Below are 142,634 nucleotides of genomic sequence, written 5' to 3'. Positions count from 1 at the left end.
TTTCCAGTGAACACATAATCCCTCTGCTTTGCTTCCTCTTCCCATCTTTAGAACTCAGCCCTCTTGTTTCTGTCAGTTCTGAGATCGGAGAACTTGGACAAGCATTGTTGATCACGGACACTAGTCGAGAAAGCTCAGCTTTTGCAAGTTGTGTATTAGAAGTGGAAGAAGAACTATAAGCAACAAGTGTTTCCTGCGCTTTCTTGAGCACCGATTGTAAATACTTCCCTTGGGCTTCAATTCGAAGCTGCAAATGCCTCTGCACCTGAAAGTTTCAATCTTTGATTATTGACATGTACTTCTGCTTCAGCAAGAGTACAAATAAATACAAGTTCCGATCATATGTGCTGCTACCTCAAGTTGTTCATAAAGTTTCCCCTGTACTTCCATTTGCATTTGAAGAGCCTGTGCTATCTGCAAGCTTTTGATGAACACAGAATTTGATCAATGAATGTTCTAGGCAATATCAGTTTCCTCCAAGTCATTAAAAAGATAAGAAACAACAGTCAAATATGATCAGTTTCTGGTTATTACTCAGTCATCTGATTATGGGTCCCAACGCAGATTTCTCTTTTGCAATGACTGACACTGCTCTGGATTTCTCGGTGGTCTGCAACAAATAGAGCATTTGAGAATAGGCACTCTATACCATTTGAGAGAATCATCAATCATGCTGTTGTTACTTTTAAACTAGAAGTATTGCAATAGATAACCTTCGTGTTTATTGTCAGAGCAGATATCTAGTTGCTGGTTTTTTCCAAGCCTGAATTTCTGTAACCAGAAACAGAAAGCAGATAAAGATTTAGCTCTTGATTTGCAGATCCATCAAAAAGAGCAAATAATGATACAATACAATCATTGCACAAAAAAGGGAAATGCCTGTAAGTGGCTCTTCAGGTGGTACAAAGTAAGCCCTGGAATGCCCATCACTCTCAAAAGACTCTTGGGTGTTGCCTCTGCTCACATATAGTATTGAACTCTAAAGTTTAGTGTCAAAAGAAAAAATAAAAGTAAACAAAAACAAGCTTGAACATATATATGTATAGACTATACTCACTATTTGCCCCTCCAAGATGATTAATAGCGTCAAGAAATCGTTGGTGAAGCTCAGGAGTCCATTTCAGCCTAGGCTTTGCATCAGTGGACAGAACCAAATGCATACTTCGATTTTGCGAGTTTTGCAGATCCATTTGCTTTTAGTTTCTGATCCTTTTACGTATGAGTCAGTTTATGGAGGCCATACTTCTTTTTATAGACTAGAGATGTTGGAATGTTCTACTCTCTCTCTCTCTCTCTGTGTGTGTGCCCCCCATATCAGGAAACATAAGTGGGGTTTTGTTGAGGGAATATATGCCATTATCTATTATGGCTATTCTTTCGTCTCTCTTATCCCATTTCATTATAAAACTTTCTCTTTTTTAAAATTTTTCTCCCTCCCCTACTCTTTCTTCTTTGACTTGAAAGAAGTGGGATAGAATTAGAATCTCTCTGACGCAACAAAAACAAAGAAAGATAGCACAATTCAATTTCGAGTCTTAAAAGAAGAGAAAAATGAAAAAGGTAAAGTATGTAGTTTGTTTTTATCTTGCTGTTTTCTCTTTGATTCCCTTCTGAAACCGGTAGGCCCACCACAATGAATACCCGAGGCAACTTTCTTAATTCTATGAGAAGCTTTCTAGGAAAGAAAAGAAGAAAAAAATTGTAACTTGATGGCCATGCTCCTGTGGAATTTTTAATTTTCTCTCTTTCACTTTGATTTTTTCTTTAACAGAAGGTTTTATTTGTGTGATGCGATTGGCAGATTCTTCTTGTTCCACGTAGAGACGAAGGAATCAAAGAATCTAGGATGGGATTTTTGGACCCAGAGCCTTCCATATTTTTCTTGGAAGAAAGTAATCAAAGTATGCCATTTAAAAAAAGAAAAAAAAAGGAACCGATCAGCCATGTCTTATAAAATACAAAGCCTCTTATCAAAATAGCAATAATTATGCGTTCTTGTTTGTTTAACACATTTAACACTGACCAAACAAACACATCATGACTTCTAAGACAATCCAAACATCAAGATTCTCACCCTAACCTTATCAAACACTGATCATGTACCAAGTATGTATGTCACGTATGATTCAAAAGATGTTACTGTATAAAGGAAAGATTTTTTTTATGACAACTGTAAATTTGTTGTGAGCTCTCTTTTATCTGCTGTGTGTGTGTGTGTGTAAAATGAAAGCATTTGAAAGGGCTAATGCAAAACAAAGGTTTCTCATAAAGGAATTATTCCAAAGGAAATGTTTTTGGCTTTGATGCTGTGATGTGTATTCTAGCAGAAGAGAAAAGAAAATTTTCACCCCTAGAAATTTTTAAAAGGAAAAAAAAAAAGCAGAGAAGAAAAGGAAAAGGGTGGCTAATAATGGCCAACAACAAATCTTACATCTAATTCGGTTAAATCACACTTTGAGATTTCTTGGGTTTTGGTTCTCCCAGAGTTTGATCACTAGAATCAAAACTTGATCATTGGCCATCTCTCACCAGTCACCTCCACAACCCCATCATGAATTTCCCAAACTTATCTGCTAAAAATAAGTGCACTGCTGCATAATTTCCCGCTACTGATCAGAACTGGAGAAAGATATGATACAAATACGACAACATGTGTGTTTGTGTGTGCTTTTTATATGGTTGGACTAGGGGGGGTCCGTGAGTAACAGAAAGAAGAGGTTGTTCCACGGAAAAGCATATGCTGATAATGTACTGAAGAATGGCATGCTTTGTTTCATGTGTGAAGCAAGGAATATTATTATTGTTGGAGAGAGAAAGAGAGATACAGAAAGAGTAGAGAGAGGTTATATGAATCAAAAGTCACTTAAGCAAAGTTGGGTTGTCATCAATTATGATTCTTTTGATGGAGATCTCAAAAATCCAAAAGCAGGGAAAAGACGCAAAGAGAGGAGAAGAAGGATGTGGCCTAAGGAATCACAAAAAGAACTTGTCGACATCCAACACCACAGCTATGAAATTGATTGAGATTAAAGGTCGATCAAATTACTTTGTCAAACATGGTTGCTTACACACAGTGACGTGGGCAATATGTCACCAACTTATAAGAATAGGAGTATTAATTAAGTCTGATTGATGAAAAGTGATCATATTTAATCTCAACATGGTAAAGATATATGATATCTCAAGTTCTGTAATGACTTGACCCAAGTGACCGCACAAGACTGATTCATGCAAGTGCCAATCCACTATCAAATAATTGGCTAAAAACAAATATCTATATTTTTATATAATTACCATGGATTTAATTGGGTCATTTTTTCTCCCTCTGTTTTTAAGAGCTGAAAATGGCACTTTTTTTGTCATCCTCCACTCAATAGGAGAAACTCACACACCTTGTAAATATATGCTCAAAAGGTGCTTAATGTTAGTTAAGTCAAATGGCCTTGTAGCTTAAAAGGAGTACTTGGAATAGTTTTTTAGAAGTGATTTTACAAAATTCAAGATAAATACATAAGAAGAGTTTTCCGTTACCTTACATGAAAGCATTTTTAAAAAAATAATTGTGAAGATTCCCAAGCAGCCATGAAAACGTATTTGATGTGTGTGGATATTGTAATTTCTCAAAATTTTTAACAGTCTGTTCTATGGAATTTGAGATTCTTTGGGCCAATGATTGAAGAAGTTTGCGACAAAAGTAGATAAAATCAAACTCTTCTGTGCTTTCTATTTGGGAGTATGAATTAAGTATCTTTATGATACGTGTCCAGACGTTTGAAAAAGTAAGACGCTTTAGTTTTAGAAATTTGGATTCTGCTTGTCAAGAATCAATTCAAGCTATCTTATCAATTAAGGAATGTGATGCACATTTAATAATGGGCTGTGGCCCATTATCAAACTCCACAGATTGCGCTGGCCTGGCCCAATTTTGAGTTTGAGATGCCGCTCCAACTTAAATACTCCCTCTGATACGTAGGAATTTTAAATAACTAATTTGTAAAAAATGAGAAAATCAATTAAATTACTTCTTTATATAAATATGTGTTGATTTTATTAAAGAATACCCATTTCAATTGTTCATATTTGAGACTACTCCCTTAATTGAAAAAATCCTTTTAATATGTATGATTAATGGGAGAGTTTGAAAAAATTATAAATTTGGAAAGACAAAATGCATAATTCCAGAATTATAAGAACCAGACGAATATTCTATAGTATTTCTAGTTCTTAATATAAGAGTTTGTTTGATATTCAAATTGATCTTAAATATAAAACCTCAATCCACTTTGTCTTCAATATTTATTCATTTTGCCCTTAAGTAATCTTTATAGTCGTTGCATATGTTAAGAAATTACTAACAATTTGTAATTCAAGCACACATGATTAATAAGAGTATTTTAGGAAAAACAACATCTATTTACTATAAATGACTAACTTAACTAACTTCCTTAATCTCTTCAAATTAGTCAATTAGGTCTTATATTAAAGACCAATGCTAGTTTAAAGACCGGATGTATGTAGTACTATCTCTGATCCTTAATATAAGAGTTAGTTTGGCTTTCAATTTAGTCCTAAATATAAGACCCCAATTCACTTTGTCTCTCATATTTATCTATTTTTTTCTAAGGTAATTTTTATGGTTATAGTAGTTTTAGCTTATACATTTGATTAGTAAGGGTATTTTTAAAAAGAAAACGCATATTTATTACAAATAACTAACTTAACAAATTTTCTTAATCTACTCAAATTAGTTAACTAACTCTTATATTAAAAGCGAATGTAGTATTAGAAGAAGAAGCTAGCATTCATTTTCTATTGATAGATAGGGACCATTTAAAAAAAAAGTAAAAAATCATTCTTATACTCAGAATATTGCAACATGGCGCGGATGGGATGGAAAAGCTGTGAGCAACACCTCACACGCACGTAGTGATATCTTCCAAATATTACTGCCTGTTTCTTTCTCTTTTCTTTTTTCCGCCACATGACTGGCTGGTTCGTTTACATCATATACAATTAAAATATTACCACACACAATTAAAATTATAAAGATCTTATTAAATGTAATTAGGATTTTTTCCCATGCCATATGCGAAAGTATGCAGAGTCTACTAAAGTATGTCAAGAAAAATTAAGTAAAACATGGCTGCACGAAATATGAGAAAAGCATTCCTATTTTTGAATAATAATATAATTTTACAAGTAAAGTTATTTTTTTTGGAATGAAAAACTGAAGACATTACAAGTTAATATTTTAAATTAATGATTTGAAAGTTTAACCTTTATTGACACCCTTTTTACCAAACACTCCTTACTCTAAATGTCTTAATTCTCTGACATTTTAAGCCTTTGATAGAGATATATATCTCCTACCTAATTTTTTTTTTTGTGCATGCTTGTGATGTATTCACACACACACAGAGTGATGAATAAAATAATAAATGCTGGTAGATAAAATATCCTTATTAGTTTATTATCATCTTGATTACGCAGGAGAAGGGAATATTATTATTGAAAGTGTGAAACCACTCCACTAGTGAAGCTCACTTCATAATGGGAAGGCATTACAAAAGAGATAAGGAGATAATGATGCAATTAAAAATAAAAAATGCCAAACTGATGAAAGACTTCATTTTTATTTGTCACTTCAAAATTTTTTCTAATCGCAATTTGCAAGCTATTAACTTTTCCTACTTCATAGTATTATTATATTATAATCAGAAACATAATACATGGATCAGTTCATGCACTTACACGTTTACTAATTAATTAACTAATTAATTATGACGTTAAACAAAGTCAAATTAAAAGAGGAAGAGAAAAAAAGCATATTATTAAAGTGTAATTCTACTGGGGATTAACCATGCCCTATCTTAAAAGCTCTACATGATTGCTGCTTTAGAAAAGTTTGGCCAGCTTGCTCTTCTAAGTGGTGGGATTCTTTTTGAAGTGGCCAATCACACTTGGGATTTTAGTTCTAGGCCTCATCGTCAGTTCTTGTCTCTCTTTATTTTTTTTTTGGAGATTTAATTATATTGGTGTGTCACAGATTCAGAATTTTCACTTTAATGGCGGACATATATAGTGAGGCCATTATTAATAATTTCCCAAGTTTCAAGTCAATACACAGTTTTAACTTTTTACGCATCAAAGTTTTCTGTTAAGAGTCAAACCAAAGTGATTGCTAATAATACTAATACTAAACATCTGGTTGGACGACGTACGCTAGTTGTAGCAGTAAGCTTTTACCCTCCACCAGTAAGAAAAATTCTAGGTTTCTTTCTGCAAATGAAGCCCATCGATCAATAATGTAAAACCCTAGAAGAAGATGGTATCTAGGGTTTTTTCTGCAAGCGCATAGAAAACGGGTTATTTAAATGTAGCTAGGACCACGTAACATTTTAGAACAAGATCAAAAATACCATAATCTTGATGGACGAGTTCGGTTGATATAACCATAAAAAATCCAATACTGTCAATCCAAAGTTATCAGTCAAATCTCTCAGCTTACAATTTAAAGTATCAAGTCCCTTCTACACAATCAACTTAATAGTACTCCTTTCAAGTATAACAGCTACATAATTAACTTTCAGAGATTAAGAATATTAGTTAAATTAGTTATTTTGTATATGTATTGGTTTCTTTAAAGAATCTTTTTTACTCATTTTCATCGGAAACTGTTCCTTAATTTGGGAGAAAAAACTCTCTTGAAATCATAAATTTGGAAGACTAAATAAATTATAAAGTCTTAAATTTAGAATCAAAATAAATTATTCTATTAACTCCTACATTTAGAATCAGATGAAATACCTTAGCTTGGCTTTTTCTTTCATCAGCACTTGTCATGAATGTATGATTCTATTAACTCCTACATTTAAAATCAGATGAAATGCTCCTTTTTTTCTTTCATCAGCACTGTTATGGATGCGTGATTCGTTCTTAGGTGTGCAAGTTGGAGATGTAACTGATGACTGATTAAAGGACTAGGGAGAGCAAGAAGGTAAGACACCAAAATCCACGAGAGGTACAAGTTCTTGAGCATGCGAGAGGTAAAGTGGCAAACACACAGAACCTCATACCCACCATAATCTTAAATCCCAGGAATCCTGTTCCTCCTGCCTCCCTTCCTTTATTTCATTCATCATACTAATTCAATTTTCAAACTTACGCACACAAATTGAACTTTCAAGCCCCACCACCAAGAACTACACACGCGCGCGCGCATATATAAATAAGATGTACTTGTACTGCTCAATTAATACGTAACAAGATTGTGTCAGTCTATATATATATGATATGATCCTATATAGTTTTATCTATGTGGTAGGGTCAAGAGTTGTGGTTTTGTGGGTGGGTTGAAAATAATTGAAGAGTGTGACAATGAGCACTTGAAGTTCCTTATAGCCAGCAGCTTATATATATATATATATGCATACATATGCCTCATTGTCTCCTCTCTTCCTCTTTATACGCATGCGTGTTGAAAGTAACTGCATCTCTCTCTCTCGCTCACACACACACACACACACATATCTAGTAGTTTATATACATATACACACTCCTTCGAATCCTTAATATAAAACCTAATTTGGAAATTAATATTAATCATATATGTATGATCTATTTCACATATTTATTAATTTTTTTTCAAATTAACCATATTGATATTCGTCCAATAGTAATTAAATAAGAGAGGGAAAGAAGAAATTAAGAAAAATGATTTGGGTGTTTTAAAAAGAACATATTATATTAACTAATTTAACTAACATTCTTAATCTACTAAAATTAGTTAACTAAGTTTTATATTAAGGACCAGAGGAGATATATTTTTATTTTCTTATTTCAAGAGTGAAGCCACGAAATTAATTTTGGTTATTGAATTTTGCCTCAGTTTCTAAATTTTGAGTTTTATCTCAATTCAATCCTTACAATTTCTTCGCTCAGAATATATATAACTCAATTCTTATAGTTTCTTCACTCAGTTTTTTTATAGTTTTTTTTTAACTCAAAACAACTTCATCCTTATAATTTCGGTTATTTAATAACTTATAGGGATTGCATTAATAAGTTGAAGTTCAAGGATTGGATTGATAATAAAGAGAAAATTCGAAGGCTAAAAGTATCACTTTACAACAATGTCCTTATATCATTTGCTTTATTAGTCTAAAGTCTTTGGAGATTAAATGGATGTTATAAAAATATGTAAGAAATTATACGTAACTTTAAAATATTTTAAAAATAAATTATTTACTTTACTATTACTTGTGTTTTTCCAGGCTGGTTCAACGCCTGACATTAGAGAAACGTCAGTAAGATTATTAAAATGACAATCGATAATTACAGTCACACATCAAAGGTCATTATTTTTTTTGTTTCACTCAATCAATATTTTAATTAGTTAAGAATTAAAAAATAATTTATTCTAAATTTTTCAAAAAGGGCTTTCAGCCTTTAAAAATGTGACACTTTAAATACAATACCGTATGTTTGGATGAAAAAAGTACCCGGATGCCAATTGTTCCATATTATTAAATTTTAGATTATTAATTACTTTTTTATAAAATACTTTATGGACAAAAATGCTCTTTGGAATCAATATGAACTTAACAATCGACTTTATATCCGTTAATCAAAGGGTAACATTGTAATAATTTTAATACCTAAGGAAGTAACATTTCTCTAATAAGTAATTTAGGATGTCAATTTTATCGTCTAGCGCTCTTTGCGAAATGGTTCAATGGCAAAAATGTCTTTTACACGGATAAACTTTTTTTTTTTTAATTTTCAACAAAAAAGATTGGGGTCTTTCAATGTTAAAAACCTCTATATAAACTGAAATGTTTTTTTTTTTTTTGGGAAAAATATTTTCCCCAACACCACAATATAATGATACCGTGCGTCCATGAGATAAATCATTGATATTATTGAGACGTGTTCCAAAATTTATTTTGTTGTCTTGAATTTAACGTAAGGTTAATGTAAGCCATTAATTAGAATGTGTTTGGCAAGAATGAAATAGAAAGATAAAGAGGCAGAGCATGAGGGGGGGAAATAAACAAGGTGTGTTGGCAAATATATAAAAGGCGTTTACATGTGTTTGTCAATTTTAAGCAACCCTTAAAAAAACGATGTGTAACTTATTTTTTTTGGTCCAAAAAAGGATATGATGTCAAAATACCTAACTAACAAACTCGTACATTCTGTTGTTGCTTTAAATAAACTGACATACTTGGATAATGTGTGTGTGTGTGTGTGTGTGTGTGATGTGTGACAATATAGTAGAAAGAGTGAAATATTAAGATTTTTTTTGCCATCGAAATATTGAGATTGTTATCCTATCGCAATTTCTCATAAAAAAATATATAGTTTAATTATGCAGAATATATTTAAATTTTGGATTAGGCTAATTTTTATAGCAAACAAGAATGAATGAAACCTTATATTTATGTAAATAATTCCGTTAAGCTTTCAAAAGAGTGTGGTTTTCCAGCTTTGCTCAAAATGTACAAAACGTTATGCGTAATTATATACACACACGTACATATATATCATCAAGGCATTTGAACCCTTAATATACTTATGCTTGATTTCTCCATGTTAGGAGGATTAGTCCCTAATTATCCGTTGAAGGATAGCATCTTATTGCTAAGAAAAGAATGTTTTCTAGAAAACCTCCAATGCTCACTAGAAAAACAACATGGCAATAAATAATAAACATTGATATTAAAAATATTCACAGAAATTTTAAAATAAAATATTATAGGAACATGATTAAATGTTCTTTGAAAAAAATGACGCGTGACAATTTGTGATAATAAAATACGACTTTCTTTATTTGAAAGAAAATTTAGCTTCGTCTTTTTCAAAAGAAAAAGCGAAAAAAGGCAGAACAATGAGACGAAGATGGAATTGTGTCCCCTTTAGTAGTTATTTTATTTTATTTCATTTAAAAAAAAAAGAAGTTGTCAATTTCAAGTGGCTCTGCTAATGAAAATAGGATAAGAAATGAGGTTTGATTAAAATAACAAGTTAGTGCCATATTTTTGCTTAAAAAAAAAATCAGAAGCGACCTAATTGGATAAGAGAAAAAGATATGGTCCCCGTATTTTAAAATTAATACCCCCACCAAGTGATGTCGACACGTGTCGCCCACTGGAGGATGTCACTCGCTTCTTCGGCAAACCTCAACCACTACCCCAAGATTCTTCCCCCTCCTAAAATACCCCTCTAACTTCTCAGAATCACCGAGATGCTCCCCACGGGTTGGCACGTGTCACCGTATCATTGGCTCATTTTCAACGGCGTCGATGGACTGGCTTCGCTTTGATGACCTTTTCACTTCGCTTTTTAGCACGTGGAGCCCCCATGTTGATGTGGCAGGAGGCACGTGCAGATGCTTGCTGAGCTGTGCAATCTATATTTTGTTGGTCCTACTACCTTCCACGTGTCATAGGCCCACTTTATACACTTAAACAATCATTCTTATGTTTATTTATTTAAATTACGCGGCAATTATTGCCTCTCGCCCTTTTTATAACATCATCTTAACTAACTTATGCAGTTTAAGGAAACAATTTTTTTTTATAAATATATTAAAATTGAACCTTATTTTTCTGAATATGTCATTATTTAATAAGGGAGTAAATAAGAGATAAATGAGTACTAACAATGAGACAAAAAATCAAAATAAAATTGAAGTATGAGTAAAAATGGACAAGAAAGAATAGAAAATTAAATTGGAGTAAAATTGGTAAAATCATTTAATATTGAGACTCTAATAAGTATGATCTCATAAAAATGACCAAATCAATTCAAATTTTCAAATATTATAGAAACGATAAGAGGGAGTAACATAAAAAAAAAAAAAAAAAATTGGTGCGAGGGCCCACCAACAAAGAGAAATTGTTAGGAGGGAGTTTGATTTTATATATATATATATATATATATATATTAATTTAGAGTGCTGAACAATCTTATCCGCATACTCTATGATATAGTGTGAATGAGAATGACATTTTTTGGGACTTTATTAAAGTAGTTTTCCATTAATTGGATTAAGAAATCTCAAAAGTTTCATAATATTCAACCTAGCTTTGAGACTTAATGTTCTTTAGCGGATAACGACATTGATTTGAACTTAAATCAATAAATTCGGCGTATTTTGTTGTGTTCTCCTGTGAGGTATTTTTCCTCCCTCCTCATGAAGCGTTTCTCTTAAAAATAAAAGTTTAAATTTTCTCAGAACTTAGGAGGATATTATGAAGTCTTCTTTTATTTATAATTATAAGAGTATCATTAAATGTTTATGAACAAACAAAGTAATATAACAGCTTTTCTTAATTTGTGTTAAAAATGTCTTTACACTTATATAAAACTTGAAATGATATATAATACATTAGCTAGCCCTAACTTTACGACAAAAAATTAATAATCCTAACAAAAAATAAGTGAGATCCATTTCTGCATTTATATCTATGTTTTGTATGGTTTGTGTTAACTTACGTAACGTGATCGATACATATTGTATGAAAATAAACTTGTAATTGTGATTAGATAAAAAGATATAAATTAATTAAAACGATTATTAGGTCGTTGATGGTTGCCAAAATTCTTAAAGAGAAAGTTTATGTAGTTTGCAGTATCTGCTGCGAAACATAGGTATAGCAAATATCTATCGTACTCCTCCGGTCCTTATTATAAGACCCAATTTGACTTTTTATTTGGTCCTAATTATAAGACCCAATCCATTTTGTCTCTTATATTTATGCATTTTTTTTAAGATAATCCTTCTAATAATGATAGTTTTAGCCAATATACTTAATTAGCAAGGATATTTTAGGAATGACAACACTTATTTATTATAAATAACCAACTTAACTTACTTCCTTAATCTCCTCAAATAAATCAATTGGGTCTTATAATTAAGACCGGAGGAGTATATTCATATGGATACTTTCATGGAGCGTAAGCAACAATAATTAAGTTGTCATTTTTGCTCACAAAACATGCTTTAAAAGGAGTGACCAACATTTAATTAATTACTTCCATTTTTTTTGGCCAAAATTAATTAACCATAAAACTATTAGTCATAAAATGAGATTTTTCCCATTAGCTAATGAAATTTCAACGGGTATGTGCGCACGCTTATACATACACATATGCATACACACATATATATGTGGATCATCTCCATTAAAATGAATTTAAATGAAAAAAATTATATACTACCCGGTTACTGATATGATAATAAGTTAATTTAGGGATTGAATTTGGTTTTAAATATAAGATTTCAATCTATTTTATTTTTCATAATTATCATTCTTTTTCAAATTATATATTTTTATTGACTACACATGTTAAGAGAATTTGTATCAAGGGATAGTTTTACTACAAATGGTTTAAAAGGATATTTTGACAAAACCAATACATTTTTTTATAAATAACTGATTTTTTAATACATTTAAATTAATTAAGTAAATATTATATTAAGAACTCGAATAATGTTGTCTTTCTAATGAAATTGATAAGATAAAACTAGTGTTTAAGTCTAGAAGATAGCTAATTTTTCTTAAGTGCTGTTAATTGAAGCCAACATGCCTGAATTTGTTATAATAATATTTTCTCATATTTTTAATATAAGAACTAATTAATTAATTTGAATAGATTAAAAAAATTAAATACACTGCTCCCTCTGTTTCTTATTATAAAATATAATTGTAAAGTATATCATGTTTTTTATTATAAGAGACACTTATAGATTGTCTCAAATTTTGTGTGTTGATGTCCTATTTTATCTCTGTTTAATTACTCATATTACTCATATAATTGTATTTGATTCCTATTCATTCTTTCTCCCACACATTATCTCTCTTCCACATAAATGAGGGTATTGTTGGCAAAAATGTTACACCCTTTACATATTTATTACATCTAACTAATTTTAACTAATTTTTTGAATAATGTGATTTAGTTAATTGTATGTTATAAAACGGAACGGCGGGAGTAGTTTTTTGGCCAAATTAAATGTATTACTTAATTATAATAAATGTGACATAATCTCCTTAAAATACTATTATAGAACATTAGATTATGTATTAGTTAACAAGTTAGATAAATTAGTTTGAGAAAAAAATTAGTTAAAATCTTATACTACATTCAATTCTTAATAAAAAAAACTGGATAACTAATTTCAAAAAATTAAAAAAATTAGTTAAATTAGTTAGTTATAATAAATATATATTGACTTTCTTTAACTACCTTCAATCATCTGTGTTGGTGCTATTCCTTGATGAAAATCTTTTACAATTAATAGAGATATTTTAGAAAAAATATTATAAATTTTAAAAATCAAATAAATTAGAGTCTTATATTTAGAACTAAATTTAATATTCAATTGGCTTATATTAAGTAAAATAATATTCATTACTAAATTCAACTATCTCACTAGCTATATGTTAGGAAGAAGAGAGAGTATTAGATATTGCATAATTATATAAGAGGAAAAATTCTAAAAAAATGTTGAATTTTAGAATTATAAATTGGTATTAATTACTATATTAGTAAAGAAAATAATTATATTCAAAAAAATAAATAATAACATGTTTTTATAATAATTTCTAATTTAGAATTTTAAAATTTAACAACTATTTTTATGGGATTCACCTTATATAAAATATAAAATGGAAGGAGAAAATAGCCACATGTAAATGGAAAAGCAGGGATGGAAGGTCAAAGACGGGAGGCAAGAAAAGAAAAGGATGTAATAAAGAGAAATGACAAATGTAGAGAGAGAAAGAGAAAGACAAAAGATAAAAGGGTAAGAAAAAGGAATGAATATATAAAATATAGTACATAGGAGCACTATGTATGTGTCTATCCTTATAAGCAACATGGCAAGGGGAAGGGAATCCAACATCACACAAAGATCTCATACGCCACAAGAACTTGTGGCTCTCCTTCCTTCTGCTTTTGCTGACGTGTCTTTCCCCTCCCCCGTTTTCACACTCTTTCCCTCGCATTATCCACTTCCCCTCCCCCCAAACGACCAATCCTCCCTCCAAAACCCGCACATCACATTCCTTCTTCTTCTTCCTATAAATACTCTCCCTTGCTTATTTTCTTTTAATTTGTCCCCCTATTTTTCTCAGAGAAAGAGAGAGAAAGGGGTCATCAGAGATATTCCTGAACCTGAAGAGTAGCAGCAGCAATATAACACACAAATGTCGGAGCTTAAAGATCCGGCGATTAAGCTTTTTGGGAGGACGATTTCTCTCCCACTCAACCGCCATGTCTTCTCCTTCAATGATTCCTCTGATGGTCAAACTCGTCCTTCCTTCTCTTCTTCTCCTGGCGAAGTCAGCTCTTCAATACACCACCACCCTCTCCGCCCTCAGGTTTTATATCCTTCCTTCTTTCCCAAATCTAGCTGCCACCCGTGTCTCTCATGCTCCTGATTCTTAATGGGTTCCTCCAAATTTTCTTTCTTTTTATTCGATTCTATCTCCAAAATATATGAGGTTGCTTCGGATGGTTAATGAGTTATTGAGTTTTCCCCTCGTGTTTGTTTCTTCCTTCATCCATTTCTGACATTCAGGTTTCATCGTTCAGTCGTGTTCTGGGTCGCGTTCGCTCTGGTTTTGTCGATTCAATTCTATAAACCAAGTTGTTTTGAATCTTTGATCTGTACCTCAAAGTGTTTTCTCAAGTTTTAATAATGGTTCTGCCTTTAAGAAGTCCTCTACTGATTTACCTGTGGTGAATTTGATTCTTAACTGGTTTCTATGCACCTGCAAATAGAAAACATGTTTTTTTTTTTTTTTCCTTTTGTTTATTTGATTTCGGATTTCTTGCTGCGTCTCATATGCGACCATTTCAATGGTTTGGAGATTGCTTATTGAGTTTCTTGTTTTATCAAACTCTTATCATGTTGCTTTTTACGCCGCGGACTTCAATTGGAGCTGATTTCATTTGCGGGTGACATTTTGTCTATATTATTTATTCCGTTTTGGAATAACAACAACACTTTTCCAAATGATCTGTAACGTTGTGACTTGTGTCCTTTAACAAAACTTTTGCTTGTATTTTATTGACGAACTATTTTATACTCCTATACTTTTCTCTCTATATATTACTTTATATGTCGGGGTTGGAGTGTTTGTGCATTTAAAGGTTAATATATATATTTATTTATATATGATTTGTCTTAACTTTCATTAATTTCTATAAGTTTTGGATTCTTGTTCAGTGATCAGATTCTACCGCTTTTTTTAGTTATTTTTCCTATAAGATTTGTATGCTTATACTCGCAGATTGTTCATTCTGTTATCCTCTTATTTCTAAGAAGAGGAGGTAAAGTATTCTATTATTTCCATCATAGAATATGGTGTCAAAATCGTTATTCTTTAACAAAGGACAAATGTCAACTTGATTGTTTAGAAAAATACAACTCCAATGATTCCCTGCTCCTCTTGTAAGGTTTTAACAAGCCTTTATAATTGCTTTAAGTTTCCTTGATATTGCTTATGTTGAATCAAGGTCACTAAGTTAAATAAAGATACTTAACAATTTTATTGAAGCTGAGACATTTATAAACTGAAATTCCATAATTGGAAAGTAATTGGTTTGGAGAAAATCAGGTATCTAATTTTTTACTCTTTTACTATGTCACATTTTTTTTTCCCTCAGAAATTGTATGCAAATAACATATCAGTATTCTGTTTTGGAAATTCATCAACAGCAAAATCTTGTGCTGCTGCTTCATATTTTATTCTTGTATCGAAGCTGTAAATTCCCTGCCTTTCATTTAACGTTTGAAGTCATATTTAATATTCTTGATTCGCTTATGATTTTAGGAATTGTCAAGGAATGAACTTACCTCAGTACAAGAAGATGATGCCTCCTATCAGAGCACAGAGGATTTAAAATCTCCCTCAGCATCTTCAGGCGTCCTTGAGGATCCTAAGACTCCCTCTGCAGAAAGAGAGACTTCTTTACTCAAATCTGCTAAAAATGGAGAACAGAGTGAGACAAGCAATTCAGAAGACAAAACTCCGAAAAAACCTGACAAGATACTTCCATGCCCAAGATGCAATAGCATGGACACCAAATTCTGTTATTTTAACAACTACAATGTCAATCAACCCCGTCATTTCTGTAAGAACTGCCAGAGATACTGGACTGCTGGAGGAACCATGAGAAATGTGCCTGTAGGCGCAGGTCGTCGCAAGAACAAAAACTCTTCAGCCTCACAGTATCGTCAAATAATGGTTCCGAAGACCCTTCAGATTGCCAAAGAAAACTCTACCAATGGATTGCACAATGCTGTTTTAGGAAATAGAGCGGCTGTCTTGACCTTTGGAACAGATTCTCCTCTTTGTGATTCCATGGTTTCTGTGTTAAACCTTGCAGAGAATACACAGAATGGTGTTCTAAATGGGTTTCATTTACCCGAGCAAAATAATTTTGTCTCTTATGGTAGAGAAGATAATGGGAATGATCAATCCGTTGGAGCTTCTGGCACAGCTTCAACTTCTTCAGAGAGGAAAAGCAACACTGCTTCACAAGAACCTGTAAATAACATTAGTCATGGTTTCCCTCCTCAATTGCCTTGCTTCCCAGGTTCCTCGTGGCCTTATCAATGGAACTCAGCGCAGTGGAGTTCTCCTGTCCCTCCTCCCGGATTATGTCCTCAAGGCTATCCGGCATCATTCTATCCCAATCCTATTTATTGGGGTTGTACTTTACCAGCTTCATGGAACATACCTTCCATATCTGCACAATCATCTTCTGTTGGCCAATCAGCCCCTAGCTCTGGCCCTAATTCACCGTCTCTGGGAAAACACTCGAGGGAAGGGAACATTATCAATCAAGTCAACTCACCAAAAGAAAATCCTAATATGGAGAGTGGCAATTCAGAAAGCAGTGTCTTGATTCCAAAGACGTTACGAGTTGATGATCCCAATGAAGCTGCAAAGAGTTCTATATGGTCAGCATTAGGGATGAAGGATGAGAAGGCCACTTCCCTGAATGGAGGAGGCCTTTTCAAGGCATTTCCTGCGAAGAGGGATGTCAAGAACCACGTGGTTGAACCATCACTGGTGTTGCAAGCCAACCCGGCGGCTTTATCACGATCTCTTACCTTCCATGAGCAGACTTAACGGAAAAGCTACATCAGATTCCCGATGAGGTCTCTTTGAAACGAAAGTGAAGATTATTCCAGTGCAAGTCCATGCTGCTAACAAGTTCTTGCATTTTCCCACAGGAAATTTTTGCTGACCTACCTCTTTACTGCATTCCTAGGAACAGAACCATAGCTTAGCTTCTCCAGCTGCAATGTTGAGCCTGTCATAGTGAACGGGTATGGTTTTGCTGCAGATTTAGATGATCTGTTAGTAAATATATGTACATACACATGTGAAATGAGGAAAATAATTCGGGAACAAGAGAGAGGAAAAGAAAAGGAGATTCTTAAACTGAAATCTGTCTTGAAATAAACTTGTAATGTTTCTTGTTGTTTCCTTTTGGAGATTTTCTCCATTTATATAATAATGTTAATCCCAGAGCATTATGATTTTTTTTTGTTATAATTTGTTCCCAACAAAATAACTGCTTCCCTTACTAACTACTTCCCTTAATTTTAAAAACTAAAAGTAGAAATACCCAAGGAAGGAATAGACTTCATACAACTTGCTCGCCTAATAACTGGAAATACTTTCCTCTTTGTTATTCTTGCACTTTTTTCTCTGATCAAAGAAATTCCAAGGAAAACTTAGTAACTTTATATTCAGACATAACAACAGAAGTATCTCCCACTCCTAAATACGTCTTCAAATCATGATAAAGTATAGAATTGAAGCATGTGAACTTCCCCATATAAAAAAAAATATATATATTATAAACCCTCTTCAATCTTTGTACACAGACCAGCAGAAAGCCAACCATGCCTTCCTTTCATAGGTTCAGAATTTTGCTGCACGAAAGATTTTCATCTTTGCTTTATTTCATCTTCCCTGGTCTAAAGTATGTTCACAAATACTTTATGGTGAGTTGTCATACAAAGACAGGGGCATTTATAATGTAAAAGACATCAAGCTGAACTCTTCATAGTCCCAGGAGTTAATTAAGTGTTAGAGATAGTTGTAAAACCAGGACTGCAAAACTCACAAGAAAAAGGAGAAAGAATGTACTTCTTTGTTACAAGGTCTCCAGTTGAGCGGATAAGCTCGAATAAAGATCACAGAACAACAGACATATCCCAAATATAAAATAAAGTCATTAACTTTTCTTTTATTTTTTCCTCCCTTCTTTTCCTTTATTCTAAGCCAGCACTTGCCACTTTCCATTAATTCTACAAGAGGAGACATTTTTCTGTGCTAGCTTAATTACTACGTTATTTATGAACTTCACTCATAAGTAAATGAGATTTAATAATGAAAACCTCCATTTGACAGACATACGGATAAGGTTCTGAAAACTGAAGTTAGGCCAAAAGAAAAGAGAAACATGGGCAAAGAAGGCATGTCAGAGGTCATCTGATGATGTACATAGGTGAGGGAAGGAAGGAACAAGGAGATATTTCATGGTTGGTATCAGAACAAGGTGGCCACAATTTCTATATTCAAAGGTTGTCTGAGGGTCCCACTTTAATGTGAAGCCATTATTCATTAGTGGCCTTTCTGAGTTTCTGTCCCACCTTCTTTTGCCTTCCCTTTTGCCTGTTTGGCCTTTCACTTTTTAATAAATGCCCAAAAAGTAATTGTTAAATGGTCGGAATTTATTTTTTTTCAAAAAAATATAATTAAAAATTGGGATTGAGAGAGCATTACCTGTTACAAAAATCTTTTTGAGCGTTCTGTATTATTGGATTTTAGTAAGACATATAATTAGGTTTGACATCATCATGTGACCCAACATATTAAGGCATTTAAATATTAGGCATTTTTTTAATACAAGCGCGCACCCTTTTTTTTTTCCAAACAATAATATTTAATGTGAGACTTCTTTTCACATTAGTTAATATTATTTAAAAGTTGAAAAAGGGATTGTCTCATATAACTTGTTATATTAGAACAATTTTAATCCACTCCCCAAAAGAACAACATTACTCATCATTTTGAAAATATTCAAATGAACATTATTCAATTCAATTCAAATTTGTGTGTGTATATATATAATATTCATAAAAGTGGAAGAAGTTTCTTGGGGCATGGTCATCAAGGCGTAAGATGTTATGTAAGACATTGAAGATATTGGAGGAAGCAGAGTGAGGTTGTTTCAATAATTGGGAATAATAAGAGAAGTGGAGGAAAAGTCTGAAGAAGAAAAGGTGATGAACAATTTTCTTGAGAAAAAAGTGTGGGGAAGTGCGACTTTAATTCCCACCTAAAAGAGAAAAGACAAACAAAAAGTCTATGCAACTTTGCCCAACTGGAGCCCCTTCATTATCTCATAGTGGAGCAAGCAATAGAATAATATAATAATCATCCCATTTTATTTATGAGGTATTTTTAACACGTTTTATCCAAATTGGAAAAAAATTAAATCTTAGTAATTTTGTTTTAAGATATAATAATTTTTAAACTTTACCTCCCTTAACATATATACTTATTTTAAACAATAAAATTATACATTTATATAATAAATTTATACTTATGTTAAGGGGAAAAAAGCCTCTTCTATATGTCAAAGTGTCAAACTAAAGTAGTGTACAGACAAACATATATAAGCCTCCTGTTAAAAAAAATAAATTAATGAAGTGAGCTTACGTTAATTACTTTTTTTTTAAAAAAATTTTTTTTCTTATGTGTGATTTTTATGAATAGGAAGAAAGGTTGCACAGGAGAGATGAGTGTTTTTAATGATGACGCATTTAATATGGAAAATTTAAAAAAAACAATTTGTTTTTCCAAACAACATCAATAATCTTACTATTTGTCTTCAATTCTGATGAAATAAAAATTATTTATCTATAAGAATGGATGAAAAATATATCAATGCGAATGGTCTATGCAAATTAGACTGCACGTGCCAAATTGCCAATAGCTAAATAATTATTTATCTCGTTATTAATGTAAAACCTAATTAGGAAGTTGAATTGATCCTATATGTAAAGTTTATTTCACATATTTATTAATTTTTTCTCAAATCAATCTTAGGAATATTCTCCTAACAATAATCAATTAGGAGAGAGGGGGACGGACTTAAGATAGATGCTTATGGTATTTTAAAAAGTACAAATTATATTAACTAATTTAATTAATATTCATAATATATTCAAATTGGCTAATTAAATCCTATGTTAAGAACTATAGGATTAATGCACAAGCATGTATTTGCTCATTTTTGGCGCGGTGGGAGCCATCAACTTTAGATTCTGAATTTGATTTAATTATCATTAGTTAATGGTTGAAATCAGATTATTTAATGCCATAATCTTGATTAAAATAAGTATTTTAATAACCGAGCCTGTTGAAAAGACGATGTTCTGTAATAAGTATTTTAGATTCGGTATATTCACTAATTAATTAATGAAGCTCCATGTTCTTTTTTTTTTGGTCAACACATATTCATTAACATTAGTTAATGATCTTTTATCATGAGTATGTATGTATCATATCTTCACTTAATTAAGGGGTGTTTGAATTAGGTTTTTAAAAGTGATTTTACAATGTATGAAATAAGTATGTAAAAATAGTTTTATTTGAGTTAATATGAAAATACCTTTTTTTAATTGAACTCTAAAATAATGTAATTACTTTTGGCGGCTAAATATCTCCTTCACATTGGAAAAAAGTTCATAAATCGATTAATTATATGCATTTCTGAAGACAGAAAAGTCTCTTCCATATGCAACGTGTCTGTTTGACTTAAATTGGTCAGATGTAATTTTCCAAAGTAATTTTGATTAAAAGTAATAAGATTGATTGACTGTACTATTTTCTAGAAACTTTCTTTTTAATTTTGTTTTAAAATGCGATTTTGGGAGAATCAATTTTATTTAGATATTATTTATTAAAATCACTTTTTGAGTCAAAGGTTTCACTTTTATGAGTTCTTAAAATATAGTTTTTTTAAAAATCTTTTGATTTATTAAAGCTTTAATGGGATTTCTTTACAGTAAAAAAGAGACAAAATTGCTTTTAATTTAACAAGCGTTTGAGGGAAATAATGTTTTGGTAAAATGACTCAAAAATAACTTTTGAAATTTAAAAAGATAAATAAATCATGCAAATAAGTGAAAAAAAAAACTAAATGAGCATGTGGTGAAAAGCATTAAAAGGTTTTTTTTTCTTTGGGTGTTATTATAACCAAGCAAGCCTTTAACAACATTTACAAAGTAATTGACAACTTTTGAATTGAAGCTTGTTGTCATTTATAGATATGGTGAAACTCGAGGGTTATAATCAAACAAAGTTATTAAATATGCAACATGACTAACAATTTGCAAAATAAAATTAACAATTTTCATAACACATTTTGGAACTTGTTATTAGCTATTTTCAAACAATTTTACTAAACATGTAACATGATAACTTGCAAAATAAATCTGACTATTTTTATAATGTGTTTTGCAACTTATTATTAACCATTTTCAGACAATTTTATTAAACATATAATGTGATTGACAACTTAAAAAATGAATTTGACCATCACTATAACTCGCTTTGCTATCTGTTATTAGTCATTTTCAAACAATTTTACTAAACATGTAATGCGATTGATAACTTGCGAAATGAAATTAACTATTTCATAATGTGTTTTGTAATTTGTTATTAACTATTTCCAAATAATTTTACTAAGTATATAACGTGATTGACAACTTATGAAATGCATTTTATCATTTTTCATAACGCGTTTTACAACTTATTATTAGTTATTTCCAGACATGGTGCAATCTAAAGATGATTGAGTTAGATAAATTAACTAAATATGTAGTATGATTGACAACTTAAAATATGCATTGGACCATTTTTATACTATTGACTTAGTCAATTTCCACTAAATATAATCTCTTGGGGGAATTAAACAATGGAATAAATATTTTGAGAAATTATTAGATGTAGACTAATACAACTAAAGCACATCATAATAAATATGTTAATAGTAACTTTTATGATTTACTACATTTGCAATAAAATTGACAACTAAAGTAACAATATTTACTAAAAACCAGTAATCCTATTATAGTAATTATATTACATATATTTAAATGATAAGTTAATATTAAGATTAAACCAACATCAAGTATTTTCTTGTCATTGAAGCCACAAAACGTATCTCATAACATTAAAAGAGAAATTTAATGAGGGCAGGAAACATGGTATTTGCTCCAGTTTTGAATTCATTTCAAAAACTCGCAGTTAATAATATTATTAAACTTGTCAATCTCATTACAAAAGTTGAAAATCTCCCATGAAATTAAAAAAGCTATCAAATATCACTTTATCAGCATGAAACACATATTCAAGCATACAAAAGTTGATGCTTGATGATTAATAATTAATTATCTTCAGTTATGTCACTCAAAGGCTGCTTTTAAAACCATTCTAATCCACTCGATTTAGTAACTCAAAACCTCAGATAGTTTATAGATTCAATGATTATCTCCAAAATATTAAACAATAATAATAAAGATCCAAATAGAGTGGCATCTTGTAACGTACGAAAATGAGCACATTCTTCCAACTTGGACACTATTTGAGAAACAGATCCGTAGAGTTGTATTGCTTGGACCTAAAACTTTGGCCACAAACAAAGTAGAGAATGATGATGATGTGTTTTACGCTAAGTTCACGAGGCAGATTCTGCAACTATTAACTAAAGATGAGGAAGATAATGTGGGGTTCCTTAGAGAAGGAGATGGAGTGATAAGCGAGTGAGTGAAAGAGAAGAGACGAGCTTCCAGCCTTGTAGAAGGGAACTTAAAGATGAAGGGGAAGTCTAATGGTGTGACTAGACTGTGACAGTGTTGATTGGAGAAGGAAAGTAGGGCCGGAGAAGGGGACATGAAGGGAAAGAGAAGAATGTTCTCTTATTCTGCAACTTGAAGGGCGAGAGAAGATAAAAAGAAAAACAAGAGAAAGGGTATGGAGGTAATTGGGTAAAATTTGCAAATCCCAATTTAATACCTGTAAACTTATTTTGTCATTTCTGAAATTGGAAAGACTAATTTGAAATTTTAGAATCCAAATGGTATTTATATGGGATCTTCTCTAATATTTTCTAACAAATAACAAACATAAAACAAAACAATATTCTTGTTTCTTTTAACAAAATCACGCCTTATAGCTTCAAATATGGCTTTAAAGAAACAAGTAATTTATTTCATTGTTTGTTGAAAACCATATAAATGCCTAAAAATACTCCATATGAACTTATTTATAAGAAATAAATTATAATTAAATTGCAATTGTAGATTGTTTTTCATAAATTGACTCATAAATAGTGATTTTTTTATTCATACAATTTAAGGGCTAACTCATTTATCAATGGAATTACGGCTGACAAAATCTGGGCTTGTGAGCCCTTTCTTCTTTTGCCAACCAAAGGACATTTGGGCTCCCTTTAAGCCCAAACAAGGCATTGCAATACCAATATAATCTTTTCTAACCTCTACCAAACAAAAATTTTCATATCGTCTAAAATTAATTTCTGTAAAAACCAACATCAAAAGCATATTACATATTTACATTTATAGAAATAATCCCACATTATCTTTGGTATGAAACAATTTAATCAATTCTTGAAAAAATTATCATGATTTAATGTTTCATGATTGACCACAACCTAAAACTATCCCGATATGTGTGTCTCCATTTACACACACACACATCAAACACTTCAAATAATGCATTGCATGCTATGAATTAATGTTTGATATTATTTGCCATTTCAGAGCTTGACACTATAAAACACAAATTATTCAAGGAAATAAATAAGACAGAACCTTTTTCAAAAGTATCATACTGTGTTTCAATTTTTTTCATTAGTATCTATATTTTCCCCCCTTTCTTTATCAAATTCTTTAGTGTTGTTGGACTGTTCAGTAATAAAACGAAGTTATAGAGCTAATAGTAATAATAGAGCTTGACAAATAATAATAATAATAGAGCAAATTAAAAGATTTAATAAAGTAAAAAAAAATGTATAGATGGCAAATTAAAAATTAAGGAAAAGTATATTTTTTGCCAACAAAAAAAATAAGGAAAAGTATAACCACCTGTAAAATTATTTTTTCCGATAAATAAATTTCATAGGAATTGTTATTTTTTGAGAAAAAATGAATCTTCCTCCTGTTCTTAATATAAGACCTATTTAGTTAATTTGATTAGATTAAAAAAATTAGAAAAGTTAGTTAATTATAAGAAATGACATGTTTTTCCTAAAACATAATCATTTTTCTTAATATCCTTCCCCCTAACTTACTTGATTATGGTTGAGAAAATATCTATAAGGATAATTTAGAACAAATTGATAAATATGAGAAATAAGTCTTATATTTAATACCAAAATTAATTTAACAATTAGATCTTAATTTTTATAGCTTGGACTCAAGTCAATACTTATAATTTTAACCATTTAAAACCTTACTTATATTTTAAAAAATAAACTTGTATATTTCATAAAATTTAAGGACTATAGATTTAAGTAGGTAAAAAGTTGCAATAAGTCAAAATTCAAATATCGACGCACAATTGAATCAAAATTTAAATATCGAGTTACACAAAAGCTACAAGGATTGGATGATTAACTCTCACTACATTTTTATCCCACTCACCACTTTTCGAAATTTGCAGTAAAACGCATATAGAGAGCATGTGTTTTTTCGGCCTAAAGAAATTTATGAGCTTGTTTCGCTAACAGGGAGTTATTATAAGACAGCAACACACGCACATAAATTTTAACAGTCGTAATCAGATTTTATTGACAGAAACATATACTCAGATCCTCCGAATCTTCCTCGACCACATAATAAATCCTCCAAACAGCTCACAGCGCAAATCTAAAACGAGCTTCTCCTCTCAACCATCAAACCGTACGAGGTACCGTTTCGTTTGTTTGTTTTACCTTAAGTCTATGATCTAAAGATGATAACTTTTTTCCGAAGATTAAAGGGGGGGTGTTTGTTTTTCTTATAGAATGCCATCGGAAAAATAGAACCCGCGTCCTCAGTGAATTAAATAATAAAGAAAAATAGAACCTGCATCAGTAAAGAAAGATGTCGTGTCTCATAGAGACTGTGCTAATAATAACTAACAAAGAGTTTTAAAAAAACATTAAACAAAAGCACACCAGGCAGCCATGTGGGTGGCATGAATGAATTCTCTGAAAGATTCTGCTGATGATAGAGAGAGAAGAAGGATGTTTGAACAGTTTGCACATTATCATGAATGCTCATTTTAAGTTACAGTTTGCTAAATTTGTGCCTTTACTTATTGCATTTTGCAGGGCCATCACAAAAGGATGATGTTCTTCTCCACAGTTCCCATCTTTAACATCCCTTTCTTTTCTTTTTTTTTTTTTCCTTCAACAATTTCATCGTCCACTCTTTTTGATGAATCATTATTTCTCTCTCTTCCTCTTGACATGACAAGCCAAACCAACAAAGCCCTGCTTAGAAGCCTTGCAATATAAAAACGACAATCACTACCTCTTATGGTCCTAACTTGTTCTTAATATGTACCTTCCCCTTGGAAATCAAGTAGCCAAACTATTTGGATTCCCTGGGCAAGAATGAATGTCTCGGACAAAATCATTAATAAATCGAAAGTGAAAAAAGTTGATAAAGTACCCAAAAAAAAAACATTAAATTGTTATTATTATTATTTTGGGGTCCCCCATGCGGGAAAGGAAATCGCAACAGATTGGAGGATCTTAACCAGAAGTGACGCAAGCTACACAGGGACCAAACTGGGCTAAACTATCCTTTCTGCTTACCTCTAATGGCTTCTTGGAATTGTTGGGCCACATCTATATTGAGGATTCTGGGAAAGTTCGCAGCTTTTTTTTCTTTTTTCTTCTGCTAAGTTTGGCTTAGTGGCTGATTGGTTCTCCTCCTCCTCCTTCCGTAACTCGACTTTGATATCATGCTATGTGGCTCCTACCCCGAGAAAGTCGATATATGGAGGAGTAGAAGGACGCCCCAATACTTTATCTCTGCTCTCTGATGATGATGGTTCAGCGGAGGAAGCATTTGGAGCCATGGAATTTGATGAGAAGCTGTGAAAAGTGGGATTCATGTTTGAGTTTGACTGCGGTGGTTGTTGCATTGTTGGCATCATGTATGGGTTGAAACGATCTTCTTGAGGGTATAAGAAGCCATTGAGAGAACGAAGTTCATAATCACTTGGTCTGCTTTCCCTATATATACTCTGGCCGAAAGCCCCTCCCACCATGTCATTGCCTCTAACACCTGCAAAACTCAAACCCAGAAAGCTAATATAAATTTTCTGCCTACATATATGAGATCACATCACACAAAGCTTGAAAAAGCTAAGGTCTTTAAACTTGTTGGGAACTAGAAAGGGCAACCTATTAGAGAAAGCTAGGTAGTGCCAGACTTAAAAGTGTCAGTGTCATATCAGCAAGGTAAGCAAAGATAAGAAATCTTATATGGGGTTGATCTGATGATCCCAACAAGTATCATAAACGAATGGTGGGTGAAAAGGACAAACCTGAGATGACATCAAAAGATGGACGATGAGCATAAAACGTGGTGTGAGTATGAGGGGCCTGCTTGCTTGTGCTGGAGAATGCTTCTAATCCACCAGTCATGTGGGGTGAACCATTGAAGCCATAGTCAACGCCACCATTAACTCCACGGAACTGAGCATATGGGAAACTAGCCATTATGTTATTGTTATTGGGGACGAGACAGTAAGGTTGAGGAGCTGGTGGTGGGGGTTCTGTCCCTGAGCTGCCTCTACTTGATGTGGCTGCTAAGCTTGAATTTTGGTCCTCCATTGATGATCTTCTGAAACTTGCAGCTGCTTGGCTTATCCTTCTTCTTCTGTAAGCACTGGATTGTTCTCTGTACTTCCTGGCCATTATAACATGCCAGTGATTCTTCACTGCGTTATCAGTTCTTCCTGGGAATAGCCTAGCAATCATGGCCCATTTGTTCCCATATATCCTGTGTGCCTGCATTAACCTATCTTCTTCCTCTTCAGTGAATGCTCTCCTGTTTATCCTTGGATCCAGCTGGTTGAACCACCTCAGCCTACAGCTCTTACCTTCGGCAATTCACAGATCAAATCAAAACAATATGCAAAATCAGACACCGCAATCTCACAGGAAATTAAAACATGCATTGATGTCACGAGTATGATTTTATAAAAGAATCTCACGAACCTGATCTTCCTTCCAATTTTTCTGCTATAAGGTTCCAGTTCTGAGGGCCATAGAGAGCCACGAGCTCCTTGAGCTTGGCATCTTCTGCAGGCCTCCAATGGCCTCGTGCACAAAGCTTGGACTGCCCAGAATCAGCTTCTTTTCCCGTACTGACACCAGAATTCTCATTAGGGTTTTCTTGGGTATGATCTATCAGATTCTCGTGATCAGTACTAGAATCAGAAGCTTTACACTCCAAAGCATCATTATCATTATCAGTGGCACCAGTGTTATTGTTAGGAAGGCGATCCCTAATAAAGGGAAAAGTACCCCAGGTTGTGCCCCCAGTGTTGTTATTTCCCATTTCAGAAGAAGAAGAAGAAAGAGAAAGAGAACCCATGTCTGCATACACCATCCCCATAGAAGAAGACGAGAGATCAGAAGAGGTAAGAGGATTGGAGTGCTCTTGTGAAGCATATACGAGGCAGTTCGGCCAAGCTGCCTTCATTTCTTCCTTAATATCTCAGAAATCCTGGTGATGGAAGGGTTATATTGAAGTCATATGCCCGAATAGAAAGAACATGGGAGAATGTTTATGTTTATAAATGCATGAGAAATAGTGTAGCATAAGAAGAAGCAAAGTTTGAGACTTTTGAGAGACAATGCCAAAGATAAAGAAGAAGAAGTGAGGAATCGTGCGAGTGAGTGAAGACTTGAAACAGCAAAAACAGCTAAAGTTGTTTAAAGCCTTCCAACAGAGACCTACACGGATTCTCCTCACAGTCCCAAACCCACCCTCTCACTCGTCCGATGGCTCCTATATGGGGAGGGAGAAAGGGGAAGGGGTGGAGAGAGAGAGAAGGGGGACCCACCCAGAATGACTTAACAAACCGGGCTTTCTCATTGACGCTGCAGTGCTCGGCCAAAATTTCTGATTACCGAGGACTAACTACATAGAGGAGGTCAGCTTGAAAACTGCAAGCTAAGTAAGAAGAATTCTACATTCTATGATTAATAAAAATTTTCGCAATAATATTATTTTTATTATAAAAATATTTAGAAAGAATTACAATCAATTTTTTTAAAAAATTTAGTTATTTTAAAGTTCATTAATAATTAAAAAATATTTGCAATGATAAGTTTTAAGTAAGCGGTGAAAATATATTTATACTGGTCATTTGTTTCTCAATGATTAATTTCTTTTTATGACTTTATGATAATTCTTTCAAATATTTGCGCTTATAATTTTTATACATGTTATAATCTGATCATATCCAGACACACATATACATAATACATTACATGCAATGTGAAATAAGTTTTATTATGCATGCTCATGATTTTTTTTTAATATCAATTGGATCCAGCTTATATGTTTGATATGTCTATTATTTTATGATGAAGTCAATTACAGCGTTTTCGTTGAGAAGATAAATACATTTTTAATTTCCAATTTTTTACTAATATTCTCTAATATAATTTTTTTTAAATGAAAATAATCTCATGAATTAAAACTTGTTTTCCAATGTTCAATGTATAGGTCACTTTATTATTTCTAAAGAAAATGTCCCTACCATGTCAATAAATTTTGAACTTATGTAAATGAAACAGAAAAGACAAGACAAAATACAATAAGTAAAATAAAACTAATTAATAACTTTTAATCCTACTTTTTTTATTTTTACAAATTAAATTTATTAGAATATCCTTCCCCCTTCCAACCAACTTAGTGCTTGTTTAGGCTAGTAGTAGAAATTCTCTATAAGTACATGTTATGTAAATCAAGATAAAATTTCTCTCACATACTTATCTTATATTTTATAAATTATTTTTAAAAAAACTATTTATAAACTGTTTTAAACTGTCCCAAACAAACCCTCAAGAGATGAAATATTTCTAAGACCTAAAGCCTAAACCTGTATTATTTGATGACTGCATAAAATTTAAAGTATGTGAGCGTCTATTGAGAGGGGGGGAGGTGCTGAACTGGCTATGAAATAGTCAAATTCACACAAGTGAATAGCTATGACAAGTAAAGGTTGGGCTTCGGAACACGGTTGGGCATATTTACAATTTTACAGCATGTCTACTTATAGGAAATGATTACAAGTCAGTCACACGTGTGAGAGTGAGAGAAAGTGAAGAAGGAGGAGGAGGAGGGTCTCTCTCTCTCCATTGATGGGGTTGCAGGGGGTATAGGCTGTCCCTCTCAAAAATGACAACAGCAGCGTCATGTGTGAGTAAGTGAGCGAGTAAATGTGTAGATGTGTGGGCTTAGTTAGGGTTTGTGGAGGGAAAGGATGAGACAGCTTTCATGTCACAGCCCCAAAAGTAATAAAACCACCCAACTCGTCATTTTCCTGCAAAAACATGGTCCTGTCTGTTCCTCTAATGTTCTTGTTACCTCCTTGTAATAACGTTTGTAAGTGAAAGGGAACACCAAGCAGGCATAGCTACCCCATCAACCCGTCCCAATCTCTCTCTCTCTCTCTCTCTTCCTCCATTATAATCTCTTTCTTTGAGTTCTTTCTCTTTCCCTTCCACTCTCTGTCTATCACCATCCACCCACATCACTGTGCTGATTATTTTATTAATGAGGTAAATGGGGTTAAGAGAGAGAGGGTTTAAGCCTAGTAGCCACCTGGGTTTTTCAGTTTAGAACCTGAGGCTGACTTGACGAGGCCAACACAGTTTTCATCCTTCTGCTTCCTCAACTAATTATAACAGTTCATGATGAATCCCATTCCATTCTTTTCCTTCCCCACCTGCTCTTCTTTGTCTCTTTCCTGTTTATATTATTCCCCACTTTGGTCTCACATTTCCTGTTATTTCAACTCTTATGAACAAAAATATGATACATATAATATATGATGGACCCAACTCTCTCTCTCTCTCTCTTATTTTTAACACCTGAGTGACCCATCGGATGACTTTGAACAGTAATATAGAATGGAGACTTGGCTAACTAGCTAGCCAGCCAGCTTTGCAGCAGGATTATTATTTTATATATCTGCAATTTAAAGGTACTTTCATTTCTTTGCGAAAAAATATGAATAGTGTTTATACCATCATGCACTGTCACAGTTATAAGCCAGAAAGCCTAGTTTGATGTTGCTTGTCGTCCAGTTAATAGAAAGTGTGTGTGTGTTTATAAAGGGAGGCCTTTTCCTGAGGAACCAGATTCAAGTGAGTTAGGTTAGATGGCATTAGCACGACCTATCAAGTTAGGAAATGGAAAAGGATTGTAATGCAATCACATTCAGACGTCTGTTTTTTTTTTTTTGGAAAAAGACACAAATAAGAAGGATTCATTTGTGAATAATAAAATCATAGTTATTAACATATACTACAAAGAGTGTTTATTCCATTGTTTAATAATATTAACCTCCAAAATGAGTTCCGCTAAATCAGAAAACTTATCATTCTCGACATGGAAAGTAAGTCACCGCACTGTAATAAATTGAAATAAATCGTTCGGAGATTCAAGATTGCTGAATAAATTTATATTAGTAGTTTACAATTACATTATAGACATCATCATTAACCGGAAAGGGGGAAAAAAAAAGAAATAAAAAAAAGGAGAGGCCTATATATCTTATCTGCAAGACAGACAACCTAACTGTTAAAAACAATTAATGAATATATATAACACATTGTATGGAACCCATCTTCAAAAACAACTTGAATAGCCGGCTTCTACTCGTCAGTTTGCCAGGCCTAGACATAATTAATGCTTCTGATCATCAAACTAAGTACTCAAGGCATGAAATCTGCACATTCTAAATTTCCAATCTAACAGAACTACAAGAAACCCTTCTTCAACAAGAAACCAAAAGCTCATTCAGCAGTCTCAAGAAAGAGAAAAGAAATGGTTAAAAAATTCTCCCATGTATGGAATGTTCTTTTCTTCTCTCTTTTTTTTTTTAACCGTCATATTGTATTGCTTAACCGTCTTACTCCTCTCTCTCTGAGTCACAGTAAAAAACTGCATAGTGAAAAAAATAATAATAATAAGAGAGAGAAGAGAGACCCTGAGGTATTCAGTTTTAACTCTATGGATTGTAGAGGAAACCCATCTGCAGACGCTTCACTTATTTAAATTTCTGTCACGGTGAAGCAGGAATGTACGATACATATCTGCAATCTGAAGAAGAACAGAACTTGGTTGAGTCAAAAAAGCAAAACTCTGAACAACCTATATTTTACATGGAAAAAAGCTCAACTGAACAGACCCAATAACTACTACAAAATATGGACCACAACAAGGAATGGCCTTAAAGAGACATTTGAACCCTCCCAAACTGACCAGTAGGCGCCAATTCCATTCCCCCAACGCCTTCTGATCAGTGAGCATAGACGTGGGGGGTCATACTCATAACCAAAGGTCCAATTCTTCTGTCACTCCCTGCTCATAAATCAATCACTATACAGTATAGTTATAGAGATTGATTGTGAATGTATCAGATGCTGCAACTAGCAGTACTGGTTTATGCCAATAGTAGTAAGATGCACATACATTTTTATGTGAACAGTTTCCAAAATTTTTCGCTTTCTTCATGAACTCATGTCTGCAGAAATACATTGGGAATCTGCGAGATCCAAATCACACTAAAGTATTTTGTTAAGCTTCCTCCTGGTAGATATATAAACCTGCAAAACTGTAATGATTTGTTATCACATTTTAATAGAGTTTATTGCATATTATGTTTTATTTACAAGTTTTCTGCGACTTTTTTGGGCTTTGTCCTATGCTAATAACTTTAGAGAAGGCCATAAATTATACTAGCTCAGAGAGTTTATGAAGACCCAAATTCAAAATTGATGAAGTTGCTGGATCAGATTGGATGATAATAATAGCAAGTTAGTTACTTTTTGTTGGAATGGAATCAAATCAAACCTACTGTTTCCCAATGCTCGAATACTCAATCATTTGATGAATATATGCTCACTTTTTCAGTAAATGCACGGATGATGAGATAAGAAGCTCATATGTGAGAGGTTGCTTTATGACTAAATAGCCTCACATGCGAGAGGATCAATGAAAAGGATGATGAGATAAGAATGAAGGTTTAGTTATAAGTACAAGGAAAACAACCCGTGGGTCAAACAGAGAAACCAGTGGTTAAAAATATAAGCATTCCAAAGGGTTCTTCTATTTTATCCCTTTTTTCTGATGCAAGAGGACAAAGGGGTTCAATTGGTCTCCGACTTCTGCGACCAAATGAAAATGAGATTGAATAATCATCAATACGTGCGCCTAGTAGGAGTGTGTGGACTTATTGACAGGTGAATATGTCTGCAGAGATAGCAGAAGAAAGCGTGGGGAAATATTGCTCCCATCATGCAATATCTTCCTTGCTTTTTACCTTTGCCCAAATCAAAACTGTTCTTTGAATAGTAGTTTTTTTCTTTTTTTTTCTTTTTTTTCCTCTACTCCCACAGTCCCATGTGTACCCTTGTTTGCACATGCAGTGGTCTGCGTGTCATGGCCCTACATACAGCCACTATTGTTTGTTACTGCTTCCCTTCTTACTTAGGATCCCTTCTATTGCCCTAAGGTCACTTGTCCTCGTATCTGCTGTCAAGAAACTTGCAGGACCCATCCCTCTCACTCATCACCACAAAATTTAAACCATAGTACTTGGAGAAGGCCAACCAAATATAAGAAAAAGTAACCTTGGCCATGATTCTACATTTAGAAATGATTGGTGCAGTGTTTTACAACTAGAAAAGGGTTTGTTAGGGCTTGTTTGGATTGACTTATAAGTAGTTTTTCAAACGTGATTTACGGAATACGAGATAAATATGTGAGGAGAATTTTGTCTCGGCTTACGTGAACTTGTTTAAAAGCCCGTTTTGAACGGAGCTCCAAACAAGCCCTTAGTTATGGCAACAATGGTCTTCCTAATCCCTGCAAATTTGCATTGTTGTTATATGCTGAAGTGATTTCTTTTCAAGCCAAATGTATCCCCAGCAGCAATAATTTATTTTGAAGCAGACCAGTAAATGTCATCTTATTAAAGAACTTCCTTACGTGGTTAAAGTTGCCACCAAACGTCATTGTAACTTCACCTACTACATCTTCAATAAATCTCACTGGGTAATTGAGGTAGAAACCTAAGAATCAATAGGAAATAAATTGACTGATGATGCCACATAAACCCAGTCTACATAGGGATTTTTCTAGCGCACACTGCTTCGAAAGAAATTTAGTTTACCCTTTGCTTGTGTATGCTTACTTGACTGGGTAAAAATACTATCATGCTTCAATAAGCCAATTCATTTATATAATATTATTTGAAGAATCATGTTAGATTGATTGAGTGGTGAAGATATTGACCATACCAAAAATGGTCATGTGATGTTTGTTAAAAGGGAACTTCTTTTGTGGTTTAGGTCAGTAGAACTGAGGCATGAGAGGGACTATATATATAGATGTAACTGCAGCAACACCAGGTCATTGTCACAGACCTGAAGCTGAAAATGGATATGCAGTTAATTTTCCAAGCCAAGGAGCAATACATAATAGCTGTTAAAGAGGATGGTGAAGTAGGCACTTGAGAGCAAATATAGCTCTGCGTAGTCTTGCTGCATAATTGCATGCGTGTGTTCACATCAGAGTGAAAGCGAGAGGGTTTCTGATATATGCAGAAGTGTGATGATGGGGATGGCACCACCCAAACACAAACACAACACAAGACTCCAAGCTCATGTGGCTGAGTCGGTTATAGTGAACACAAGTGAACAAAATGCTTTTGGAATGACCCAAGCACGAATGTGAGGTGGTCTCTACTGTCAAAATAAGGAACCGTAAGTGCATGAATAGGAGAAAATGTCAGAATGGGTGGTGGTAGGAGTGACCCACCATGGTAATAGGTAGGCTGATCCATAAGATTCTGTTGGGGCTGTTCCCTTGGAACTACTTGGAAATCAAGGGGCAATATCCTAACTGCATAGAACAAGACAGATCTATTGAGTAAATTGTGTTTGTGAAGTTTAAACCACATGCTCAGAGACATAGACAGAATGAGGGAGAGAGTGCGTAAGTAGGTATATATAATTTAATGAAACACATAATCCATTGCCTTTATGTTCCTTATTCATCTGTTGGATAGTCAGTTAAGCTTGTCTGATGGCTTATGTAAGAGTAAGAAGAACCACCACTGTCCCACACCCATGTGGTTCTGAGACACCTTCCACCCATATCTGTCCCTATTTTGGAGGATTATTATCACGCTGTTTTTGTCAACTAAAAATATAAAATTGACCGCTGAAATTAATAACAAACATATAATTTAACCGTAGGCATCGAGCCTTGTTGTCAAACATGTTTTACATATTTATACATGTGTTGTTACTTTTAATAATTTCGTCTGTATATTTTTCCCAGAGCCAATATGCGACTCTTCATCTTTTTTTTTCCCCCTAAAAAGCAAAAACACACGTTCCAAGTTGTTTCTGCTAGGAATTCTCCTATAACCAGCTTACTAAAAAAAAAAATCTAGAATACAGGCATGCTCAGATCAACTCATTCAGCAATACTCCATCCGTTCCTTATTATAAGAGACATTTGATGCTTATGGCATGTTCCTATATATAAGAGACACTTAAAAGTTGTCTCTACTTTTTTGTGTTGATTTCCTATTTTACCCATATTTATTGTCTCTAACTCACACTCTCTCTCCTTCCCACTTCTCTTTTTTTTAATAATTTACTATTATTCTCTCTCATGTTCTCTCTCCTTATTAATGAGGGTGTTTTTGGAAAAGAAATTATACTTTTTACACATTGATTGTTCTTAACTAATTTTAACTGTTTTTTTTATCAACGTAATTCGGTTATTCGTCTCTTATAATAAGGAACGGAGGGAGTACCATTTGATTATGAAAATGAGCTTAGTTTCATACAGAGGTAATAAATTTTCATGCACAAAATAATATTGTAGTCTAATCACATGAAAACTTTTTTTTTAAAAGTAGAAAGTCGTATATTTGATTTTCGCTTATAATTTCATATCATTGCTGTCTACCCTTCTAAGTAAATAAATAAATAAGGCTGTGAGCAATTTTAAACAAAGCCTATCCTGAACAAGGAGACATGCATTCAATTCAAAAATGAAATAGTGAAAACTAATCCTTTTTCCAAAAAGGCAGAGGACAGAGTATTGGATTAGTCAAACCAACCGAGAAATAATGGGTCATAAAGTATGCACCGCATATATGTAGAGATAATGAAAATAACTCTAGTCTTGATTAACGACAAATATCTGTTTGGCGTAAATGCAATTCTTCTCAGAACTCACCTTCCCCTCAAGAAAAGTTTTAGGAAGAATTATAAAAGTTTCCAAAAAAAAATCTAATTATAAAAAAATCTCAATTGACAAGATGCTATTGTCATTTCTTGCTCTGAAACTTGTCATTATTTGTGCTTCACTTGTCAATAAACTTTAAAGTAATTAAATCTCTTTGATAGTAATTCTCCCAAATTATATATATCTATATATATCACTGTGTCTACGTCAAAAAGCTCAGTTAGACTCCAGATACATCATTTTCACAATTTGCAGACAGCGCGAGTCAGTTATAAATATGGAGCTCATCCGCTGATTAATTAACCACAATACATGTATATGCCTGAAGTCATTAGATTTTTTTTTTTTAATGTAGCCAATCCAACATCATGAAAATAAACAAAAACATTGAGAAGCAATCCAGTCAACGAAATTTCAAATTCAAGTCAAACAGATAATTACATATTTGTTTTTGGACAGAAGTTTCAGCATAAGGAGAGAAGGTACGTAACGAAAGAACAGGATTAGGTATCCTCCAAAAGGACAATAATTATGAAAACAATAGTGCCAATAGATGCAAGGGAGTAAAAAGTTAGCAATGCTACCCATACCTCATGTGCAAAAGAGACATGAGTAAAACACCACAAAGAAGTTACAAACAGAATCTTTGTCCAACACTACGGTTTAGCCATAAATTTCAAATTACCGCACAAAGAGTTGCAATATATATGAAAACTTTTAGGTAAGTTACATCATAATAACGGGTCATTTGAAGAGTCAATTAAAATTCAATAAAATGGACCCTTTTTCTTACATGTTTAACTGAAACTCCCCCCAAAACATCTGTTAACTACTTGAAAAAGTTTGCCAGTGGAAGAGAAGTACTTGTAAGAATTTCGTGATCATGGATGGTAAGCTCAAGCATGCAGCATTTTCTAGAGTCACGCAAGGCGCACAAGAAACAACAGGGTCATTGGAAGGACAGTCTACATATAGACAGTCAACTCAACAATGACAGCAAGAATTTGATATTCTACAGCTCTGAACTCAGTCCACGAGCCAAAAAGACCTGCAATGTTGCGTCAATAATATGCCAAAAGAGGTGCATGGGTTCTCACCAAAAATAAAAGGGAGGTGCATGGGTGATGGTGAATTCAGATATTGCTTTTGCTTGCTTTCACTCTTCAGCACTTGTGGGCAAAGAAATTGTTCCCCTTTAAACAGTAGTCTTAAGTTCGAGGCCTAAAAATACAACATAGAGGTCTCACCTGATTCGATCTTAGATTAATCTAGACCATAACAAAGTCCTAGCTCAAGAGAGGTAAAAATCAGGATATGGGGGCTTACCCTTAAAACAAAAAAAAAAACTTGCACTCAACACCTTTATGGAAGAGGCCTGGGGTATTTATCGATGACTGTGAATTATCCAAACAAGGGATGGATAATATAATATTAAAAGGCCTATAATGCCCCATACTGTAGACTGTCATAAGCGTTAGCAATTAACAGTCACTCAGTCAGTAACAGAACACACACATCCTGATTCATAAAAGAAAAAGAAAAAGGCGAGTCAGGATCCCCTCCATAGGGCTCAAAATAGAGATGACCTCATTGCAAGTTCAATGCTCCGTTCAGTCTGTATTGGTTTCCCCACACCTTCCTATGATTTCCCCGATGTTAACAGCTCATACTCATAACAGAAGCTTTAAGAGAACAGTAAAAGGGTTTGATCCCCATGTGTGTGTACACATCTATATTTTATTTTAGGGAAAATTACACTCAGGTCTCACAGAGTACAATTAATATCAAAAAGGTCCACGAAATCGCGAAATGATTCTGAAGTCCCCAGGGACCTGTGTGTAATTAATTCTAAGTGTGAAATTACCTACTTACCCCTGTTAATTTTATTGCAACAATTCGTTTACAATCTCAACAGTGGCTGTTAACAACCCGAGAAGACGTGATTGACAACCTCGGCAGTGCTCATGACAACTCACTCTGTGGAATGCCATGGGCGTTGTTGAGATTGTTAACCACCTCTTCTCGGGTTGTTAACAGCCACTGTTGATGTTGTAAATAGGTTCTAATTTTATTTACAATCTCAACAGTGCTCTTAACAACCCGAGAAGACGTGATTGACAACCTCGGCAGTGCTCATGACAACTTACTCTGTGGAATACCAGGGGCATTGTTGAGGTTGTTAACCATCTCTTCTCGGGTTGTTAATAGCCACTATTGAGGTTGTAAATAGGTTCAAATTAACAGGGGTAACTACGTAATTTCACAATTAGAATTAATTACACACAGGTCCCTGGGGACTTCAGAATCATTTTGTGATTTCGAGGGACCTTTTTGATATTAATTGTGTTCTGTGGGACCTGAGTGTAATTTTCCCTATTTTATTATCCTGGACTCTTCTATCTCGCACTCTTTGAGGTTCTGACTGAATAGTACACTGTGACATGGAAAATATCAGGGATACAGTGATGAAAGCTAAGAACCTGAGGGTATTGTTGGGATTTCGGGGCAAATTTTGTTGTACAGTATTTATGGGGTTTTGAAAGAGGTTAAGTAATCGCAGGGGATGACAGGAGAGAGAGTGGGAAGGGAGAGAAAGGACAGGGCGTTGATTTTGTATGAGATTTTGTTTCATTGATTGGGGATGAGACACAGCTTTTACTAACATAGAGGAATTGTCTGTATCTGAATCTTTGAATTTTCTCCACTCCTCTACCAAATAGTTGTCTATTATGCATCTTTCTTACTCTTCTCCATAATAATCCGTGGACTTCCTCTCTCTCTCCCCCTCTGAAATGAGAACAAGTGATTGTACCAGCCCACGTGTGTAGACCCCTATGTGCTGTTCCAAAGAAGCAGAGCAGGCCCAACGGTTCTTGCTCCTTTTGCTACCGTACCCAAAAAGCATGTTATTATTATTGCATTCCATCAGATCTGATTTTGACATCAAAATCTCAAAGTTCAAGAATAATAACAACAACAATAACAAAGGAAATGGCTCTATCTTCTTGGGATGTGATGTTCAGCAAGTGGCCTGTTTCCTTCTTTTTCCGTTTCCCTACTCTTCCTGCCTTGTCATTAAATCCTTCTCCTCTCTCGGGTCTCACATTCGCAGCAATATTTATCATCCCATCCCATAATATGACATAAAGATTCAAACTTTCAGCATACTTCACAAAAAGCATTTAAATTGAAAGTAACAGAAGAAAAAGAATGCCCAGTACATCTGGCTGAGGTAGTGGTAACAGCATCTAGGGGTGTTCATACTTGACCCGTCCCGGTCCCGGTCTTATTGGAACGGGACGGATCCGTCCCGAAATTTTTTGGAACGGGACAAACCGGGACGGGACAGAAATAGGACCGGGACGGGACGGGACACGGGACGGGATCGTCTCGTCCCGGTCCCGTCCCGATATATTTTTTTTTTAAATATCTTATATTATATTTATATATTATATGTTAAAAAGTTAAAAAAAAAAAAAAATGAACCGGAAGGCGGAAGCCCTAAGCGGCTAGGCCCCCCCAAGGCCCAAACCATCTGAGATTCTGTCATTCTGATTTCTGAGTATCTAACCCGACCGTCTCTGCCTCTCTCGGTCTCTCCGGTCTCCGCCTTCACTTTCGTTCCCTTCGGATTTCAGACAGCGACGGCCGATGGAGCAATGAACCGTGTCCGGTGTCTCGCACTCTCACCAGTCGGCAGTCGCCTCTCAGAGTCTCAGTCTCTGCTCTCGGCTATTGTCTGATCTGCGAAGTGCGAAAGAGGCCGTCGGCTACTCGACTATACTCACTCTGCCTCTCTCGTCTCGGCTTCAGCTCTTCACTCACAGAGTCACGGTCCCTAGTCCATTGAAGTCGCAACCTTAGCAGCTTCTCTCCAGCCGCCAGTCCATCGTCGGCGTCGGGTAGATTGCAGACTGGTCTCATCTCGTCTCCAACCATTCGATTTCTGCTTTCTCTGTTTCTCATACCCGTGAGTTTTCATCCATGCTTGTTGATTACTTGATTTCATCTTAATATCTAGCACGAGATTTCTGCTTTCTTTGTATGAATATGGACTTTGGCTGATTGGGATTTGTCTGATATTCTTCACAAACGACATAGAGAAAAGAAAATCTTTTGTGAAATGAGTAAAACCCACCGATTTAATTTGCTTCATTCGCTGGTTCTGTGAATTTTTCTGGTTGTTGAATTGTTTAATAATTTGTATGTATCATTCGGTTGATGGTCTGTGAAGTAGTAATATTAATAGACATTGATGACTTCAATGAAACTGAGATTGCAGCACAAGGTAATATCTATCTTTTAGTAGTGTTTGATTGCAGCCAAAATTTTTTTAACATTTGATATAATTCTCTCATTTTGGTAATAGATTTAGTTTGATTATTAGTATTTCCGTGTATTAATATTAATATGATTACGCCCTTTGACTATTGGCATTTGGCTCTGTGACAATTATATCAAAGGCCGCAACAATTGGCTCTGTGACAATTATATTGTAGAAAAAAAGGTTACCGTGGCATGAATTTCATGTATTTGTTGAACTCATCTGTTGGCGGCAGCATACATAATATTTACAACATCATCTTGATAAAATATATTAATAGTAGGATGAGTTAGATTGACGTGATTTAATATTATTCTCAAACCAACCCCAAATTGGGAGATCTCTGAATAATTGAGGGGGTATTTTTATCTATCATTTATTTCTTTAATTTTAATCACTTGTCTATTTTTATCTACATTAAAATTGAGCTTACTCTATTCAAGACTTCCGAGCTACTATGTCCTATTTGTTTGGGAAAAACTAAATATCAGATTTGAGTAATTTATTCTTAGCAAATCTTTTTATTGATTTTATATCATATATTTATATTGAATGGTATTTATGTTTCATTCGTTAATGTATTATGAGAATTAAGAACTATGTATGTGTGCTGATTTTTAGTGCAACTTCATTGGTTGAACTTATTGATAATTAATAGAACCAGTTATATTCAAAATTGCCTTCCACTGTAGCTCTGACTCTGATGGAGCAATATGTGGCCCTCCTTCCCTTTAATCTCTTGGGAGTCATTTTCCTTATTTTTGTTTATGCTTTCATTGGATATTTTGCATTCAAACCGCAAGCACCTTTCTTGGATGTCACGAAGTAACTTCGTATAGAGAGAGAGAGAGTTTCAAAGCATGCATCATCAGAATATGCTATATTAATGAACTGTTCTGGCTGTATTAGAACAACATACTCGTTACCTTCATGCTTGATTCATATGCTTCTGTGTGCTTTGTGTGCTTTGTGTGCTTTGTGGCTCAGCAAGTGTGAATATTATAAGACGATAATGAATTAATGATGATCAACATTTCATCTCTCTCTACACACGCACACACATGTTATATGTTACGGACAGTTTTAAAATTCCTTTTCTATCTGATTTATCAACTTCATATTAACAATTTTTCTTTTCTCTGTCTTCATTTGTAGAAGAATCAGCTGCCTCAAATTTGTTACATGAAGAGGAACAACCAAATGATGGATTGTGTGCTGCTGGAGCCTGGATGGTTTTGGTTCTGTTATTTTCTGGCTTATTTTCTGGATGTGTTTTTGATGATGTAGTGTTGTCATTTGGTGATGGACTATTGGACTTATTGCCTCATTAGACATTTGGACTGTCTGTAATGTTTCTTTACGGTTTGAAACCATTTTCTAGTCAATGGATTTGGTTTTATTTGTTATTTTTTGGCTTGTTACTTGTTAGTTGGTTCTGTTTTGACCAATGACCAGCACCTTGAAGATGATGACAGGGAAGGGAATAGGGATCGGTTGATTTGCTGGTGAAAAAAAAAAGATATAAAGCTGTATGTTATTATTTAGATTGTAAAATTGTTTATATATGAAAAATATATCTCCTATTGAAGGCCCAGATCATTTAAAACCTCCTAATAAAAGGCCCACAGCATTTTTAAGAGGCCCACCGCATTTTTAGAAGGCCAACAGCATTTTTTTAAAAGGCCCACAATATTTCTCAGAAGCCCACAGCGTTTTTCCAAAAAAAAAAATGGTACCGGGACGTCCCGGTCCCGTCCCGTCCCGGTCGGGACCGGGACAATATCGGGACGGGACGGGACGGAGGACAAATTTCTTGTCCCGGTACTATTCATCGGGACGGGACCGGGACGGGTCCGTCCCGGTCCTGTCCCGTCCCGTGAACAGCCCTAACAGCATCATGGAAGGAAATAGTTAATTCAACGGCAAACAGTACTTTTTGAGGGTACCATGATGTGACGGTTCTTCGTCGTATTATTGGAGGGGAGTGGAGAACGTGAATTAGGTGTCTCTCCCACTTGCTAATGGCAACGTTTGATCAAACCAAATGGTTGACGATCGATAAAGAAGAGAGAGACGAATTATAAGACAAAACCCATCGACAACACGGGGACCCTTACGGCAGTGTCTTATCCGAAAACCCAGTCAAGGAGGGCACCAATCCACCAACAATAGTAAAGCAGAACTCGATTCAGTCGTCAGACTCTTCCAAAAAGACACCATTAACGACAATTATTATTACATGGAATCCTGTACATTCTCATCAGAAACTATTGCCAGAAGCTTGCTACCAAAGTATACTTAGTATTAGACTTTGCTTATGCATCAGAGTGTGAAGACTTGAATTTTAATGTTAGGTGTGAAATATCCAACACGCAACACGCAGAGCTCAACAGTGAAATGGGAAAAACTCTGCCTTAGTGCAGAAACTGAGCAAGGGATACGCTAATTATGGTGTCAGGACAATTTCCCACTTGGATTGGACCCATTGCCACTTATACACCCAACATACGGCAGCATCAAGGAAACAGATTTAGGCCCATGAAGTTGTCCAAAAAAATAGCCAAGTCTGCCGGCCAGCCAATCACAGAATTCTTTCGGGAAAAAAAAACAAAAATTATGGATATTTCTTCATTTTCTTGTCATGATCTATTTCTTAAATAGACATGTTGACTGTATTATGTATGGCTCTCCAATTTGAGTTACAGAGACTCAATGCATGAATTTTTTATTTACTAAATTGTAAAAAATTTCATATAGATTTATTACTCCAGAAAAGTGATTTAAATCATCATTTAACTTGTTTATTTCAAAAATAGGCACCTACACGGGTGAATCCTTCTAAAAGGCGCAAAAAAAAAAAAAAAAAAGAGGATAAAGAATTGCGTGGCATGTGATTAAGAGGTCGAACTAGAAATGCTTGTGTTTAATTTTTTATTATATAGAGTTGATTATTATTATTTTTTAAATCTTTTGAAGGACTGAGAGATTGTGACAGTTAAGGTTGACGTGTTGGTCCGTTTAGGTCAATCGGCAGATACATATTTATATTTTGGATGAACAAGGAAAATATCGTTAAACAAAGATACAGACAAAACAAAGAACATTACAAAGCAATCGGATAATCTTCCCAAGGCCTCAGCACATACATATGTATATTTTAGATGAACAGGGAAAATATCGTTAAACAAAGAACACTACAAAGAAATCAAATAATTTTGCCAAGGCCTATCATCATCGTAGCAACCCAATGGGCCAGGCCCAAAAGGCCGAAACTTTAAATAATCATTTGTATTCATATGGTTTCCTTAATCATCCAAACAGAACGAGTTCATCGTCCATAAAAGCAGTTGCCCCGTAGTAATGCCCCTTGTCATGCTGCGATGAAGGTTCTAAACTTGATTCTGTCGTTAACATTTTCGTGTACATCCGTTTGTTTTATTTCAATTAAAATGTGTTTCCAACGGGCAACGATATGGCTGGGGCTCTTTCCATTCCAAAAATGGACAAGGCATGCCGCTAAAACCAGTTTCGACGCCTACACCTATTTTTCTCACAAGAAATCGCGATCTCCCAGCGAGTGAGGTGCTCTTTGGTTTCATTAAGCCATCCCAGTTTCCACAATTTTCCACAGTTGCATAAAAAATGGAAACTGATGCTTTATAACAAATAACTGAGCAACCTGCAAAAAATCTTTTAAGTAACACCCAAACCCGGTAAGCTGACAGAAAATTTCTCCAGTACAAATCCTCGCAGAATCTCGGAAAATAAAGCTGAAGTTACTCATGATCAGCCTAGGATTTCAGAGGTCATCACGACTCAATCAAAACAACAAAAAGGTGACTAAAACCTAATTTTTAAGAAGCCTTTGGACAGTCATGACGCATTCGCCATGCAAGGTTAAGGGGGTGTTTGGATAGGAACCAAACCATGGTTTCAGAAGTGTTTTTACGGATTACGAAGTAAATATGTAGAGGAGATTATCTCGTTTTGCGGAAAAGTGCTTTTGAAACCATGGTTTTGGATTTCCCAAACACCCCCTAAGTAGATGTCTTGTTAAATAAGCGTCGCAAGCACCACATATGCAAGCCAAATACCAGAGAAAAGGAAGAGTCCTACTAGAAATTTTATTAGTGAGAAGGATTTAAATCAGAGTAATGATAATCTGTGCACAAAATAAAAATTTATGAGATACTTCCCAGCAATAAAATTTTTAGTAGGGATTTTCCCAAATACTACCGCACCTATCAATTTAGCAAATTCTAGTTATGACATGGAGACTCGAAGTGATGTACAGAATCATAAAAAATTACACAAAAAATGGAAGATGTGGAGAGTAAACAAGAAAAGTAGCGCCAGGGGCAAGGCCGTTCAAGCTCGCATGTCAAGTTCTAGCCTGATTGTGATTGGTATTTAAAAAAAAGTAGAGGCATAGATAATCTCAGTTTCTTTTCTAGTGTTTTGAGTTTCCTGCAGCTTGACCAATAAAAAATTTTACATTTGACAGCAGTTCACCAGGAAACACCTACATCACGTTCTAGTTAAATGTGATTGGTAATCAGTTTGAGCTACATATCATTTCAGTTCCGGGGTTTCAAGCTGCAAGTCCAGTTTAAAACTTCGCGACAGCAATTTAGCGGTCTAAGCAACCTATCATGGGATTTCAACACATGTCCTCTTTTCTGTACCCATGTGTCTGAACCATTTCACTGAATTTTCCTTGCTATTTAATGAACTGATAACAAAGAAATTAAGAGAAGAGTTTTGTCGGTCAATAATCCATAGTTTAAATTATTACTCTATATCATATACAAGGGCCTCTTGGATAAAACCTAGGATGTCAAATATTGTGAATTCATCAAACATTTATATACAACTAAACTACATGATTTTTCAAATCAAGGAAATATGTCACAGAAAATTAGTATACAATTGCAGTGTAGGAAAGAAGCAATTTATAACAACAGCTGCTACCTTCCCTCAAGTGATTTTAGTCGCATTTCAACTAACCTAACACCGAACTCGCCATCACTAACCTTTAACATCTCGTCCAAAGGAAGCGTAAAGCCGTTCTTACGTAATAGTCTATGCCTTGGCTTAATCTTCTTCTCCAAACTAAATGAAAAATACTGTGGAAATCTCTTCAATTGAGCTATGTCCCCATTCATCTGCTCCAAAAAATACTCAGACTTTGGCATCAAATTTTTTTCGATACTTAGCGTCAATAATCCAGGTGACCTTATAACCATATTTAGCACTTCCTCATAAGAGAACCCCAGCCTCTGCAAATACTTAATTTTGGGCGTAAGGGTGCCCTCCACACTTGACACCAGCAGCAATGCCGTCTGGGAACTAATGGCATTGGGTCCCACAAAGCCTAAATTCCTCAAGAAGCTCAAAGTCGGTCTGAGTTGCTCATCCACGCTGCAAACCAATAGCCTTGGGCACCGCATGATCGCTTTCCGAATATCAGGGAACGGAATTGCTACTTCATTCAATAAGAAATCGAAAACAGGGTAGAGATCAAAATAGGGGTCGCATGTGAGAAGCTGGGGATACATATCGAGGATTCGACCCATTGCAGAGCGCTCGACGCCCATGGAGGAGAGGCACTCTTTTACAGATTTGAGAGCGGAAATTGGAACCGATCGGATGTTAGGATTTTGCCGGAGGGCTTTGCTGGAGTTGATATTGAGTCTTTCGAGGTAGATAACTTTTTCCCGGAATAGGAGACCGGTGTCGGAGTGAGAAGGTACAAGAGGAGGGGCGTTGTGTTGATGGGAAAATTGGGCAATGGGTCTGAATAGCAGAGATCCATTGAGGGAAGTAAAAGGGGGTATTGTGCCATTGAAGTTAGGGTTTTGAAAGGGTTTTAGGAACGAATGAGAGACGACGACGACGATTTGAGGCCGAGGGAGGAGTTCGACCCTCATCTCGTTAAGCGTCTGGGAAATGACGATAGGCAAGCTTGTGTTATCCAGAATATCAGGCGACACGTCGTTCGCATGGTCAAACGGCAATTTTGTTTTTTTTTTGCTTCGCTTTTTTGGGCCTTCCCATGGGTGAATCAAACTTACGTCGTATTTATGTTCCGACTAAAATGGGTTGAGGCTTTTCAAATCTAGAAGAAGAGCCAAGGCCATTTTATGCAGCTCTTGGCTTTGTTTTGTTTTTTTTTCCGTCATCAGATTCACATCCTTGTTGAGCAAATTAAAGCTACAAATAAGATTCATAAAATTATCAACGGGGTTAAGTCTAACAGAAAAGACTAGTCCCCTACAACATGATGAATTAAGATTCGAATCCCCATTGAGAGAGGTGTCTGACAGTGCCTCGAATAGGATTACCTCTAATAAGAGGATATCTATACTTTAGCCAAAAGATTCATAAAATTACTAATGGAAATTGAATTAGATATAGTGGAAATAGTTAATTTCTCATAATGCAACAAATTAAAGTTTAAATTTCTATGAAAAAAGAAAAGGATACCCACAGGATTCTTATTTCTTATTGAGTGTGAGCTATGAAATACGTAGTCAATATCTTAACTCACTTGTATCCATCCACAAAAGCAAAGAGTATGATGGCTAAAGCTCGGAACATTATTTTTGAGATTAGAACATAGATTAATCACCAATTCAAAATCCACCACTGTGTATTGGCAGTTTGAACTTGGTTTCTGGTCGACTCCACGTCAAACATTTGAACACGTACTTAATTAACAAAGTCGTATGAACTATTATAATGAGATCTTTGTAAAAGACACAGAGAGAGTCACAATTTTATTACACTTAGTATGAGCCGCTACAGTGAGCTCTTATTAAGGATACAGTCACACTTTATTAGAACTGGTATCCGTGAGTATGTGACTACTTCATAGAAGTTTCTTACTAATGGTGGTGGTAATGGCAACGTCTGGGAATGGTGAAGGCGATTCTAGGGTCGAGCCCTGAATATTTCCAAGTGTCGGAATTGATGATAGCATAGAAGCATTCCTCAGATATCTGGAAGAGAGGCTCGCAGCACTTTGGAGAGACAGGAACAGTTAAATCAGTTGCAGGTTTCTTGCAGTGACGAAGAACATGTGTGAGCATTCTATCTGGAGTGAACTTCCCACACACTCCATAGCCGTCAGCTTCAACCCCAGCAATGGTGGCCGCAATCACGAAAAGCAGAGCCAAGCAAATGAACGTCTTCATCTTTGTTAGTCTCCTCTGATTAACTTGAACAAGGAAGCTATGTGTGCTTGTATTTCACAGCTTGGGCTGTGTCATGAACGGTGTATATATAGGCAGTAGCAGCACTTCGGAATGAAGAAACCTTGTTTCCACAGTCTTAATCCTTTGGCTTTACAAGTTTTGGAATCTATGTTTAATGTTTATTGTTTTCCAAGGAGGAAAGCAAAAGTTGCTAATTAGCCTGCGGATTCTTTTGTCGTCGATCCATCATTTTTGAAAATCTCAGGGCTTACTGATCCGACGATGAATACAAAAAAATAAAGCAGAAGCCAGAGTTTCTGTGGACCGATCAATGGGTTTTGCTGCATTACTAAACAAGTGACTTTTGAGTCAACTTTTAAGAAGTCAAATTTTTGGGCTCATGCATAACTTATACTAATGTTTGTCCCTTAGAAATGCATATTCAGTGCATCGTAATCTATCAAATTTAATATTAAAGCTGAATAATTAAGTAAAACTAAGTATTGTTGATTTTTTAAACATTTTAATAGCTATTAAATTTTGCTGGCAGATAGGACGGCTCGGTTTAATAGTAGATTAAAATTAGATAAGAATTAAACGCACAGGAAAGGTGGATAAGCATATTTATTTCATCAAGTAATATAATATAAAAATTCATGAATTGTTAATTCTACTTTGGAAGTAGATGACGAGATGGTTAATTAACACAGAAGAGTAAAATAATTACGTATGCATACACACACATACATAAATATATCTTTACTTTACCCATTTGTTTAACAAAAATTGATTATCTTCCTCTACTTAATTCAACCACCATTATTTTGATCAAATAGATTGTTCAGTGAGATATAAAATTATGTACTCCTTCCATCCATTTTTTTTAAGAAACAACTACAATCTCCCTCTTATCCCTAAATATAAGCAACATTTGCAAGTTGTGTTAAATTTTGGTATCAAAATTCTCTATTTTGCCCTAATTAATTACTTATTTTAATACTCAATATATTTATTATCTCATTTTCCAAACCATCATCTCTCCATCACACATTTTCTCTCTTCAATAATTCTCTTTATTATAATAATTCTCTTATTATCTTTTTTACACCCTCTTCCCCCATAAATAAGGACATTTTAGAGGAAGGACTTCTAATTTTTACATATTTATTGTCTTTAATCACTTTAACTAATATTTTGATCTACGGGATAAACTACAATATTACTTATAAAAAGGGTCAGAGGGAGTAATGACAACTAAATAAGTTGTTAAATCATGGAGAATTTTCAAGTGTAGAATTTCAAGTATTTATTAATATCCATAATCTTCTTAATTTTTGAAATAGATAAATAAATTTGATAAAGGAGGACAATATTTAATTAACCCGACATTGGTACACTCCTTAAAATATAACCCTTTTTATTAGAATTACTATTAATTAACAACTTTACATATATTAAATAATCCAGTTAAAATTAGTGAATACTTTTAAAACTTCAAAACCATCTTAAATGAAATTCATTAGCTAAAGGAAGTTGTTTAGTTAGTTAGGAAGTCGCATTAGGTGGGAAATATCATAGAAATTAAAAGATATTCAGAAAAAAAAATCAGGGCTTTATGCAAAATGTTTTACACTAAACACCATGGAAAGTGGCCTTGTAATCGAAGGAGTAAATGCGCTATATTTAGTTCAGTGCTCAATGTTTACATTTTTAGACATACGCACACGTGTGTGTGTGTCATAAAAAAAGTTGAAATCAAAGATTCCTACTGATGTGAACTAATTTATTTAATTGATTATATGGTCAATAATTCAACTTTTTTAATACAATTATTTTGTATCTATTATTTATAGTATTATTAGATCACATATTTTGGATATTGTTGAACTTAATTGATTGGAAGTAATTCTCCCGATGTGGTTTTTCTTCCTTAATTGAAATTCCCAACCTTATTTAAAAAGAAATTGAATTCCTTCCACATCTGATCCAACCAACTAGTAATTCAACTTAATTAATTATCTTATTAATCACAAAGCCTAATCTATGTTGGAACATAAATATGGCAGGCCATTTATCATAATCAAGAGAAGAACGATTTTTTTTATATAAAGCTTGATACATCTTTAAGACAGTAAAACACAAACCAACCAATTAAAACTCAACAAATCCACCACTATTGGCAGTTTGAATGACACAAACTCAACTTCAAATCAACATTGTAACATGTTTAACAAACTTATTATGAGCTACTATAATGAGCTCTTATTAAAGACACATACAGTCACGCTTTATTACAGTAGCTTGGTAGGTGACTAGTCCATTATTATTAAGCTATGTGCAAAAGCACTAGTGGGGATGATGAATGAGATGATGGCAGCGTCTGGGAATGGTGAAGGCAATTCTAGGGTTAAGGCCTGAATACTTCCAAGTGTCGGAATTGATAATAGCATAGAAACATTCCACAGAGATGTGGGAGAGAGGCTCGCAGCATTTTGGAGACACAGGAACAGTTAAATCTCTTGCAGGTTTCTTGCAGTGACGAAGAACATGTGTGAGCATTCTATCTGGACTGAACTTCCCACAAACTCCATAGCCGTCAGCTTCAACCCCAGCAATGGCTAGAATCGCCAAAAGCAGAGCCAAGTAAATGAACTTCTTCATCCTTAACTGTTGTAGTCCCTCTGGTTTTCTACAACTTGAACAAGGAAGCTAAATATATGTTTGTGTGTGATATTTGTAACTGTGTAATTCACAGCTTCTGCTGTGTCTTGAACTGCGTATATATAGGCAGTAGAAGCACCTTGGAATGGAGAAACTTTGTCCCCCAAGTCTTAAACCATTGGCTTTATAAGTTGGAATTAGTCTGCGGATCTTTCGTGTACGATCTTTTTAAAAATCTCAGGCCTTACAGAATAAGCACATGGATATTGTGAAAACTATATGAGCAGTTGATTATTTTATTCTTTCACCTACGTACGCACTTCGTCAAAGGTTTCATAATTATCCAATGCAATACTCACTTTTGATACGCAAGAGGTCTAGAATACAATACTCACATTTGATAAGTCTTGCAGAATAAAGCTTCTACCTAGAAATTTACAGAATTGTCAATAACTCAACTCATTTATTTACCCTAATCACAAAACACTAACCAATTTCCAAATAGTTAGTCATTTATTAGTCAAAGATATGTGGAATTAATATAAACAAAGCAACGCTTTCTAATTTGCTAAAACCACTAGTCATCATAATAAATATATGAAACTTGATGCATCTTTGAGATTAAGACATATAAATTAAACAAAAACCAATTCTAACTCGACGAATCCACCACTATTTCGCAGTTTGAATGACATTCTTCAAATCTCAGGAACTTCCACAATAAGTGTGCGTATGTGCGTAAAATATAGCCAAGCTGGAGTTTTAAATTGTGAACACTACTCCTGGTCATTATGAGGTCCATATGAGTTAATTAATATATTCCATCACCTACTCCTTGCTTCGACAATGGGTTCATGCATTAAGAAACAAATGGCTTATGAGTCAGCTTTTGTGAAGTCAAATTTTTGGGCTCAAGTTGTTTCTTTTTAAATATTTAACTATTAGATTGCCATCAACAAATGAAACGAACAGATAGATGAAAATTCGATAAGAATTAAACACACTAGAAAGATGGGATAAAAAATTATGGATAAGCATATTTATTGCTAACTTAAAAAAACAAGGGCTATTTATTAAATTATTGAACTAAATGTTAAGAATAGGATTGAAGTAATTCAGACACTTAAAGAGGAGAACGCCTAGAAATGAAAGTGTGTGTATTTTCTAGTCATCCATTCTCTTGCGTATTTAAGTGTGTGTAGATTTTTAGGTGACGATGCTTAAATAACTCCTTAATAAAAATATAACGTGTCCTTTTCTTAAATTATTTCATCAGCTAAAAAATCCCTACATGTTTTCTTCAACTTGTTTAAACGTTAATAAAGAAAACTAGATAATACTTAACTCATACTACTTTTGGTCCTAAATATAAAAACTAGTTGACTAATTTGAATAGATTAAGAAAATAAGTTAAGTTAGTAATTTGTAATAAATATGTGTTGTCTTTTCTAAAATATCATTACTAATCAAATTTATTGGCTAGAACTAGTACTATTATTAAAAAGACTATCTTAGAAAAAAATAAATAAATATGAAAAATAAAATGGATTGGGGTTTTATTTTATAATCAAAATAAAAGTCAAATAAGGACTTATATCAAATGTAGCAAGTAATATATCTTAAGCTTAATTAAGATTTTATTTCAGAGCTGGACAAAGATTTAGAGTTCAAGCAAAGCTCATATAAACTCACTTCGCCACATGGATACAAAGTCACCAGCCACCTTATCAAGTTGTCAGCCATCTCACTGACTCACTCATTATAAACGTTGGTTTAACTCTGTTATTCCTTAAGATTAAAAAAAAAAATTGCAGGAACCTCATTCAAAATGAGTTAAAATTATGTGGATCGTGGTAGTAGTTTTCCCTTTAAGACAAAATTGAGTCTATTTCACTAATTAATTCAATCAAACCATTAGTTGAATCAAATTTCATTCTTGCATTAATATATATTAATTATGTAATAAATAGATCGTTAAATCATGGAGAATATTAAGATGTCGATTTTGAAATATTGTTTAATATTCATAGCTTTTCTTGAATATTGAAAAAGACTAGTAAATTTGATAAATGAGGCAAATATTTAACTTGAGATTGGTTTGCTCCCCAAAATATATTCCTCCATAAAAACCTATTAACTAACAACTTTACATATATTTAAAAAATATATTTATTTAAAATTAGTTAATGCTTTTAAAATTTCAGAATTATCCTCCATGAAATTTGTTGTTTAGTTGGTTAATGAAATTTCTTTTGAGGATAATTCTGAGTAAACCACAGCTTGGTTAATAACTCAATTAATTTATCTAATCACTAAGCCTTATGTGTTTTGGAACTTATAGCAGCCGACTATCCTTATGTCAAAGATCGATGTGGAATTCAAACAAGCACAGCTTGCTATTTATCATAATTAAGAGAAGAACAATATATTTATATGAAACTTGATATATATATATATATATATATATATCTTATTATAACATAAACAAACAAATTCAAACTGATCAAATTCACCGTTATTTGCAGTTTGAACGACACATGCACTCGACTCTAAATCAACACTGAAACATATTATCCCAAACTTATTTATGAGCTGCTACATTGAGCTCTTATTAATGGCACAGTCACACTTTATTACAGTAGCTATAAGTAGGTGACTGGTTCATAAAGGTACTTTATTATTATTAATGGTGGTGGTAATGGCAACGCCTGGGAATGGTGAAAGCGATTCGAGGGTCGATGCCTGAATACTTCCAAGTGTCGGATTTGATGATCGCATAGAAGCATGCCTCAGAAATCTGGAATAGAGGCTCACAACACTTTGGAGAGACAGGAACAGTTAAGTCAGTTGCAGGTTTCTTGCAGTGACGAAGAACATGTGTGAGCATTCTATCTGGACTGAACTTCCCACACACTCCATAGCCGTCAGCTTCAACCCCAGCAATGGTGGCCGCAATCACGAAAAGCAGAGCCAAGCAAATGAACTTCTTCATCTTCGTGCTTAGTTGTTTCCTCTGGTTTCTGCAACTTAATTGAACAAGGGGAGATATTGATTGTATTTCACAGCTTTGGCTCTGTCTTGAACTGTGAATGAATATATATAGGTAGTAGCAGCACTTTGGAATGAACAAACCTTGTTCTCAAAGTCTTATACTATTGGCTGTACAAGTTGGAATCTGCGGATCTTTTTCGTCGTCGATCATTTAAGAAAATCTAAGGACACATGGATGGCCAGAAGCTGGAGCTTTAAATTAAATTGTGAACTGCTCCTAGTTATTGTTAAAACTATATGAGCTGATTATTTTATTCTATCACCCTACGTACTCCGTCGTCAACGGGTTCATCATTATTCAACAAACCACTTTTGAAAGCAAGATATATAGAATCTAACTCTTGTAAAATAAAGCTCCCAGTATACTTACACAATTATCGATCAAGATTACCCATTCCTATAGTTTCCATATTTATATATATATATATATATATATATATATAAATCTGTAGAATTTACAGTAAACCATATTAATGGTAAGTCTTGATGGGATGGCTCGATCTCTGCTGGTCCACAGTACAATGTACTTTTCATAATTTTCATATAGTTACGTTGATACATGTTAACCTAGTTGTTGTAAATATTGATATATCTATTCAATATATATATATATATATATATATCCAGTACTGCTGGTTAGCCAAATTCGAGTACTGATAAACTTAATTATGATTATAAAGTTTTAATAGGAAGAACCTCATTTTTCTTTTTCAATCGATCCCCTTACAATTTTTTCCCTTTTTCCTACTCCAACCAAAGAAAGGGTTATATGCCATCATCTTGTACTTTAGTGACATGAAGTTAAAGCTTACCTAATTTCATTTGTAATCTCATACTATTAGTACTGCTTATCCCTCTAACTAAAAGGGGGGGGGGGAGAAAGGGTTACATGGAATAATTATCGAAGTAGAGGAAAAGGAAGGGGGAAAGCCACCTATACTACTGTAATGCCACAAAGGAGACTCGGGATGAAATGGAGCAAAAGAAAGGGAAAAAAGGCCACCTACACTACAATTACTATTTACTATAAAGGATATCCATGGTGACTGGATGTTGACGTACGATGAGCTGGTGTGAAACTATTTATGGAATCATTTTGTCAAATTAATCAAATCGGGTTGAGCTCATTTTTGTAAAATATAGGTAAATCGTTTTCATGGTTGATACTTTTCTTATGTAAATGACAAAAAAGTGAGTGTTAACTCACTGACTCACTCTGATGGATTTTATTATGTACGTTTGCTTTTCTGATCTCTCTCAATTCCATATAAAAAGACGCCGTCTTTTAGTCTTGGTGAAGGCGAGATTGCATCAAGTGATCGAGGAGTCATCATGCATAAAGAAATTCAAGGGTTGAATTACGATTAAAATCATGATTACCAGAAACTTTCAGTACGCATAAACATGCAAGAATCTGGGTATAAATGTGAAGGTCGTTTGGGAGAAAGCAGAAAGCGGTGGCTTTTGCTGTTATGGTTTGTGAGGCAGTGGGAGAATTTCTAACGATCGTGAGTCCCGATTCTTCCGGATGCTCCAATGACCGATTTTTCCGGTCACCCGGTCGTGTTTAACCCAGGCCCTATAATGCTATATGTAAGCTCACGCCTTGATCATTCTTCTCTCTTTTCCTACGAATCTGCCTTTGTCCGAACAATCTGTTATTCCCGCGTACTACCCGTTTGGATTGTATTCCTTTTAGTTACATTCTCGACTTCGTCTTTTGGAGGTACGTTTGTACCCTTTTTGTTCTCCCTCTGTTCTTGTTAGATTAAAATCCTTACATGCTCTTCCTTTCTCAATGTTGACACTCAAAGGTTGATTTTTCTTTCTTTTTTCGGTACGGACACTTAAAAGTTGATAAAGGGTATGTATGTAAGCATTTGAGGTCGATGAATCTGTTAGCTTTTTGACAGTTGTAGTTCCTGTTTCTCATTTAAAGAAATAATCATTGGCCTCTTTTCCTCTTCAATTCTTATTGGGCCTTCACATGCTAGATGTTATATCTATTTCAAGCTCTGTGCTTCTCATTTGCTTTGTTTACTCTGGCTCTGGGTGTTCGGAGTTTGTTTTCTTTTGTTGCCTGTTTATGTTCATCAGGTGTTTGTTTTTATTTCTAAACGAATGCTGAGCTTTGGATTGAAATTGCTATGAACTTGGAGACTTTGTAAAAGTGGGGGGGCCTAACTGAAGGCGTTTCTGTGGGTTATAATTTCCAGTATGGGCAGGGTGAAGCTGAAGATAAAGAGGCTGGAGAACATTAATGGCCGTCAGGCGACCTATGCTAAAAGGAGGAATGGAATTATTAAAAAGGCTTCGGAATTATCTATACTGTGCGATATAGATATTATACTTCTCATGTTCTCACCGTCTGGGAAGCCAGCACTATGCGGAGGGAGGCGTAGGTATTTTGCTAGTGTCTGAATCATCTATATCATTAATCAATCTACCATATAAAATCTATAGAAAGCTGCATTATATATAAGTCATGAACAGTAATACAACTTGCTTCAAACTCTATGCAAAAATATGGGGCTTACAATCTAGTTAGTATAAAAGGGCAATGTTTTGTCAATAACCGTATTGATTAATTAGTTCAAAAAGTATGGTGAAGAAGAATAAAAGTTAGCTGTTCTTCTAAAACCCATTAGTCTTTATGGTCAAATGCCGTGATGCCTTTTCACTCCAAGATCAAGGAAGAAATGTTTACAATTACAGCATCTGTACCACCTATATTTTGACATCATTACCTTTATAACAATTACGTTTATTTGCGTTTAGTGTCAGATACAGTTTTTCTTTTTCTGAGGCTTACCATAAGCGTTTTCCTTCACACTTATTTCTCCCTCTAGACATCCCACCTATCTTTTCCTGCTCCTTAAGCAGCTGTTTGACATTTGAAACATCCATCCTCTTGAGTCGAGTCTAAGAAATCAGTTACTACATTATTGCATTCCCAGCTTATTCTTTTATAGTTTAGGTTTCATAAATATGTTACGAATTGCTTCACGAGGTATTGCAGACTTCTGAGTGAATACTCTGTTCGTCAAAAGAGAAAAAAAAATCTAAATACTCTTGCATCTTTGCTTGAACTTCTAATTATATCTTGCCCTTGATATTTTTCAAGCTATTAGTTCGCTTGGACTGTGGCGTTTGCCTATTCTTTGCCTGATTACGTCCCTTCTTTGGTGACTGTAGTAGCATAGAGGAGGTTATTGCAAAGTATGCACAACAAACTCCACAGGAAAGGGCAAAGAGGTATAATTAAAATCCTCCATATGAAGCAAATTATTATGCCTTTTTGTCTTAGTACAAAATTATGATTAATGTTTTCAATTGTATTGGTACAGGAAATTGGAGAGTCTTGAAGTAAGTTGTTTCTTACAACTCATTCTACATTAAAAAAATGCATATTTATCCCTTTGTTTTCAAACAGTACGAGATTATGATTGATGCCTTATTGTAATACGCATTAGCAATCTGCCTTTTTATTTGAGTTTAGGCACTGAAGAAAACATTTAAGAAGTTAGACCACGATGTAAAGATACAAGAATTTCTGGGTACAAGGTATTCCATGCCAACACCAATTTAATGACCTACTTTGGATTGATTTAACTTTTCTCCCATAAGTCGGGATACTGAAATACTTTTTTTGTTCTTTCTCACAGTGGTCAAACTGCTGAGGTATACAAGTTGAACCATCTCAATTATTTTTTTCCCCTTTTCCTTTCCCTTCATGTTGGACCTACCACTTAAGTGTTTTGTGTAGGACCTAAAGAATAACGCCACATTATTACGAACGAGAATATCTGAAATACATACAAGATTAAGGTATAATTATTTGTTCGGTTCAACCGTCAAGTCCCTTGGCTATATTTTCATGTACTTGCATTATGACTGCATTCCATTTTTTCAAGTTATATATATTACTGCATTCTGCAGCCATTGGACTGAACTTGATAAAATCAACAATGTGGAACAATTGGAACAGATGGAAAATTCTCTCCGGGAGTCAATTAATCAACTTCGAATGCATAAGGTATGCTTCTTAAGTTCTTATTATATTGTTCCTGCTCTTCGCAAGGAATATTTTCATGGTTCACTTGAGCATCAAGGTTTTGGAGGTAGTTGCTACTTCGTCCATAATCAGAAACTCTAGTCATTTTTCTCTCCTCGTTTATAATACTTTTAATGCCTAGGAAATATGTGCCTTCTTGAGATGCGGAAAGATCTGATATCCCAACTAGATATTTTCCTTGTTAAGAAAATAAGAGAAGGGATACAATTTTCCACCTGGTAGTGATAAAGGGGAATCCTTAACAATTCTAGGCACAAGAATAAGGCAATAATCAAATTGAGCGAAAGCATTGAGATTTGGGGGTGGGGGGTGGGGGAGCAACATAAATTCAGCTATCCCTCAATCCAAAACCCTCCAAAGTACATAACCAGTGTTATATACATGCAATACACATTGACGCCTTGAGATCTTGATTCTGTACTGTTTCTCAGACATTTTTCTGATCTGGCAGGAAAATGTACAAAAGCAAAAACTTGAATCAGTGCGATGCAGTAACCAGGTAAAAAGTTCAACTGGTATTTAAAACTGGTTTTAAATACGCATTTCTGTTTTTTTTCTTTCGTAGATTTAAATACACGTTTCTATGGTGTGGAAACGCAAGAGATGACTAAGCAAGCTTTATCTTCCAGTTCAATGAGTTGCACATTCCCTTCAGGATCAGTGCCAATCAACATCTCCAACCTCTATCATGGATTGCCAACAATGACAGCCAACATATGGTTTTACCTGATGATTCAAACTTGCTTCTTCCCAAGTAAGCAGTTTTCCTGAAATAAATCTATGCTTCAAAATTCCTTCGATAATCTTCATTGAATTTATTTGAGTTAGACACATCTTTAAGTTATTTTGGAGAAGCAGCATCTACTGCCAGGATAATAAGCAAATATTACTGTGGCATTGAGGTCTGATTGTTTAACAACATTAAAAATAATAAAAACGATTTGATTAAATAGAATTTGCAAATGTGTTCATTTGGTATACGAATTCATATTAATTGGCCCAAATATGTCTCCTGTTTATACTATCATAAAAAAAATCTAGTTATTCAAATGCCACGCTGCCAAAAGTATTCATATGCTAGATTTTTGTTGCGATCCAGTGGCATTGCTATTGAGTTCTTATTAACAGATGGGATAATCTTACTAAACAAAGGATGGCTTGCGAAATATTCAGCGTCTAAAGTTTCCATCCTGAGCGTTTGTTTGACCTTATCTTCAGTCTATATCTGAAAGTATCTCTTGATAGCCTTTGTGGAGAAGGAGGGACCCCAAGATATTTGCCCAGATTATTTGTAGGTCGAAAACCTAGGAATGGCTAATGACCAAAGGGTATACTGCTTGAAGTATTATGGTAGAAGAAGATATACTGGACTTGCTATGGCTAATTGTGTGGCTCTAGATGTCTGTAAGATGTCGGTTGGATCTTGTTCTAGGTCCCGATAATATGTCATTACTTTGTTTTATCAACAATATGACATAAAACAAGATAAGATTATGAACCAAAAAGAAAAACCAAGGAAAAGAGACCAAAACTTCAAGACACTGTCATCGATCTCAAATGAAAGTATAGCATAGACACGAAATAATTTTTTCTTTTTCATTGTAGCATTTTATTTTTATTTGTTTAAGCAAATTGCTTAATTTGTAATGATGTTCTATATGATGGAAAAATAAGCATATACTCAATTGGAGATCTTATGAGTTAATATTCTGTAAGTTTTAATTCTACTTGTTAAATTGGTTTGGCTGCTTCTCAGAGACATAGAGTGTTCTGCAAGCTCCTCTTTCGGGGGTTATGCTAGTTATCTTGGCTCAAGTCCAAAGCCAGATCTTTCTAATTATGGGCAAGAAAATAGTGTCCTCTGTGACATGACAAGCACCGCTTCTCTGAGACTACAATTAGGCGGGCAGTTTCCGTACCTGCCATATAATTTCAATCCACTGCATGACATCAATTTCCAGCCATCTGCTGAGATCAACCCACATGACAACCCCATAGATTATCATCCTAATAAATGCTTTGAAGCTCCTAGACCTGCCTTCGACTCTAACCACAATGGATGGGCTTCTACATCAGGACATTGTGCTGTGACCACCATGTTTGATGAATATCTGTATGCCCAGGCAAGTTTCCCTCGAGTAAACTTTAGCTTCTTACAACAGAACCCCCTTCCCCCTTTTTTTTTCCTTTTGTATTTTCTGGTATTCAAACCCAGGAAACAGACTCTCTGCTTTTAGGGGTAACGCTGCACACATCTATACCTCCCCAGACCCCACCTGGTGGAGCCTTCTGCATGGGGCCACTCTTTTTATTTTCTGGTTTTCCTGTTGCATGACTTACTTGTGAGCGGTTGGCCAACTGCAAATGAGTTGATCACCAGAACTGGATAGAAATTGTAATAATATCCACCATGGAAAGTGATTTATTTTATCTATCTTTTTTAGCCGGCAACCTTCATTTTTTTCAGTTAACTTCATATCAAAATATGGCGCAGCTGGTTTAGCTAATCTGATCGGGCACAATTACTTACCCCTTTTAGCTAGTATTAACTTCATGGATCAGCCTGAATAATGATTTTCTATAAATCATACCTTTTTTACTACAAAATCATGTCTTAGGCTTAGTGGCCATAAAAAAAGGGCAATGTCTTGTGTTGTTTGGTGGGGGGAAACGGGGAGGAAAGGAAACAAAGGAAGGGTTTTATATTCTTCCATTCAGTATGCCTAAATAGAAGAGAACAGGACAAGGAAGGAAAGTTTTTGTGCAGTCCCCACTTATATGACTTCCGTCTCTTGGTGGAGGGAAGAAAGAGTGTGGATCCTCTAAAGGTGACCAGCTATAAATTTCCCCGAAATTTGCTTCTTTGGAATATTTTCTACTTTTTCATTTTGTTAAAAAAATATATAAATTTTCTCTATCTTTCTGATAGAAGCAAACTTCATCAAATTAATGGATCCCCGAGTTCATAGCATCCATATTGTGAAAAATAGAGAAACAATTTCATTATGTTAGTGGCTTCAACAATATTATGGGTCTGACAATTTGTTTATCTTCTGTATTGGCAATGTTTTGATGCATGTCCAACAATCGTATAGGATACATGTCATATTTATAAATAATTTTATTGTACGTATAATAAAATTATAAATGAATGAATGAATGCAATGCATATCTTGTTTTATTGTAAATATATTAAACAATTATAGGATAATAAAACAATTTGACATCCCATGTTTTGCCTTTCTATTCTTCATGAATATTATCTCTTACCTTCCCTTCTATTCTATCATACCAAATAATGCATTAGATTTTACAGCTTTACAAGAATACAAACATTTCGTAGAAAATCTAAGGTTCCAAGAAGAGTTTTTATTGGATTGGAGAATCAGTCAGTTGGCTCAAACTTCCAGGGTTTTGTAATAACAGTGTCTAGTCCGTATGTAATTTCCTTTAACCTTGTCTGATACGTAAAACTTTCTAATTCTTGTAGTTTTATCTGTGTTCTAGGTACCACAGCGACACTGATTCACTACTTTTGCTCTGCATCTACCAATGACGCTGACAGAGAACTTCAGTCTGGCTTCATCAGATCTCAACAATATGCAATAATAGGCTATCTGGATTTTGCTTCCACCTTGTTTTCTGCTGTGAAGGTTGTTATGAACGCAGAAAGCATATTGCGTTTCTTCTTCCGCACGTGGATGGTGAGAGTTGTTTATAGCATCACAGTATAGCGAAGTAACTGATTCAGAATAATGTGGATTTCATTTTTGTTGGTATCTGTATGGGCTTCTTGTAAATAAAGAGTGTCCAAGTTTGTTCCTCCTCACATGGACCATCCTTGTATATTGAAAAAACATGATTGGATCACTCAAAAAGAAAGAAAAAAAAAACATGATTGCAATTTCAGACAAAGATAACATAGGAGAGACTACGATGCAGAATGCCTCTTAAATTGATAAATAACGAGAAAACATGATACAGAATGCCCTGGCTTATAAGTATGCATAGGGGCATTGTTGAAAATTATATCTGATGCCTTTATATTTCTAATTTTTGTCTTTCTTTTTGGAGTAGGAGTACAGTGGTAGCTCTTTTTCCTGTGACATTAATTCCCCAGTAATTATACATTATCGGTCTCTCAAAAAATTAATTTACAATTAAATACAAGAAATAATGATGAGCCTTAAGCAATAGCATACTGTGGGGTGAGCCAGCATGCCTAATTCACCATAAACTCTGCAATTTACGTGGTGTTTTAAACAACTGTTGGACCCTTCAGTCCCAACGGAAAAATAAAAAAAACTACTATTGGACCCTGTCAGCCTGTCACTCAGAATTCAATGAGCGCACTCAATTAAAATGACAAAATGGGATCAACGAGAATTAAGTTCAGTAGAAGGGACTAATTTTTACAATTTAGCGAATCAAGGTTCAATTTTAAATTTTTACTAGAAGAAATACTCATATTTAGTGTCTGATAATATCTTAAATAGAATTTTTTCCAGGATATCTATTGTATGCTCAGTGAAATAAAATGACAAGATGGGACAAAATGCAGCCAATAAGCAGATATTCCAGACAAAAATAAATCTTTAGAATCAGAAGTAGGTGGAGGAGGTTGAACTTTTAACTGTTATTCAACGATTGATCTCTAGTTAGGTGAAAGAATAAAGAGAGTCCCTTGAAACAGTTGGGCTTCATCAGAATTCTGAGGGCTTTGCTGTTTTTACAGTCATATATTCCTTGCGCTTGCAGTGATTTGATATTCTTTTTAACAAGATAAGTGTGAATTTTATGAGAAGTAAATAAGGAGACAACCTTAGAACTTCTATACGAGGTAAATGGAGTGAATTATAATTAAAACTTGTCGACAGAAGAGAGGACACAGAAACAATGTGGTAAATTATTGCATCTTTTCATTGCAGAAGCAGGAAAATTGACACTAAAATATCTCTAATACAATCAAAGACTCACTCGGCCAAAGCTAAAATATAGCACCAAACAATTGCTTCTTACCTCCCCCCCCCCCCTCTCCCAAAAAAACCCAAAAGAAAAAAAACCTAACCAAAAAGTAAAAATGTAAAGTAAGAAACTACTACAATACTAATGGCGGGTAGTATAAAGATTCCACCACTTCCACTTTACTCACTATTTCTTTTACCTTTTTACCCCCATAACCTAAAAAATCCCTCGCTTCACAACTTCCAATAAGAATGGGTGGAAGGCACCCACAATTAGGTACCCCCACCATGACACGATGATGACGATGAAGAGCCCCTTTAAAATAAGCCCTTCTCACGGTAGCATACTATTTTAATACCCTAGTATACTAAGTCATACTAACACTTGAACAGGAATATGTAATATATGTGATATATATATATATATATATGTAATGTCTAGCGGAATTGGGCGCCAGTGTAGGTTTGGCCAAAGGACCAGTTGGGAGGGGCAACATTGTAGGACACCACAAAGCGGCCATCACTGGTGGTGACCTTGAAGGAGAGGGCTTGGCCATTGAGATAGTTGTTGCTTTGCCAGTTCTGGCCCCAGTTTCTTGACATTGGCATCCACCTAGTTCTTGACCCTTTGATGGCCACACTGTGCACATCACCAGCGCCACCAACGTTTGTGATGAGGACCAGGTTGAAATAGGAGTGGCCATTGATTGTAAACCTTATGCCTCCCCTTCTTCTGCAGGGTACCCTGCACAAACCAACCCATTGAAAAATATACAGTAAGTTATCAAAAGGGTCAAGTACAATTTCTAACCACTTGGTTCAAGTAATAAATTTCAGAGACTTTAACAGACAAAAGAGAGTTAATTGTAGAGTTTGTCTCGCTTAGTAGTTGGACAAAGAAATGAAACACCCTAGTTCAACTTGACAAAGAGACTTGGGGCCCAGCCAACGTGATAATATTTGAATTGTCAAATTGCAATTGTAGGAATCGTATTGCCATTTATAGATGAAGATGATTATCAAGTTCGTTGGGCGAACGTTTTCCTTAAGTTTTCTGGTTTAACATTCTTATCTGCCCTTCTTGACTGAAGAAGCAGACAGTGAACGCTAAAAGAAACTTAGCATCTTGTAAGGTAAGGGATCTAAATTTGAAGAGAAAAGGCAATTTACCTTCTGTAAGCCACAGGAACTATGCCGGCTCTGTATTGAGCAATGCGGAGGAAGACAGGCTGAGCAAGATCAAAATGTTGGAGAGGAGGGTTACACCAGCCTCCTGCATTATTGGGCAAGGCATTGTTTGGTGGGCAGAAATTGGTAGCTGTGACCACTGTGGAACCTGGCAGGCACCATCTTCTGTCATTCACACACCTGATCTCATAGCATGACCCACAGCTCAGCCCATTGTTGAACAGAGCCGTGCTCAGAGCAGCTGTGTTCGTTCCATACCCTTGGCTGTATAGATTCCCATACCCACAAGCCCCACCTGCACCATTCATCATCATCCCCATCAAGGTTAGCCAAATGGGTTTGCTCCAACATACTTCAAATAAACTCTCACATTTTGAGGTAAATGGATGCTTTTATGTAAATAGTGCGTTTGGGACAAAAGTCAAACACATATCAGACACTAATAGATGCATAAATTGCATACCCATTGTGCCTGATGCATCACCACCTCCATAGAAGGTGGCATGAGCATTAATCCACCCTCCACCATAGCCATGAGCCGAGGAGAGCATGGAGAGAAAACCCATCAAGAGCAACCCAATGACAGCCATTTTTTTTCCTGAACATACACAAAGAAAGAATCATTAGTCTGAGACTTTCTTCTTAAACATAAGCAAACTCTAATCTGCTAAAAATGTGATCTGTGGACTTCAAAAGATGATGCGGAAAGGGAATTACTTTGTTGTTGATGCGTCAGAGGAGGAAGTTTTAGCTAGAAGGAGGGAAATGAGAGAGAGATGAGTGTGGGGGAATGAAGGTGGGTGCGACCGAATTTATAGACGGAAGGGATAGCCCACAGTTACTTCAACAATAACTAACGCTTTTAATAACTGTTGGGACCAAATACCCTTATGGGGTTGTAAGTTGTAAGGCTACCAACTGTTCATTAAAAGTGAAAATTGGAAGAAGAGCCCTATCTTAAGGTTCAAAATGTGTTCTTGGGGCGAGAAAGCGCGTGGTTTTTGTAGCTTTCAAAAGGAAAATCTGCAAAATCTAAGTGGGGCAACCCTGTTTTTCACTCCTGATGGTAAACACCATAATAACAAACTGCCAAGACCACATGCAAATATGCACCATCGCCTAATTTCTTCTCCCCTCTTTTTTCCAGCTTCATACGCTTTTTCTTTTCTGTCGTTTCTTCTTCTTCTTCTTCTTCTCTTTTTTGCCGCTGAGAATTTGGGATCATTCAATATTGTTATGTTGATATTATGTACTCATTGTGTTAAATAGATTAACAAATTAGTGTCATTAGACACCAACATTTATTTTTACTTATTTATCTTCTCAACTGGTCACTCTCTCTTCTTCTTCTTCTTCTTTTTTCTTGGGTTAAATCTACAACCAACTCTTCTTAAAATTAATTTTAGATTTAAAGTTCACTTCTTTTGATTTGATTTGAAATAAGTACATAAGGACATCAGTAGAAGGAGCCAGGTTTTCTTGATCAGTAACAGATTTTTTATGTTCTACTGTTATTTTTTAGAAAAAAATTAAATTAATTAGATGTTAATTTGAGTTGTGTAAATTTTATTCTATTGTGGACTTCAATATTATTGTCATTTTAATAGATTTATCAAGAAATAATAAAATAGAAAAATTATACTCCTCCGGTCCTTAATATAGGACCCAATTCTTGAGTTGGTTTTGGTCCTAAATATAAGACCTATTTCTCATATTTATCAATTTTCTCTAAATTACCCTTATAGACACTCCTTTAACGATAATCAAATAAAAGAGAAATAGGAGGTGTTAAGAAAGATGATTATGGTATTTTAGGAAAAACATGTCACATTTCTTATAATTAACTAACTTACCAAACTTTCTTAATCTAATCAAATTAGTTAAATAGGTCTTATATTAAGGACCGGAAGAGTATTAATTACGGATAAACATTTAAATTTATCATCAATGGGTCAGTAAAAAACTACTACCTTTTGTCCTTAGTACAAGAGTTTGTTTAACTTTTATTTTAATACTAAATATAAGATTTTAATCCTCTTTGTCTCTTATATTTATCTATTTTTTCTCAAGGTAGTCCTTATAATAATGGTAAATCTAGCCATTACACTTGATTAATAAAGATATTTCAGGAAAGACAACTCCTATTTATTATAAATAACTAACTTAATTATTTTTTGATCTATTTAAATTAGTTATCTACTTCTTATATTAAAGATCAGGAGTCGTATGTACCCAAAGATTCAATATGTCTGTTCATTCTTTTTAATTTTTTTAAATTAATTATATTCTCTTTGACGCTTTTCATTAAATTCCTGCATCGATTTAACAGCATCAATTTCGTTTAAATTTAACAGCTTTTATTTTGTAGTTGTTCTGTTTTTTTTTTTTGGTCTGTAGTTTTGTGTTGTAGGTCTTTGAGTTTGTAACTTTTTTGTTTTCGGTGTGACTTTTCTCAGAGTCTTTTGTTTTCTGGAGTTTGCATTTTTTTCCTTTTTCAATACAAATTTTCTTTGGCAAAAAAGAATATCATTATGAATGTCAATTATGAAATATGATTCCATTTATTTTTTATGAGGGATTTATATCACGAAATATGAGTACTTATGTGGTGAGGTTCTGAGAGCTTTCCCTTGCCCATCATTTATATTTAGCTATTTTAATTTATTTGCAGCCTTAATTCCTCCTCAGTTTCCAATCTCCATAATATCCTGTCCCTCTTCTCAACAAGCACTAATCATATAAACCTAAGTTACAAATAAAATCCAACATATTAACTTCTTACTTATAAGAGAAACTTACACGGAGACAATTTACTAATTTTAGGATTAATATCATTGTTAATTCTTAGAGTTTAATTATTGAAAGCATATGTATTATTTATTAAACTTATATCAAATTCTTATAAAACTATAAAGATTAAAACCATCAACAATATCAACCTATGAGAATTAACAATGATAACATTAACCTTTTTTTTGTTCACATGGACTTGGATACAAATATCTGAAGTATGAGGGGATAAAAGACAGATAGGGTCAAATAAGGGTGGGGATCCTTCTTGTTCAAAAAAAAAAATTGAAGTGTTGGAGGACAAGTGAAACATCACAAGTACTGTGAGTGTATTACTGTGGATGACATTCATTATTACCAAAGTACATTGGAATGGGACCTTCAACCTCCAGGCCTTCACATGGCTGATGCCAGATTTCCTCCTCCCTTGCACTCATTTCCATGAACCTTCCTATTTCTTTTCATTTCATTCGTTTCCTTCTCAAAACTTGTGATAAAAGACTCATCTCTCTTTAGAGATTAGTAGCTTGTTTATATATATATATATATGTGCGCGCGCGCGCCATATAAGCACTTTCACATGAACAGAAACAAAATTTTTCTTATATGCTTATCTCATATTGAGTAGATTACGATTGAAAAATTGTTTCTGAAGACTCAGATCTTCATTTTAAATAAGTCCTAATTTTGTTTCATTTGTTAAAAGTGTTGAAAAATCAAACTTCCAATAATTTATTTATGAGAAATGAGAACCCCTACTAAACATGATCATGTTAAGATGATGAGCTAGAAAAACATGTATACATATAGTTTGTTTAGGTTTAGCTAAATGAATGGAATAAAAATTTTAATTTGAAGAGGAAAATGGTGAGGACATGAAGGAACCCCACCAAGAGGAAGAGGCCATGTGTGGGAGCATTAATTGAGTTTCTGTCTTGGAAGCGCAATATCTTTCACCCCAGCTGGAACAACTTGATTTCCTGTCTACCTTATCCTCTTAATTAAAGTCTCACTATTAATTAAGTTTAAATAAATCCATAAATCCTTTTTTATGGATGCCATCGTCCTGCAAAACGATAAGTATCTTTTTTATAAACCGCGATTCTCGCCATTAGTGTTTTTCAATCATCATTTTAGTTATTATATATGACTTGGGGACTCGTGAACTGCTAAATTCATCCCCTTTTTTTTTCACATCTCTTGTTATACATTTAAGGGATATCTAGAAAGCATGAATACGTTGCAAATTTTTTGCATAGGAAGTCCTTAATTAACACTAGAATTTTTTAAGGGGGACTTTTCACTAATTTTTTTAATATTTTATATGCCCGTTTTATCAATAAGAATTGACATATAATAAATCTAATTCCATTTAACTCATTGTTTTGTTGAGGCTTTGTAGGCAACTAATATCAAATATTCCTCCTGTTCTAAATATAAAACTCTTTTTGAAGTGTAATTTACACTACAAAAAAGATTTATATTTAGGACCGAGAAGTATCTTCTTGAAAGCTTTTTTCCCCCTAAGTATGAGGTCTCCCTAGAAAGTATGATAAGTGCGTGAATTATGATAAAAAAAAAAAAAGATTATTGTATCGTTCTTAAGTTGGATCACTTCAATATAATTGAGCAGAAATAATTTAAATTAGTTTTTACTTTTTTTTAGTTGAGTGTTTAAAATTTATCTATTTTTCATTAAAAAAATTGAAGGCAATTAAAATTAATGAGTTTGGAATCTAAAAGTTAAGAAATAAATAAGCCAATTAATTTAATACATGATGCTTTTTCGTAAGTATCCCTCGAATGATATCAGGATAGGGCACTAAACCAGAAAGAATCTGAGATCTTTTATTTCTCATATTTCAAACAACATCAAGAATAAATAATATGTTTTTAAAAAATGATAATAAATTCATATACAAGCTTTGATAAGAAGATCGAGGTCGAAGCAATATTTTTTTTAAAAAAATTATTATTACTATTATTCTGTGTCATTTTGGTCTTGAATTGAAAGCGATTTGAGAGAGTCCTTTAGCGGCGCTAAGGCAGCAATTGCACATGGAGCAAGTTCGTCTGTTTGCTTTGAGTTGATGTTTATTGTTCAAAATCAAGTTGGATTCTAATTCTCTGTATTAATTGTCCTCTTGAATTTTTCTCATGCAGACAGATTTTCACAAGTTGAGCCACTGTAGTAGCCGAATTATCGAAATTTTAAATAGTAAAATAAGAATTTTATTTTACTTATATGAATATATTATTTTATTCTTCATTTTTTTACAGCTATTTTACCATTTATTTATTATTATTTAGATTGTTGTTTTCTTGAAAAGTGTATATATATAAAATAAAGGCAAAGTTGTAAAGCTTTAAATTTTAAGATAGGGTTAATGAAATTTAATATTTTTTTAATGTATGAAACATGTTGAAAATGACTTCTAAATAAGATTAAATAAGTAAAGTATTCTGTAAAATCCTAAATGTAGGAGTTAACTGGAAAATTCATTTTAATTATAAATGTAACACCTTGATTTTCATTGTCTTCGTATTTATATTTTTTTCCCAAACAACTCATTTGTTACTTGCACATATTTAAAAGTAATTTTTAATATAAGTAATTAAAAGTAATGATATTTTTAAGAAACTAATACATTTTTTATGAAAAATTAATTTTAACTAATTTTTTAATATGTACGCGTGTAAATTAGTTATGGAGTTCTTAAATTTTGATCGAGTAGTGCACTATTAGTTTCCCAAAAACTTATAATAATTATATTATACGCCAACCACTCTCACGTTTTGGGCTAAACCAAATCCTATTATATTTGATAAACATGTACATTTAATCTTCTAATTTTCTATAAAATTTCAATTTTGATTTTTTTTAATTTTAAGAAGTATTTTTCTAATATTCTAACCCCTTATACCATCAATCTCAAATAATTATTTTTTAAAAATTTTTTAAATTAAACTTAATGTGTTAGTATTTTAGAGCTCTAGTTAACATCTAAAACTTTAATACCAACATTTTTTATTAACAATATTAGCTTTAAAGAACTGAAAAAAAAAACACTTTATAAAATCAGGAAACCAAAACAGAACCTCATGTGAAATTAAAAGATTAAAAATAATCTACTTTTCTCATATACTTTCAACTCTAAGTAAGGGTGAGTTGTTTGCTGAGATTTGGAATTTAAATCTTCCTAGTTATATGTCTCACCTTCAATTTGTTTGGGTAGATGGGTTAGTTTTAAAAAAAGAAATAAAAAAATGCTAATTAATGGATTAGGTTTTGGATAGGATTGTTAGCTAACTTCAGTTGTATTGGGTATGCTTCGCTTTCTATTGATGAATTTGTATACATAGTCTTTGTATGTGGGACTACATATTTGTGGCGTTACTAACTAGCTTCCCATAAACGAACTCCCAATTGTAAAAATATGGGAAAAAATTTGTCTTGTTCTGACTAATTTTTCTTTCAAATTTATGTTATGAAAAGATGAGACCTGTTGACGCTTCTATGGTTGAGTTGAAATTGCTTCCATTTCTCATGCAGTTATGATTAAAACAAACCTCTTTTATTTCTTTCTTTTGAGTGGAAATGGTAAAACATTTCATAGAAACAAGCCTATAAAACGACATGTGCAAAGTGGCATTGCAATTTTTCATAGTCTTTTTGTTTTATTCATAGGGTAGAGAGAATATTCTTTCTACCTAAATCACCTCATTAAATTTATTATGTAGATGGAGAATTTTACTTCCAATTGATTGTTCAATTGATTGTTATTTTCTTAAAAAGTATATAATGTATATTAAATAGGAGTCAAATAACATTACAAAGTTCTTAAATTTTAAGATAAAATTAATAAGGTTTATTGGGTTTTTTTAATTTTGTTAAAACATATTAAAAATAAACTTATAAATTTTGTATATTTAAGGATGAAATTTTATAGGAATTTACTTGGAGGCCATCTAGACTACCACTTTACAAGCTCTAACCTTAGAATCCACTTTTTTATCTTCCAAATTTATAATTTTTTTAAGTATTCTTATTGATTATAGAAATTAGATGGTAAGGGGAATTTCATCAAGAATAATTATAATACACCGAATTATAAAAGGTATTTTAAGAAAACCAATATATATTTATTACAAAAAATTAACTAAATTATCAATCTGAAAAAAACTAAACTACTCCCTCCGTTCCTTATTATAAGAGACACTTGATGCTTATAGCATGTTCCTATATATAAGAGACACTTATAAGTTGTCTCTACTTTTTTGTGTTGATTTACTATTTTACCCATATTTATTATCTCCAACTCACACTCTCTCTCCCCCCACTTCTCTTTCTTTGAATAATTTAATTGTTCTCTCTCATACTCTCTCTCCTTATTAATGAGGGTATTTTTGGAAAAAAATTATATTTTTTACACATTAATTATTCTTAACTAATTTTAACTGTTTTTTTATCAACGTATTTTTGTTATTTGTCTCTTATAATAAGGAACGGAAGGAGTACTTTTCTGGTCCTTAATGTAATACTACTTTTGCTCCTATTTATAATATCTCTTTTGTAAACTACAAGCAAGGTCTGACAAAAAGAACTAGAGGTAGTACTAATCCAATCCTTAATATAAGATCCATTTAACTAATTTGATTAGATTAAGGAAGTTAGGTAAGTTACTTAATTATAAGAATTGTGACACGTTTTTCCTAAAATACCATAATCATCTTCCTTAATCTCCCTCTCCCTCTTCTACTTGATTATGTTGAGAGAGTATCTATGGGGGTAATTTGGAGAAAATTAATAAATATGAGAAATAAATCTTATATTTAAGACCAAAACCAACTCAACAATTGGGTCCTATATTAAGAACCGGAGGAGTATAAGACATAATTAAGTAATTTGAGTAAATTAATAATGTTAATTAAATTAATTAATATGATATGTTCTTTTAAAAGGACCCTAGTCATTTTTCTCAATTTTTTTCTCCCTCTCCTATGTGATTATTTTTTAGGGAATATTAAATGAGAAAAGATTAAGGATTAAATTATAACGGAGCTAAAAATTGAGAGACTAAATCATAATTGAGTTAAAAGTTAAAAGATCAAAAGTTTAATTTATTCATTTTTTTAAATTCTAATAAAATATATTAAAAGTAATTTATAAATAAGATAAAAACTAACATTATTTAGGGCCTGTTTGGGAGGGTTTAAAAATTTTTCTATAAATACGTTTCATGTAAATCGAGACAAAACTCTTCTCACATACTTGTTTCGCATTTCCTAAATTACTATTAAAAAGTATTTATATTAAAGTTTGATGTGTTGGTTAACATGTAAAATGATGACATGGCAACTGCCATTAACTACTTTACCGTTTAAAGGCGTCACTCTCAGACTTTCTTCCTTTTTACATATATCGATTATTATAATACCTTGAACTGGTCATGAATGCAGTCAACCTTAACCGTCCATCTGCCACTCTTTTTTGACGTGTCAGCCTGAGATGACGTGAAATAAAGACTCTGAATAAATGTTGCGTCATCATTCGTGATTTTTTAAAAAATAAAATAAAATAAACTTCACCTCAACGATTAATCTTCAATCAAATCAGTGTGGTCACATTCATAGTTAATTTTGCATCTTGATTTGACATAATTTTTTAATAAAATAATGAATTTTATCCAAATAAAAAATTTAAAAAAAATTGCAAAAAAATCTTAAAAATAAAAAAATTATAAATAAGAATCAGTTACAATATTAGTATTAGTTTTAACAATAATTGATAACCAAATTACAACAATTTTTATAAATGAGTCGTTGTATCCCAATTTTTAATTTTCAAGTTTTTTTGGTGATTTTTTCAATAAAAAAAGATCACATATTGATTTGATATGCTTATCTAATAAAAATAGTGTGCGCGCATATACATATATATGCATATATGTTGCATCCTGATTTGTAACTTAAAATATATATATAAGAAATATTGTTGAAAATTTTCATTGTAATATATATTGTCTAAAAATACCTAAAGAATCAATTTTTTTAGGTGGGTGTAATTCATCTTCAATTATTTGGAAATTTTTTTAATTGTACAACACATTTTAGTTTTGAGCAAATTGCTTTCCTTTTGCATAGAGCTAAAGATAGATTACATTTAAGTATATAACTGAAAAAGAAAAATGTACTTGCTAAAAATATATTGCAATTAGGTCTTTAAACAAATTGTGGATATTTTTTAACAATAAATTTTAAAAATCAGCAATTTTCCCAATAAATAAACTTCACCTCAAAAATTAAAGATTTAAAAAGAAAATTAGGCAGATTGATCGTTAATTTAGGAACTTGATTAGACGTACTAATCAAATCATGTAATAAGAAAAGCTCATACACACACACACACAAGATTAGATTCGAACAATGTGGGCCAATCAATCAAGATCATGATGAATAAAATTAAAAAACAGTAATTGTGTGTGTGTGTGTGTGTGTGTGTGTGTGTGTGAGAAAAGGGGAGAATTTAATTAAGTGTGGATTTGATTTTGAAGGAAGAAGGCTTACAGCTCAAAATGAGTTTTTTGGGAGGCGACGTCCGTGGAAACTTTGGTCCAGCCCTACATCAATTGAACTTGACCTTTTTCATTAAACTCTTGTAGAAAACATTGTTTTAATCAATTAATCAATAAATAATAATACAGCAATTAACGGTATCATATTAATAAAAAACTGATTAAAATTAGTTAAAATCAATAAATATGTAAAAATTGTAATATGTTTTTAAATACCCTTATTTATGTAAAAGAATAATTACTATCCAAACAATTTACCTTGTTAATAAATATAATGATATTAATATAAATAATTAAATAGAGTTTCTTATAAATAATTTATTCTCAAAAATTATTTCTTATGAAAAGTAATGAAAGTAGTAATAATATATGAACAAGACAATTGATTAATTAGACAGGAGTGATTCTAAAGATGCTAGTTAATTACTGGGCGGGAGTTTCCTTAGGACCCCCCACATGCAGATGTCGTTAGAAGGCACCATAACACAGACATGTGGCTGATATGACGTAAAAGGCCCCTCTTAAGGACTTCATGCTTCCAGCTGCTCCGCTTTAATTCAATCCTCAATCCATTGCAATTTAATTTGATAATTGTCTTTTATCTGTGCCTCAATAATAATATAATTAATCAATATATAGGAAGTTTATCATAAATATAAAATTTTAATTTATTTTATCTCTTATATTTATTTATTCTTCTCAGAGTACTCCTTGTAGAATAGTTGTACATAATAGTTTTAACTAATACATATGATTAGTAAGGGTATTAAAAAATATTTATTATAAATACACTATTTTAAAAAATTTTCAATCTACTTAAATCAGTCAACTAGCTTTTATATTAAAAATTGAGGACAGTAATGTATTTTATAAGCCATGAATAGTTTTACATTATTATTTAGACTTTATATCTTGAGATATAAAAAAGATCCGTTAAGTACCACTCTCATTGTTCTTAATGGATTTGTTTTTAAACATAAAATCTCATTAATTTATATTGCATCTCATATTTATTATTTTTAAAATTAATTAACTCACATTTATTATAATTAATTAATTTTTTAAATTTATTCAGATTAGTTAGGTGTTTTTGATATTAAAGACCAAAAAGGCTAATACTTCTCTGGTCTTTAATATAGGACTTAATTGTTAAATTAATTTTCGTCCTAAATATAAGACCTATTGCTTATATTTATCAATTTTTTCTAAATTACCCATATGGATAATTCTTCAATCATAATCAAGTAAGTGAGGGAGGAAGAATATTAAGAAAAATAATTATGATATTTTAGAAAAAAATATGTCATATTTTTATAATTAAATAACTCATATGACTTCTTTAATCTAATCAAATTAGTTAAATATATCTTATATTAAAAAACGGAGGAGTATATGAGTAAATAAAACTGACTTTGTGCTTGACATCTCACACTACCACGCGCAAAAAAAAGAGATGATTTGTAGATATATTTGTCAGTATTTATTGAGCAAGGCCATTTTATTCTTTGTGAACCACTATAATCCAACTCACATTTTTTTTATAAAATTTTGTTGAACGCAAAACTTTAAGTAATACTCTTTCTAATTCTTCATAGAAAAGCTAATTAATCAAGTTAGATAGGTCATTAAAATTAAGTAAACTAGTATATTATAATAAAATGTAATCTGATCCTCTTATAAATTACTACTCCTCCGATCCTTAATATAAGACCCAATTGCTGAGTTGGTTTTGGTCCTAAATATAAGACCCATTTATCATATTTATCAATTTTCTCTAAATTACCCCTATAGATACTCCATCAGCCATAATCAAGTAAAAGATAGAGAGGGGTATTAAGAAAGATGATTATGGTATTTTAGGAAAAACGTGTCATAATTTTTATAATTAACTAACTTACCTAACTTCCTTAATCTAATCAAATTAGTTAAATGGGTCCTATATTAAGGACCGGATGAGTATTATATAACATTAGATTATATAAATGAATTCATAAATTACATAAATTAATCTGAAAAAATAAATATAAGAATAGATTGGGACTTTTCAGTTTTCATATTTAGTGCTAAACTCAACCAGGAGGGAATAATAACTAATAAATACAAATTTTAATTATGTGATGTTGGAGTGATCACTAATCAGTAGTGGAACTGGAATATTATGACATGCAATTATATAATAATATTATTTTCACTTTAAAATATATGGTGATGCATCATGCTCCATCGAAATTATCATATAATATATGTGGGGATATGACTCTTGTGATTAATTAAAATTGGAGTTATTTACTTATTTATTAACGCTTTTCTAAGGAAGGGAAGTAAAAGGCATTTGCCGACAGTTAGTAGTCATAAGCTCATAATTAACAAATTATGCACACTGCTCATTAGGACTGATCCTCTGCCCAATGCGACTGGGTATTTCGTTTTTATTTGAAAAATCAAATTCTCACGGCAATCAATCGTGCATTGGATCTTGTTTTTCTTCAAATTTTATATTGGTATTGCCACAAATTATGGATCGATATAATGGCAAATCCTACTTACTCCCAATAAAGGAAATAAAGGATTTTTAAATAAGATTATCTAAGCTGGATTTGGTCGAAATAAAAAATGGGAGGAGAGAATACTATTTAAAAACATTTAAAAAATAATAATAATGTACTATTTTTAGGAATTTTCCGTCCTCATTTTTTTTTTCCAGGTTGAGGTGCAATTTTGTCCTAAAAAGCTTCTACGTGAAAGTTGTGGGTATTCAGAAATTTTTATTCAATCAATATCATCCCTAAAGTATGATTACAGTTAATATTAGTTTTTTAACGGTTATTTTTTTAAACGATTAGGATAATCTTGCTCCATTTTTAATTAGCTTGTTCAGAGTAATATTAATCTAACAAAAACTTTCAAATACTTGCAACTTATGTGCATAAACTTATCAGGACAGAAATAGATCTTAATCCTTCTTTTTCTGTACTTTTCTTCCCATTTCAACGTCTAAGGGTTTGTACATCAAATCTTCAGATATTGTTAGGCTTAATTAGAAAATAAAAACAGCTCTTATAATGTATGTGATGTGATGTGATGTTAATACAAGAATTACATAGTACTCCTCCGGTCCTTAATATAAGACCCATTTAACTAATTTGATTAGATTAAGGAAGTTAGGTAAGTTAGTTAATTATAAGAAAAGTGAGACATTTTTCCTAAAACACCATAATCATTTTTCTTAATACCCCATCTCCTTCTTTTACTTGATTATGGTTTAGGGAGTATTCATATGGGTAATTTAGAGAAAATTGATAAATATAAGAAAGGGGTCTTATATTTAGGACCAAACCCAACTTGAGAATGGGATCCTATATTAAGGACCGGAGGAGTACTTAATTATTTTGGATATACATATTAAGAAAGTGAGACAAAGTAACTAATTATAATAAATAGTTCAGATTTCATACTTTATAAAATTGTTATTATAACATTACATAAATAGGAGAAAGAAGATGGACATCTGCTTTTTAAAATATTAAATCTGAACCGTCTAGTATTTGATTCAACGGTAGAGATGAGATTTTAAGAAAAAAAGGGGAAAAAAAAAAAGATTATGAGAGGATTCAAACCCGTTGAAAAAGTGTGACAAACTCTCAACATATTAATTATATAATAATGATTTTAACTGCCCCTTTCTAATTTGACGAATTAGTTAAAAACAAAGTAGTATTCATGTGTATAAAAGAAAAAAACGTACGTCCATACTGGGAAACAACTAACTACAATTAAAAAAAAAAAAAACTCTGAAACACTACATTTGTCTTTTTTAAACACAAATGCAGAGTTAACACGCACAGAAATATATTCCCTCTGATCCTATCTATGAGCTTTAAATTTAAAAAGAGGTATTATCTATTTTATAAACTTTAATTTAGGATTTATCTATATATTTAACGCTTTTTTTAATTTTATCCTTAATTATTTATTCTGCACTTCATTTATTGTAAGAATATATTTGAAAACGAAACTATATTTTTAATTTATTTATTATTTTTAACTAATCTTAATTGCTTTTTGGTTATCTTTAAATTAATTATTTGAATCTTATAATAAAAATTGAAAGGAGTAATTAACAATATAAGATAAATAATTTGAGAAAATGACATGCAACTTATATTGTGATGAAGAGATAAATAACATTAAATGCGGTGATTGGGAAACAGTTAGGCTTGGGCGCGGAACCGTATATTTCCCTATCAATAAAGTCACGCCTGTACAAGTGACACATCACATTTTCAACGTCAATGTAAGCCAAAAAGTCCAATTCTTTATTAATGTTCTCTTGAATTTAAATCATTATTAATTAAGATACGCATCCATCTTTGATTTCCAAATCCCCATCCCATATCATTTAATTTACTCTTCTTCACATTTTCCTCCACCCAACAATACTAAATAAATTTAATACTATATTAGTATAATTTTTTTGGGATTCAAATATACTATTATTACTAGTAGTAGTAATACTGTATTTCATGAAATCACCTTTTTTTAAAAAAAAATAAAATTGAGAGGTAGTTGTCAACTATTGAAATCGAACTTACAAAAAAAGAAGGGAAAAAAAGAATTTACATGTTATTAGATTATAAAGTCAGTTATTCTGAGAAATTACTTTTTATGTTGGCTAAAATAATGGGGTTTTTATTTTAACAAAATCAATTATGAAACTTGTATTCAATTTTGATGTCCATGACACGTAACTGACCACGACACCTGCCGTCACTGATGAGCTTTGTATCAAAATTTTTATAATTAATTTATATCCCTTTAATTTACCCTAATGCCATATATACAAAATTTATTGGTATAAAAAAGACAATATCATTATATTTTTTAAAAATTATGAAAATCTATACTTTTCTTTTATAGGGGACAAATAAAAAGCACACATAGATAAATTAACACACAAAACACAGGTTTAGTTGTGCGACCTTCCTCCAAAGAAGGGGTTGATGCCATTAAGCCCCATAACTCATAAGGTATACTTCTCTAATTCTATAGTAAAGAGAGAAGGCTTTTTTAGTTCTATTTATAGGGCGTTAAGAAATTTTTTTATATCAATATATAATTTTACCCTTTATTTATTGTGTTGATTTTGTTTACGTGAAATATAATGTACTACCTCTGATCTTAATTATAAGAGTTGATTGACTAATTTGAAGAGATTAAAGAAAAAAGTTAAGTTAGTTATTTATAATAAATAAGTGTTGTCTTTCCTAAAATTAATATCCTTGCTAATCAAGGTATTAGCTATAACTACTATTGTTAAAAAGACTATCTTAAAAAAAAAACATAAATATTAGAGACAAAATGGATTGGAGTCTTATATTTATGACCAAAATAAAAGTCAAATAAGGTCTTATATTAAGGACTGAAAGTAGTATATTAAATAGGATAAATTTGAAAAGTCGTTAAATTTTAAACGAGAGTTAATGAAATTTAAGATCTTTGTTAATCCGTGTAAAACATGTTGGAAGTGATTTAAAAATATAACCAAAGGAGTATTTATTTTTAATTCAAACTTTCTACCCGGAGTATAAGAATTTGTTAGCAAAAACAAAAAAGGAGTATAAGAATTTACCTAGTTTATAAATTTATTTTATTCACGATATATACGTATTTATCTCTCTCTCTGTGTGTTTTTTTCCGACACAATTTTAAATACCCTTTTTAATAAGAACAGATGTTGAAAATTTTATTTATTTAATACATTTATTAGTACCCTATGCCGCAATGATATTGTACATAAGATTATAAGTGAATTAGATACAGGATGTGAGTACTGAGTATGTAAGCTCCTTAGGGACAACGATATGGACATTAGCAAGACAATAACTTGTATTGTCTGCCCTAATCAGCTAATGATCACGCGTGGCCAGCATCCAATCAATCCTCTAATAAACATTTTTCATTATTATAAAATCCAAAGAATCTGATCATTGTGATTATTGTCCTTACACATGCCTCTGACTCCCATTGCCATTCACTTTATTCCAACTAACTGTGTTCTCTAACATGTACCGGTTTTGATGAGTTCTCGAGACTTAGCTAACATAAATTGTTGGTGTATTAAAAAAAAAACTGTGTTTTTTTATTCTGCTTCTCATTCTCCCTTAAGATTTTTCCTTTTTGTATTTTTTCAACAATGCTCATTTATCTTTAATCTATATGAATCTGATTTAACTGTGGCATCTAAGAAAACAGTGTTTCACACCTAAATATGATACATAGTTTTTTTTTTCAGTCCATATCCCCCTTTTTTATAAGAAGAAAAATATAACATTAGATGTTTTATAATATATAATTCAACATCATATATTTTAAAATATTTATTCAAAATGACCTTATTTAACGAGTTTTTTCATCCATTAATAAATGATCTTTCTAAAATACCCCTTTCTAACTGGGGACAAATTAGGAAAGGAAAAAAACTTCATACAAAGAGACAAGCTCCTTGGCCCGTGAGTTTTTGACAACTGCTTACTTTTAATTTAAAGATGAAAAGTTATTACTACATTAATTATAATAAATTACGTTTTTTGGCCGGAATTATAATAAATTATTAATTGCTTATAAAGTTTCATTATTATTAATCAATAAAATTATTTTGATTTTCAATAAACACTTAACTATTCAAATTAAAATAACAAAACAAAAGAGAAAATAAGTCTGAATATATGAAATTTCAATTCAGGTAGTTAATACTTTAAAATGAAGTGAGGCCTAAACTGACATTTTGAAATATTGTGAAATTATCCATATATGCTTTTGTGACCAAAAAAATTATTAAACTTGTCATTTTCAACTTCGTACTTGTTGTTGCTAAATCAACACTTATCATTTTTAGTTCATAACTTGTTAATTAATTAACTAGCTAAAATAATGGAGAACAAAAAAGTTATGAAACTTATAATTTTTAATTTAATACTTGTTATTGTCTATTCCATACTTGTTATTTTTAGTTTATAACTTATTAACCAACTAACTAAAGTTATGGAGAACAAAAAAAAGTTATGAAACTTGTTATTCTTAATTCAACACTTGACATTTCTAATTTTATTAATGTCATTCATGTCACAAAAAAGCACATATAGGTAATTTTACAACATTTCTAAAATATCAATTCAGGCCTCACTTTCTTTATTGTCATTTTCAAGTGTCATCTGTCAAAATTGAAATTTTATGTATTCAAATTTTTTTAGAGATTTTTTCTATAAAATACAATAGTATAATTAAATGTTATTAAATGTTAATATTTTAAAAATAGGACATATAATCATGTGTGATTAGAGAATTTGACATAACAGATAGGGGGAACTTGATGTAAGTATTATTCCTTTTGTAATATATAATTTTATTTTTTCATTTAACAAACAGATTTTTTGGCCAGGGTATTTAACAAACAAATGACGATATATAATTAAAGAATAAATATTGAATTTTCAAAGCTTTGTCTTATCTTGGTATTGAATATGCAATCGCTAATTTTTTATACAAAGGTCAATCAATTACTAAGAGATTATGTAATCCAGACTATTTAATAATTTCTTAATATGATTATTCCAAAATGAAAGAATTTATGTGAAAAGTGATTATGCGCAAATGCAGGGTAACTTTCAAGGTCAGCAAACTGAAATTTCAATCATTTTCAAAGAGAAACGTCAAAAACGTACAAAACTCTTTCTTTCGCCCTTTTACGCAGACACGTGACAATGCTGATGGTTACGCATCACATGTTGTTGTCTATTTCACTCAATTTTTGACCGTTTGTCTTTAGTGGCTTGGTGCCCTCATCCCGTGTTTTTTTATTAATTACTTTTAACATATTTTACATAAAAAAATTTTAAACTTTATTTACTATAATTTACAATTTAATAATTTTTATTTTTTATTTAATATATACTATACTCTATGAAAAGAAATTCAACACAATAATAAATGAAAGGTAAAATTATATCTTTATATGAAAAATTTCTTTTACTATCCTATAAATAAAACCAAAGGAGTATATATATAATTATAAGAGTAACTTAAATTTAATAATAGAAATAATCTGAATTTAAAATTCCTCTCAAAATGAAAGACACAGTGACATCAAAAAACAAAATGAATTTGCTTATACAAAAAACTTCTTTCCATTTTATTCTCTTTGTTTATTTATTTTTTTCCTTACCCCACAAGTAGTTCACAGCAATCTTTTAGTTTGGATCTAACTCTGGAATTTTAATAAAAATATACACTAACTGCAAATCTGAAGCAATTAGTTCTTTGGCACATGATAACGCTTTGGATGATAATATTTGAGTGTTCTAAAAGAAGTGGTGGGAAAAAACAGGGAAGGAAAAGCAAGTGAAATGACTTGAACTGTAATTAAGAATAAAATATTACTCCTCCTGTCTTGAATATAAAACCCTTATATATACCAGTATAAGGGTTTTATATTTAGAACCGGAGAAATACTTGAATTTTCTATGCTAATCAATTTCATTCACCTCTGTTAACTATTACAACATCACAAGATGTCAATATATGATAAAAAAAGGTCAAAAAAGAAAAACTTTCGTCTGGTTATCTGATCGTGTACATTTATATATGTATGTTTGTATGTATGTATATATAAAGTGAATTGTTTGTGTTTCTTTGCTCAGCAAATCCAAATATATCTGACTTATAACTATTCCCACCACTAACAAGTTCACATATATACACAAAAGAGCTAGTGCTCATCCACAGCAAAAGATGCAAACATCCTTTTCACTGTTATTATAGGGAGTACAGCTTTGAACCACACAACACATAAGGATCAATCAATCACCAACCACATTATCTTCTCACTAATCGTAACAAAAACCAAAAAGGGAGATGAGATTATCATCGACAATTCGACTCAAACTTCAAATTAACAAGATATTTATGACTAATTAACTTGATACTATATTGATTAGTTTAGAAGAGTGTGTGATTCGACAGGACAGACTTAGCTTGAAGTATTAAATGAAGGCATGTGATGATGATGTGAGTGGGAAAGCTGAGGAGTGAGCACTAAGCAATAAGTTAGGTTGCTATGTAATAGCTAAAGAAATTTTAGAAAAAGCTTAGCAATAGGCATATCTTTTTGAACAATACCACGTGTAGAAGAAGAAAACATGTTCATGCCTTGGTGGCTTTTGATTCAGACGTCCCTCCATTTACAAGTGAGAAAGCAATTCAGGGACTTTCCCACCGTCACATGGAGGCTCACATGCCCTCCATTTAATGCTCTATGTGTAGTGCACGAGTAGACTCCGGACTAGTGATCTTTCAATATTGTGCATTACACCAGAAATTAAACATATGAGATCATGAATTTCATATGCAGATTTCAATGTGACAGCTCAATGAAGAAGAAGAAGAAGGAGAAGGAGAAGGAGAAGGTTCCTCCGTTTCTTACTTTCATTTATTTTGCTTTTGCAGCACACTAACAGTACCATGGAATTTAAGACTACCTGTGGCAGATCATTGGAATTGGGAATATCCAGTCAATTAAACAAACAACTTGCATGCACTGCAAATTGTAGCGAAAGCGTGAACGTAATGATGGATACTTACATCACCCACGTTCTGATGATATAAAAAGATAAACATGTACTAAGCGTGAACAGATTTTCAGTTATTATTTTTACTAACTACACTAAATTCCATCATCATATTTATTTTTACCATTTTTTCTATTACACCATCAAAATTTTCAAACCCATAGGGTAACTAATAAAAAGAACTAAATACACCTAAAACATGTCCTGCGTATCATACTGGCATGTTGGAAACTTGAAATGTCAGGTGTACATGAGTGGATTTGATGAGGTATAAGGGAGTAGAGGAATCCTGCATTACAGAGAATTGGATTGAAGAAGAGGTATTTAAATGCAAAGACCCATAAACTCACAAACTTAATATTTTGAATTAAGATGTAATATGGAGTCGACTTACAAAGGAGAGAAATGCGTAAAACAGAATTAGTACACCCATCCTTTGCTCAATCCATGTCGGTCCTTTTCATTTAATGTTTCATATGCTTCATATATGTAAAACAAGTTGCTTTCTTAAAATTGAATGGCAATAAGCCAGCAACAAAGAGACAAGCGGTCACTAGCACAATTGAAAGATCTTACCCTGCTAGCCGAAAACCTTTATTTCAGAGGGGATTATGTGTCTGTCACAATATATGATCATCATTGGGGTAAATGGGCATTGGAAAGAACATGGGTGGCTAACAGCTAATATAGGTAAAAGAGAACCCTAGCTAAGTGTGATATATAGCGGAGAAAGAAGAAATTAAATTGAATTAGCACACAAGACAATTCAGAAACCAAACCTGTGTATAATGTTCAAGGGCCTACTGTTGAATACGGTGTCCGGAGCAATGGAAACAGGCTAACAGAGCACATGGGAAGGGAGGAGAAAGGGCCCTTTCAAGTATAGGGTGTTGGGTGATAGATGGGGTCCTGTATTAATATGGTGAGCGTAAAATTGAGGTACAACGCCTGGTCCAGAAATGGACTTAGGTCGGTTCCTCCTGCCTCAGGATCCACTTGGACTCCACCTATACCATTCAGATTTTTTGGTAGGTTTTGCTGTGATCTAACAGTACGGTAGTGGAAATTACTATTAAGTAGCCAAAGTACCCATCTTTTAAACTACAACTACTTTAGTTTATATATTATTATGGCGGATGCTGTAGAATGAACATTTTTCCCTGTGATCGTGAATGAAAAATAGTATTGGAAAAGAGATGTTTCCTGTTGAATATTTTGTGTTAGAAATTGAAAGAGAAAACGTTTTCCCCTTCCTAGTTCCTCCTACCAAACACCTAGGAAACGATACTTGCTATTTTGTCGGTCCAGGCTTGTTCCCAAATGGAGGCCTACGAAGGGAAACCCAACGTTGGTTAGGCCTCATTGGCTATGGACCATGCCTTATATCATACCCTTGAAAACTAACGAGTCACACATTCACATTCACACTTTCACATTCTTTTCTTTTTTTTAAAAAAAAAAATCCAAAGGGAAATATGCTAACAGTTTTAAGTTATAAACACATGCAACGAGATCAAACATGCGGCCTCTATTTGTAGTAGAGTATTCATATTTCTAGACTACAAAATCATTGGCATCACACTCCTGCTTTCCCGAGATATTGATAAATCAATACTCTTCCTGTCCTTAATATAAGACATATTTAACTAATTTGATTAGATTAAGGAAGTTAGGTAAGTTAGTTAATTATAAAAAATATGATATGCTTCTCCTAAAACACTACAATAATCTTTCTTAATATCTTTCCCCCCATTTATTTGATTATGGTCGAGAGAATATCTATAGAGGTCATTTAAAAAAAATTAATAAATATGATAAATAAATCTTATATTTATGATCAAAATTAACTTAATGATTAGGTTTTATGTTAAAAATAAGGGGAGTATAATTTATCACTTGTATTATATGAGGGCAGACCGGAAGGGAGCCAGAGATACCTAGTTTGGTCATATCTGTAAACAACAAATTATGACGAATAAACGTATAAACACAACGAAATAAGTTGTTCTCTCACAAGGGTAATTTACATATGCGTTACTTTCTTCGCATTTAACATCTGGAACCGGGGAATCGGTGGTCATTAACTCTAGAGCGCTTTTGCAACCTTACATGTCATGTAGAATATAGATTGTGTGTGTGAAGATGACCACGCATGATGCAATAATCGCTCAATTCAAATTTGCCAAAATTAGAACAGGTTTGAAATCTTGACTAAATTTCATTCTGAAAGCAAAAGCAGTAGACGATTACACTCTTTCAACTTTCCAAGACACATTCACCAGATCAATATGGTACATACAAAACCATCACAGGGTTATGAACCACCTCTACTATAATTTCACTTTTGAGCTAAAGTAGCACCATTGTTAGCTTGTGAACTTCCAAGTTTCAAATTTCGGAGACCTTTTCTGATCACTTGCTCATGCTTGGGCCTGCTTTTGCATTTGAGTAACCAACTGCTTCCTGATCAGCTGAGCTTCCACCGAACAAATGTGAAGAATATGATTCGCTTTTCTTCACCTTGCCGGGAAATTCCTTGCTTGAATTACCCTTCAAAGAAAGATTCTTTTTTATGCGATTCCGATTTAGTAAGAACATCGTGTTGCGTGGTGGTGCATGCAAGGCCCCTTCAACACAATCACCCACCTGCGCACAGCCCCAAGGTCTTGAGTGTCCGTCCTCATAAAACGGCCTAATCCTAGGAAAACCATTCTTCAAATTCAGAGGACCCCGTTGATCAGGTGAACTTTCTGTCACTCGGCTACAGAGAGGGCAAGGGGGGTCATTTTTCCGCAAATTTGGAGTCGCCTGCTCCAAACATTCTGCATGGAAGACATGGCGACAAGGAAGAACCCCAGTTGTAGGCATGTCTCTGCTTCTCACAATTCGTCGGGAACTCCAAGGTGATCTCTGTGACAGAAGCCTCTCACACAAACTGCATCTGAATCCATCATTATGAGGGCGAGCTGGTGTTTCAGATTCAAAAGACACAGTAGCATCTGCAAAATCAAGACTGCTGCTGGCACTACTACATTGCTGAGAATCTCCGAGTGAAGTGGAAGCACCAGCCTCAGAGAAACCTGTAACTGCAGGGTCAAAGGCTTCCCTTGTATAAGTAAGGTCAGGAAAGGACAAAGGATGAATGGGTTTAGAGATAAAAGACTGGTGGCGAGAAAAATTCTGCTGGGCCAGTAAGTGTGATTTTGCAAATAACTCAGATTCACTACTCTCTGACCGGGATGAAGAAGAGCCCCAACTATCTGGATTTTCTGATGTTCCCTGCATGAATGTTAATTCATTTTAAGCCAATTACTTCAGAGGCATGTGTTGATTAAATGCCAAGAGAACATTCTTTTTGTTATATATAACAGTCCTTATGTGAAAATGTTACCTCCTTGGTTGATGCAAAAAATATACGGCCTGAATCTGTTCAGTGAAAATGAGAAGGAAGTAGTTCAGTAAGGTATCAGTGATAGCAGCACTATAAAAATACTAGAAAGCACAAGAAACTAAGTCCAAAGGATATTCTCCAAGGTACAGGGGACACTAAAATGCTATCAGCAATTTTTTTATGTTAAGAGTAGAGATTTTTAAATTATAATATGAAGAAACCATATTTGTAACCCCATTTTTTTGGGCCAAATATTGTAACCTCATTTACAATAGCTATTCAAGCAATATAGAAACCCAAGGGGAAAAAAGAGCTCTCCTGCATTCCTTTTTTTATTTGAAAAGACAGACTAAGTATTTTCATATCAGAAATCATCTTTGATTACTAACATCACAAACCAAAAAATTTTTCCTCCACCCCAACCTCAATGTCCAGTTTCTAGTCCTCCATAACCTAGAATTTTCTCACTTAGACCCTAAATCATCAGTCAGAATCTGCAATCTCAAATGTTCTTTCTTTCTTTCAATGCTTTCAATCGACATGGTTGGTTGTTTTACATGATACACCATTCAAATGTTCAAAAAATGTGATTGGATGAAGGATATCCTATGAAGGGAAAAAATTTATAAGTTACAGAACATCACTCTCCATGACGCACCCTGCCTTCTTCTGTCTAGACCTTAAATTTTCAATACAATAAAAATGCAAGGAATTCTCATTCACATTTAAGGTCCCATAAAAGGTGATGATTTAATCAATTATCAATTATAAATAAATATTAAACAAGTCTAATGTACATTTTTAATGAGATTCAAACTCATACCCATCCATCAAAGCCTAAAAAGTGGTTATACATATTATGACATAAAGATATGGGTATTCTGATTTTAGGAGTACCTTTCCTAGTTGCAGTTTCATAATCATCAATACTTATTTCCTGTATCACCGGAGGTGTTCGCTGAGGACCCTGAGAGAAGTCAGATGGACTGTTAAGGAAAGGTTCAGTGCCATCCAATGCAGAATAGTGAAGCTCATACAGGCGATTGTCTCTCACCGAGCCCCTAAGGTCTTTCTCACTGTATAAAGTAGAAGAACCACGGCGGTCAATACCATCATATGGCAGCCCTTCAGATTGGAATCTGAAGTCCCATCTTGATGGAAGTGGTGAAAAGCTTGTGTTGGTATGCCAGTAGGGCTCATGGGGACCCATTGACCAGTCCCTACTGTCCGCATTTGACCCATGTGGCCTTGAAGCCACACAACAAAGTGACCCCGTTTTAGCTATTTTTTATCAGAATATCGCACTAAAACCAGCTCTGAATTCTTCTGACTATGTCAAGCCAGTATCTACCAGCCAAAGAGGAGATTTTCCAGAATATGTTACAATTTTCTTCCACCACGCTTCACTTGTAATCATCTGACGACACAACACACTAGAGATTCCACTTTCAACCCACAAGCACAGTGGAAAGAGTAAGAATAAATTTTGCTGAAATATCAAAAGATCCAAATTAATCATCCCACTAATAGAATAAGACAGAAATTCATGACAATATAAATTTGAGATAAAATGAAGTTCTTCATTCCAAAGGCAAGCACATAGTGAGGCAATATAATCAAGAGTATGCCATTTTCTTCTACAGAATCCTTTCTTTCTAAAAAAAAAAAATTGTTGGATGTGATCAGCGTTCAAAAACTAGTAAGGGATGCAAGAGCATACAAAGTAATCATCTTTATTTAATTACAGGGTTTATTGGCCATCGCAACAGCAATTCATATTTTAACGCCCACAGTTCACACAACCACAGAAGTTTTAAAAGTTAAGTCAACAGAGAAACTTAAAAGAGTGTCCAAAGATTATTTTACCAAGCCGAGCACAACAAGCAGTTAAAATTTCTGCCTAAAAAAAAGAGAGACATAGAAACTAAAAAGTAATATAGTATACGCCCATAGATGAACCGAAAAAGAAAGTAATTTTCTTCAAAGTACATCATCGCTAGCATCGTCATCCCCAAAGCTCTATATGTGCACAAGAACTGTTAGCTTTGATGCCAGAACTACGAACACCCCAGTTCCCAAACGCACCTCAAGCAAGAGAGCGAGTAACAGATAAGAAATTTAAACCCAAAATGAGCGAGATCTGGGTACGGCTACTTTGCAGCGTTCGGGCACAATTTGAAATAAAAAAGTAAACTTGACAGTGAGGAGGTTCGAGAGACGGAGAAACAGATTCCCCAGCAAAAGCGAGCATGTAAATTTTGGAAAAGAAGGGAGCGAAGGGACAAAAAGAGTGCTGGGTTCAGGGAGGAAAGGTGTTTTGCTGAGGAATGTGATGTGGGCAGAAGTCAGGCGAGTCCGAAGAAATGGAAGAATCCAGGACATGGGTTGACCCGTCCAGCTGGCCCGACCTAATGTGTTATTTGTCTGGTTTCAAATTTTAATGATTGAGCTGCCCAGATTTTCAGCATATCATGGATGATAATTCCTTTAATCTTACTAAAAAAAAATACTACTATAATTGAATTTTAGTCCGTTTGTTCAATTAACAGACCATCATTTTAAGCAATTGAGTATGAGTTGTTGCGCCAACATTTTAGGTAATCCAGTATCAATCTTACCAATAATAATTGGGCACTGACATTCATGTAAATGTAATATAGAGTTATCATCAATGTTTTTTTTTTTTTGATAACATATCATCAATGTTTTTATATAATATAAAATCCATAATAAATCAGGGTCTTCCGTACATAAATAGCACTCCCTCTTTCCGTTCTTACAAGTGACATTAGACTAAATCAGAATATAGGTTAAAAAATTAGTTGAAATTAATTAAAAATAATAAATACATAAAAATCAGAAGTTTTTTTTTTCTCTAAAATACTATTACTTATAGTTATTGGGGAGAAATTCTAAGAAAGCGAATAAAAAATTATTATAATTAAAAGAATTATAAAAAACAGAATGTCTGACAGAAAGAGATTATATTAAAATATAATCTTCAAAATATTTATTATCTAGGAATTGATGTTTTGAGGGAAAAAAATAAATATATTGACTATTATTAAAATAAATCTTTAATAGAAATAAAATAAAAAAATTGTTATAAAAATTTAAGATAAATTATAAATATTGCATATATTCAGGGAGAAAAAAAAAGTTGATAGTTGTTATTTATAAAAAATTATGAGGAGTACTACTATCGTCATTTTCCAAGTTTTTTGCAGCATATAAAAAACGTTTAACATGTTGACATATGTGAAAATAAAAAAGTACAATCAGGTAAAAAAAAAAGAAAATAAAAAAGTACACATGGTGCATTTAATATCGATAGTTGAGTCCAATGAAATAAATCATGGTAAAAAAAATAAGTTGGATAAAACAAACTTAATTTCTATTAATTAAGGTTAATATTTCAAATATTGTGAATTCAAAAATACTTAAGAAAATTACTCACCTGATAATGTTAAATACAATCAAATTTTAAAAGAAAAAATTACAATCAAATCTCATAAAAGAGAAATAATTATCAAAAAGTCTTAATAACAATTTCAACAGTTTATAATAACAAGTCTTATAATGAGAATAATAACCTCTGAGACTTGTTTTTTAATTGTTTTTTTTGTTTGGGACCTCATTGTAATTCTTTTATTTTAAAAAGAATAATCATGAACACTTGCTGAGATTGTTTTTCTTTTAAAAAAATAACGCCCTTCATTATTTTCGCACTTTTCATTTTACCGACAAATGAAAACAGTTGTTCACTTCTTTTATCTTAACAAAATTGATTGTATAATTACATGTGTCCCAAAAACCAATATCGGAATAGTTCCTTCGCGCGTCAGACATCATACACACATGTTAAGAACATATTAAAAGTTAATTGCGTCTATTATTCTAAAATATCTTGTGGTGTATTTATTTTAAAATAATTTTTATGTGTCCGATTCAATATGCTGAACACACTACAAAATATTTGAGGGCGATTGATCCACCTTACAAAATATTCTCTTCAATATTATTCAAATTCATTGCCGCCATCATCATCATCATATCCTCTTTAGAGCATTTTCATTTCTTCCTGCTTTCAAAAAGTGGGAAGAACAATAACCTAAGCAAACAAAAAGAAAACATCTCAATTAATAACTCGAAACATTAATTAAAATGAATGAATCACAAATATTTGTCATCTTGAGACATGAATCCAAATCTCAGAAAAATCAAAGGAAGAACCTCATCGTGAATATGATGAGAATGAGTGGCATTATTCAGAAATGATGCATATAACCGAAACATGGAACAAACGCAGTGTGATATTTAGAGACAAATTAAAGCACTATTATATGTGTCCGAATGGTGGTTTGCTCTTTTAAATTCAAATTACTACATCAATTTTTAAATTAAAAAATATTAATATTTGATGCAAAGTGGTGGCATAATATGTCAAATTCCAAGTTGCTGTTTCAAGGCTCAAGTTTAGTTTGGAGTTTGTTTCGGAAGGATTGAAAAATTCAATAAAAGCTGTCATGAATTTACAAAACTATTTACAAATTTAAAGAAAAAATAATTTAATAGACTCAAATGTCCACGTTGTTAGAGTTCTCAGCAAAATTTCCTAACTTTCCATAACAAAAATAATTAAAAACTAATCTATTATTTTAACTGTTTGATATTTCAAAGCCTATATTTTCTGAGTATAGCGAATTTACAGATCTATCTAACTGCTGGCTTTTTCTTGATAGGTAAAGTAGTTTAAAACTGATCTTTTATTTTAAACGTTTAATATTTTGAAATTTAAGTTAATATTTCAAAGCCCAAATTTTCTGAGGATGGCGAATTTAAAAAAAAATATTTGCTAATTTATTTTGTTAATTACAGTTTTGTTTGTGTGGGGAGGTTTTTTCCCGGATGGATTTAAAATTTAAAAATCTATTTACTAATTTATTTTGTAAATTAATATTTTGGTTGGTCTAAAACAAAATACACTACTACCTCCCCTCCATAGTATAGGGCACTTCTAGAAAAATAGCATGATTTAAAATATAAGTCACTTGCAAGATAATTAATGCTTATTTATTAATTTTACTCTTACAATTAATACTCATTTTTATTTTTGCTAATTTTTTGTATTTTCTCTCTCCTTAAAAAATATTTCCCATCTAATTAATATGATGAAAGTCCATTCTTCTCTCTCCTTATAAACATCATTTAAAAGAGTTTGATGAAATGACTCTTCTCTCTCCCACTAAATATTATTTTTAACGGAATTACTCGTAGAACATGTTTAAAAATTATTTTTCGTACAAATTCTTTAGTAAAAGTAAAAGAATGAAAAAAAATTTAATTTATGATCTCTTTAATGAGTTAAATGTCACTTTTTGGTTCTCATAAATCCATTAAAATGACTTATATTATTAACCGGACAGAGTACCATAATTCAATTTTAGTACGTTTGTTCAGTTAGCATACCATCATTTTAAGCACTGGAGCTTAACGTATGTCCCAAAAACTAGTTGTTCATTTGTTCTTTGTTAAAAAAAAAATAAAGAAATTTATTTTATAATTGCATATGTCCCATAAAATAAGATTGAAATAAGTCATTTGCACGTCAGACATTTTTATATATATTAAAATATTAAGAATATATTAAAAGGAATTGGAAATTGTTTTATGTGATATGTTTTGGTCTATGCAAATAAATTAGCAATGCCAAATATGTTGAGGCATGAAATCCCTCTGAAAAAAAAAAAACCAAATGACTCTGCCATATTTTGTTTTCACTTCATTGAAGTTATTTATTCATTTATTTATTTTGGCCAACAGGTACGTTATATTTATTCCATGCTTGTTAAGTTAAATATCACCCAACCAACAATACTTTTTAATTTTTAATTAAAGAGTACAAATATGATGAAAAAGCAACCTTCACCAACCTTCCCACTGCATACCCAGCATTAGCTGGCTTCAACTCAAAGCTTGCATAAGATACAATTACTTACCTGTTCATTATTAGATTCTTTTTTGGGTTAATATAATTTTTGGTCTATTAAGTTTGTCTTCATTTTGGTTTTGATCCCTTAAGTTTAAAATCATAGGTTTTGGTCCCTCTAGGTACAAAATGCTCTAAGTTTTTATTAGATCATAGAGACTAATATTTTAAATGAAAAGAAATTTCAGGAATCAAAACCTATGATTTGAAACTTGAAGGATCAAAACCAAAACCATGACAAATTTGAAGGACTAAAATTTATATTAACCCTTCTTTTTTCATAAAATTATAGCAAATGCATTTTTGATTAAGCTAACTTTATTTATTTATGTAAAGTTATTTCTGGGAGCTTATAACAAAGAAGGAAGGAATATGCAAACAACACACTCTCGCTTAGAGTGTAGTATATATTCAGATGCAGTTCATATCTTGTCATGTTCGTTTATTCGTTGTACACACATATAAACACGTCACATAGTTCTACACGATAATAATAAAACGTCATAAGCCAACTTCCACAGTCAATTCTGATTTCCTTTCTAACCTGCGACAGACAATGAACCACACTGTGCACCGATCTATTTAAGAACTTGATGCTTACTTGTAAGCCAGTCCATATATATGGGGGTTTACAAATGAAGCCTTTTTCAGAGATGCTGTGTTGAGCTCAACTCTTGAAAATCCAGCTTCTGATATAAGGCTTTCTGTGTCTCTACAGAGGTGACACCCATCTGCTAGTACCTGTTGAAGAGGATCTAGAATTCTCTGGATAAATCTGAGAATTGTTCCCTCTGTATCCCCATTCAAACACAAGAAAGAATAGAAATAAAATCAAGCTACTTGACAAAATCACAGCATTTCATTTCAAAGGTGAACTGGATAGTTTTGTTTGCACCTTTTGCTCCAACATGTTCCACAATTACATACAGCCCCCCTGGCCTCAGCACCCTCTTGATTTCTACATAGAGAGTTGAAATCGTTTAGATGATAGACTTGGATTATCAAGTGGTGCATACTCAATGGGGGAGAAAAAAAGGAAGAAGAAGAATCTATGATGTGTAGGATGAAAATTAGGTCCCTTCTGATGCACATATGGAGAAGTAGGATAATCAAATAACTTAGTTGATAAGGGTCATAAGCAGTTCAAGTTCTAAGGGAAGCAAAAATTAAATGAACAGATAACAAGAAGGACCTAACAAATTTCAGTACCTTGAAGGGTCATAGAAACATCTTTAACAGAACACAAGACAAGTGTTCCAACCACTGCATCCACAGAAGCATCATCTAATGGTATAACCTCCCCCACCTGAACATAGCCAACAACTTGAAAGCTTAGAAGATAAATAACAGACGCTAAGAGCCACCAGATATTAAACTAAACAAAACGATATTATATGGCTAGAAAAGGAACAAATCCAATGCTTTATCAATTCTAAATTCAGTACTATGACATTACAATACAGCAGTAAACCATAAAACATTCTTCATCTGGTTGCTTTTAGTCCAATCCAAAAGCAGTCATCAACATTCAAATTCATTGCCACCATCATTCTGTTTACAGAGTTTTCATTTCTTCCTGTTTTCAGAAAGAGGTACTAAAGAGGGAAGAACATTGTACATACAGCATGTATAAACTCAAAATTGGAAGGGGGCAAGCCAGCAGATACTGCCGAGGACCGAGCATACTTCTCCATCTTTTGGTTTGGATCAATGCCAACAACCTGAACATCAGAATTACTAGCATAGTAACTGAGATTAGGTCCTGTACCAATTCCAATCTCCAAAATTTTATGCGCCTTTTCCCTCAAATTGCTGAATATTTCTGCCTTGTAACGCGCAACCTAAGCACACAAAAGAAAACATCTCAAAGCGGAGCCCAATGCAATTAATAACTCAAAGCATTAAAATGAATCATAAATATTCATCAGCATGACATGAATCCGAACCCCGGGAAAAAAAAAAGAAAAGAAAGATGAACCTCAGCTTCATAAGATTTAGTCGCATTCTTCAGAACTGATGCATATAACTCTTCGTACCAACCAGGCTTGGGCGGATGAAACTTATTAAGAACATCCTACAAAAAAAAAAAAAATTCCATTCTTCTAGCTCAATATTAGTATGAAATCAAGCTTCAAGCTTGTCCCTTTCAATTATCTTATCCGTCTAGCGGCTTTCAAATACTTGCAATTACCGTGTAATTAGAACGCGGAACGGCGGCAGTTGAGGGGACAATCGGGAAGAGAGTAGTTGCCATGGATGCCGATTGAAGGAAGCGCCGTCTTCTGCAGCAGAAGCAGGATTTGGCGAGCTCCGGCGAGCCCGAGTCAACCCGTTGAGAAAGCGAACAGGTTAAGGAATTAGCTTCGTAAAAGGGTTGAGATGAGGGAAGTGAAAATCCAACGAACGGGATGGAAGACAGCACCATCGTAGAGGCAGTGCCTACAGCGAGAGCGGCGCTTAAATACGCTCCATGCTTGATAATCAACAAAACAGATTTTGCTTCTTTGGTAAGAATTTGGACCAACTGTGTTTGACCGCATCGGAAGAAGTCAAGAAATGTGTTCCCTCCAACTTATCTACCTGACAGATGCTTACACGTGTATGGGGATCATTCTTCTTATACAAAATGTTCATACTCCTCCCCTACTTATTATAACACCCCATTTGACTTTTTATTTGGTCCTAATTATAAGACCCTAATCCATTTTGTCTCTTATATTTATGTATTTTTTTCCAAGATAATCCTTCTAATAATGATAGTTTTAGCCAATATACTTAATTAGTAAGGATATTTTAGGAATAACAACACTTATTTATTATAAATAACTAACTTAACTTACTTCTTTAATTTCTTCAAATAAGTTAATTGGGTCTTATAACTAGGACCAGAGGAGTATTTTATTGCAAGTTCTTGGAAGCCATGAGAGACGGCGACGACCGTTGTTTCATAAAATAAAACACAAGAGAATTCCGACACGTAACCTGTGCCCGAATCCCTGGGTTATATACTCTGCCGTCCTAAATAAAACCTATTTTGTTGGATTTAATTAACATGTTTTCTCCCGGCTTAATATTTTTCATCGAGGGAATAGTTTTCGTTGACTAAAAAGATTGACAACAATATACATTTTCTTTTAAGGTGTAACTAATTCTTGTAGAATCAAATTTCTCTACCCTATTAATATCATCACTAGCTCAAATAAGATTGAGTCTAATAAAAAAAATTAGTCTTTTATAATACGACGGATTAAGATTCGAATTCTTATTAAAAAAATCCATATTTAGTTGCTGAAAATTATCTCTGGCAGAAAGGCAGCTGTGCCGGAAAAAAAAATCTTATCATCACTAGTTGGGGTATGAACTTTTTTTTGGCCGTCAAAAGAAAAACTGCAGGCATGAGCGTTTAAGCGAGTTGATTTATAATTTTGTATCTTATTGTTTTTTTTTTTTAAAATTATTTTTAACAGCAAGAGCAGGGAGGGCAGTATTAACAATTAGACTTGATCAATTCTGTTGGCTTGTGCTACCTGCGGTCTTTAATACTCTTTCCGGTTTAAAATATAAGCTAAACTTTATCTATTCATATTTATTAAGAAACTAGTTAAAATTAGCTTGAAACAATAAACATATAAGTCATGTTTTTTTTTTTTTCAGATATGTCCTTATTAATAAAAAGAATAAGTAAAAGATACAATAAATAAATCAAAGAGGAAAGAGAATATATAAGGATAAAATTGAAAAAAAAACTCATTAAATATTTAGACAAAAGTTAATGTTATCTTATAAAAAAAAACTCCCTAACAAAATTTAGCTTATATTTTGAACCAGAAGAAATATAAGAGTTAGTTGACTAATTTGAGTTGATTAAAAAAATTAATTAAATTAGTTATTTATAATAAATAGATATCATCTTTCCTAAAATATCATTGGCAATTAACTGTATTAGTTAGAACTATAATTATTACAAAGACTATTTTGAGAATGGATGGCTCCGCCGATGTCTAATCTATAGAGGTTCGACGGTGTTATTGGATGAGCTAGGATGAAGGTGGTGGCGGTGCGAGTGGAGCAGGGGATGACAATGAGTAAGGGAAATGGAAGGATGGAAAAACAGGTAAACAGAAAAATGTATTGAAGGGCAAAATGAGGCTTTTCAAAACATGCAAGATGGTAACGAGCATTCATAGTGAGAGGTGTGAATGAGTATCATCATTATTATGGTAAACTCTACTATCAAATTGAACAGCAACCCAACATCTATATTTTGGTAAGGCAATCTTAGTTACTATTGCAGGCATGTAAACGGGCTGTCAAATCATCAATTTATATATAATATGGATAAAGATTTACATAGAACTAGCTAAAAGAAATAACTAATTATTTTTTTTAAAAAAATTTTTTAGCCATAGACGATTCGACTGCATGTTTAAAAGAGGTATAAGAACTGCGAGAAAGCAAGAATTTAAAGTAAGAATTAATAACTTCATCTATAATTAGAAAGGGAATCCCCCCCAGAAAAAAAATATGTTCCCCATTATGCCCCTACTCTGCTAATCACTCTATCCAGTGAGCATGAGCAACTCAACATATGTCTTCATGGATGTATGATTGCACAATGGATGCAATCTTATCAAGTCATGATCTCACAGTAAGGAAGTATATATATGATCCATGGCCATAGCTACTTCAACGTTCCCTATTCCAGTTATGAAAACAAGCAAACTCTAAGCATATGCTCAAGTGCTTTCTATATTCAGATGGAAAAGCCTCACTTTGTCAAATGTAATCCATCTCCAGTACACCCACAGCTTTAGTTGTTGGCTGTAGTACTGTTGCCATTGACAACTTCTCCAGTGGCACTTTGGTCCTCCGGAGAAGCATCATTATTGCCACCATCACCTGTCAGAAAACAAAGGTATTTCATTTTCAACATGGTATTTAGTTTTCCCTTTCTTTGTTTCTTTTTGGTGCCCAATCCATTGATTCATTGCTAGGACATATATAATATACCTTCTTCATTGTCATCAGCCGGAGCATAAGCGGACCGCCTTGAACGAACTTGCTGGCTCGGTGTGGGCTGATGACCACAGTGAAAATGAAAGGGGGAAAGAAACAGAACAAAGGAATGTCCAGACACAAATATTAATGGAGGCTACTATATCGCACTTGATCAGTTTCTTGTCATGTGATGGGGCAAAAGTTGTTAATTGTGTTCCCCCTCACCATTTTCTTTAAAAAGCTTTATTTCAAATTTAAGAACGGAGTTGGACACCAAAATAGTTACCCTGTCCTGTACAAGGTTAAGAGTATAATGTTGCAGACATTTTAAAAAACCTTTCTCATTACCTACATCCCTGACTAAACCTTCAGCACCATATTAGACCCATTGTGCCTTTTTGATGGCTCTCATTTGAAAGGTGAAAAGTTCTCATGGAAGATCATTCAAAAGTTGTTTCATAAAATGTGATAAAACTAACAAGTTAATTAGTAAAGCATCTATACATCTATACATTCAATAAAATTCACCTAAAATAAAACAATAAAAGTCATGAACAGTGTATCTCATCACAAACTCCATGGAACGCGCAAGAAATGTGTCTAATTTGATAAAGATTATCATAAAACTATTAAAATATAAAAAATACAGAAGAAACCTAGCATAGATTGATGGATGCTGGTTTAAGAAATGATGCTCATTAGAACTTTTCAAAGTTGTCGAATAAGATTTGGTTAAATGGATAATATTGATTCCCATCAAAAGGGTTTCAAAAAGAGAACCGGCAAGTAAAAGACAAAAGAAAAAGGCCGTAATGTAAAAATACCTCCAACTTCGGACGCAGTGCTTCAAGGGGTCCTTTAGGCTTTTGTGCTCCTTGCTGTTCCAGGAATCAGAGAGAAGAAACAGGAGGCAGAGATATCAAGCTCCGGGCAAAAAAAAAACACAAAAGCTAAACCTTTGCAATGATATGCTGACATAGATGAGCTATGAATCCTGAAAATACCTTTCCCAGAGCCCAATCAGCAGAATCAAAAAAAGCACGTTCATGGTCCTGCCAGAAATTTAAAATATGAAGAAACTTCAGCTTCTAAAGGACATTTTTACTCAACTTAGCAGATAACGGAGGGCAGTAGGGTAACAGCATATGTGAGCCAAGGCCAGAGGAAAAGAAGTAACCTTGGATATTAGGGGAGGCTTCTTTGGCAATATCCCACCATACTTTTTCTTGATAACTTCTTCCTGCAGAAAGAAACTAATAATAAAAGATGCTGCACCATAATCAATTTATATCCATATTATGAGATCCAACTAATAACACAATCGCTAGTTCCAGTTACAGTCATTAGGATATTCTGGTTTCTAAATCTCTGAAGTGGTTTCACCAATATCTGAACCCATGGCAACTACAGAAACATATTTAGAAGTAGTCATTTCTTAAACTGAGTGATTACCATTATGTGTATAATATTATAATGCAGCAGAAACCACGCCACAGAGTTCAGATTTAATTGCTCTACCATTATCAACATGACTTTATCAAATTTCAACCTCATATCACTTACATCCTACTAGATAAAGAAAGAGCTAAAGATATTACCTCCTGCTGGGGCGAGGGCATGGACTTCTCATCATTTTTATCAGAACCTTTCAGATCATCAACAGGATTGTCACAATCAATTTGATCTGTAGGCGTAGTATCGGCAATCTCCTGTTTATTGACATCCTCAACATTGGTTTCTGACATTGCTCTCTCACTGCACAAACGGCAATGGCAAAGGGTTTGATAACAGTGACCAACAATGAACAAAGCATGTAGTCATCTTCAAAAGTTATGCCAAGTTTACAGCACGGAAATGATATCTAGTTTTCATTGACAGGGACAGAGTCCCAAAATGATCTAATGGTGAAAAAGCTCAAGTTACTGAGAGTTAGAGCTTTTCACAGCAAAACCTGAATCATGAAAATTTGAATAAAAAACAACCAGCAATCAATTTAGAAATCCTTATTTCATTCACTGATATCAAAACTGTACAAGAAGATTCCTCCAGTTCTGCATTCAGCAAACTCTACAATACTCGATACAGACCCATTACAGTCTCTTCCGTCTTCAGAAAATTGTCAGCCAGGTATCGATCACATAACATGATCACATCAAATAAATCGCATGGATAGCAGCATGATTAAATATTCAAAGCACGATACACAAAACAAACCCACGTTTTTAATAAACAAATTAATCAGTGAAACTAAAGATAAGTTTGAATTTCCGCTGCACCATTGCCAAACTACAACATACTCAAAACAATTTAGTAACTTATTGCTTAAGAAGAAGCCTCGAGGATAATTGAAGGTACCCAACTCAGAAAACTTAATCACAGTCCTTATCTGACGGTTTTTCTGATGCAGAAAAATTTTTATTTAAGAAAAACCGAGCAGACAGGCATGAAGCTGCTCAAGAACGAAAAACGAAGAAGAAACATAAGCAAGAAAGATGAAGGCTGGTTGCTACCTGATACAGAAGAAAGAAGCTAACGGAGAAATGAAGAATCCAACAGCAGAGAAGAGAAGAAACCTCTACGAAACGAACCAGCTTCACGCCCAGACTAGCGTTCGGTAAGAACGATGCCTAAGATGCACGCAGCACGCTGTTCTATTACACACGTGCGCGAACATACATGTGCGTGTGGTGTTTCTCTGTGTGGGTCAAGGCTGTTTGAAGTGCCCCTTGGGAATGGGCTGGATTCTTCATCATAGACTTGGACTTACTTTCAAAAGTCCCACTGAAAGTGAAACCCCATTGAGTAATAACACAGAGCCACGATGATGTGCCTAGGAGACCTACCCATTTGAGGCCCAATCTGGCTTGGATGCTGATTGGTCTGAGGTTTCCGAGCTACAAAAGCATTTTAGAGGGTTTGGATATCTACGTGATTACTTTTTAAAGACATTTTTTTAAAAAATAAGACAAACCCTTTCACATATTTATTTTATATATTATAAAATTATTTCTAAAACTATGATTTGGTTTTTATCCAAACACCCCCTAAAATGCTAATATAAGTGAAAATGATAACAAGATCCCATAAGAAAATGATAACAAGTCATGACATATCGACAACTTGAAAGACTTTTTAATTATAAAATTGCTTATGCAATACTAGACGGTAATTCTCATTGAGCATAAAGTTTTTAGTGGTCAAATTAAATTACTGGTGTGGAATTATGCTTTGCTAGTTTAGCTGAAAATGGAAGTATACAAGTGAAAGGACACAGCTAGTTTTTCAAAACAACTTTACTGGCTATCTAGCTGACGATTAATGATCTAACTTCAATCCTAATTCTTCATTCCACCTTTACCATTTCCCCTGTTTCTGTTTCAAATGATCCAAATGTACATCTCTGCGATTTAAGTTAGATGCATATCTGCAGAATTCAGCATCATGTTCCGGCTGCTACAGATTTGGATGTTTCCCTATAAACTGATAGCTGAAAAATCCCTTGCACATGATGATCTTTCCCACCCCAACAATCATAATATACCAAACCCACCAATCAATGGTTGATGAACACTATCCAAGCACACGTCTTGGACGCGCTTTGTTGCGGCAACGGTGCTAACTGCTCAGCCCGTACAACTTGGTACTTAGTACACCCTAATTAAACCATACTAATCTCTCTTATAGTATACTCTTGAAACGATACTGCGAAAATGAAGGGAAGCAGCGCAGTTGAAGCTGGGGAAGTTTCAAAGGGAATAGCATAAAAAAGAGTGATAAAGAGAGGGCTCTCCGTAATGGATTTGGTTCTCCGAATCATAGCCATTGCTGCAACTTTCGGTAGGTAGCGCTGTGGCTATGCCTACTTCTCACGAGAGGCTTCCCTTTATCACTCAGTTCGTTCACTTCAGAGCTGAGTTCAATGACCTTCCCAGCTTCGCGCATCTGTGTGCGCGCGCGCGCGTATCTGTGTTCGCGGCACCACTGAAAATTTGATGGTTCGAGTCGTATCCCCTCTGTAATTAAAAAAGCGGCACTCCCAAGGTTAAACGAACACTTCCTACAAATAAACAAAGTGACAGAATACCAGAAGGCAAATAAACTCAGGAGGGATACGTTGAGGAAATTCTGTATTACACTTCCACACCAGCCCTTTATATAGGCGCCAACCACTGCACTTAATTAAGCTGTAAACCCATATGAAAAAAGATTGGACACCCAATATAATGAATATAAAAAACTTGATGTAATTATTTTTCTATATTATACGACCTCCTATCCTTGATATAAGACTTTATTTTATTTTTATTTTGACCCTAAATATAAAACTCCCATCTATTTTGTTTCTTATATTTATACATTTTTTCCCAAAGAATTCTTTCTAATAATAGTTCTAGCCAATACATTTGATTAGCAAGGATATTTAGAAAAGACAACATCTATTTATTATAAATAACTAACTTAACTTATTTTGTTAATCTCCTCAAATTAGTCAACTAGCTCTTATAATTAGGACCGAAGGTAGTATATATGTATTTATTACGCTATATATTTAACTTGTACCGTTGACCGTTGTACGCGATTTAATTTAGAAAAGATTCCCCAGCAGAAGCTATCAAATAATAAATTTTAGAAGGGATAAAGGTTATTTTTACCTCAAAAGTTTTCACAAAACAGTTGTGGGTACCAGGAAGTTTTTTTCAAAGCAATGTTGTCCCGGAAGTTGAAAAATCATAGTAATGTCGACCTTGCCCTAACAAATACAAACGGTCAACAACAATAGCTAAGGTGGCTCTGCCAAATAGGATATTCCGCCACGTGCTATTCAACATATCATGCCACATAATAAAAAAAATTAAAAAAATGAAAATGAGAGAGGGATCGAAGAGGAACACGTGATATCCCTTCCATTCACTTGGCATCCCCAAACTTTCTTCCTCCTTCAATGCCAGTCTTGAAGCCCACATAATCTGATCTATCACTTCTTTCTCTTAGATTTGAATATCGCCCCCAATGCTCTCTGAAACAATCCTAGCCTTATACCAAACTGCCAACCATCTGAACAGAAGCAAAATTGGACGACAAGGTGCGTCACCTTCAAATTGTGCAAATACTGCATAATCTAGATAGGAGCCTCACTAGATCATTTTCTTCTTGAATGCTTTGCAATTATGAGTCAAGATAGGCCGATGTTTTAGAACCACGAGATTGCGACGGCGACTTGGCAAGAGAGGTTGATATTTTGGAAGGCTAGAACAAGACCCGATGGGAAGGATTCTCATGTCCCCAAAGAAGTGTTCATTGCAGAGAGAGGTCTAACTATGAGATCAAATCAAGCATCTGGGTTGATTTTGAATGAAAGAACCTGAAATAGCTAGGTTATTAAAACCATCGATTTCGAGGCATAAATATCAGCGATTTGCTGAGAAGCACAGATGACTAGAAGGAAAATATTAAACATTGTCAAGCTCTTGCTAAGTAATTAGTTTCCAATTAACAATTCTTACAATGGAAAAAAAATCGACAAACATGCAGTCACAAGGTGAAGTCCCACTGGAACTTGATGTTGGTGTCGGACTTGACAATCACGCCGACATAAGAGAACACGAAAGAGGGGGTCGAGAGACTAGCAGCGAAAATGGAGATCTCACTGATGCTGAACAATCTTCTTGCAGTCTTACTTGAGTAGTCTTCGATGCTTCTTTGTGATCGAAGATGAAAGGGTAAATGGTGATTGAGGGGCAGCAGAGAGGAACGGGGGAAGGATTACAATTTTTTTAAAGTTTTTCTCTCAATTATAAATTTGACATGGAAAAACAGCAGTGAGGTGGATGCCATGCATTGCATTTTGGATTGACACACTGTCACTTAACAGAAAACGTTAGATTTTCATTCATGTAGGTTGACATTGCTATCATTTTTCAACTTCCAGAGCAATATTGCTCCAAAAAAAACTTCCTAATACCCACAGCTCCTCTGTGAAAACTTCCAGGGCAAAAATAACCTTTATCCCATTTTAGAAATGAAGGGAGCAAAGGGACAAAAAGAGAGCTGGGTTCAGTGGGGAAAGGTGTTTCGTTGAGGAATGTGGGCAGAAGTCAGACGAGTCCGACGAACCCAGTGCGGGTTGACCCATCTGGCTGGCCCGACCTAATATGTTCTTTGTCTGGTTTCAAATTTTAATGACTCACTTGCCCTTTCAGCATATCATGAATGATAATCCCTTTAACCTTACCTATAAAAAAGTGATTAATATAATAACTAAATAACTAATTTAAGAATATTAAAAAAATTAGTTAATTAGTTACTTGTAATAAATCGACGTATTCTTTCCTAAAATACGTACTCTTATTAATCATATATTTATGTTAGCATGAAAACCGGTTTATATATGTAATCACCATAGAGACTACTTTAGAGAAAAAGAAATAAATATAGAAGTTAAAATGAATTGAGATTTCATATTTAGGATTAAATTAAATATTTCCAATTGGTTTTTATACTTAGAACCAACCAGAGGCAGTACTAGTACTACTATAGTACTATAATTGAATTTTAGTACGTTTGTTCAATTGACAGGCCATCATTTTAAGCAATCGAGAATGAAGTGTTGTGCCGCGTTTTAGGTAATCCGTTACCAATATTACCAATAATAATTGGGCATTCACATTCATGTAAACGTAATATAGAGTTCTCATTAATATAATGTTTTTATATAATATAAAATCTATAATTAATCAAGGTCTTCCATACATAAATAATATTATTGTCATTTTTTTCAAGTTTTCTGCAACATATAAAAAAAGTTTAACATATTAACATAGGTGAAAAATAAAAAAGTATATATTGCAGTCAACATCCGTGGTTGAGTCCAATAAAACAAATGATGGCAAAAAAATAAGAATTGAATAAAACAAACCTAATTTCTATTAACCAAGGTTATCATTTCAAACATTGTGAGTTAAAAATTACATTAAGAAAATTACGTACCTGATAATCTTAAATACAATCAAATTCTTAAAAAGAGAGTAGTAGTTTTTGTGTTTTTGCCGGCAAAAAAGATATATATTAGTATATGTAATGTACATTGTGAAATTCATTATCTAAAATATGTAGTAGTTTTTACTCCCAACTTGGAGGTTGGAATCATGAACACTTGTTGAAACAATTTTTTTCTTAGAAAAATAGGAAAGAATTACAATAAGATCCTAAGAAAAGAAAATAATTACTAATAAGTCTCAATAACAAGTGAGTAATTGTCATTTAACTAGTCAGAAACTATTTGTCAATTGCAGATTGCTCTTTTGTCATTAGGACTTTTTAATAATCATATTCCTTACTTAGGACTTCACAGCAATTCTCCCAAAAAAAAATAGCGCCCTTCATTATTTCCTCACCTTTCATTCACTGACAAATTGGAAATAGTTATTCACTTGTTCTATCTTAAAAAATTGATTGTATAATTGCATATGTCCCCAAAAACTGATATTGGATTAGGTCCTGCGCATGCACGTCGGACATTAATATTATACACATATATATACTAAGAATATATTAAAAGGAATTGGAAATTGTTGTATGTGAGTAATATCTACGCAAATAAATTGGCAATGCCAAATATGTTGAGTCATGAAATCCCTAAAAAAGGGAAGGGAAAAAAAGCAAATGACTTTTTCCATATTTTGTATTTGTTTCAGGTAAGTTATTTATTTCTCTATTTGGCCAAAAGGTAAGTAATTTATTCAATGCCTGCTAAACTTCATAAGGGAAACATTTGATGCTCACTTGTAAGCTAGTCCATGTATATTGGGATTTAGAAATGAAGCATTTTCCAGAAATATTGTTTTGTGCTCAACTCTTGAAAACCCAGCTCCTGATATAAGGCTTTCTGTGTCTCTACGGAAGTGACACCCAACTTCAAATTTACTTGTAAGAGGATATAGAATTCTCTGGGTATATCTGAGAACTATTCCCTCTGTATCTCCATTCAACACAAGAACGAACAGAAATAAAAATAAGCTACTTGATAAAATCACAGCTTTTTATTTCAAAAGTGAACTGGACGGTTTTGTTTGTACCTTTTGCTTCAACGTGTTCTATAAATACATAGACCCCGCCTGGCCGCAACACTCTCTTAATTTCTACATAGAGAGTTCAAATTGTTTAGATGATGGACTTGGATTATAAATGGTGCATAATCAATGAAAAAAATAAAAAATAAAAAGAAGAATCTATCATGTGTAGGATAAAAATTCAGTCCCCTTCTGATGTAGTACATATGGAGAATTAACCAAATTCTAAGAGGTGCAAAACTTAAATAAACAAATAACGAGAAGGATTTAATAAATTTCAGTACCTTTAAGTGTCATGGAAACATCTTTGACACAACACAAGACAAATGTTCCAACCACTGCATCTACCGAAGCATCATCTAATGGTATAGCCTCCCCGACCTGAACATAGCTAATAACTTGAACATTTAGTTCACTGCTACAAAACATTCATTTCCATCTGGAACAGACGAGCATGAAGCTTCATACTCATCTGTTCACCCATGATCAGACGAGTATGGGATTGGTCATACTCGCCTGTTATGGACATGACGAATATGTAACTCCTATCTATGTCTTTTTAGTCAACTTCTCCTCCTAAACGACGAAAATGAGCCTCCAGAATAGGAAAAAATAGCATTATTTGTAGTAGTGATTCTTATTTTATCTAGCTTCTTTTATTCCAATCCAAATGCAATCTTCAAAACTATTGAAGTTCATTGCCACCATCATCATCATCCTCTTTACAGCATTTTCATTTCTTCCTGTTTTCAAAAAGTGGGAAGAACAATATACATACAGCACGAATAAACTCGAAATTCGAAGGTGGCAAGCCAGCAGATATCGCGGCGGACCGAGCACAGTTTTCCATCGTTTGGTTTGGATCAATGCCAACAACCTGAACATCAGAATTTCTAGCATAGTAAAAGAGATTAGGTCCTGTACCAATTCCAACCTCCAAAATTTTTTGCGCCTTTCCCCTCATCAAACTGCTGAAGATTTCTGACCTAAGCTAAGCAAACAATAGAAAACATCTCAAATTGAAGCCCAATGCAATTAATAACCCAGAACATTAAAATGAATCGCAACTATTCATCATCGTGACATGAATCCAAATCCCAGAAAAACGAAAGATAAACCTTAGTTTTAGAAGATGTCGCATACTTCAGACCTGATGCAAATAACTCCTCCTACCTAAAGGAATGCAGAAACCGACACATGATGAAAACAACCTGTTATTATTACATTGAACAAAAGGAGTTTACACAGTGTGATATTAATGCTATGCTTGGATAGTTGGATAAGAAGAAAAGTTGAGAGGAAAGAAAATAGGAGGAGAGAAAATAGAGAGAAGGAAAAAGTGAAGGGAAGTTATGATCATCCCTCTTGCTTGGATGGATGAGAAAAAATAGAGAGAAGAGAAAATTAGCATATCTCTAAATGACTAAAATGTCCTTATCAAAATATATCATATTTACAATTAAATTAAATTAAATATTACAATAGAAAAATTATTCTAACATTAGCATCATCAAATAATTTAAAATCAAGTTATTTGGTTTGTATATATTTTCAGATTATTATATTTTAAAACCAAATTATTTAATAAAAATATTGTTTTAAGATGAAAAAAAGTGAATAACCTTTTAAATATAATAAAAGAAAATAAATATGGAGAGGAAGAGAGAGGAGGGGTAGTCATGGAAGTCTTGTTTTCCTTCCCAAATCTCTCCACATATGGAGAGAAAATGAAGCATGGGGCCCATCTTATTTTTTCTTTTACTTTTCCTTCCTCTCACATTTTCTCTCCTATCCAAGCAAGAGAAAACTTTTTCTTCTCGTGTTTTCCTCTGTAGTTTTCTCTCTTCCCTAATTTTCTCTCAATCCAAGCAAGGAGTTAAAGACAAAGCACTGTACACGTAGCCCAGTATTACATCAATTTTTAAATTTAAATCAGTAATTATATTTGCAAAAAATAATCACGCAGTGCCGGTATTTTAAGCAGACGTTTTTGAAAATAATGATTTTTAAGAAAAGCTGAATTGCTCATATGCCGGTACTGTTACGGTTTTTGGCCCAGTTTCCTAATCGTGGTTGGTCTTTCAAATTCAAATTAACTAGTTCAAAACCTGCGCAATGTGCGGGTGTGTACATCTTAAAACATTATATGAGGCGTGACATGGGAATACATTCCATTCTCACCACAAAATGAGTATGAGGTGATCATCTTAATTTAGGCTATCCTGGCTAATTTTGGATGGTTCAAATTTATTTCAACTTTTTATATATTTTAAATATTTTTTATTTTAATATATATACATAATTGGAAATAAAAAATAATATTTGTTTAAAAAAATTGAAAAATTTTGCAAATTAAAAATTTCAAATCTTAATCATCCATATCAGATTTTAGATGGTCTAATTGTATAGTGAGCATTGAATGAAAATCTGATGTGACATGTTGCTGTCAGTAAATATCATTAGTTTATAATTTGAAATTATATAAATATATGTCAATACTATAAAATATTTCTTAACTTTTTGAATTCTAGAATTTTAAATACAAATGGGGAAGATTTGTTATAATTTAAAATGTAAAATCAATAATAAATTTAAAGAGTCAGATCCATAATTTCAATTGGCAATCATCTATCATGATAATATAGGAAGTAAATTTTTTTTAATTTCTAGAATTTTAAATTTAAATAATACATATTAAGTTAGGATCTTTATACAGGAAGAACAAAACAAAATTTAAAAAGAATATAAAATTTCAAAATATCTGTTCATTTGATGTTGAAACAGGCAGTGTTCTTTACTTTATTTTAATATTTATTTAATGAAATATAATATGCATTCTATAAACTGAAAGACGTGTTTGTTATTTAAAGATCAGGCTAAGCTTTAGAGCACTGCGGTTTTGATGGTTGTCATTACAATGTACTTGTCTATTGGGTTCTCTCCTTATCTGTTAATGTACTTAATTTTTGTTTTAAAAAAATTAATATATGGTCATTCTTTATTGTTTAATTTGGTGCACGAAGAGTAGAGCTGAACGTGATAACTTTGGTTGCGAGAAGGATTTGGAGATGTGCATTAGAGCAAAAAATAATAATTATATCCATGACTTCAAAGAAGATAGAAGAGTTTGATCATATCTTCTTTAATTGTTTAAGTGGACCTTGGACAGCGATTCAAAACATAGTGGTCTTCATCAGTAATAATTTTTCATATGCATCAGATTTTCCATGTCTTCTGACATAAAAAGTTCCTTTTAAAAGTATTTTTTTTACAAATCGAAATAAACTCCTTTACATATTTATTTTGTATACTTTAAAATTATTTTTAAAACTATGGTTTTGATTCCATCCAAACATCTCATAGAATAGTATCTAAATAAAGTAGAGATATGGGGTTGGATAAAGTAGAGATATGGCAACATGGAGGCGTTCTGGTAAAACCTAGCATATTGTGGACGATCCTATATATGTTGGAGTAGGTTTTTTTTTTTTGGGGCCATCTATTGGAGTAGTTATTTCATGGAAGCAGATATTTACATTTCTTTATATACTAAACTTTTGGAGGGTAGGAAGAATGCTAATAATGTCCTGTGCTTTTGGCAACCGTATGTTGAAGCAGTTTGTTTTGGCAGGACCTGGCATCCTGGTGAACCTTGAACAGTAATTATTTTCCTTTTCATTGGTGCTTTTTTTTTTTTTGCTGAAGCATAAGTATTCTTCCATTGAAAGCAATCCTATTTGAGGCATTGCGAGGTACTAAATGTGAATGCAGGCACCTCTTTTATTGGGGATTTAAACCTTAGTTCGCGATATTGTGAGGGACTAGCCTTTCCGTTAGACCCAACCCTATTAGATTCATTGATACGTATATTGAGCATTCAACTATTGGAACATTGGGAAACCCTCTGTTTTTGCTTTGTTTGAATAATCTAAATGGATATATGCTACATTTTCGAGATCATTCTCTTGGATTTTCGTCATTGCTTCAGTATAAACTATAAGCTGGGCAGGTAAAATAAATGCATCTGCAAAAATACTACCAAAGTATTGTTATTTAAGCTCACCTATGACCTATCAAAATTTATTGGTATGAGCAATTCAAGAAATGTGAAGGATAGTTAACATTTTGTTAGTTCAGTTAATTTATAACTGAGTTGTGCGTTCAGTTTGTATGTTTAGTTGATACTCCATGTATATAAATACTCCTATTCATTAATGAGAAAGCAAGCACTTCATTTTTCCGAACTCAGTTACAAGAAATTCCATCATATTTATTATGTAATTTCGATGTTTTGTTAGGACGGCAAGTATGACTTCTACAATGAATCTAGTTTAGCTGAAAATGAAGTATACAAGTGAAAGGACTCAATGTTTCCAAATATTAATAGCTGAAAAATTCCTAATTTTACTTGCTAGCTATCTAGGTGAGGAATGATGATCTAACTTCATTTCTAATTCTTTATTCCCCCTTTACTATTTCCCCTGTTTCTGTTTCAAAAGATCCAAATGTATGTCTCTCTGTTTTAATTAGATGCGCACACACATGTATATATATATATATATATATCTGCAGAATTCAGCATCATGTTCCAGTTGCTACAGATTTGGATGTTTCCCTATAAAGTGATCACTGAAAAATTCCTTGCCCATGATGTTGCTGACTCACTTCTATCCAAATTCCCTTAAAATAATCAGATTTATTACCAAAATGAAACCCAAAGACAGTGGACGAAGTTGCCGTCACATGATTGTCATTTTCTAAAAACTACAAACTTATCCCCAACATTTGCGGCCATATTAGCATGTGGGTTTTTCCTTGTCTTCTCATGTCTTGTTCTTTATTACTCTATCACTTTCCTTTTATAAGACAGTTTGGTTTTATTATTTCTTATTATCAAAATGAAATACCAAAAGCGCTATGCTTTGGCAAACGATGATTATTTTCTAATGTTTATCAAAGTTTCTGCATGTGAATACAGAATGTTTGTGCTGGCATAGAAGTTCACTTATTTTTTTCAGCAGCTTTCTTTCTGTTTTGGAACCACATTAGCTGTTACGAGAATAAACTAGTAATAAATTTTTTGTTCTTCTTTCTTCTTCTTCTTCGAGATATGCGCCAAGGCGTCTCCTCTTTAGATGAATCATTCATAGCTAGATCAATACCTATGTCAACGTTTTAGCTGGAAATCACTGACAGACAGAGCTATTTTCAGAATCAGAATCAGAATTATAAAATACCACTATTTCTTTAAGCTTGGTAGCATTCCAGCAAGTGAATTTTTTTTAATTTTCTTCTGCCTTAATTCCTTCAGTTAATTGAACATGTGTTTGGATAATATCGCTGAGCTTTTATCATTCGGTTCTTGTCATATACTACCTCATGTCCTTAATATAAGACATTGTTTGACTTTTATTTTGGTTCTAAATATAAGACCCCTATCCACTTTTTCTCTTATATTTATACATTTTTTCCCCATGTAGTTCTTCTAACAATGGTAGTTCTAGCCAATACACTTGATGAGCAAGGATATTTTAGAAAAAATAACATATTTATTAAAAATAACTAACTTAACTTCTTTCCTTAATCTCTTCAAATTAGTCAACTAGCTCTTATAATTAGGACCGGAGGTAGTATAATAGAATCATTAATTCAATTGCTCTCCCTCCGTCGCTTTACGCTTCAACACCTTGTTTAAGTGACGTTAAATACTTCAAATTGCATAATATCAGAACTGATGTCTCGATGAAAATGCATGCTTCATTTGCAGAATTTACGATTTTTGAATTGGGAAACTCTTTCTTTTGAGTTCGACAATAAGTATTATGTTATGAGCATCATGTTAGGGAGGCTCGCCTTGAAAAGCGAGACTCATCAAAAGTCTGTAGGGAGAGTTCATTCTAAAAGAGCAGTCCACTATCGCTCTGTGAATTGATCATGCATGCTAGATAGAAGCGCTTGTTTGGCAAGTTGTATTTGGCTAGATGCGTACGTACCTCCTGCTCACATGTCAGATTATATTCTTGATGATAATGAATAAACCTATGGGTTTTGGACATAGGGATTCTAAGCTAAAAGTTTCTCCTGGCTTAATGAGGTGTTTGGATTAATTATTAGACCTCTATATATATATATATAATGATACTTGCAAGTGGCTTCTCAAAATTAGCTTATAAGAAAAGAAAATACTCCTCCAGTCCTTAATATAAAACCTATTTAACTAATTTGCTTAGATTAAAGAAGTTAGGTAAGTTAGTTAATTATAAGAAATATGACTTTTTCTTAAAACACCATAATCATCTTATTTAATATCCTCCCTCCCTTACATACTTGATTATGATTAAGGAAGTATCTATAGGGGTAATTTAGAAAAAATTGATAAATATGAGAAATAGATCTTATATTTAGGACTAAAATTAACTTAACAATTAGGTCATATATTAAGAACCAGAACAGTATAAAATTTCAAGACCATAAAGCAGCTATTCATTTCTAAATTGACTAATTTATCTCACTAGACTTGTCTGCATAGTAGATTATTGGGCAATGGGCAATAGTGCAACGCTTCAAAATTTATAGTCCATATCATATCTTACTTTACGATCTTAATATAAGATCTACTTAACTAATTTAGATGGGTTAAGAAATGTAGTTAAATTAGTTATTTGTCAAAATATGTGTTTGTTTTTCTAAATATTCTCTCAAATCATTTGGATTGAAACTTTTCTTTGATGCAAACTCTCCTCACATTTGTAATCAATAAGTTTAGTTTGATAAATAATTAAGGAAAATATTAAAGATAAAGGAATTAAAACTGATTAAGAAAGATGTGTACCACAGGCTTGTGCATAAACTATGAAATTATTGATGATGATGATGATCTTTGGTACCCCAGTCACAATGCACCAACCCCCACCCATCAACTGTTCATGAACCCTATCCAAGCACACGTCTTGTACACGCTTTGCTGCACAAACGGTACCAAATGCTAAGCATGTACAACTTGGTAATTAATACACCCTTATTAAACTATACTAATCTCTCTTATAGTATACTCTTCTAACGACTTCTACAAACATAATTACTCCTTTGATTGTTAATATATGACCTAATTAAGGTGTTGATATTTGTCCTATATGTAAGACCTATTTTACATGTTTATCAATTTTTTTTAAAATTGACCCTATTGATATCCTCTCAATAATAATCAAGTAGGAGAGGAATGGAGAAAATTAAAGGAGATATTTAGGATGTTTTAAAAAAAATATATTATATTAACTAATTTAACTAACATTTTTAATCTACTCAAATTAGTTAATTAGGTCTTATATTAAAGACTCAAGGAGTAGTTTATATTTAAAACTCTTATTATGATAGTTCATATGTTTTTACATAACACTAGTATATTATTACATATACTCTGCATACTCCATCTGATCGATTTCAATTTTAAGGCACTAGAAGAAGCATTTCTTTAATCTATAATATGAGGCATTGGAAAGGGTTTGTCCCGTGCATTATTTATTTGTTTGTTTTCAATTTTAACTCTAATTATGAATCTTCCACAAAATTAAGTTAGGAAAGTGATGTTCGAGGCAAAAGGAAAACCTACAGACCCATTAGCCAAAAACCACTGAGGGGTAAATGTGGGAAAATCTTGTTTTGGACAGACAAAATTGGGAGAGGAAAAAGAAGCTAACTTCAACCAATTTTTGTAGTATGTGTAAATTAGTTAACAATATTTTATAGAGTATTTTCATTGGTCTTTATTATGAGAAACATTTAATTATCTCACTAATTAAGTTATTTATTTTATTTAAAAGTAAAATAAAATAAAATTTCGTTCATATTTCAACTTAGACATTAAAGGTTGATGTAATTTTTTTTAAAACTTGCATCACATTCTCTTTCATGTTTAAAACTTTAAAATTAAAGTATTCTATTTGATAATTAATTCTGTCCAGTTCAGTAGATGCAGCTTCTTTATTTTGTTCTAACTCCAACTCCACCAACTTCACAAGGGCCTGCCTGCTAATTTGACTACCTTCTCATATAGTTTTGATAATTCTACCATCGAATTATTTTAGACCTAATTAAAAGCAAACAAATACACAAACTAATAAAAATTGTCGCCAACTAAATAACTTAATTAAAACCTTTCATATTTCAAATCCAACTCCATCGCTTAATGGCAACCATTATTACTTCTTTAATCTGCAGTTTTATACTTTTTTAAAAAATATATATAATGTGTCTTTGAAGTTGAGGGGGAGAGTGTGACTCGGGTTCGAAGAAGACTTGCTTAATCTCTTTTTCATATACATGAGCCTTTTTTTAATTATTGTTATTTCTCGTTTATTCCGAAATATTCTATAAAATTTGCATCTCAAAAATTAATTCTAAACTCATCATTTCTTTTATGATCAGTCCTCTTTTGAACTGTAACTCCTTCAGACTGTAATATCATGACTAAAATGTCATTTTGTGTGCGTGTGTACATGGGGGCATGCATTAGATTGTTCAAAATTGACTAAAAATTCGAAAACAACATGAATTATGATACAAAATTAACTAAAATTTTAACCGCGAGCGTGAAATGGCACCCCAAAAAATTAGAAATAAAATTACATTTGAAAAATAATATCATAATTAAAATTTTCATACTAAAAAGATCGAGATAAATTTTATCTAAAAAGTAAGATCAAGATTAAAATCGCACATTTGTCCAAAGATAGAAAACTCATCGGAGAATCCCACACAAAAAAGCTTGAAATCAATAAATCTTAAATCAGGTTTAATAATAACATTTTAATAGATTTTGACATTCTAAGTTTGCAAATAAAAATATATTTTTATAAAAATTTTCTCATTTAAAATTTAGTAATTTCAAAATTGTTTATCTAAAATTCTCCCAAAATCCATTAGCTTGTTGTCTAAATGGGGGGAAAAAACGTGTGGTCGTCACATTCCCACCCTCAAAATTGTTTATCTAAAATTCTCCCAAAATCCATTAGCTTGTTGTCTAAATGGGGGGAAAAAACGTGTGGTCGTCACATTCCCACCCTCCACATGTCACCAAATTAAATATTTAACCAAAATTATTAAGAGTTGAATTAATAGAATGCAAGTATTGGAGCAGGAAGAATGATCTCGAACTGACTTTTGTTGTTTTCACATATAATGCATAATACGAGGTCTCTTATATGTTTCCTTTTTTTCATCCTTCTACTACACCATGAAAGCTTGCCTATTACCAAGTTACGCGTGGCCTTTGGACAGCTCAAGACGACAAAAAGGGCCCCGAGAATATTTAAAGTTACATTTGGACCCTTGCTTGTAAAACTTTTAAGAATAGTCACCAACACCAGAAATTTTAAAGAAGGATTATGGGACTTGGGGATAAAGTTTTTTTGTATTGAAAAATAGCTCCTCTTTACTTTTTTAAAGCATTCATCCTTAATTTTTTTTTTTCAGTTTTTTCAATACTAATTAAGTTTTAAATATTTGACATCACATTTAATTTTTTTTCCAGCACTCATCTTTAATATTGCTTTAGATATAAAGCTTTTCCAAGATTCAAATGAAAAAAAAAATTGTCAACTCACTTGAAAATTTTTTTTATAAATGTAAAATTTGAAAGTAGACGAATTAAATAAAGATGAGTGCGAAAGAAAACAAAGTCCAGTACTTAACAAAATTTTTAAAAAAATGTATGTAGATTGAAAAAGAATCAAATCATGAGTACTATCAAAGTCAAAACAAAATATTGAAAAAAGAAAAATAAAAAGAGTACATTCTGGTCAACAGGAAATTCTTAATTGTTGTCAAGTACCATGATCTTTATTTGGATTGATTGGAAAAAGAGACCCTGATGTTATACTTAAAACATTTCAAGAATCCATATAGTCCTCACAAGTAAATAACGTTGTTTAGATGTCCTCAAGTGTCATTTTCCTCATAAACCAAACCACTCTGATCTTGACTACCTAATCCATGTTCTCGTCTCTCTGTGTGTGTCATCTTCTTGTGAAATCCAAAATGTGGACATCGCCACTGCTCATCTTGAGCTCTATATAGATAGTTTCATATCGTACAACAACATCAATCACATTATCAGATATTCATATACATACACGTCGCCCTTAATTATCACAGAGGTCCTGAGACAATATAGTACTGGGAAAATGAAGGGAAGCAGTGCAGTTGAAGCTGGGGAAGTAGTTTCAAAGGGAATAGCATCAAGAAGAGTGATGAAAAGAGGGCTCTCTGTAATGGATCTGGTTCTCAGAATCATAGCCATTGCCGCAACTTTTGGTAGCGCTGTGGCCATGGCTACTTCTCACGAGAGGCTTCCCTTTATCACTCAGTTCGTTCACTTCAGAGCTGAGTTCGATGACCTTCCCAGCTTCTTGTATCTCTCTCTCTCTACATGTGTGTGTGTGTGTATCATATTATTCTTACTGACAAGGCTGGATGTGGCCATATATATGTATATATGCTGAAATGATGATGATGATGATGATGCAGGTTTTTTGTGCTGGGCAACGCTATTGTGTGTGGCTATCTGGTTCTTTCAATTGTCCTTTCCATCTTCCACATAGCCAGAACCACTGCAGTTAAGAGCAGGATTCTCTTGCTCTTTCTCGACGCGGTAATCATTCTGATTCTTCTTTTATATATGTGTGTGTATATATATATCACTTGGGTTACATATACATAGATATATACTACCTCTGGTTCTAATTATAAGACCTTGTTCACATATGCTAATGAAAAAAAGTTATGCGTCTTCAACTTCGTAATTTATATTTTGATATATTGATGCACAGTCAACGTAAAATATTACTAATACTCGACGATGGTTTTATGTATTCCCGGTTTTTTTTTTTGGGGGGGGCCGGGGGGGTGGGGAGAGCTGGGGTTTCCACTTGGAGTAGTTGAAAGGGATAAAGCTACGTACGTAAAGTGAGATGTTCAAAACTCGAAGTCTCATAATATATAACAAAGAAGAGATCCAGACATATACAATCCACGGGCGGAATTAATATCAATAGAATTATTCTCCACAATTCTTAATATAACATTTAATTAACTGATATAAGTAAATTAAGAAAATTAGTTAAATTTGTTAATATGACACTACCTCCAATCCTTAATGTAAGAGTTAGATAACTAATTTGAGGAGATTAAGAAAATTATTTAAGTCAGTTGTTTGTAACAAATATGTGTTGACTTTCTTAAATTACTCTTATTCAATTATATATTGGAATTACACTTAGTAGAAATATCCTACAATCAATAGGGATATTTTTTAGAATACATTATAAGCTTGGAAGACAAAGTGGATTGAAGTTGTATACTCTCTCCAGTTCAAAATATAAGCTAAACTTTCTTAAAAGGGTTGGTTTTTTTTTATAAGATAATATTCACTTTTTTCCAAGCATTTAATGAGTTTTTTTTTCCAATTTTAGCCCCTATATTCTCTTTCCTCTTTAATTCATTTATTACATCTTTTATTTATTCTCTTCATTAATAAGGGTATATTAGGAAAAACAAATATATGCCTTATACATTTATTGTTTTAAATTGATTTTAATTAGTTTCTTGATAAACATAATAGATAATGTTTAGCTTATATTTTGAATCGGGGAGAGTATTTAAAATTGCCAATTAGCTTTTATATTTAAGACACGAGGTAGCATGTTTTTTCCAAAATACTATAAGTATCTTTTTTAATTATCTTTCTCCCCCACCTATTTGATTATTGTTAGTCGAATATTAACAGGTTATTGTTGGTAGAATATTAACAGGGTTAATTTAAAAAAAATTGATAAACATATAAAATAGGTCTTACATATATATAACCAATATTAATTTCCAAATTAGGTCTTCAAAGACGGGAGGAGTATTTAAAAATCTTTTATATACTAGTATGTAATCGACTTAATAAATTAAATTATCAAACTTTCCATAAATCTCGTTGCGTTATTGACATGGACTATTTTAAAGTATTATACGATCCCAACGGCTCCAAATTGAAGTCAAGAGGAGGGTAGTTAGGAAGACATATAATATACTCACACACACAAACAAGCAGAGGAATCACATGCCATATAGTTAAATTTTTTGGAAGATCACGTTTGCAAACGAGTTGGAAGATCACGTTTGCAAACCAAGGAAGAATATATTAAGTACAAATAGCAACCTTAAAATTTGAAATTACTGTAAAAAGAAATCTTTGCTTTTTTTTTTTTTTTTTGCTAAAAAAAATTAAAATGAAGTATAGAGTTGTCATGATAAAAATGTCCCCCTCTCTCCAACAAGAGTCGGTTGAATTAACGAGAAGTTGGCTTATAACTCAAAAGATTATGACCTCAAATCCCGCTATCAACGTGAAGATTCTGTTGGTAAAGAATGTGTAAGTACCTCCGTAAAAAATGTCCCCCCCCCCCGCTCTCCTCTGTTATAGTTTCCCTTAAAATTCTAATTCCGACATTATTATATTGTAAATGATTAAGCTGATAAGGATTCTGCAGGTAGCGATGGGGTTTCTGACATCGGCAGCGGCAGCAGCGACGGCAATCGTGGAGGTAGCACACCACGGCAACCCAAACACGAACTGGTTTCCAATCTGCCAACAATATAACAGTTTCTGCGAGCGAGTTTCGGGAACCCTAATTGGCTCTTTCATCGCAGTGATTGTGTTGCTCATTCTCATCCTCATATCTGCAGTTTCCATCTCCCGAATTCATCATCATGCCTGAGACCCAATGCATAGTTTAAAAACCTTTTCGTCCTTTAATATATTTGTGTTCTCTTCTTTCGTTTCGTCGCTTGTGAACAGTAATTATATTAACTCATGTCCCTTTGTGTGTGCCTTAATTTGGTTATTATGGACTTTGATCAAGCAATATATTAATGTACCATTCTTGGTTTGGAATTTGCTTGCATACTTGATTGATATTTCAGTTTATTTTGATCATCCTTTAGCCTTCCAATGCAACTCACAGAGTTATTATATTCATGAAGAGTCGAACTCAGTCCCATTGAGCTAGAAATCGTCTACATAGTTAATATTTCAACTTAAACTCACTTTAGATGAGGCTATATTTATTAGTATTCAACAAAAATGGTATGCATTAAAGATATTTCCAATGCAAATAATAATTAAAGAGAATGTTTTATATGAAAAAACAACTTATACTTTTTTCAAATAAATAAATAAATAAAATTTTTAACTTCCGTAAATTAGTTATTTAGTTTCTATATTAAGTATGAGGGAGTATTCACTGGAAAAAAAATGCAGGAGGGAATAGCACCAAATAAGATCAAATTGTTATAAAAGAGAATCTATAAATCATTAAAATGACTTTTTTTCCCCACTCCTACAAATGATTTGGTATTTGTTTGGGATTATGACTGGAATTCTCAAAAGTATTTATTTATGTAATTCGAGACAAATATCTCACATATTTATCTTGTCCTTCGAAATTATGATTAAAAAGCTACTTTTGAAGGATCCTGTCATGATTAATATAATGTAATGCAGTGCAATGGAAATGTAATGTAATATTAATTACAAGGATACTGTTTGGTATGTTTTATAAGACGGGTGCAATGAGTTATGTTTTTTAATAATTATCTAAAATTAATATATATAGTAAAAGTACTAGTTTACCCTTAGTAATGATTCAAATCCTCAAATATTTAGAAAAGCTTCTTCAAGATACCAACCCTATCAACTCTATCATTCCTCTCTCAGTGGAGGACAATTTCCTAATGGAATTAATGGCCTGCCCTTGTTTTTTGTGGGTTCTTGCTTTTGGTTCTTCTCTCTTCGTTAAGACAATATGCATCGTTGTACTTCATCATTATCAAATTCAAAGTTGTCGCTTTATGGATTCTTTTCCAATGTTATTTGTTCTTGCTATTTTGCTCTTTTTTTGTTTCCCAGGTTTTCGATTTCCTATCCTTTCATTTCTGCAACTTGATAGGCTTTTTGCATCATTAATATGAAGTTTGAACAGTGATAAGTGGTCCGTGAAAAGGAAAAGAAAAAAGAATTTATCAACTTCCGACGAAATCCTTTGAAATTAGATGTATTGGGAAAATGGTTATCAACCTCACTGCGAAACTTCTGTGTGTAGTACGGCGTTTGATGATCATTCACAATTCACAATTTTTTGGGAAAATGACTTCAATGAGTATTCATAGGGGTTCCCTATTAATAAACATTATCAAAAAATGTGCAATCTTTATCACCAAGGTAATATATTTTTTACTATCATTAAATTCAACTAAATAGACCATTTATAGTGATGAGATCACATCTGTGATGGCATTGAACCAAATGGGCAAGGGGTGTCTCTACTTCTTTTTCTCTCCATTTTCATTCACTTCTCATTTCAGTCATAAGATTAAAATTTTAATGGTTCAAATTTCATATTTGTAAAATTATGAATAAAATGTTAAATTTTCAAAAATAAATAAATAAAATCAAATAAAACTACTAAATTTTAGTCAGTATAATTCAAAAAAATAATAAAAATACTTTATAAAATTATTTTTAAAAATATAAAATCTGGACCGTTAAATTTTCAGTCTTAATAGTTAAGATGGGAAGTGAATGGAAATAAAGTGGAGGAGAAGTGGAAAGACTTTTTGCCCCAACCAAACGGCCCCTTGGTTTGTTAATTTAATCTGATCACTTTGCTAACTAAACAAACAACAACGGCACAGATACTTTTCCATTATTATATTCTGAAAGGTTATCCTCAGATTCTGCCCTACCATTCAGCCCCTGCACCTGCACACAACGCAACAAAACTCCTAAACACGCCTTATACACGGTATGCCTTTTATACTCATTTAATTACTTAATTAATAATTTCCCTCTGTGTGTGCTTTGGTTGGACCACAAAGATCGCAAGTGGCAAGTTTTATTATCTTTATATTTTCTGATCATATCTTGCTAACTCCAAATATAAATTTAAATTTTGTGAGACAATTCATCACTGTGTTTCACCCCGGAAGAAAAAAAAAGTTCCTTTGTGAAATAAATTATTGTGTTTATGTTATACATGTACTAGTATGTGTCTTGACTTTTGATATCTTTAGCTAATATGAAACTGTTTTTTTATGGGCATAGGTATCCTCCAGCAATCTTATTCAAAATATTGTTTGGCATTAAATATGGGTACTTCTTCTAGTTGGGATTTAAACATTGATTCATTATGCTATCAAGGACTAAGATCTTTCGGTCAGACCCAACCTCCTGGGTACTAATATGAAAATTTTAAAGTATGAAAATTAATGGAAAAAAAAACGATTGTGTTGGATGATATATATTGGAACTAATTTAACTTTCTAGTTTCTACTACAAATGTTGGTTATTTTTAATACTTAAAAATATTGTAATTTAACTCTTTGTATTTTAAAAATCATTGCGGTGCACTTCAACCAATCCATTTATCAGCCCATACATCACTGGTAGTATTATATATAGCATACGATACACTTCATATAATTATTTAAATGAAAAATATAATAAAAGTATATGTATAATCATCAATATCTTTATTAATACTGATCTTAAAAATTAATTTATAACAAATCAGATTATTATTGTCACATCTCATATAAAATATATATAGAGACTTACCTCTTTTTCTTAAAAATTTCCAATTCAAAAATATTCTTCTAGATCCCATTGTAAGAGCAAAGAAAACTATTTTCAGAAGTCGAAAATAAAAACAAAAATGAAAGTTCCGGAAAAAAAAAAATTATGTCACAGTGGAGAGTCATCTCTATATAAATATAAACATAACAATATACTACCTTCGGTTCTAATTATAAGACTTTATTTATAGACTATAAACGAGATTTTATAATTAGGATATAATTAAATTTGACTAAATATGTACAAATCATTAAATGTTATCAAAATGGCTGCTTTTTTTCCCCATTAATCCACATGATTTAGTTTGTCCCCACATGTTTATCCCATATTAATTTTCACTTTATCCTAACTAAACAAACAAAGGGACAAATACTTACATGCTCCTTCGATTCTTAATATAAGACTTATTTAACTAATTTGATTAGATTAAGGAAGTTAGGTAAGTTAATTATAAGAAATGTGACATGTTTTTCCTAAAATACCATAATTATCTTTCTTAATACCTCATCTTCCTCTTCTATTTGATTATGGTTGAGGGAGTATGTAGAGGGGTAATTTAGAGAAAATTAACAAATATGAGAAATGGATCTTATATTTAGGACCAAAACCAACTTAATAATTGAATCCTATATTAAGGACCGGAGGAGTACATTATTATATTCTGAAAGACCATCCTACACTTTAGCCCGTGGACAACGCACGATCGAAAACACCTAAACACGTCTTATACACGGCACGTCTTTTAATTTTTTTTAATTAGTTTATTTTCTTTTGGATGTGTACCTATATTCTTATCCCGTAGACAATCATGTTCGACAGTTCGAGATACTTTTAGATACATATAAGAGCTTTTCTCAATAATAATTTAAATCTTAATTCAACATATCTTGTAATATCTTAGGTATGTGAATATTTGTCTGTGTATTAATACATGATATGTTAGAGCCAATTCAATAAAATTGGGTCAATTAACATTCAAAATTAACTTACGACAAGCAAAAATTGACTTTCCTAATGAGAGATACATCATTGTTATGTTTTTAACACTTTCAATGTGATATTACTTTTAAAAAAAACTTTTGAATACCTACATCTCTGGACCGAAGACTTTCAAATAACTTTAAAAAAATGCCATATATATATATACACATACATGCACTCTCGTGGTCCATTTGAACAATTATATATAATGCTTGTTTGGCACTATTAGAAAAAAGACTTTTAACGTCGCCAAATAATGGCGATTAATCAAAAAAACAACGTGAAAAAAAAAAGCGGCGGCATTTTTATAAATAAGTTGATTAAGTGTTGATTTTCCACGGCGGTTTTCTTAATAACCGCCGTGGAAAGTTTTAAAATAACCCTACACGGTGTATTCGTTTTCTCTCATTTTCACTTTTGTTTCAGTTGTGCCGTGGTCCCCCTCTGTCCCACCACCAAAAAACTTCCATTACTGGCCATTCCCCCCACTCCCCCCACCATTTAAACTCATCCATTTAGCTTGTGGTGTCTTGCCGCCGTTCGCCACTGTCTGCCGCCGTTTGAACGCCCCTCTTTTCGTATTTGAATCATCTCTACTATGTGAGTGTCTTCTTCTTTCATTCTTTTCAATTTTTCTTGATTTCTTGAATGTTTTGACTATAAAAATCTGTTGTATTTCAAATGGGTTTGTTAGTTTTAAATTGTAGTTGACTTGTATTGTTGATTTTGTATTTTTTATGTGCTTGAACCGACGATTTGTGGGCATTTGATGCGAGAAAACCTCAATTTCTTCCTATACACTGTATTAGAAACATGTTTAAATGTTTGAAGTTGATTAGTTTTGAAGTTTTTGATTTTTTTATAATTTTTTTATATTTATTTTGAATTTCTGGTAGTTTTTTTGTAATAAATTTGAGAATTTAGTAATAAATAATCTGTTTGGTATTTTGTGATTTTTTTTCCGTTATGAACTTTGATTGATGGTAAAGTGTTGTTTAAAATTTCATTGCAAATGGATCCCGTTTTGGATTCAGAAGTTTTAGCTTTAAGAATCTTTATTCATTGAATTGGTTTGAAATTGAATTTTTATTTTTGTTTTATTTGTTATATTTCTTCAAATTTATCATGTTGAAATATGTTATGAAGAATAGTTTTTTTGTTGATTAAAATAATTTTTGTTTAACTATTTCACAAAACTTATATATGTTTGTTTTATTTTTTATTTTATTAATATTTCGTTCATTCACTAAATATACTAATTTTTAAGAAATTACTTAATATAATTTTTAAAAATAATTATATAGTTTACCTTTTTATTATAATATATTTAATAAGATAAATAGGGGTTGAGAAAATTTTAATTTTGATTAAAAATTTTGAGTTTTTTTTTTCTAATTTGGTGTTTAATTTGTACATAGTTGTTAAGGGGAAATTTTGTCAAATTTTTTATTTAAAAAAAAAAGACATTCCTTTTAGTTTGTAATTAAGTATTAGTCAATTTTAATTTATTGACTAACATTTAATAATTTTATTATTTCAATATTTGAATTAAGGAATTAGAATTGAACTTGACGATTATGTTCATTGGCTCTGTAAAATAATAGATCGTAGTTGAATGAAAGCTAAGAGAATTAGCAAAGAATATGAGGATGAGGTTGAAAGGTTTCTTGAGTTTGCTCAAAAAAATGCTCCTAGTAAAATAGATGGATTGTACTATTGTCCTTGTGTCCAATGTTTAAACAATAGTTGACGGAGTATTTCTAAGATAAAAGAATATCTTATCTGTGATGGGATAAATTTGAGGTATACAAATTGGATATAGCATGGAGAAATTAGAAAGACTACACTGTCTGCAAAGAAGAAGGTTGTGAATGAAGATTTTGGTGATAGAATTTCGGATATGTTTCGTGATATAAGGTCTGAATCCTCTACACAATTCTCTCCCACTTTTGAAACTTTATGTAGTGATACAGAGACGCCTTTATACCTAAGGTGCAAAGATGATTACACAAGGTACAACCGTGTTGAAACTGATGAACTTAAAGGCAAGAAATGGTTGGACTGATGCTAGTTTCACGGAATTGTTTGAACTGCTGAGTGATATTCTTCCAAAAGGGAATTCACTTCCAAAACAAATGTATGAGGCAAAGAAAATTTTGCGTTCGATGGGTTTGGAATATGAGAAGATACATGCGTGTCCTAATGCCTGCATATTATTCAGAAATGATTATGAAGGGTTGAATAAGTGCCCTAAATGTGGCACTTCAAGATACAAAGTGAAGAAAGATGATGGTCATTATAATGAGATGACCAAAGGTTCTTCTCTGAAGGTTCTGTGGTATCTTTCAATAATACTACGATTTAAGCATCTATTTGCTAATGCCACAAATGCAAAGAACTTGAGATGGCATTTCGATGAGAAAATATGTGATAGAAAGCTTTGTCACCCATCAAATTCTCTTCAATAGAAAACAATAGATCAAAAATTTTCTCAATTTGGTGGTGAGCCAAAAAACTTTCAGCTAGGGCTTTGTATGGACGGAATTAACCCATATGGTAATTTTAGTAGCACACACAGTGCTTGGCCAGTGCTCCTCATAATTTACAACTTGCCTCCTTGGTTATGTATGAAAAGAAAGTATATCATGCTATCTTTGATGATCTTGGGGCCAAAACAGCCGGGAAATAATATCAATGTGTATTTGGCACCTTTGATTGAGGATCTGAAGAAATTATGGGAGGAAGGTGTTGATGTGTTTGATGCATATAAACAAGAGACTTTCAATTTACGTGCCATGATCTTCACCATGATATATAACTTTCCAGCATATGAAAATTTGTCAGGATACAGTGTTAAGGGGCATAAAGCATGTTCAATATGCGAAGAAGGCACCCATTATATACAACTTAAACATGGCAGAAAGACGGTATACCTTGGTCACATAAGGTTTCTTAGTCGGTATCACCCTTATCGTAGATTGAAAAAGGCATTTAATGGCTCACAAGAATATGAAATGGCTCCAAGATCATTAACTAGAGAAGAATTTTATCAGTGGTTGGAGGGAATTAATGTGGTCTTCGGTAAAAAGAAGAAGAAGACTGCCGGTGAGAGGAATATATGAAAAAAAAAGATCTATCTTTTTTGATCTTCCATATTAGCAAAGTCTTGATGTGAGACATAGTCTAGATGTGATGCATGTGGAGAAGAATGTGTGTGAGAGCCTTGTTGGTACACTTTTGCATATAAGTGGAAAGACTAAGGATGGAATCAATACAAGACGAGATTTAGTCGAAATTGGAATAAGAAATGTCCTCCACCCCAAAGAAAGAGATGGTAAGAGGGCTTATTTACATCTAGCTGCGCACAAAGGAATAAGAAATGTCCTCCACCCACAAGAAAGAGATGGTAAGAGGGCTTATTTACATCCAGCTGCATACACATTATCAAAAGAAGAGAAAAGAAGTTTTGTGGTTTTGTCAATGGTATTAAGGAGCCACAAGGTTATTCTTCTAATTTAAGCAAACTTGTTTCAATGCAAGATTTGAAGATAACGGGAATGAAGTCTCATGATTGTCACGTGTTAATGCAACAATTACTTCCACTTGCTATTCGAGGCATTATGAGCACACATTATCAAAAGAAGAGAAAAGAAGTTTTTGTGGTTTTGTCAATGGTATTAAGGAGCAACAAGGTCATTCTTCTAATTTAAGCAAACTTGTTTCAATGCAAGATTTGAAGATAACGGGAATGAAGTCTCATGATTGTCACGTGTTGATGCAACAATTACTTCCACTTGCTATTCGAGGCATTATGAAAACTGATGTGAGAAATACTATTACAAGACGTTGTATGTTTTTTAGTGCCATTTGTAGCAAAGTCATTGATCCTGCTGAGTTGGATGAATTAGAAAATGAAGGTTATGTGATCCTCTCCCAATTGGAAATGTATTTTCCTCCATTATTTTTTAATATTATGGTCCACTTGATAGCTCAGATCGTGCGAGAAATAAGACTTTGTGGCCCTATGTGTTTAAGATGGATGTACCCTTTTGAGAGATACATAAAAATCCTAAAAGGGTACTCTAAGAATCCTTATCGTCCTGAGAGATCAATTGTTGAGAGATATGTAGCTGAGGAGGCAGTTGAGTTTTGTAACGCATATCTTGATAGGGTAAAGGCAGTTGGTCTTCCTCAATCTCGACATGATCAAGGGAGAAGCAAGGGAACACGGGATGTCATAGTGAGGTCTATGTCAACAGAAGTTGTAATGCAGGCACATCTATACATTTTAAACAACACGGATGAAGTTTTGCCTTACTTGAATGCTCACAAGAATATGCTAAAGAACTTGAATCCAAGAAAGAACGATATGCAACTAGCTAATGAACATAATAAGTCATTTGCAGAGTGGTTCAAGCAAGAAGTGTTAAAAGATAGTAATCCTTTTGAGACAATACAGAGGCTAGCTGCAGGGCCTTCTTTTGAGGTTTTGTGTTGGGGCGAATATGACATAAATAGTTATTCATTTTACACAAAAATCCAAGACGATAAGAGTACCATGCAGAATAGTGGGGTGATGGTAGTAGCCGAAGCTATACATTTTGCTAGTTCTAAAGATAGAAACCCAACGTTGGCGGCAATACCCTATTATGGAATAATATAAGAGGTATGGGAGGTTAGTTATACCAAGTTTAAAGGTCCCGTCTTCAAATGTAAGTGGGTTAATAGTAATGCTGTGCAAGTGGATGAAGAATTTGGATTTGTTTCGGTCGATTTTGAGAGGTTTGGATGTGGAGACGAGCCATTTATTTTGGCATGTCAAGCAAAACAAGTGTTTTTTGTTCCTGATCTAGCAAAAAAGAAATTGTCTATCGTGCTTCAAGGTAAGAGGCAAGGAGTTGGTGGAGATGATGGCGATTTAGAGTTTAATCTTGATGAAACCCCGCCTTTCACAGTTACTCGACCTAAAACAGTTGAATTAGATTTGGTAGATGATGACTATGCTGTTAGAGATGATCATTATGAAGGAATTTGGGAGGATAATCATTGTAAGACTTAAATGAATTATTTGATGTTTTTTGGTTAAATATACTTAATAATGTTTTATATTAACTTGATATTTCTTATTCTTACATTTATTAATTTGTTGCTCTTCAAACAGGAAATGGATGGATCCGGTCAATAGGATTCTGGTGACGACAGCTCTTTTACTAGTCAGAGAAAGGGTAGAGGGCCAACCTGTATGAGACATTTGGCTTTACGTGATGAGACCACACAGCTTGAGGATTACAGTGGAGTTTGATGATGATTTGATGCCTATAGGAAAGACTGGGGCTCAATTTACTAGTTATATGGGTTATATCACGTGCAGTAAGATTGTGATTGATATTCCTAGCTAGAAGAAGGTGGACAAAGATTTGAAACAAAACATTTGGGAGGATATCTTGGCACATTATGAATTATTTTCTCTACTTGTTTTAATTATAATTACTTATTTACTTTATAACTTTATGTTATTGTATTGTAGCTGACATTTGATATTCCCGCCACTGAGTAAATGAGAAATCATCTATTTAAGCAACTTGATGAACAGTGGAGGGATTTTAAATCCAAGCTTACAAAACATTATATTTGTGAAAAAAGAAAGGGCGAACATTCTAAGGAACGATACCCGTTTATTAGTGACAAGGCATAGGAGAGTTTTGTGAAGCAACGTGAAGACCCTGCATTTCAGGTTTGGTTTCTTCGAACTTAATTTTTAATTAGGTCATATTTTATTTAACTAAAATAACTTTGTCAAATTTGTTTCATTGTCATAGGCATTGAGTTAGAAGAACAAATAAATATCTGAGCACAATATGTACCCACATACCATGTCTCGTGCAGGGTATGGTGGGTTGGAAAGTAGTATGATAGAGGAGCAGATAAAGAATGCACAGATGGCTGCTGCTTCAAATCCTACTGGCTACACTCCACTCATTGAGCGTTCTTCTCACCAAGAAAAATGGAAGGCGGCGAGGATTAAAAAGGTTCAATATATTACTCCACAGTCTGCTGCTATTGCTGAGAAGATTGTAAGTAATATTTAAGAATTATGCTTCATTAATTGCTTTTTTCAATTATCTTAAATTGAATTTGTTGCTTTAATGTTACAGGATACACTTGAGGATCAATTATCCCAAGGTACATTCGTCCCTCAAGGACAAATGGATATCTTGGCCACTACCGTTGGAAAGGCTGACCATCCCGGCAGAGTTAGAGGGACCCCTAAAGGGATTGGTATTGAAGAATTTTTTAGCTCTGCTTCACGAAGAAGCACTGGATCATCCTTTGCTAACATGGTATCTAAAGAGGAGCTCGACCAACGATTACAGGAAGAAACAGAGAGAGTTCAAGCTGAACTCAGTCAACAACACATGATAGAGATGTAAAAGATACGTGACGAATTCGATGGCAAGTTTCAACAGGCTCTGATGATGATGGGCACGAGTGAATTCCAGATGCCCTGAGTATCTGAACCTTCCCAAGTAATAATCACATATCTTTTCAAATCTTCTAAAGGTTCATTTGATCTATTTAAACTTATTTGATATGCCTTAACTAATTTCATATTATGTTTCAGGATTCACCTGTGATAAAAAGCAAGAAAGGCAGTAATAATCAGACACAGCAACTGACAATGTTTGACCCTAACCCTAGCCCTGACCCTATCGAAGACAATGGGATACCGTGTACTCTCTATGTGGATTATGAAAATTCACTTGTTCATGTCGCTAGTGGTCGAGCATTCATGGGCACAACGATTCACGGCAACAAAATTCCAAGCGATCAAGCAAGGGTGATAGTAGAGAGGATTGTTCGTGGTCAGGGCAGTACACCAGTGCCCAATCCTACTAATGAGATTCGACTCTTGGCCTAAGCTAAAGGACATTTCATTTTGTGGCCAAAGAGACTTATTGCAAAGCCAATGGTGAAGAAGGCGGCAGCGAAGAAGGCTATGAAGAGCGCATCATCAGATCCTGTACTCCTGCCTCTTCTTGGTGATGTTGTGCTTATGTATTCCATTTTGAAGGTCCTTCATTCCATAGTGCCAAACATAGATAAGCCTGTTACTTTCAAGATGCTATTAGAGATTGTGGATTCAGATATAACATACGATTTCACCGTTGACAAGAAGGACTTTGCTCAGTTCCTCAACTTTGAAGAGCTTGATATAGTCTTCATACAGCTTGCTATTTTGTAAGTTACAATATCTTTTTTTTATTTCATGTTGTACTCCTAATGTTTCTTATTTGAACAATAGGCACTTCACTCAAATCTGTCAGAACGGAGGACTTGAAGGAACATATGGTTTTATGTGTCCTCAAAGGGTGTAGAAAGAGCTTAATACTGTGGAAGCGAGGTCGATCTACATGATTACCACAATGACTCAGACCAAAAAGCCAATATATTTTGTACCTTACGTGGAAGGGTAAATGTACTATTGTATTTGAGATACACAAGTTGTATGTGTGGGATTATAATTAACATGGTTTGTCTTTTGCAGTTATCATTGGACTCTAATTGTTTGTATCCCTTTCGATAATAAAGTTTACTGGTTCGATTCACTTTGTGAAAGTCCATCAGAAGAAACCAAAGATGTCATCGACATGTTAGTTTATGTTTATATATTTATTACGTGTGAAGTTTATAAAAACATGCTCTAATATTATTTTCTTTTATACTGTTGATAGGGTTTTTCATGGGTTCAATATTGTGGCGAATAAACAAAATAGACAACTACCAATATGGATTCTCCCAAAGGTATGTTGTTTTGAACTAAATATATACTTTTAAACCTTTTTAGATGAATTAAAGTTAATGTTTATAATCAATAATGTCTAATATTCAATTTTATATTTTATTTTGTTAGTACCGTTGTCAACAAGGACATGTTGAATGTGGATATTATGTCATCTGCTACATGAATGACATTATTGAGACAAGAGTGACTGAAAAATTAGACGAGGTAAAGATAAGTTACATTGCATGACCATCTTCAATTCATTTCACATTTTTGATTAAGTTTACTATGTTATTTTTTATTAACAGGTATTTCAAAATATTGCGCCATATCCCATGGATGACATCAACTTGATAAGGGACACTTTGTCAACAACATTACTACAAAATGTTAAAACTTTCAAATAGTTAGGTCATTCCCCAAAAAATTTATTTTTAGATATTTTCTCTTAGTTTCCTTCTATATGTGTTCATTATTTCTATTGTACAGACAGAAGTAGTTACTTTTCTTTCAAGATGCTGGTTCTCCTGGTCCCTATACGTGTTCTTTGGTCTTAGGTTCCCCTTAGTTCTCGTGGCTCTCTATTTCTGCTTTGTGTAAAAGAAATTTTAATGCTTGCTATATATATTAACTAACTAGTTGATTACTTGTTCATATGGTCTTGTTTTGCGTATTTTGTACTGCCTACATTTATTTGGAACTATAAATTGTGGGGTGGTAAAAAAGAAAATCACGCAGAATTAAAAAAAAAATTTAATGGCGGTTATTGAATAACCGCCGTTAAAATTATTTTTCACGGTGGTTTTTATGTAATCGCCGTGGAAATCTAACTTTCCACTGCGGTTTCTTACATAACCGCCATGGAATTTTAACTTTCCACGACGGTTCTCAACCTCCGTGTTTTGTTAACCTTTCAACGTCGCCTGTATCAACTTCGCCTTCAAAACCGCCGTGAAAAACCACTAATAACCGCCGTTAAAAGCCTTTTTTTGGCAGAATGGCAACGCATTTGAGGAGGGAAAAAGTAACTTATAGGAAGTTTGCAAATTTAGACGATATTTATCATAGATTTTGGCCAATCTGACTTAGGAGTCAAAAGCATCTAAAACTTACTTATGACTTATGTAAAAACATCTTTTTGAAACTAAAAGACATTTTGACCCTTATATTTATGATATTTTTATGCTTCTCTATATATTCCTTATGCTTCTCAATCAATTTTTAGTTATTTATTTTTAATATTCTTTTAAGTGAAAATAATTTTTAACATTTTTATAATATTTTTAATTTTTAATATTATTTTTTATTTTATGTTTACATAAATTATGTAGAGTATATCATCCAATTAATTATGTAATATTGTTTGATTCAAAAATTTTCACATTATTATGATTTCTAGTTTAAATATGTTTTATTCATTAAATATAACTTCTTCCTATTATAATAATTATTATATTTTATAAATTTATATTTTTAATCATTTTTCATTATTTAATAAAAGTTATATCCATTTTGGTCATTCTACAAACTAAACTTGCTTATTCAATCATAATCCAACCAATTTTTTTACTTTACAAACTACTTTTTATAAAAATTAATTCAAATATAAATCACGTTACTCCATTTAATTTTTAGTCAATGTCACTTTTTTAAGAATCAGATTAAAAATAAATTATTTTTTCTACCGTTAACCTAAACGGATCCATGTATATCACTCTCGCGGTCCGTTTGAACAATTTCTTTTCACAAGGTTAGTAATGGCTACTTTCATCAGTGCTTTAGTCATCCCTTCGATATACAGGCCACGCGCGCGTGCTAACTTTTCATGGCCAATAACAATTACGTAATAGCTAGTTTAGAAAGCTCCTTTTGTTTTCAATTATTGACTTATCGTACAGAATTTGCCAATTGTATCCATAATCATTTTAAAGTCATCGTCACAATATGAACACCAAGAATATATTTATATTTTTAATTAAAACCTTGATTATTGGCCTTGTTCTCCATCAATACATGCGTAAGCATCTTAATTGGAACTTTTGAAAATGTCAAGTACAGTAGTGTGGATTAAGCGAACATCGGAGAATTGCAATGTTCTTTTTTTTTTTTTTGGTTGAAATTACAATGTTCTTTTAATATGTGATAATTATTACTCTTTGATTAAAACAATATTCTATGTTTATTTTTATAAATTAAAAAAAAACAGAAAGAGAGAGCACGGAGCCACGCATAAGGAGCCGGTATTATTCATAACATAGTAATTTGAGTGAGGAGCTGGTATGTATGGACATAAAAATTGCTCGGTTCGGCTTTAATTTTTATTTATGCTATATGTTGGTAGCATTATAATCAGTTCTCTATGTTTAGCTTTTATGTTGAAAACTATTCAATCATATTTTTTTAGAGGGCAACCAAGCGAAACAAATAATAACTAACCACATGCTTTCACCATAATTATGGATCAAAATTAGTATTTTGTCACAGGAACCCAAATGCATCTTAGTTTGGGATGCCTTATAAGCTTCTGGGTCGAAAGCCAAATTAAATCTAAAACAACTTTTTATGTCTTTTAATTTTCCTTGATATTTAAATCTTGTAAAACTGACATTTCAATATATTATTTGAATAAATTTATGTTAAATTACTGACTTTTTTTTTAATAAAATTCTATCTAAATATAAATCATATTATGCTCATTGATTTTTATCCCAACCTCATTTTACCAAAATCAGTTGGAATAAAAGTCACTTATACAAATTTTAACCAAAAGAAGCCTGGCTTGTTTTGCGCGCGCGTGTGGATTCCTGTGGTAACATAGTAGATATGTCCAGGAAGAATCTTATGAATGACGTTGATCCATTTTGATTTATGTCTAAATTAATAATCCAATCAATCATATATTCTTCATTGGTCATATATATCCTCAAAGATCAGCATGCACTTGGTTCACAAACATTGGCTGCTCGCCACTCTGTTTCATCACTTGAAAACTTCCTGTAGAATCTTGTGCATAATTATGGTCTGGAAATATCTGAGGCTTGACAAAGGATTCCACTATTCCAGAATTGGACGAAGCGTTATTTTGAAGATCAAACGTTGAATTGTAACGTGCTTCGGGAAATATCTGTGAAACTGATGAACCCAGGTAATTATCCATTCCCACAAAATGAGCAATCGAAAAGGTCCTTGGAAGAAGCTTCATCATCATCATCATTTCTTGCTCATTCTTCTGATAATTATTCCCTGTAGCTGTTTCTTTACGATTCTCAGTAGCGGGAAATTCCTCTTTCTCCTCCATCGTCGTCTTCTCCGTATTCTTCTTCTTATAGATCCTGCACAGAACCCAGTCATCCAACTGATGACATGATATCACACCCAAACAGAGTTAAGTTGAATTCAACGAAGAAGCAGAAAATTATAGAAGGCAAATGAAACTGAGCCAGAGATAAGATTGAAAGTGGCTTACTCTCATGGACCCAACATGCTTGTTTCTGGCTTGTGATGAAGTCCTGGATTCAACGAGACGATACTCATGCATGATCCAACCAGTCTTGACCCCTTTTGGTGGCTTCCCTTTGTAGAAAACCAGAGCTTTCTTCACCCCAATATGCTTGGACCCACTGTGTATGGCCTTGTCCGTCCCAGTGGCCTTCCAATACCCAGACACAGTGGCTCTGTTAGGTCTCACTCCATTAGGGTACTTTCTGTCTCGTGGGCTAAAGAAATACCTTTCCTTCTCTTCAAACTCTGCTTTCTCTGCATTATATAACACGTTCAGAAACAAGTTTCAGGCAATAACAAACAATAATATAAACTTACACACACGTGTGTGTGTGTGTGTACCGGGCAAGTCCCAAGGATCGAATTTATAGATATCAACTTCTGGGATGAAAGAAGCAGGGCATGGCTTTGATCTGTACTGGTTATAAAGGTAATAGACGATGAGTTCTTCATCAGTGGGATGAAACCTGAAGCCAGGAGGGAGATCCTGCTCCATTTTTGTTATTGTCATTTAAGGGGTTGAAGAAGAAGGAGGGTGTTTGAAATGTTTGAAAGGAGATGAATGGGTCTTTTAAGCTTGAGGGTGTTTTGTCGTTTTTTGGGGAGCTGTAAGCATCTGATTGGATGCTGATACGACATTTTTATGATACCTTAGCATCTACGTCACCTGGCACGCATTGCCATGCTCCCATGTGGGGCCCACTCTCTTTCACACTTATCCATATCTGACTTTTTGACTTTGTCCATTGCATTCTTTGAACCAACCCTCCACGTCTTTTTCTAAACAGCATCACGCTCAATTCTTTGTAGAATATTATTATTCGCATATTTCAAGTTTGCGATAAAATTTCTTTAATATTTTGCTATTTAGATTCCATAGTACTTAAATTTGGATTGGATGATGGCACCTGAAAACAGTTCATTTTATAAAGAAAAAATGTATTCATCCAATTAAATAACTTACAATTTTTACGCTTGAGAAAAAAAAAGATCAAATCCAGTCATTGTCTTGCGTATGTAGTATCGTTATGAAATTATTGTGCGATGGAGGAAATTTTAGCTTCATGAGAAAAAATATAACCCTAGTATTGAAATTAAAGAATTATTTGATTCATGAGAAGTTTCAACTTATTTAAGAGCTTCTTATATAAAGTAGTTATAATTAATTAAGAACCAAGCAATTGGGGGGATGGGGCGATCGATCCCATTCATCAAAATCACGCGTGTCCATTCCCAAATAGGTAGGTTTAAGGCCTTAGGGCTTATTAGGATTAAGCATTGATTAATTAAAAAGTGCATAATGATTAATAATAATGATACTTTTCCACCCCAAAAAAAAATATTAGCTACTTGTGGAGCTTGGGGGGGGGATATTGGGACAAGTCATCACCTCCACCCATAAAGACGAAGTACTTTATTAATGGATGTTCCTGTCCTTCTGACCCCACTTCATCACCATATAATTTGATTTTTTTTTATGAAAAAACAAATGCATTAAAATTTTAAATGGAAGTACATAACATGGAATATGATATATACTTCCTCCGGACTTAGATTACAAATGAAGTCTTATAATTAGGATTGAAGGTAGTATAATGAATAATGAAACTTCCTAACCTTTTCAACTTCGATAATTTGATTTTTTTTTTTATGAAAAAACAAATGCATTAAAATTTTAAATGGAAGTACATAACATGGAATATGATATATACTACCTCCGGACTTAGATTACAAATGAAGTCTTATAATTAAGATTGAAGGCAGTATAATATAAAATAACTATGTGGAAAAAAATAACAAACCGGAAGCTCATATATACACACACTACTATATTATTGCATAGTGTTGTATTTACTCATGCATTAAACCGAAAGCTCTGCAAAATTTGGTGTCGGAAGAGCATCAAATATATTAATTATTATGGCAATCAGGCGTTTGATATCTGTACATTAATTGTTATTTCTAGTTTATGTACGGATTCACCCAATAATATAGAGCATTCAGTTGAAAAATAATAATCATAGTAATTAAAAAAATAATGAGGGTAAGAATATAATAATACAACGCTGCGTGAAAATATAGAGTTTGAGAATTTATCCTTTGGCTCTAGTAAATTGGGAGATATATTAGTTTCTACTATCAGAATATACTTATTGAATCTCACCGTGAAGAAACTTCAAGTGTATCTCTGAATCGAAAAAGTTCAGCTGAAGATAATAATGCTGTCTTTTTAATATTGTTAATTTTATGTCATGAAATTCAAATGACAAGTCTAATAATCCAAAGCATAGTATAAAATAAATTGTCTCATCACGTACCACTTCTGAATAAAGGACAAAAGTACTGTGTCGATACTTCATGATGGTCAGTGCGTTGATTTTTTTTTTATTCTTCTTTGATGTGACTTCTAATTGAGTCGAATTTGAACATTATCAGGTTTAATTGAAAAGCATATATAGACTCCAATTTGAGACCACATATTTTTATTTTCTTTTCTGTTTAATTTCCAAAACTCAAATTTAATGGGGGCAACAAACTTACTGAGTCAGTATGCATGGTCTCGCTGCTGCAGGCCAGCGAGAATGAAAGTGACACCGCTAGACTTTCACTTAATTCTTTTCAATGAAGCATGATAGGTTTCAGTTATATATATATATATATATAGAGAGAGAGAGAGAGAGAGAGAGAGAGAGAGACAAGCCTTTTTTTTTTGCCATCATATAGTTAAGCTTTTATGTGTAGAAAAATATTTATAATTAAAATGAAATAGAGGGAGGATATATTTCTAAGCCATAAAGATGCTCTATTTATGACTTATGTTTTAATTATTATCTCAAAGCATATATATATATATATATATATATGCGCTACGCTTGATTCTTAATATAAGAAATATATGTAATGTTAGATTAGATTATATATCAATTTATAATAAAGTTGGATAAATTAGCTTAAAAATAATAAATATAAAAGACAAAATTAATTAAAATATTACTACTCTGTCGCTCATTATAAGATCATTTTAACTAAATTACGCGGTTTAAGAAAATAGTTAAAATTAGTTAAAAGTAATTAATATGTAGCAAATGCAATTTTTTTTCAAATATACCTCTATATATAAATGGATAAATGTGAGAGAGTAATAGTGAGATAAATGAAGAAAGAGAATGTATTAAATACATTAAATTACGAATAAAATAGGTAATATTGTATTAAATGCTTAGACAAACTAAAAAATAATCTTATAAAAAGGGACAAACCTATTCAAAAAATTAAATCTTATAATGAAGAATGAAGAAAATATATTCAGGATCAAATCCAATCCCCAATTAACGCCCACATTAATCACCTGAAGCAGTGTGTCTGTATACATCCCCTTGATATGCATTATTTCCAAGGTAGCTCCATACTCATCTCTTCACTCTGCAAGCTCCTTCCTTTTCTCTCTTTATCTTCAACCGGAGACCGCTTAAGAGGGAATATTATATATATATATATATATATATATATATGTAACCTCGATCTCCCTGACCTGTTTCCTTTATTATCGTTATGATTTTGTGAACGCCCGTCAACTTACTGAATCTGTTTCGTATTTCATTCACTTTCTTGTGTTTACAGTTATATATTGTTTCTTCTATCTCTGCAGCTATAGCATTTTCCTAGAAATCAAAATGGTGAAGTCATCATCATCGGCCTGCGAGAGACTAGTAGAGTTAAAGAAAGGGCCATGGACTCCTGAAGAAGACCAGAAGCTCATGTCTTACATTCAAAAACATGGCCGTGGAAGCTGGGCTTCCTTGCCTGCTAAAGCTGGTAATTCATACTATGTCCCTTGTTTCATAGTGTGTTTATTAGAAGCCTGTTGGTTTGGATCAATGTAACCTCGAAAACTGTAAGAACCGTTGAATAATGAGTTTCCATAGATAGCCGTACTGCTGGATTTATTCTAAAAGGTAAAAACCTTCTGGATCTTCTCAAGGCAATCAACATATATATAATGAAAATGATCAATGACGATGATGATGAGTAATGCGTTTTAAGTTTTGGTGAACAAAATTAAAGGACTCAAGAGATGTGGGAAGAGCTGTAGGCTGAGGTGGCATAATTATCTAAGACCTGACATCAAACGAGGTAACTTCAGCTCACAAGAAGATCAAACCATAATTCAACTTCATGCTCTTCTGGGAAACAGGTAACGATTAACTAATTTATTTAGTTTTCTTAATTTATCGAAATTTGTTAAGTGACTTTCATACTAAACATCGAAGGGTATAATAATGTTTTGTTATGATCAGAACTACCTTCTTCATCAAAAGGCAAGAGCATGATATCTTATAAATACCAAATTATTACTCTTTTCTTCTTCATATGAGTACCATTTTATGCGTAATTATATAGTTTCTTGGTGTACTATGCGATACTACAATGCATGTACATGAAGATGGTCGGTGATAGCTCATCATTTGCCAAAAAGAACAGACAACGAGATCAAGAACCACTGGAACACCTGCCTTAAGAAGAGGCTCACCAGAATGGGTATTAACCCCACCACCCACAAGGCCATCAACGACGCCGCCAACCTCTGCCATATGGCTCAGTGGGAGACTGCTCGGCTTCAAGCCGAAGCCAGACAAGTCAAAGAATATTCCAAACTTCAGTTTCAGAACCAGCTCGGCTTCTCCTCTTCTTCCCACCAGCCTTCACTGACTCGGCTCGTCCTCAACAAGGTCACGCCTCGCCCATCGCCACCTCCCTGCCTCGACGTGCTTAAGGTATGGCAGGATTCTTGGTTGTCCACTCCGAAGCCCTCAACAGAGAACACCCCCAAAAGGCATAGCTTGTACGCTATGATGCTTGTCACCGGCGACCTCGAGTCGTCGGCGTCCACGTTGAGCTTCCCGCACAACGTACCTGCCAACTCCAAATGCATTAATAGTAATATCAATCGAAGTTCACTTCCTTTCTCCTCCTCCACGACCACCGTGGTCGCAAATGACAGTGAAAACAAAGTCCGAAGCTTGGGAGACGAGGACAATATTATGGTGGCCGGAGAAGCACTCAGATCAACAGGGTATGACTGCAATTCCCTGGAAGATCTACATGATGACGATTTGTTGGTGTATGGATTTACTGAGAATTCACCGTTACAACAACAAAACTTGGGAGTGATCTCATCAAGTGTTGGAGATGACTGGGAAGCGATTCGGGGCCTGGCCAATGGTTCGCCACTTGTTTTCCCTGCATTGTGAGACCCATTCATGGATCTGATCTGTGTTGTACCATATAATCATGCATGGCTGCATGCATTTATGCTGTACTTTTAATTTGACAAGTTTGTGTTGTCTGCATTAAATTAACTCGTCTAAATGAGCATATGTGAGTCTAGGTTTAGCTAAGTGATGACATGATGTCTTAGCTTATTATATTATACTCTTCCCGTAATATAGGAGTTAATTGAAGTTTTAATTTATCTCTGACTTTATCTTTTATACTTATGTATTGATATATAATCTAATATTATACAATAATACTTTAAGGAGATCATGTCATATTTGTTATGATTACCTAATTTATCTAATTTTCTCAATCTATTTAAATTAATACAAGATTCACTTTATAGTATAATTTGCGCTATGCTAGGAAATTCCAAGTATCTTGGAATCCTTGGTTTTGCAAACAGCGGAGAGGGCAGGTTTTGAAGCGTCGTACGGCTATTGGGAACTCCGTGACACTCTCTGGTTGATCTCGTTTTCCTTCGGGCTATATATAATGGGAGAATTACTAAAGAGTCCCAAGAAAAAAAAATTTAATTATCAAAAAGTTTTAATGATAAGTGATCAGCCTGAACTTATTATCAATTTCTGTTTTAGAAATTATTATTGCGTGCTTTTCACTTGTTAATAGACTTTAGGATAATTAAATCTCTTTCTTAAGACCTGATTGTAATTCTCTATATAATCAGGATTTCTCGCATTCATGATACTAGACTACAAAAGTTATTAGCTATTTAATATTATCTCTCACAATAAATGTGTTTTTCATATTTCATGATATTATATTTCAAAGAAGTGGTAAATTAATTTTACAAAATCTGGTGTTACTCAATGATTTATGTAGTCTCTATAAAGACTTTTTATTTTTTTTTGCTTTTGACAAGTAATATAAAACAGATTGTCCAGTCCATGTATGTAAACGTGATGTTGTGAAATTTATTGATAATAAAGCTATAAGCTATAAGCTATTAGTTATTGGATACTGAGGCAGTGATGGTCGTTTATGGTGCTCATGTGAATTAAATGGAGGGTTCCGAAGTGAGGACTATACATATGATAACAAGCTTATTACTACGTACAACACTTGTTTCTCCTCTTTCGGCTTTCTTCTCTGTGAAGGGTTTACAAAAGACAACGATAAAAAATTTTACATGTGTGTGCACGTATTTATAGGCTAGCCTGAAGCCTATATAGAGCTTTTTCGACTGTAACCAACACTTTGTTGCTTTGTAGAGTTCTTTCTTAGTTAATTCATATCCATATTGCGTATAAAAAACTAAAACAAATATCTCAAATTCTATTAAAAAAGAATATATGGAGAGAGTGTGTGTATAAAGGTGCCATATATTCAAATTGATCCCACCTTAAATTATTTAATATTTAATATTATATTCTTGTCTTAATTACTTGTTTAGTACTCCCTACCATCCCAAATTTATGAGCTAATTAATTTATATATATTAAACAAGTTAGGTAGGTTGATTATTTATAATAAAACACATGTTGATTTTCCTAGAATTTTCTCTCCTTTTAATCATTCATATCAGAGTATTATCAACATAATTCATATTATGTAAGAATCTAATTATAGAGATGGTTTAAAAAATACTAAATAAAATGACAAAGGAGACTGAATGTTTGCGTATAAGACTACAAACGAATTATTACTTCTGCTCTTTAATATAAGAGCTAGTTTGATATTTAATTTGGTATAATATTCCAATCCACTTTAATTATCCCATACTTGTTCATTTTTTCTAGGTAGTCCTTGTAGTATAGTAGTATTGCACATGTGTTAAAAATTTCATCAAATGATAATTCTAGCTAATACATGATATTTTAGGGAAGGCAACACCTATTTATTATAAATAACCAACTTAACTAATTTTTTTAATCTATTCAAATTAATTAACTAACTCTTATATTACAGATCAAAAGTAATATTCAATTAACTAACTCAAAAGTAATATTCAATTAACTAACTCAAAAGTAATATTCAATTAACTAACTCTTATATTTATAATTAGAGAGTAACAATATGAGTTAATATTATTGTTAGTCATTACAATTCGCTCAAATTTTAGTTTTAATACCTATAATTTTAATCATGATTTTTTATCATGATAGTTTTATAAGGACTTGATTTAAGTTTAACAGTTAACATAGTTATAAGAACTAAAACCAAAACTCATTAAAATTTATAAACCAAAACCAAATTGGAGGGAGTCATATTTGAAGCACTGTCAGAAGTTCGATGTGAACGGCTCGTAGTAAGAATTGAAACTTTGATTCACTATGTTATGAGTGACTAATTTATTCGACTAGCCTCAATTTTTATACTAAAATCAAAATTTAATTAAACTATAAGCACCAATAATAATAATAATCGCAATAATATTCAGAAGATCATAAGCGCTGTTCAGTGGCAGACATAAAAGGCTAGAGCATTAAATGTTTAATAAATGAAAGAAGCAGAGGGTCTTGAGAGAGAGACCAGCGAATAACACAGTAGTTTGTTATTCCCTGGTGCTATTTATAAAGTATTTCTAACATATTTTACATGTATCAAAAAAAATTTTTAAACTATATTAACTCTTTATTAAAATATAGAAACTTTTCAAATTTACTCCTATTTAATATATACATTTTTAAAAAAATAATTATCTACACTACAATAAATAAAAGATCATATAATACATTTATGATAAAAATTTAATGAGGTGACCTACAAATAAGATTAAAAAAATCTTCTCTCTCTATCTTATAAATAGGACCAGAGGAGTAACTAAGTACTATCTTCTAGGAAGAATTACAATGAGGTTTCATAGAAGGAAAAAAATTACAAAATAAGTCTCAAAAATTATTATTCTTCACTCTAGAACCTGTCATTTCAAACTGCTCAGATTATTATTGAGACTTTTTAGTTTTTTTTTTGGGATTTGATTATAATTCTCCCCGTCTTTTATGGCCACTTGTACGCATCGGTGGCGTCCATTATTATTACTACTGCAGCTTCAGCCTTCATGTCCGTATGAATTAAGAATATTTCTTTTATTTGTTGAAGAGTATAGTATTTAATTTTTTTTTTTAAAGAAAGGGCATTATTTCAAGGATTCTTCTGTTCTGACGCCTCACAGAGCCAGCCATAGTGACAATCAATGTTTTTGTCATAATTTCTTCAGACTTTGTATTTGGAGACTGGTTGTTTTTTTTTAAAAAACAAAAAGTAATTAAGAGAATTAATATTATTAACATCTTTTTTTTCCAAATATCATTATTAATAAGTTATGACATAGCTGTGGGAATCTAAATAAATAATCATGAATAAATATATTTAAGATGTCAATAATGTTATAGCAAAACTTGATGTGGCAAAAAGTAAGATCTGGCTTGAAAGATATGATTTAAGACTGGTTAAAGAATACGATATATTCTATGAAAATCTACTTTACTTTGATATGATAATCTTATCAATAAGAGGATAACGTGTAGGGCAGTGCAAAAGTCCTGTAGTCCGGCATGACTTGGTCCAACCGAAGCAAACCTAGTCTAGTTTGTCTAGTCCAGAAAAAATCAGCTCAAAGTAAGACTAGACTAGATTAGACTAAACTAGTCTCATCGAGCTGGACTAGACTGGGAACTGACTCCTCAAACCAGTTGGTCCGATCCAGTTTGGCCCAAGTTTTTATTTTTTTAATTTTTAAATATTATTTATATAATTTTAATTTGTTTTAATTTTTCTATATAAATTTTTTGTCTTTTCAAATAATAAAAATTTATCTATTAACTTCCCAAGTGATAAGCATGTGTATATATTTTCTTCAATATATGATCTATATAGATAAAGATTAATAAATAAAACATGACATTATTGAGAAATTGAAAGAAAGTGATCAAATTTGATGAAGTTTTGATCAAAACATGTGCAAAATTATATATAGTAAGTTGTCTATTAAAGAAAAAATTTTAAAAAAATTAAATTGCAGTCCTGAAGTCCAGTTTAACTTGATCTCAGATTGTATTGGATTGAAACAGACTTTGGGCTATCTTTTTAAACTTGAGGTTCTTACTGAACTAGACTTTAGGTTGATAGCAAACTCAGTCGACTTTGGTCTATGCACACTCCTAGATACTAATGCTTAATGAGGGGGGGGGGAAGATTCTGATGGGGTCCACCAGCAACTCAGAAGCTTGAAAGCCCAAATAATGGAAGTAGTTTCATCGAGTGTAGAAATGTTTTGGTTGGTCAAATAAGGCCCAAGATCAAAAACCGACCCGATGGGCCAGATGATATATTGGCCCGAAAAAGCTCTTTGCAAGTGTAGGGATGGGTTCACAACCCATGGTTGCAGCCCTGTAGGATGCACAAAATAATTTTTTTTACATAGTGTTTTGAAAAATGTATAGTTACATATATTGTAATTTTTATCATATTTTCTAAAATTATTCTAGATAATCTTTTAAAGCATATTTTCTAAAATTCAAAGCTTTTGAACAGACTCAAAAGAATTAATTGTGTTTAACATATTATAGATAATGAGCATATTAGACGTCACCCCGCATAGTCACAATTATCGCAGGCTCACGGAAATATGCTACTTGTTGGCAATATCAAATGTAGTTGGCATTTAAAAAAAAAAAAAAATCAAAGGTGAACGTGCTTTCTTAATACTGCTTATTATTCTTAATATAAAAGCTTGTTTGACTTTTATTTTAATATTACATATAATATCCCAGTTTACTTTTTTTTTTATATTTATTCATTCTCTTCTAATATAGTTCTTGTAATACTGGTAGTTTTAACCAATACATTTGATTGGTAAGAATATTTTAAGAAAAGATATCTATTTATTATAAATAACTAATTTAACTAATTTTTGTAATCCAT

At 33.0% G+C, this 142,634-nt stretch overlaps 14 protein-coding genes across 22 annotated transcripts in view; 4 read left to right on the top strand and 10 right to left on the bottom strand.

Annotated features, from left to right (window-relative positions):
• The window catches only part of LOC114720546 (myb family transcription factor PHL8-like), a 2,222-nt gene extending 478 nt beyond the window's left edge, over positions 1–1,744 (bottom strand). The window contains exons 1-6 of the mRNA XM_028906195.1: positions 1,058–1,744; positions 880–956; positions 714–771; positions 535–610; positions 355–421; positions 1–265 (exon numbers count right to left, since the gene is read on the bottom strand). The exon at positions 1–265 is cut by the window's left edge and continues 478 nt beyond it. Of these exons, the coding sequence (XP_028762028.1) occupies positions 1–265; positions 355–421; positions 535–610; positions 714–771; positions 880–956; positions 1,058–1,190 (676 nt within the window). The 5' untranslated portion in view covers positions 1,191–1,744. The remainder of the gene's footprint in view (positions 266–354; positions 422–534; positions 611–713; positions 772–879; positions 957–1,057) is intronic.
• Positions 896–17,505, top strand: LOC114720544 (cyclic dof factor 1). Of its 2 annotated transcripts, XM_028906193.1 has the most exons (3): positions 896–900; positions 14,199–14,390; positions 15,849–17,505. In XM_028906193.1, the coding sequence occupies exons 2-3, from the start codon at positions 14,217–14,219 to the stop codon at positions 17,151–17,153; spliced, it is 1,479 nt and encodes a 492-aa protein (XP_028762026.1). In that variant the 5' UTR covers positions 896–900; positions 14,199–14,216; the 3' UTR covers positions 17,154–17,505. The 2 variants fall into 2 exon arrangements, with proteins under 2 accessions (XP_028762026.1, XP_028762027.1); XM_028906194.1 differs by lacking the exons at positions 896–900; positions 14,199–14,390 and adding an exon at positions 14,430–15,345 and having other exon boundaries at positions 15,860–17,505.
• An 8,540-nt stretch (positions 17,506–26,045) lies between these two features.
• Positions 26,046–27,832, bottom strand: LOC114720524 (transcription factor CSA). Its single transcript, XM_028906165.1, has 3 exons — positions 27,346–27,832; positions 26,670–27,227; positions 26,046–26,407 (listed from the first exon to the last, which is right to left on the bottom strand). The coding sequence occupies exons 1-3, from the start codon at positions 27,830–27,832 to the stop codon at positions 26,085–26,087; spliced, it is 1,368 nt and encodes a 455-aa protein (XP_028761998.1). The 3' UTR covers positions 26,046–26,084.
• Positions 27,833–44,763: 16,931 nt separating this feature from the next.
• On the bottom strand, positions 44,764–45,889 carry LOC114720523 (transcription termination factor MTEF1, chloroplastic). The gene has a single exon (XM_028906163.1). It carries the CDS (start codon positions 45,887–45,889, stop codon positions 44,927–44,929), a length of 963 nt encoding a protein of 320 aa, XP_028761996.1. The 3' UTR covers positions 44,764–44,926.
• A 3,336-nt stretch (positions 45,890–49,225) lies between these two features.
• LOC114720550 (uncharacterized) lies at positions 49,226–52,886 on the bottom strand. Its single transcript, XM_028906202.1, has 2 exons — positions 52,709–52,886; positions 49,226–49,719 (listed from the first exon to the last, which is right to left on the bottom strand). Exons 1-2 carry the CDS (start codon positions 52,806–52,808, stop codon positions 49,502–49,504), a joined length of 318 nt encoding a protein of 105 aa, XP_028762035.1. The 5' UTR covers positions 52,809–52,886; the 3' UTR covers positions 49,226–49,501.
• Positions 52,887–54,079: 1,193 nt separating this feature from the next.
• On the top strand, positions 54,080–60,857 carry LOC114720548 (agamous-like MADS-box protein AGL30). 3 transcript variants are annotated; one of them, XM_028906200.1, is made up of 12 exons: positions 54,080–54,460; positions 55,084–55,269; positions 56,066–56,122; positions 56,215–56,233; positions 56,367–56,431; positions 56,533–56,548; positions 56,634–56,695; positions 56,807–56,903; positions 57,394–57,441; positions 57,572–57,696; positions 58,699–59,065; positions 60,450–60,857. In XM_028906200.1, the coding sequence occupies exons 2-12, from the start codon at positions 55,085–55,087 to the stop codon at positions 60,465–60,467; spliced, it is 1,059 nt and encodes a 352-aa protein (XP_028762033.1). In that variant the 5' UTR covers positions 54,080–54,460; position 55,084; the 3' UTR covers positions 60,468–60,857. The 3 variants fall into 3 exon arrangements, with proteins under 3 accessions (XP_028762033.1, XP_028762030.1, XP_028762031.1); XM_028906197.1 differs by having other exon boundaries at positions 56,063–56,122; XM_028906198.1 differs by having other exon boundaries at positions 54,080–54,593; positions 56,063–56,122.
• A 1,409-nt stretch (positions 60,858–62,266) lies between these two features.
• On the bottom strand, positions 62,267–63,902 carry LOC114720549 (expansin-A10). The gene is made up of 4 exons (XM_028906201.1): positions 63,812–63,902; positions 63,558–63,692; positions 63,077–63,389; positions 62,267–62,651 (listed from the first exon to the last, which is right to left on the bottom strand). Exons 2-4 carry the CDS (start codon positions 63,682–63,684, stop codon positions 62,345–62,347), a joined length of 747 nt encoding a protein of 248 aa, XP_028762034.1. The 5' UTR covers positions 63,685–63,692; positions 63,812–63,902; the 3' UTR covers positions 62,267–62,344.
• Positions 63,903–84,237: 20,335 nt separating this feature from the next.
• On the bottom strand, positions 84,238–87,808 carry LOC114720537 (uncharacterized). 3 transcript variants are annotated; one of them, XM_028906180.1, is made up of 5 exons: positions 87,463–87,808; positions 86,528–86,962; positions 86,371–86,440; positions 85,474–85,508; positions 84,238–85,361 (listed from the first exon to the last, which is right to left on the bottom strand). In XM_028906180.1, exons 2-5 carry the CDS (start codon positions 86,681–86,683, stop codon positions 84,495–84,497), a joined length of 1,128 nt encoding a protein of 375 aa, XP_028762013.1. In that variant the 5' UTR covers positions 86,684–86,962; positions 87,463–87,808; the 3' UTR covers positions 84,238–84,494. The 3 variants fall into 3 exon arrangements, with proteins under 3 accessions (XP_028762013.1, XP_028762011.1, XP_028762012.1); XM_028906178.1 differs by having other exon boundaries at positions 86,371–86,962; XM_028906179.1 differs by having other exon boundaries at positions 86,371–86,962; positions 87,559–87,808.
• A 4,022-nt stretch (positions 87,809–91,830) lies between these two features.
• Positions 91,831–96,831, bottom strand: LOC114720538 (methyltransferase-like protein 7A). 3 transcript variants are annotated; one of them, XM_028906183.1, is made up of 7 exons: positions 96,826–96,831; positions 93,654–93,921; positions 93,441–93,536; positions 93,085–93,303; positions 92,672–92,768; positions 92,358–92,420; positions 91,831–92,253 (listed from the first exon to the last, which is right to left on the bottom strand). In XM_028906183.1, the coding sequence occupies exons 2-7, from the start codon at positions 93,885–93,887 to the stop codon at positions 92,060–92,062; spliced, it is 903 nt and encodes a 300-aa protein (XP_028762016.1). In that variant the 5' UTR covers positions 93,888–93,921; positions 96,826–96,831; the 3' UTR covers positions 91,831–92,059. The 3 variants fall into 3 exon arrangements, with proteins under 3 accessions (XP_028762016.1, XP_028762014.1, XP_028762017.1); XM_028906181.1 differs by lacking the exon at positions 96,826–96,831 and having other exon boundaries at positions 93,654–93,963; XM_028906184.1 differs by lacking the exons at positions 93,441–93,536; positions 96,826–96,831 and having other exon boundaries at positions 93,654–93,964.
• LOC114720540 (uncharacterized) lies at positions 95,856–99,102 on the bottom strand. Of its 2 annotated transcripts, XM_028906185.1 has the most exons (7): positions 98,971–99,102; positions 98,059–98,215; positions 97,638–97,700; positions 97,465–97,512; positions 97,285–97,338; positions 96,473–96,539; positions 96,177–96,361 (listed from the first exon to the last, which is right to left on the bottom strand). In XM_028906185.1, the coding sequence occupies exons 2-7, from the start codon at positions 98,203–98,205 to the stop codon at positions 96,273–96,275; spliced, it is 468 nt and encodes a 155-aa protein (XP_028762018.1). In that variant the 5' UTR covers positions 98,206–98,215; positions 98,971–99,102; the 3' UTR covers positions 96,177–96,272. The 2 variants fall into 2 exon arrangements, with proteins under 2 accessions (XP_028762019.1, XP_028762018.1); XM_028906186.1 differs by lacking the exon at positions 96,473–96,539 and having other exon boundaries at positions 95,856–96,361.
• Positions 99,103–104,238: 5,136 nt separating this feature from the next.
• Positions 104,239–108,208, bottom strand: LOC114720522 (methyltransferase-like protein 7A). The gene is made up of 5 exons (XM_028906162.1): positions 108,164–108,208; positions 105,308–105,520; positions 104,814–104,910; positions 104,536–104,598; positions 104,239–104,432 (listed from the first exon to the last, which is right to left on the bottom strand). Exons 1-5 carry the CDS (start codon positions 108,206–108,208, stop codon positions 104,239–104,241), a joined length of 612 nt encoding a protein of 203 aa, XP_028761995.1.
• A 6,502-nt stretch (positions 108,209–114,710) lies between these two features.
• LOC114720479 (casparian strip membrane protein 1-like) lies at positions 114,711–117,391 on the top strand. Its single transcript, XM_028906124.1, has 3 exons — positions 114,711–114,937; positions 115,054–115,177; positions 117,063–117,391. Exons 1-3 carry the CDS (start codon positions 114,711–114,713, stop codon positions 117,288–117,290), a joined length of 579 nt encoding a protein of 192 aa, XP_028761957.1. The 3' UTR covers positions 117,291–117,391.
• A 14,246-nt stretch (positions 117,392–131,637) lies between these two features.
• Positions 131,638–132,994, bottom strand: LOC114720564 (NAC transcription factor 29). The gene is made up of 3 exons (XM_028906217.1): positions 132,813–132,994; positions 132,436–132,725; positions 131,638–132,324 (listed from the first exon to the last, which is right to left on the bottom strand). The coding sequence occupies exons 1-3, from the start codon at positions 132,979–132,981 to the stop codon at positions 131,893–131,895; spliced, it is 891 nt and encodes a 296-aa protein (XP_028762050.1). The 5' UTR covers positions 132,982–132,994; the 3' UTR covers positions 131,638–131,892.
• Positions 132,995–136,144: 3,150 nt separating this feature from the next.
• Positions 136,145–137,722, top strand: LOC114720521 (transcription factor MYB16-like). Its single transcript, XM_028906161.1, has 4 exons — positions 136,145–136,286; positions 136,536–136,665; positions 136,915–137,168; positions 137,256–137,722. The coding sequence occupies exons 1-4, from the start codon at positions 136,145–136,147 to the stop codon at positions 137,720–137,722; spliced, it is 993 nt and encodes a 330-aa protein (XP_028761994.1).
• The last annotated feature ends 4,912 nt before the right edge of the window (positions 137,723–142,634 follow it).

This window comes from Neltuma alba, unplaced genomic scaffold (assembly GCF_004799145.2).
Source record: "Neltuma alba isolate B1F8T4 unplaced genomic scaffold, ASM479914v2 tig00011988_pilon, whole genome shotgun sequence".
NCBI classification, from domain to species: domain Eukaryota; kingdom Viridiplantae; phylum Streptophyta; class Magnoliopsida; order Fabales; family Fabaceae; genus Neltuma; species Neltuma alba.
The sequence above is the reverse complement of the archived record's forward strand: the minus strand, read 5'-3'. Positions and strand labels throughout refer to the sequence as shown.

Bases quoted from the DNA above. Each gene is read 5' to 3' on its own strand.
- LOC114720521 (XM_028906161.1), top strand. From the start codon at position 136,145: ATGGTGAAGTCATCATCATCGGCCTGCGAGAGACTAGTAGAGTTAAAG. The intron at 136,287-136,535 runs GTAATTCATACT...ACAAAATTAAAG, and splicing joins TTCCTTGCCTGCTAAAGCTG to GACTCAAGAGATGTGGGAAG. The intron at 136,666-136,914 runs GTAACGATTAAC...ATGTACATGAAG, and splicing joins CATGCTCTTCTGGGAAACAG to ATGGTCGGTGATAGCTCATC.
- LOC114720524 (XM_028906165.1), bottom strand. From the start codon at position 27,832: ATGAAGGCAGCTTGGCCGAACTGCCTCGTATATGCTTCACAAGAGCAC. The intron at 27,228-27,345 runs GTTCGTGAGATT...GAATTGCCGAAG, and splicing joins AAAATTGGAAGGAAGATCAG to GTAAGAGCTGTAGGCTGAGG. The intron at 26,408-26,669 runs GTTTGTCCTTTT...TGAGTTTTGCAG, and splicing joins ATCTTTTGATGTCATCTCAG to GTGTTAGAGGCAATGACATG.
- LOC114720550 (XM_028906202.1), bottom strand. From the start codon at position 52,808: ATGAAGAAGTTCATTTGCTTGGCTCTGCTTTTCGTGATTGCGGCCACC. The intron at 49,720-52,708 runs ATAGAATGCTCA...AGTTCAGTCCAG, and splicing joins GTGTGGGAAGTTCAGTCCAG to ATAGAATGCTCACACATGTT.
- LOC114720479 (XM_028906124.1), top strand. From the start codon at position 114,711: ATGAAGGGAAGCAGTGCAGTTGAAGCTGGGGAAGTAGTTTCAAAGGGA. The intron at 114,938-115,053 runs GTATCTCTCTCT...ATGATGATGCAG, and splicing joins GATGACCTTCCCAGCTTCTT to GTTTTTTGTGCTGGGCAACG. The intron at 115,178-117,062 runs GTAATCATTCTG...AGGATTCTGCAG, and splicing joins TCTTGCTCTTTCTCGACGCG to GTAGCGATGGGGTTTCTGAC.
- LOC114720537 (XM_028906178.1), bottom strand. From the start codon at position 86,683: ATGGGTCCCCATGAGCCCTACTGGCATACCAACACAAGCTTTTCACCA. The intron at 85,509-86,370 runs GTACTCCTAAAA...TTCACTGAACAG, and splicing joins TGAAACTGCAACTAGGAAAG to ATTCAGGCCGTATATTTTTT. The intron at 85,362-85,473 runs GTAACATTTTCA...ACATTCATGCAG, and splicing joins TTTTTGCATCAACCAAGGAG to GGAACATCAGAAAATCCAGA.
- LOC114720523 (XM_028906163.1), bottom strand. From the start codon at position 45,889: ATGAGGGTCGAACTCCTCCCTCGGCCTCAAATCGTCGTCGTCGTCTCT.
- LOC114720522 (XM_028906162.1), bottom strand. From the start codon at position 108,208: ATGAAAAGGAAAATAATTACTGTTCAAGGTTCACCAGGATGCCAG. The intron at 105,521-108,163 runs GTCCTGCCAAAA...TTGTTTGCTTAG, and splicing joins AAGGTTCACCAGGATGCCAG to CTTAGGTCAGAAATCTTCAG. The intron at 104,911-105,307 runs GTATGTATATTG...AGCTATGTTCAG, and splicing joins ATTTCGAGTTTATTCGTGCT to GTCGGGGAGGCTATACCATT.
- LOC114720540 (XM_028906185.1), bottom strand. From the start codon at position 98,205: ATGTCAGAAACCAATGTTGAGGATGTCAATAAACAGGAGATTGCCGAT. The intron at 97,701-98,058 runs GTAATATCTTTA...TTCTTTCTGCAG, and splicing joins TGCCCTCGCCCCAGCAGGAG to GAAGAAGTTATCAAGAAAAA. The intron at 96,362-96,472 runs GTATATTATATA...GTTTTCTGACAG, and splicing joins GGCTGATGACAATGAAGAAG to GTGATGGTGGCAATAATGAT.
- LOC114720544 (XM_028906193.1), top strand. From the start codon at position 14,217: ATGTCGGAGCTTAAAGATCCGGCGATTAAGCTTTTTGGGAGGACGATT. The intron at 14,391-15,848 runs GTTTTATATCCT...TTATGATTTTAG, and splicing joins ACCACCCTCTCCGCCCTCAG to GAATTGTCAAGGAATGAACT.
- LOC114720548 (XM_028906197.1), top strand. From the start codon at position 55,085: ATGGGCAGGGTGAAGCTGAAGATAAAGAGGCTGGAGAACATTAATGGC. The intron at 56,904-57,393 runs GTATGCTTCTTA...CTGATCTGGCAG, and splicing joins ATCAACTTCGAATGCATAAG to GAAAATGTACAAAAGCAAAA. The intron at 57,442-57,571 runs GTAAAAAGTTCA...TTTATCTTCCAG, and splicing joins CAGTGCGATGCAGTAACCAG to TTCAATGAGTTGCACATTCC.
- LOC114720549 (XM_028906201.1), bottom strand. From the start codon at position 63,684: ATGGCTGTCATTGGGTTGCTCTTGATGGGTTTTCTCTCCATGCTCTCC. The intron at 63,390-63,557 runs GTATGCAATTTA...TGAATGGTGCAG, and splicing joins TGATGCATCAGGCACAATGG to GTGGGGCTTGTGGGTATGGG. The intron at 62,652-63,076 runs GTAAATTGCCTT...TGGTTTGTGCAG, and splicing joins GTTCCTGTGGCTTACAGAAG to GGTACCCTGCAGAAGAAGGG.
- LOC114720564 (XM_028906217.1), bottom strand. From the start codon at position 132,981: ATGACAATAACAAAAATGGAGCAGGATCTCCCTCCTGGCTTCAGGTTT. The intron at 132,726-132,812 runs GTACACACACAC...TATATAATGCAG, and splicing joins CGATCCTTGGGACTTGCCCG to AGAAAGCAGAGTTTGAAGAG. The intron at 132,325-132,435 runs GTAAGCCACTTT...TCATGTCATCAG, and splicing joins AGCATGTTGGGTCCATGAGA to TTGGATGACTGGGTTCTGTG.
- LOC114720538 (XM_028906183.1), bottom strand. From the start codon at position 93,887: ATGGTGCTGTCTTCCATCCCGTTCGTTGGATTTTCACTTCCCTCATCT. The intron at 92,421-92,671 runs GTACTGAAATTT...CTCTCTATGTAG, and splicing joins TGTTTCTATGACCCTTCAAG to AAATCAAGAGGGTGCTGAGG. The intron at 92,254-92,357 runs GTGCAAACAAAA...ATGGGGATACAG, and splicing joins GGAACATGTTGGAGCAAAAG to AGGGAACAATTCTCAGATTT.